Below are 123,458 nucleotides of genomic sequence, written 5' to 3'. Positions count from 1 at the left end.
TGAGTATTGATATTGTTGAGAATGTTATTAATGAATCCATACAATTGCATTTGCATAACACTAATGATTCTCTTGAGTATGAACTTGAAAGCAAAGATAGGTTTTGCAATGAAAACATGGAGATGGAGCCAATTGAGGAGATTCTTGACTCCACCCCCATGGACAAGGAAGAAGCAAACCTAGTAATTGGAAAAGAAGAAGTGAAGAAGCAACTCATGAACGACAATGGTAAGGAATGCCCAAGTGTAGAGCTAAAACCTCTACCATCCAACTTGAGGTATGAGTTTCTTGGTCCATCTTCTACTTTTCCGGTTATTGTTAATGCTTCATTGGATGAGGTTCAAACCTCGAAATTATTGAATGTATTGAGAATGCATCGCAAAGCTTTGGGATATAAAATGGATGATTTGAAAGGTATAAGCCCAACGCTTTGTATGCATCGAATTTCATTGGAGGATGATGCTAAACCATCAATTGAAAGACAAAGAAAGCTTAATCCTCCAATGCTTGAAGTGGTCAAGAAGGAAGTTCTTAAACTACTTGCCGCCGGTATCATCTATCCTATTTCTAATAGTAGATGGGTGGCACCGGTGCAAGTAGTCCCTAAAAAGGGGGGGATGATGGTTATTAAAAATGAAAAAAGTGAACTCATCCCTACTAGAACTATTACCGGTTGGAGGATGTGTATAGACTATCGTAGGCTAAACACATCCACCAAGAAAGACCACTTCCCATTGCCTTTTATTGATCAAATGTTGGAAAGGCTAGCATCTCACAAGTATTTTTGTTATCTTGATGGTTATTCCGGGTTCTTTCAAATCCCAATTCACCCGGATGACCAAGAGAAAACAACATTTACTTGTCCATATGGCACCTATGCTTACCGTAGGATGCCATTTGGCTTATGCAATGCCCCCGCTACCTTCCAAAGATGTATGATGGCAATTTTTGCGGATATGATTGAAAAAGAAATGGAAGTTTTTATGGATGACTTCTCGGTTGGGGGAAGTTCTTTTGATGATTGTTTAATTAATCTCACGCGATGTTTGAAAAAGTGTGAAGAGGTCAACCTTGTCCTTAATTGGGAGAAATGTCATTTTATGGTTCAAGAAGGCATTGTTCTTGGCCATAAGATCTCCCATGAGGGGATTGAGGTTGATAGGGCTAAGGTGGATGTAATAGAGAAGCTCCCACCCCCTACTAATGTGAAAGGGGTGAGATCTTTCTTGGGACATGCCGGTTTCTATCGGCGTTTCATCAAGGACTTCTCTAAAATAGCCAAACCTCTTACTACACTTCTTCAAAAGGAGTGTGATTTTGTATTTGATGGTGCTTGTCTAGATGCGTTTTGTAGGTTGAAGGAAGCATTGATCTCGGCACCAATAGTGCAAGCTCCGGATTGGAGCCTCCCCTTTGAACTAATGTGTGATGCAAGTGACACGGCGGTTGGAGCCGTGTTGGGGCAAAAGAAAGAAAAGAGGGTGCACGTGATCCACTATGCAAGCAAGACACTGAATGATGCACAAAAGAACTACACCACGACCGAGAAGGAGCTTCTTGCGGTAATCTACGCCTTTGACAAGTTCCGTTCTTACCTTTTGGGTTCAAAAACCATTGTCTACACCGACCATTCGGCAATCAAATATCTCATGTCCAAGAAGCATTCAAAGCCTAGGTTGATGAGATGGGTGCTTGCTCTACAAGATTTTGATATAGAGGTTAAAGACAAAAAGGGTACGGAAAATTCGGTAGCGGATCATTTGTCAAGGTTGGAAATCCGAGATGAAGATGTTGATCAACTTCCAATCAATGATGAGCTCAAAGATGATGTTTTGTATGCTATCCAAGCAAAGTCATTGCCTTGGTATGCTGATATAGTGAACTACTTGTCTTGTGAGGCAATTCCACCGGAGTTCACCCCTCAACAAAGAAGAAAATTGAAGCACGAGTCAAAAAGGTACATATGGGATGATCCTATTTTGTACAAGATAGGGGTGGATGATCTTTTGAGAATATGTGTTCCCGACGATGAAATTCAAAGTGTGCTTCATATGTGCCACTCATCACAATGTGGTGGTCATATGGGAGCAAACAAAACGGCGGCAAAAGTGTTGCAATGTTTGTTATTTTGGCCTACTCTCTTCAAGGATGCATGGGTCTTTGTGAAGACTTGTGACAAATGCCAAAGAACCGGGAACATATCAAAAAGAAATGAGATGCCTCAAAATCCGATCTTGGAATTAGAGGTATTTGATGTTTGGGGGATCGACTTCATGGGTCCCTTTCCTTCATCTTACGGTAATCTCTACATTCTAGTAGCGGTGGACTATGTGTCCAAATGGGTGGAAGCTCTTGCATCACCAAAGAACGACTCCAAGGTGGTGATGAAGATGTTTAGAAAGATCATATTCCCAAGATTTGGCGTTCCACGAGCTGTGATAAGTGATGGAGGGTCTCATTTTGCTCATCGAACATTCAAAGCTTTATTGGCTAAGTACGGAGTACACCATAAGGTGGGTTTGTCCTATCATCCTCAGACAAGCGGCCAAACGGAGGTTTCAAATAGAGAAATCAAGCTCATTTTGGAGAAGACCGTGGCTAGAAGTAAGAAGGATTGGGCGGCAAAACTTGATGATGCCTTATGGGCATACCGTACGGCTTTTAAGACACCCATAGGGACCACTCCTTACAAGTTGGTCTATGGGAAGTCTTGCCATTTGCCCGTGGAATTGGAGCACAAGGCTCAATGGGCAATTAAAGCCTTGAATTTTGACCTCAAAAGTGCCGGAGAGAAAAGAATGCTAGACTTGCATGAATTAGAGGAATTAAGAATGAATGCATACGATAATGCAAGCTCTTACAAGGCGAAGTCTAAGGAGTTTCATGACAAGTACATTATCAAGAGGGATTTCAAGGAAGGTGATAAGGTCCTTCTCTACAACTCAAGGTTAAAGCTTTTTCCCGGAAAGCTTAAATCAAGGTGGAGTGGTCCTTTTCAAGTTGTAAAGGTATTTCCCTATGGCTCAGTTGAAGTTTGGAGTGAGAGCACCGGAGCATTCAAAGTGAATGGTCAACGCCTCAAGATTTATTATGAGGGTGACAAGAAAGGTGTGGTTCACTCCATCAAGGTCAAGGAATTCAATGTCTCCAGTTAATGTGAACGGAAGGGCGTCAAGCTAGTGACGTTAAAGAAGCGCTCCCGGGAGGCAACCCGTGTATTTTTGCTTTTACTATAAAAAAAAAAAAAAAAAAAAAAAAAACGAGAGAGAGAGATGAAAGAGCTTAAACTAACACTTAACATTTTGAATGATTTGTTTAGTGTTTTGTTTTGATATAGGTAATTTGCTTGGAGAAAAGAAAAAGAGGCAGATTCGGAAACTCCAGATAGGAGCGGGCGCTCCTACCCGAGTGCACGCCCGCTCCTACTAGCAGCAAACAGGCAGGAACTCCAGCAAATTGAGGAGCGGGCGCTCCTGAAGGAGTGCACGCCCGCTCCTCTATATCAAAAACTGGGCAGAAACTTTAGAAAATGTGGGAGCGGGCGCTCCTAACACCCTGCACGCCCGCTCCTATATTCAGCTCTCGAAAAAAAAAAAAAAAAAAAGAGAAGAAAAAAAAAATTGAGTTTTGAAAAAAAAAAATGGCAGGAACTTCAGAACTTGTAGGAGCGGGCGCTCCTAACACCCTGCACGCCCGCTCCTACTGACGAAAAGCAGGCAGTAAGTTCCTCCAAAGGCAGGAGCGGGCGCTCCACTCTACCGGAGCGGGCGCTCCACCCCTGCCGTGTTAAAAAAAAAAAAAAAAAAAAAAAAAAAGAGAGATTTTTTTTCCTTATCTCTTTTTACTCTATCTCATTCTCCACCTCTCATTTACCCATATTCATCTTCTCTTTCCTCTTTACCCACCTCTTTCTCACTCTAAAAACCCCATCTTCTCTACCTTCTCTCATCAAAATCATCATCAATCCTTCATTTTTTTCACTCAAAATTTACAAATTCTTACTCTCCTTCCAATTCTCTTTCTAAAAATCACAAAAATTCACAAATTTGGTCAAAAATTCGAAAACCCACAAAATCTCCATTGAAGAACAAGAGCAAAAAGGTGAAAGCTTGAAGAAGGAGGAGCAAATTTGGGTAGCCTTGGAGGATTTTAGAGTATTTTCATACTCTATTTGGTATAATCCACTTCTCTACTTAACTTTCTTTTTCAAATTTTCATAATTATTGTTTATTTCATATAAATTGTGTAGTTGATTGCATGATTGGTTGGAATTGAACAATTATTGTTGTTTATGGAGAATTGTTGGAGAAAATTGTGAATGATTTTTAGAATAGTTGAAATTGTGATTGAAAATTGCTTAAACATTGTGATCTTGTGAATGTGATTTGTGTGAAATTAGTGAAGTACATTGTTGTTGGGAATTTGTGTGTTGGAATATATTGTTGGTTGTGTCGTGGAACAGGTACATTTGGATTTTTAAAGGGGGTTTGAAGTTAAGGGTGTGTGTGGAGTTGTTTGTTGTTGAGTGTTATTCCTAATTACCTTTTTCCGAACTAAAAGAAAAAAAAAATGAAGAAATTCATTGGAGGGATTAAGAAAAGAAAAACAAGTGAACCTCAAACATCCTCATCCCCTTCACAACGAGAAAACCCTAACCCACCACCAACTTTAAAAATCGATAAACGATTTAAAAAGCCTTTCGATGACCTTTCCAAACGAAAAATTATTCCAACCCGATTCTATCATCAACATTCAATGCGACTTCTAGGGGTCGATGAGGGAATTAGAAGAGTAGCCGAAAACTTCGGTTGGCTAGACTTCTTGGACCTTGCGGAAGAAACCTTTTCTTCCCTAACTCTTGAATTCCTCTCATCGGTTTCTATGATGCGCATAAACCTTGAGGATGAGCCATTGGAATGCGAAATAAAATTTAGAATGTTCAATGTCGAAAAAACCTTAACTTTGACGAGATTGAACGAAATTTTTGAATGGCCCACCCTCAACCAAGTCTATGACCCCAATGGTACTTACTTCTCAAGTTATGAGGAGCAAGTGTGGTGGAATACCATTGCGGGGTATCCCAATTTCACAACCCGGTCTAGCCATGCTAGCCACATTATCCACCCCGTCCTTCGAATCTTCATGCGAATCATGAGCTATGCTTGTTTTTCTAAACAAGACTTAGGGAAGCTAACTAAAGAGGAGATCAAATGCCTCTTTCTAGCTTCAAGATTCGAAGGAAATGTGGAAGGGAATGTGAACATGGGATACTTGTTCATCAAGAGATGTATTGAAATAAGAGAAAGTGGAGAGATGAGCGGAGAGATTAGATGCGGGGGAATGATTTCAATTATTGCGAGGAAGTTAGGGTTTGGGTCTTTTCTAGACCAAATGACCCCGGTCCAAAGTTCTAACATGCTTGATCTTAAGGCACTTAGTGATATGAAGTTCCTTAGTGAAATTCCGGGCCGAAATCTTCGCTTTAGTTGGAAGGTCAATGGGGTGCATTATTGCACTCTCCCAAATCCGGCGGTTAATAACTCGGTGGGGGACACATGGCAAGTGCCAAGAGATCAACTCCCACGAGGTATGGCCGGTGGTGGCGAGAATGTACCCGTACCCCGTCGTATGAGTACATCCTCCATTCCCCAATCTAGGGTAGATGGTTCCTCTTCCTCCTCTTCTCTCTTTGATGTGGAAATTGCTTTCAACCAATTAAATCTAACCAATCAAAGACTTCTTGAACAAAATGAGTACCAAAGTTTTGTAGCGGAGAGAAGCTACCAACATCAAGTTGAGAGGGGAGACTTTCTCCCTTACCTCAACTATCCCAACCGTCCCGTTCAAGAAGGGCCGGTAGCGGGTTGGAACAATGGCCAACCCACCTACCCCTTTTGGCAAGGCCCGCGTAGTTCAATTGAGGAGCTTCGCTCCTTTCCCCCTTATGACTACACACAACCCGGGGGAAGTGATTATAGGGGCGACCCTAGCTATTACTATGTCCCCGAGGTTAGTGGAGATAGTTCATCTTCGGAGGTGCTCGATCCCCCCCTAAGGGGGCATTACGGGTTTCCACCCGGCTATGATGGTGGTTGGGGTGAGCAAGGTGTGCCGGACTTTGGCCATTACCGCACTTGCCCCAACTATGATCTACCTCCTTATGTAGACGCCCCGGCCACTTCTAGTGATGTAGATATTAACTACAATTATCACTATTCGCCGGGACGCCGACATAATTAGATGGTCTAGGCATTCTAGTCACCGTTTCATTGCCCCTTTTTACTTCTTGGGACACCGAGGACGGTGCCAATCCCAAGCTTGGGGGGAGGTTACTTCATTACCTATTTTGTTTCATTGAAACGGTGACTAAATGTCTAGCTTGGGGGAGTATTTAGGCCTTGCATAGAGTTGGGATTTGATGTTGCTAGTTTTGTGCTTAATTTGATTATGCTCCGTTTGTCTTGATTGGTTAGTTAATGGTTGAATGTTTGCATTTTGATGAGCTTGGTTTGGTTTATGTGCTTCATTTTTTATGATGATATTTGTTGATGAGCCTCCTCTCCTTCCCAAAAAAAATCCAAAACCCAAAAATCCAAAGCCCTTAATCCAAATTCTTTAGTTAGTTTCTCCTTCCTTCCTCTTCTCCTTCCCTCTCCTAATCTTCTTTAGTTAGTTCCTCCTCCCTTAATCCAAATTCTTTAGCTAGTACCTCTTTCCCCTCCTCTAAAAAAAAAAAAAAAAAAAAAAAAAAAAAAAAAAAAAAAAAGAAAAGATTGTGTTTCCTTTTAAACTTTGTATATATTATCTTTGCTTGTAGTCATTTGGCTTGATGATTCGGCTAGTGTCTTTGATGGTAAAATGAATTCAAGTGAGCTTGTGATATAATTGTCCTAGTTTTGCAAATGACGATTTATTTATGAATTGTGGAATGATTGTTTAACTCGTATGTGTATGATCCACTCATAATAGTCCTTGTTTGCTTTGCTACTAATCACTACTCTTTTATCACCTTGTATATAAGAGACACTACTACATCAAGATCAATGGTAACTCCTTCCCTTCTTTTCTTGTTTATATTTTCCTTTTAGTCCCTTTACCCCTTCTAAAAAAAAAAAAAAAAAAAAAAAAAAAAAAAAAATTTGCTTTTAGAATAGTCCTCAATGATGATATTGGATTGCATGTGATGGATATTTGCTTTCTTTTGGTAATAAAATTTCGAGTATGGTTTAGATGCCCTTGGTTGAACATAGAATTGGCTAGTTTAGGCTAGTGTGAGAATAACCTTACCGAATGTACGAAACCAAAAGTCTAGGATTGTGGTAAGAAGGTGTCACCCATATCGAAGGAATTTGAACCCCGAAGGGTAGTAATTGATCCCACATTGTTCCCAAAAGTGAGGTTGTAATATTTTTCAAGCCTACTACATTTTGAATGAGTGGCAAGGATCCTCTTTGATTTAGTACCTAGATCGAGAATTTGAGTCTTAACTCCCAAGATCGCGGCCTAAACTACTCTTAGTGATTATGAAGGTTGTTATGTATTGTTCATTCGCACAAAGTTAAGGCATGTCATTCTTGTTTCATTAGCTCAATCTTTAAGTTGTTGTAAATAATAGTTTGTGATGTAAATGCCAAGTTTGAAAAAAAAAAAAAAAAAAAAAAAAAAAAGAGAAGAAAAAAAAAAAGAAAAAAAAAAGAAAAAAATAGAGAAAGAAAGAAAGAAAGAGAAGTGATGAATAGCCACCACCCTAGCAATTAAACAAGCTTGGGGGTGCATTTTTGTTTCAAGTTTATTCATAGTTTGTAATTTGGGTCAAAGTTAAAAAAACCTCTTTAGGTTTGCTCTTAGTGTTATATATCTTAGCTTGACTTTAATTGCAAAGCACTTCTAGTTTTCTCTATGCCTTAACTTTGTGCCGTAATCCTTGAGTCTTGTAATGTTAGTAGAGTAGTTGAAGCCATAGTCGGTGGAGGGAGTTGGTTCACAAGCATATGGAGAGGGTACTTATCATTGAGATGTCGAGTGTTCTAAACCTTCTTTTGTTTATTTTTCTTCCGACTCCTTCGAGGAGTCATGAGACACTACCATTAGGAGGAATTTGAACTTTGTGTTGGGGACGCGGTAAGATTGGTTGAATGGACCAAAGTTGAGTACATTCGGGAAGGTTAGCTAGGCCTTGGCTAGTCATGACCGTGGTTGATCTTAGGCATATACCTCATACTCGAGTTTTTATTGCTTAAGGATTCTTTTATCTTTACATGTGCTTTTCTTTGAGCGGACTAATCTATTGGTTTCTTTTGCGCCAAGTGAATTGCTTAGGGACAAGAAATTGGCTAGCTTGGGGGAATTTGATAAGTGTTTTATTTGTCCACTTATCATGGCTTTTTAAAACACAATTTTGTACTCTTTCCCCTACTTTAATCCCTTTTTCTAACTCCTCTTGTGCTAATTTGCATCTTTTGGCTTCCCCGTTTCTTTTTATGTGTGTGCTCGTGCTTGTAGGTACGATGAAAAATGGGCTAATAGCATAAGCATGAAGAAATACTCTTTGGAAGCAAAGGAAAGCAGGAGCGGGCGTGCAGCCTTTTAGGAGCGGGCGCTCCTGCCTGAACTGCCACATTCTGCCTCCCTAGCACTTTTAGGAGCGGGCGTGCACCTATTTAGGAGCGGGCGCTCCTCCCTGTTTTCCTACAAACTGCCTCAAACTGGTGCAAGAGGAGAGGGCGTGCAGAGAGCCCAGGAGCGGGCGCTCCACACCCAGGAGCGGGCGCTCCTCCTGTTCTGAAGCCCGATTTTGACGGATTTTACGATGTAATTTCTGGGCATATAAATAGGACGCTTAGCTTCAGTTTTGGGGATCTTCTTCCCCTTTAGTTTTCTTAGGCTCTTAGTTCTTCTCAACCCTCATTAATTAGCTTAGATCTTCTCAAACTCAATCATTGTAGTAGATTAATTGAAGATTGTTCTCTTGAATTCAACAATTTCTCAACTTTGAAGCATTTTAAGTAATCTCTTTCCTCTATCTCTTACTCTTTAATTTCAGTTTTTATTTACTTTTAATTGTTAATTTCTCTCTTGATCTTGCTTAATTGTTGTTGCATGTCCAATCTACCTTATTCCTACTACTCCTCTTAACTTATTAACTTAATGCTTGGATTAGAACTTGTTGTTTTGATGTCCCTCACCATGTTTAGTGAGTAGTTAATTAGCTAGGGGTTGGGTGAAGACCCAACCAAGCCATGGGTTGATTGATGTTTGTGCTTGCATGTTCATTTTGGATTGATGATTGATTGTTAAAGAGATGGTTAATTGCATGTGTAATTGGATGGCCACTTATTGCTCATGTATTCACTTCTATGCTTGCATTGAGAGATGAAGTCTAGTTGTGAGCCTTTTCTTATTATGGTTATGCTAATCTCCTCTTGATTATGGTTCCTTGTTTGAATGATGTAGTAGTCTTAGTTGCAACAATTAGGTGAGAAATCTCAATTGCTTGTGCTTTAATGCTTTCTTGGACCGATCGAAAGACAAACCCGAGTTAGTAGTCTACTTCTCATTGTTAAGACTTGGTTGGCCTATCTTGTTAGTTGAGTTTGGCTTAGGAATGCTTAGTGTTGTGGCTTCGAAAGAAGGTAACATTGAGTGCCCCCTCTATCACCCAATTTGTGTTCGTGCTTGCCTATTGATTTGATCCGTTGGTTTGGTTGGAGTCGATCCCTATTCCCCCCTAGTGTTTGTCTCCATAGTAGTTATCTAATCAAAACCCCCAATTTGTGACCGAACTAGATTGCAACCGTTTCATACTCTCGGTGTACTTACCCATTCCCTGTGGATACGATCCTCTACTTACCCTAGACTTGTCTTAGGTTGGTTTAGGTAGAAATATTGTTTGGTTTTAGGGTGATCGTCCAACGACCGATTATTTCCCTCTACCAAATGGTCATAGGACTACCTTTTTTATCGTAACCTTGTGGGGTTTGTGGATAGCAAGGAATAACAGGGTTTTTAGATCCTCATCTTTGTTTGACCTGTCAATGTCGGCGATAATTTCTGAAGGTTAACGCCAGCAAGGTTTGTTCTCCAAGAAAATTGAAGAAGGTCTGAGATCTTTATGCCCACAAGAAATGGTTGCAGACTACCCGCTAGGATTTATGCGATTTGTCCTTCGTGATAATGGGATGAGTGTGTTGCCTACTGTGATTCTGGTTGATGGTTCTTGCCATAAGCACACTCATAGATCAGGGATGGGCTGGTGCATGGAGAATGGTGTTCAAGGGGATCAAGGCCTACTATTGGGGGGAGCTAGCAACGACTTGGCTCAATCTGCTCAACATGCGGAGATGAACGCTTGTCTACAAGGTCTACAATGGGCTGCGGTAAGGTCCTTGCCGGCAACAACTATATACACGGACTCTACGTCTATGATCCTACTACTGCGGGATACCAGGTGAGTGATATTGGTCTTCGTTGCACAACGGATCGAATTCCATAGTTGAGCACATGTTTTGATTGGTGTTGCGTCCATAAGGTTCAACGAGACATGGTACGAAAAGCTCATGACCTAGCCACTATAGCCAGTAATAGTCTTTCGTCTTTTAATAATTATATGTAATCTGTTTAAGCTTATATAAAAAAAAAAAAAATTGTATTAAAACAATCACAACTAATCAAAGAGAATAGTGCCTAGTGGCAACATTATTATTATTTTTTTTAATAAAGTTTGTGTCTTACCATTTTGTCCAACTAACAAAAAAATCAAAATACTCAGTAAAAAAATTTTCTCTCTCTAGATTTCTAGAGCATCTCTCTCTAACCCCTTTTTCCTATGTCCTTGTCTTCTCCTTTCTTTCTCATCACTCCTCTACTCTCTCTTCCAATCTCTTCCTTTCTTATTCTACTATCTTCTCTTTCCCTTTATGGCTGACCTAGAAGATTTTACCCCACCAAACAGAAACCCGTTTTCGTTCTCTAATATCTGCCAAATAGGGCCTATAATTTGCCCCACAGCAGATGAAAAACTAAAAGCTCATGTAGATGCAAGCAAAATGGTTGTGGGGAAGTTTAAAGACTGGAGAAACAAGGACTTCTTAAGGGAGGAAATCTAGGCATGGGTTTTCTCGAATTGGAGAACTAAAGGCCTAGTCACTGTTGAAAAGGTTAAAGATGTGTTCCTGTTTAAGTTCACTAATTCAGATGATTGCAAAGTGCTGGCGAGAAACGGGGTAACGAACTACAAAGGAGCTCTCCTAGTCCTAAAAATGTGCTTAATAGGACATGCGCTGCGGTCAATGTCTTTTGATTCCACGTACATCTGGGTGAGAATTGAAGGCCTTCCTCTGTATTACAACAACATTAATTAAGATGGCCAGCAGGGCTTTCGCAATGCTAGGGAAGGTACTTTTCTACGATGAGGACTCCTTAAAAAAATCCTGTACGTTGTGACATTCGAGTTAGAGTATGGGTGGACATTAGCAAACCACTCATCCCTGGCTTCTACTTTGAATATGCCATGGGTAATTTCTAATGGGTTATTTTCCGATATGAAGGAGTGTTTGTCTTCTGTAGCATATGTGGCAGGATTGGTCATAAAGGGAACCACTGTAAATCCTCCCCTGCTAACACAAGTAGGGAGATCGAAGCTATGATGATGCGAGTGTGCAATGGGGATGGTTTCCCAAAAGTCAGTCCGTCATACAAGCCTTTGTTTACAAGAAAGCTTATTAGGCTAAAAGGCGTAGAATGGCATAGAACCAGATGGATTGATTTAACAGATGACTATCTAGGAAAATACTGTGATGGGTCAAGCAAATTCGAAAATGGGTGGGATCCTAAATCATCGTCAAGCTCTAACAGTGATAGGGGCGGCGACGGAGATCGTCAGGAAGATGATGATGACGACGAAGATGATTCCATGGAAGATGCAGAGGAATCGAGTGAAGATAGCTCAGATCCTCACAAAGGTAATGCGGGTGCCGCCAGGGAAAATGGAGGTGAAAATGTAGAGGGGGGTGAAAATGCAGACAAATCCAGCCAGAAGGAAAGCTAATCTCAAAAAAGAAGAGAATCGCAAAAGAGCCCGCATACCTCAGCACCATTGCAAGTTAGCCTTAAAGCACAGTGAAATTTCACTATTTCTTCGATGATCTGCCTGGAAAAGCGAAAGTCGAGCCTGGACTTATTATGCTCCGAAGGCGGGAGACAGCTAGGTGGTTGGAAAAGACCAAGATTAAATGCAGCATTTAAGACAGAAAAACGCGAGAGGGAGAAATCTTGCAGAAGATTATGAACCGGGTTCTAGGTCCGGATTGTAGGCGTTTTCCCAAAAATACCCTAACTAATACCCATGAGATCCGAGTTGATAAGGGCTTTTTGGTAATTCAGGACTCTTCTACTCAGTTGCCTTTTCAAATGGTACGACCAAAGAGATCCTCGTCTGACAGGTTTATTTCTGTTTCAAGTAAGAAACAGAAGTTCTTAAGGTATAATGATATACTCTTTAAACTTCCCTTAAATGGAATTAATGCTAGGCCACCCACCCAGGTTGACATTCCCACACCCCATGGCTTTCTTTATTTAAACAAACCAATCTCACTCATCACTCCTACTTACTCAGTTTTTTCCGAAAAAACTCAAAAACTTTTCAACTCCTTTTCAAGACACATGGAGCTTCCCAACTCTCTTACTGAGCTGTTCGATTTTTCTCCCCCAACAAGCGACATTGAGTCGTTGCTTTCAACCCCCTCGGTCCCCTCCAGCCTTGATAAGCCCCTCCTTCCAAAAATAGGTGACGTTGACCTCATGGATAGGTGATGCAGCTTGTGTTATTTGGGATGTTAATGGGCCGGTGGACTCTACCAGTTTTTTCAAGCAAAGTGCTCCACTTTCTGGAGGTAAGCGTTTCTCAGCTCCTGATTTTATTTATTCTGCTGATTCGGACTCCTCTTTTGAGTCATGGGATGAGCCTGGTAGGATGATCGAACCTTTCTTGAGGCCCAAAACTTAACAAGCCCAGAAAGTATCCCACTTTGATGCATTAATTTCAAAACCCCAACAACCACAAAAAACAGTGCTTAAAAACCCAACCAGCTTTCCCAATTCACCAGATTTCTTCTTCTCTGCTGCCTCCTCTTTGGACCACTCTCCAAAAATAGATTTATCCAAACACATGGCTAGAATTAGTGATTTAAAAATCTCCCCCGGATCCTTAGATTCGGAAAGGGAAGGGCTCTTACCAAGGCCCATGGCCAGTTTGGGCTTGAAGGCCAATGGTAAGGTACTGCATGCTCAAGATCAAGTGGGCCTACAAGGCCAGGATGTGAAAAAGGCCTAGTTTTGGTTAGGCCCACAAAAAGCATTTTCAGGAAGCCTAATGGGTTCCTGTTGGAGAACTTCAAGCGCGGCGAAACGAGCGGAATGAAGACAGGCGAGCCTAAGGGTGAGCCTAGTGGAGTCAAACGGGGGTTTAATTCTGTCCTTGGATCTCAAGTTAGATCCAAAGGAACAAGCCCAGGAAGAGCCCAATCTGGACAAGGCTAGGGGAAAAAGTGAAAGAAGACCCAGGTATACAAAGGAGCGCATGCGAAAAAGCTGGGACTTTCAGATAATGACTCTCCGAGACTGGTCATTTCGGGAGCTGGGAAAGGTCCTTTGGTAGTTGACCGTGCTGCGAAGGACGGGATTGAGAAGGAGGTGCCGATCTTTTTCAAGTGCTGTTGTTCATGTTCGAAGGGTTCCGTGGCTACCCCGGGAAAGCCAAGAGAAGCCATGAGAATTTGGTGCTGGAATTGTAGGTAGGGCTGTTCATAATCAAGTACCCGGCTTTTTGGGTACCCGAAGAAGCGGGTACCCGCTTTTGCGGGTAGTCAATTGCTCGGGCCATGACCCGACCCGTGAAATTCGGGTACCCGGTTAACGGGTACTCGAATCTCTCGGGTCGGGTCGGGTCAGAGGGTACCCAATACAAATTTTTGGAAAAAATATGTGAATGGAAAAAATTTAATGCGTGTATTTGAAAGCAAAAAAAACATACTTCCAAAACACAAATCAAAGATAAGTATAATTTAACCAAAGAATTAGAAGAAATTGAGAAAGGAAAGACAATTGCAATTACAATTACACAATACAAAATATCAAAAATAAAAAAGAAAAAGAAAAATTACACACCATGAACAATTACAAAACAATTTAGCTTTAAATAGGAATCTGAAACCGGATTCATCATTATCAAGTTATTTAATTCAAGTATTTATCAATGTTGCATCTTAGCACACGACAATGTGACCTAGTACTCAGAACTCACGCGATTGCAGCTGCGGTGGGAGATCTCTTGCGTTTTTGTGCCGTTGCGTGTGGGAGATCTTTCAAATGGTTGCTTGTGCAGTTGTGCCGTTGCATTGGGACCGATTGTCGGCCGAAGATCTTTTGCTTATGGTTCGATTTAAGTGGTTCGAAAAGTGTGGTTGAATTTGTGCGTATGTCAACTGTGTATATGATGCTAGGAAGTTTGATTGTCGACCGACGGTGTGTGTTTCAACTTTGAAGGAATGAGAGAGAGAGAGAGAAAGAGCTGAGAGATAGGGGAGAAGAGAGAGAGAGTACAACACTACAGCGGCTGCAGCTATTCCTAGTACAACACTACAGCGGCTGCGGCTATTCCTATCAAATGCATAAAGCCCTTATTGCATAACCCTAAAGCAGTAAAGCCCCACTCTTAGAGAGTACCCGATAAACTCACAGGGCGGCCTATTACCCGACCCACAATTCTAGTTTTTAAGCGGGTCGGGTACCCGACTAGTAAAAATGAGAAAATTTCAAAAAATACACACCGAGTTTTTTTTTGGGTCAGCGGGTCAACCGGGTCGGGTTTTTTTTAACACCCCAAATTGTAAGGGCTTAGGGCCTTCAGTTTCCCCTACAATTCCTTTTATTAGTAGTAGTACTAGTTGCATGTTTGCTGATTGTATTTTCGTTTCAGAAACTAAGTGTCCTATGTTTGTAACAATCCCAATTTTTTCTAGAATGGGATTTAGTATTTTCTCCAGAGTTGATGCTCAAGAGTCGGCAGGGGGTCTTTTCGTAGGTTGGTCTAAGCTATTCTCTGTGGAATGGCTAGCTAGTAGTCGTTTTTATATTTCCTGTAAGGTCTTGGACTAGTTGAACTTTGAATCTATTCACACTTTTGTTTACGGATCGCCTTACTTAGAGGACAGAAAATAGGTCTAGGAAACGCTTACTTCCCATATAAATGCATTCCCAAGCAACCATGTTCTCATCGGAGATTTCAACCAAGTTGAATTTCCATCACAAAAATTGGACGGATCAATTTATATTAGAGGGGCACTTTGGTTCAGTCAATGGCGAATAGAATGTGGCCTAATCGACTTACCTTTCAAAGGACCACAATTCACGTGGACAAATAACAGGGAGGGGGAAGAAACAATAATGGAAAGACTAGACCGAGCCTATTGTAATTCGACTTGGGCAAACCAGTGCCCAAATGTGGTAATCATTAATTTACTAGTTTTCTTATCAAACCATAGCCCAATTTGCTAAGACACAAACCCTGATCACAATAAGAAAAGGAAGAGGCCTTATAAACTAAAGGCGTGGGCAGTGTACTTTGAAGAGGCTTTAAACATAATCAAAGAGGTGTGGTCTGAACGACATTCGGGGTCGATGATGTATCAGATATGTAGAAAGCTACAGCATGTTCGAGGGAAGTTGTTGACTTGGTGTTTGTAGACACCCAAATGTGTCTCCCCAAAACCAAACCCAGTGATGAATACCTTTCACGTCATTTGATTATCGAACAAAATGAAGGTGTGGAATGTCTAGTGATGAGGATGTTTTTATTAAAATATTTCTCTTTCTGTTTTCAAAAATATTTCTTTTCTTACTCTATTTATATAAAAATAGCCAGTCCAATTTGGTTTGGTCCATGATAAGGGTCCAATAATAGTGTAGTTGGATTGGGCTTGAAAAGAGCTTTCCAATGATATATTATAAGCCCAATTCCGATGAATTATGAGGAAGTTATGGATTAAATTAAATTAGGCCCAATGATTTTAAATGTGGCCCAATTATCTAGAGGAGGGCCTATTAATTATTATTCCTAAAGTAATTAGGATTGATTTTGATCTTCTAGGAATATTTAGAAGGTTCTTTTTAATTCTAATAAGATTAGGATTGATAATTATATTTTTAAAAAAGATGTTTTATTTTGAATAAAATATGTTAAATCTGATTTTAAATCTGCTTGGACGCAGAATTACCGGTAACCGGTTTAAAAGGTGATTCCGCGTGTAAAAGCGCGTTGTACTTTTAAACCAGCGCGAGACGACAGAGTCGTCGCCTGGCGACGAGCTTGTCGTCTGGTGCTGACTCCTGTCGTTGGTGACAGGAGGTATTTTATTCCGAATATGATTTTCTTTGATCCCGTGCTATTTTTCCTATAAATAGGGGTTGAATTTCTCTGTTTTCAATCATCAACAATTCATCATCTACAATTAACAATCATCAATCATCTCTCTGTTTTCTCTCTCTAAAAGCTAGAAGCTTTCTCTCTCTATTCTTTTTCTAAACCTTCCCTCTTACAAAATTCCTCATACATTAGATCTAGACACACCTAGCCAAGTTCGAGGTTTCCTTCGCCCTAGACGTGAAAGGTTGATAATTTATGAGGGTTTGGTCCCAAACCTTATTACAATTCTTTGATTAGATTTATCGTTTATTATTTTCCTTGAAGTTACTAACGCGTGTATTTTGTTATCAGAAAGAGGTACGAGGCATCAAAGTAAGTAATTTAATTGCTTTATTGCTCTTTTGATATAGAAATCATGCTTAAATTATTTTGTTGATTCCTAGTATCATGTTAGGATGTTATATTGCTTTCTAGTATCATGTTTAGGATTAACTAATATTTCTAATATTATTATGATGCTTCCTATTTCTTTCCTAATATCATGTTAGTGTCATGTTAGGGCTAGTTGATCTTTAATGTTTAGTGACATGCTAGGGTTTGTTATTAATCTTGTTAGTATCATGCCTAGGATCTTGCTAATATTATTATGCTTTGAGATTAAGAATATTATTATTATGATGATGATTGTTATTATGTTGCTTATTATATATATTGTCATTGTTATTGCTTGATCATGCCCTCTCTTGCAGGATTAAAGGGAATTTGTACTTGTAATCATGCTTAATAAGATAATTAATAATCTTGTTTAGGCTATTATGATTATAATTCAAGTGATCACCAATAATAGATTTGTTTGTGTATTATATTCAACCAACATAGATTAAACTGGTTTAGGGTTAATATATTGATTGCATGTTAGTCAGAAAGCGCACATGAATGCGAGAAGAATAAAGTAGAGGCCTATTTAGGGCAGGTTCAATCTCTTTTAGGTTGGATTTGTACCTTCATCCCCGAACTTCCAGTCATGGTTCCATACCTATTGGAGTTAACGATCTCCTGGATCGTTAAGGGGTGTAAAATTCACCCTGTGAACGGTTTACAAGTTCCTAAAACTTGTTGACGACTCTTTTACTCTAGCTTCCTTCCCTTTGGACGCCACCATGCTTAAGTGTATGGTCACAGTGGGGCTCAAGTGTGGGATGCTTGAAATATTCCCTACAGTGTTGTACGTGGAAAAGGTCGAGAGGGATGCAATGGGAAGATTTCCTAAAAGCGATAAAGGAGACCCAACTAGACATCAAGGCTGGGGATGTTCAACAGCAGATGATAGCAAATGAGGGGAAGCTACATTTATCACTACAGGAGGAAGCACAAATATAGTGGTTGTTCTGGAAGCAAAGGGCAAAGTCCAGGTGGAATCAATTGGGAGACGCGGTGACATCCTTCTTCTTTAGAAGTGTGAAAGAAAGGAAGACAAAAAACAGCATCCTGGCCACTCAGCAAGAGGATGAAGAATGGATGGTGGACGAAGAGAAGATCTCGAAGGAATTCTTGAATTAATTTGGCATCATATACAAATGTCATCAGGTGGAGGATGAGGATGTCGAGTCAGCCACTAAAAGAGCTTCACTGACAGAGGAATGGCTACAACACTTACGTTTATTAACACCGTCTCAATTGCAGGTACTCAACGAGAATTTTTCGGAGAAGGAGATCAAAGAAGCAATATTTAGCATGGCCCCGCTAAAAGCTCCAGGCCCGGATGGATGCCCTCCAATCATTATTCAAAGGTGCTGGAACATTATGGGAGAAGATGTGTGTGCAGCTGTTAAGAGTTTCTTTCGAGGAGGGAACCTGCTTAGGGAGCTAAACATGACCCATATATGTCTTCTGCCCAAAGTCAAGAATACGTCAAAGGTTTCTCAGTATCGCCCTATAGGCCTTTGCAACACCTTCTAAAAGATCATCTCCAAGTGTTTGGTCAATAGAATGAAGCGCATTCTTGGGGACCTAGTGAGTGAGTACTAGAACGTTTTCATTCCAGGAAGATTACTAGTGGGCAACTGCTTCATAGCTCATGAAATTCTACATACGATCAAGAGTAAGAGGAAAGGGCCAAATTTTGATGCAACTCTCAAGGTGGACCTAAACAAAGCGTATGTTAGAATCAGCTGGGAGTTCGTGGAGAAAATGCTTCAAAAGCTTAAATTTCCCGAGCGCTGGGTAGGATGGATTATGGAGTGCATATCAACTGTCTCGTATGCCTTCTTAATCAATGGTGAACCATCTAAATGGTTCAATCCGAAGGTTGGCCTGAGACAAGGTGATCCAATGTCCCCTTATATTTTCATCCTATGCATGGAGGTGTTGTCAAGACAGGTTAGCTTCCTATAAAGGGAGGGCACACTAACAGGCATAAAAGTCCATAAAAATGCTCCTCCGATTACCCACCTGTTTTTTGCGGATGATGCTCTGTTCTTCTTCAAGCCCTCCATAAATTCATGTGCTACCATCAACAAGTGCTTGGACGAGTTTTGCGTTATTAGTGGGGAAATGGTGAGCAAGGAAAATTCGTATGTGATCTTCAGTCTGAAAACTCCAAGTAGATTGCGAAGAATCCTGAGGAAACCACTGCAGGTGAAGCAAGAAAAAATATTAGGCACCTACTTAGGCTACCCCATGGATGTCGATGGTAGATCATGTGGAACTATCAGTTTCATAGTGGACCGTATACAATAGAAGATTCTATCGTGGAAATTCCAGAACCTCTCCCAAGCTGGCAAACTTGTTCTCACAAACTCCATCCTAGTTGCCATACTTTCTCACATCCTATCTATCCACATGCTCCCAAAGAAGAATGTGTCCAAACTGACATCGACTTGTCTACATTTCTTTTGGGGACCCTTTATGGAGAAGAGGTAGATCTATTGGAGAAAGAAGGAGGTGCTAAAGCTAAGGAAAGATCAAGGAGGCTTAGCACTGAGAAACATACCCATGTTAAACACAGCCGTGCTCTACAAACAAGCATGGAGAATACATAAAGTGGAAAACTCATTAGTGAGTAAAGTTCTAAGGGGGAAATACCAATGCTCACTAATGGAGTTTGCAAAAATAAACAAAACCCCGAGAAAGGCTTCATGGGCTTTCAGAAGCATGACAAAGGTTGCGTTTCAAATGAAGGGGGGACTGGGGAATTGTATTTCCAATGGAAGGGACACAAGCATTCTAGATGATACCTGGCTGAAAAGAGGTAGGATTACATTCAAGGAGTCTGTGCTAGGCGAAGACTCGCTGAGGTACAAGAAGGTGTGCCACCTAATGAATGAAGCGGGGGAGTGGAACTGTGGTTTGATATGGCGTCTGTTCGACTTTGATACGACGAGGGATATCCTTAGTACCGCAACGGGCTCGAATTAGGGGGAAGATGAAGATGTTTGGAAAGATGACATTGCAGGAAATTACTCTACTAGGTCGGGATATGCCTGGCTAATGACCAATAGCCCAATCCACAAGGGGGAGAGCTACAGTATATGGATGAAGCTGTGGAAACTTGACATCCCGGAGCGATGGAAAATGCTGCTCTGGAAGATTCTTCAAGACTGCACGAGTGCTAAGAGTAATCTACGAAAAAGAGGAATCGAAGTCAGCGAATTGTGTGAGGTGTGTAGTATCTCGTCAGAATCAGTTGAACATCTATTTAGAGACTGTTCAGTCATAAAAAGAGTTTGGGCTTGTGGCCCATTGGGAATCCAAACAAGGGGGTATGACCCACCATTATATGTTTGGACACGAAATATTCTTCAGTACTTGTTCAAGGCAGCAACATCAAAGCAAGCCAAGTACTTTACAGCCATGATATGGGCGATTTGGCTACATAGAAATGAGGTGACTTTTAGAAAGAATACCCGAATTCGAAACGTATCATGGCAATTCTAGAGGAGTCAGTGGCAAGATTGAAAGGTAGTAAGGTTGGGATAGAGAATACGGGAAGGAGTCCATCAATGCAAGATCTTTTCTGGCACATAGGAAGATGTGTAAAGGATTCTCTACTGACTATCTTCACTGATGGTGCGTGGAAGAAGGATAAAAAGGGGCGTGTAGCAATAGGCATAGGCTGGGTAATCAAGAAAGGCCAGGTTGAAATGGCAAGGGGTGGGGAATTCATCATAGCAATATCGCCACTACAGGCTGAGCTCAACGCCATAAAGCAAGGCATCATGAAGGGACGTCAAATAAGTCGGTCAATTGAGATATGCACGGACAACACAGTGGCGGTGAAGATCATCCAGGCTCCTTCAGCTGCGCCATGGGAAGTTCGAAGACTTGCCCAAGGAATCCAGTTTATGAGTAGTATGTTAGATTATTTCTGTTGTAATAAGGTCGCGATGGGGTATAGTGTCCACGGCAGGCAGCAAGGAAGCAACAGTGGGCCTAGACATTACCTCTTATCTTGTTTTCCCATTGTAAAAAAAAAAAAAAATAAAATAATCAAGTTGTTTTTTTTTATACTCCATAGCCCCATGGGAGACTAACAAAAAATAATCAAGTTGATCTTTTATACTCCGTAAAGTGAAATTGGAAAAGTACACTTAGTGGTTTTCATACTATCGTGTATCAGCATTGATAAGTGTATGTTAACGAGTACATCGTGTATTTGTGTGCATATAATAATACAAGTGAATGTATGTAATATGAGTAAGACGGATATAACAAATTTCATATACTCCGTATATACACTAACGTATCAATTAGTACCAAATATAACAAATTTTATTTTCGTGTTTCTTGTTTTTTGTTTTGTAGTTCTAGCTTTCTTATTCGTTTGTGTTTCATAATGGGAGGACCAGTTATTTTCGTTCAAAAAAAGGGGGCAAGACTTGTTATTAGGCAATTGGTCTTACATGCATCCTTATGCATCTAGGATACACGCAACACCAGCCCAATTGCTAAACTCGCCCAAATGCCCCAAAATGAAAACACGACCCAACCCAAACCTTCACTTCTCAAACGCAACCACTCCAATTCCATATTTTAATTTTCAATTTATTTTTTTTAAAAAAAAAACCGTTTTACTTCTTATTAATATTTCAAGAATAAAATTCTGCAATTAATTTCTCTGATTTTCTCTCTCCAAACTCCATTCTCTCTCCTCTACATGATTTTACTTCACTAAAAACTGAAAAACCAACAATGGATATACGAGAAGAGATGCAAAATCATAAGGATTGCCTTAAAAAAGGTAAATTTTCTCTTATTTTTGTCCGAATTTATGTAAATTTTTATGAATATCACTGACTTTCGTCGTTAATTTTTGATACTCTGTTCGATTTTTTTGTTTCATAATCATATTAGGAAACCAATGTTAATGTTCATATTTTTTTATTATGTTCACTTTCTAAAATGCATATGTTCATATTTTTTATGCCTATATTCACTCTCTGAAAAGCTAATGTTCACATTTAATGGAACCTATGAATATGTTCATATTTTGCATGATTATGTTCTTTTTCTGGAATTTATGTATTCACATTTTTTTTTTGAATATGTACATATTTTTAATACTTATAATGCATATGTTTCATAATCATATTATTTTTTATTTCTTTAGTTTTTATGTTCATAATTAAATGCCTTATATTCATAATAATATTTTGTATGTTCATAGATAATTTCAAATATTCATGATGTAAATATGTGTTGTTCATGAAATATTCTCATTAAGTCTGTTTATGCATATGTTCTCTTTCTTAAATGCATATGTTCATATTTTTTACCCATATGTTCACCTTTTAAATGCGTATATTTACTTTAAGGAAACCAATGCTTACGTTCATATGTTGAATTGTTATGTTCACTTTCTGAAATGCATATATTCATATTTTTTTATTCCTATGTTCACTTTTTGTAAAGCTAATGTTCACATGTAAGGGAACCTATGCATATGTTCATATTTTGCATGATTATATTCATTGAAAAAATAAAATGCAGAAAATCTGATGAAATTGATCGAAGCTAACAAAATTCAATTCATATGAATTCAAAACTAGATAAAACATAATCAATTCCAATATTGACGATATCTTCGGGAAGAACAACCAATTTCATATTGCAAGGAACAAATTCAATAGTAAAATTGAAAAAAAGCGAGAAAAATAAAAAAAAATAAAATAAAATAAAAAAAAAAAAAAAAAAAAAGAGGAAAAAGAAATTGAAGAAGGAAGGAGAAAAAACAAAGAAGAAAAATTTTGATGAAAATTTTGATCAAAAAGTTTGATAAGAATTAGGAAAGAAAGGAGAAGAGAGAGAATTGGGAAAAAGAACACCAAAAAATTAAAAAAGAAAACCAAAAATGTAGGCGGGAAGAGACGTTAGAGCAGAAAGTCATGATTTGAGATGGGATGCATTTCAAGAAGAAAGTCATGCGTTTTACCCTTGAGGATATATTTTAGGAAATTATATGATATATTTAATTGCTATATTTTGTGCCTAGAATATTATCTTTTTGGTATCTTTTGATATTTCCTAATTCTATCGTATTAGGGAAACCTTGTATTTTATATTGGCTATAGCCATGATCAATGAAAATCATGCAATTGTGTTTATTCAATTTAGCATGGTATCAAGAGCATGTTGAATTTTTTCCCTTTTTTCACATAAAAAATGGCCGACGGTGATGATGAAACACCACCTCCGCCACCTCCGACTGAAATTAAAACAAATTCCCCGTTCTACCTTTGGTCACAAGATCGACCCAGAGATTTTATTACTCCCTCTCGTTTAAAATCTGACAACTACGATGATTGGGCTGCTGATATGCAAACAGCGTTGGAAGCTAGACGCAAATTCGTGTTCTTAGATGGTACTGTCAATGCTCCTGTTTCGCCATGTACCCAGTCCGATTGGACGGCTCTCAATGCGATGTTGATTTCTTGGATTACCAATACTATTGATCCGGAGGTACGATCTTCTCTTTCTAAATTTTGTGAGGCTAAATTATTGTGGGAGCATCTTAAGAAACGATTTGCTCAAACCAATGGCCCTAGAATTCAACAATTACGTTCCTCGATTGCTAAATGTGAACAATCCCGTAGTATGTCTGTCTCGGTGTATTTTGGCAAATTACATTCTTTATGGCAAGAGTTAGATCATAATGAGCCCTTAATTTCTTGTTCTTGTTGTTCGAAGTGTGTTGCTGGACAATTAGATGAAGCTAGGTGTGAGAAATCGAAATTACATGATTTTTTGATGGGGTTGTATCCTGAATTTTATGCTTCTTTGCGGTCTAATATTTTGTCTCAAGATCCCCTTCCTAGTTTGGATCGTGCATATCACTTAGCAGCAAGAGGAAAGGATAAGAGCAGCAAAGTAAGAGCAAGAACAAACGTCCTTTGAGGCGTTTGGCTTTGATGTTCGTAAAGCAGCAAGTCGAGGCTACGAGCAGCAACATTCTGATCGGGGTACAGCAGTAGCTCGAGAGGGGCAAGGTTTGGGGTGTGATTATAAGTGCAAGAAAGTGGGTCATAAGGCCTCAAATTGTTGGTCGGATAAAACTTGCAACCATTGCAAGAAACGAGGCCATATCGAGGCAAAGTGTTTTGACCTTCACGGATGACATCCCCCAAAAGATGGCAGCCAGGGGGGAAATATGCGAGTGGTCGAGGACAAAGTTCTATGAGGGCCAATGCCGTTTTGGGTTCCAATACATCCTCTCAAGGTCAAGTGTTCTCTAGTGAACAATGGAAGACTATCACGGGTCTATTTAGTAATTCCAATGTTCCTGAAAATCGCTTGAATGGTAATTTTGATGTTTCTTCTTGGATTATAGATACCGGAGCAACTCATCATGTTACTGGACAAAAGTCTTGGTTGATTGATTCTAAAAATTTTGAATGTCCTGTTGGCTTACCTAATGGTGATACTGTCATGGCTTCTTTGATTGGTTCGGTTCGTTTGTCGAACACAATTACTCTTACGGGGGTTCTTTATGTTCCTCATTTAAGTTGTAATCTTATTTGTCTCTCAACTTGCCGATGATCTTAATTGTATTGTCTAATTTAACCCTTTTATGTGTGTTATTCAGGACCAAACGAAGGAGCTAATTGGAACGGGAGCTAAGAGAGACGGATTATATTATTTTAGCAATTCGGATGTGGTGCATCATGTTGGCGTTGGTGAAGCAACCTCAAATTTGGAGTTGTGGCATCGTCGAATGGGTCATCCTTCCGAGAAAGTAGTTAAGTTACTTCCTCATGTTAGTAGTAATAAGATTGTCTAGATAAGGGGTGTGAAGTATGTATGCGTGCTAAACATCCTAGAGACAAATTTCCTCTTAGACATAGTCAAGCTTCTAGAATTTTTGACATTACCCCTACTCGACTCAAAGGCGATAACTACGATGAGTGGGCTGCCGATATTAGAACTGCCCTTGAGGCTCGTCGCAAATTTGAATTTCTTGATGGCACGGTTACAGTGCCCGGATCACCATGTACAAAGTCTGACTGGACTGCTATCAACGCCATGTTGATTTCTTGGCTCACAAATACAATCGATCCCGAGGTTAAATCCTCCCTTTCCAAATTCAGAGAAGTAAAGCCTTTCTGGGATCATCTCCAGAAGTGCTTTGCTCAGACTAATGGCCCCCGAATTCAGCAGCTTCGCTCGTCCATTGCGAAGTGAGAACAGAGCAAGACTATGGCAGTATCAGTATATTACGGCAAATTGCACGCTTTATGGATAGAACTTGATCACCATGAGCCGTTAATCTCCTGCTCGTGCTACTCTTCTTGTACGGCAGGCCGGCTTCATGAGCAACGCCGTGATCAATCCCCATTACATGATTTTTTGATGGGATTATATTCGGATGATTATTTTTCTCCCCGATCAAATATTTTGTCACAAGATCCCTTACCCAGCCTTGACAGAGCGTATCAACTAGTAGTACAAGAAGAACGGGTGCACAATGTTAGAAAAGAGACCGAAGCCACTCCCACCGAGGCTGTTGGGTTTCTCTCTCCAGGCTAATACGGGTGGGGGTGTGGTTCTGTTTTCTCTCACTATAAGAAACAGGGCCATGATCTTGCAAATTGCTGGTTTAAAGCCCCATGTCCTCATTGCTACAAGAAGGGACACGACCCAACTCGATGTTTTGAGGTGGTTGGGTACCCTGTGGGTTGGACATCAGGGCCGAAAGACGGATCGACAGGTCGAGGAAAAGGGGGATGCGTGCTAATGCTAATGTAGCAGCAGCAAGAGAGTCTACGGCACCTCCTTCCTCGAACCAAGCTTTTATTGCTGAACAATGGAAGGCGCTTTCGGGTTTTATGGGTAACGCACATATTCCTGAAAATCGCCTACATGGTATGTTTGATCCGGAGTCATATAGACGCCTTGTTGGTCGTTTAATTTATCTTACTGTCACGCGTCCTGATTTAGCATACTCGGTCCATGTTTTGTCTCAGTTTATGCAACATCCAAGAAGTGAACACTGGGATGCCGCATTAAGGGTGGTCCGATACTTAAAGGGAACTCCGGGACAAGGTATTTTATTGAGGTCTAATTGTGACTTAACTCTGCAGGGTTGGTGTGATTCGGATTGGGCTGCTTATCCCTTCACTCGACGATCTTTATCTGGTTAGCTTGTCTTTCTTGGTAAATCACCTATTTCGTGGAAAACTAAGAAACAATCGACGGTCTCTCTCTCTTCTTCGAAGGCCGAATATAGGTCTATGTCTTTTGTCACTAAGGAGCTAAAATGGGTGAAGGCTTTGTTATTAAGTCTTGGAGTCCAACACCCAAAAGCAATTAAGTTGTTTTGTGATAGTGAATCAGCTTTGCATATTGCAAAGAATCCCATTTTTCATGAACAGACAAAGCACATTGAGATTGATTGTCACTTTGTTCGTGATGCAATTAATGAGGGGTTGGTATCTCCATCTCATGTTTCGACTTCTTCACAGCTTGGTGATATTTTTACGAAGGCACTAGGGAAAGCACAATTTGATTATCTTCTCTCCAAGTTGGGCATTTTCGACTCACATGCTCCAACTTGAGGGGAGTATTGAGATATTATTGTATATTGTTTTGATATGATAAAATATTAGCATATATTATCTTGTGTAATTTAGTTCATTTCCGAAGATCCTAAGATATCTTTTGATACTAGGAATAGGATTTGTAACTTCTATATATTCCCGATTGTGATGAATGAGAAGGCAAGCAATTATCTTTCTAATTCTTCAATAATATTATTGTGAACTATGTCCACACAAAATTTAATTTCCAATAAGAAAGAGAAGTAGTCCTAAAACTCATAGGAAGTTGCATTTAGAGAATAAGGAAAGGGATATGGAATGTACCTTGGTGGTAATGGTGGATTGAGACGAGCACGCGAATCAATCCAAACTGCTAAAGTGGTAAGGTCCTCACCCTTAAGTTCCCATGCCATGGTCACACATCTCCAAACATGAGCAATAATAACTTCAAATCGACTATAAGAACGCCTATTTTCAGTATTCATGGTTTTGTTATTACCATTATTAGCAACCTCTTTGAGCCATTCAATTTTATCCTTGGTTAAAAGTACGAAGGTAGGAGTAACCTTCTTATGACCCTTTTCGATTAGACCAAGCTGACTAAAAAAGCTCAAGTTTTCACCATCAAAAACTTGTGCTTTTGTTGTGGTCTCATCCACGTCCTCAGCTTGTACGACTGGACGATCTAGGAAAGGTGTTACGGCTATTGGCTCGCCTCGAGCAAGCCTAACCCATTCTTGGGTGAAATGGAATGCACTCGTCCCGTCTACAACTACGTGGGACATGCATATTCCTACACTAAGACCGCCACAAGCAAACCTAGTGACTTGTACCGCAAGTAAGGGGAGTTGTTGTATTGGTTTTTCATAGTAATCTAGATAAGGTAGTAGATTATAGAATTTGTGACTAGACTCAACCTCGATGAGCTCCGCGCCCATGCCATTACACTCAAGCTTGAGTCTTCCACCCCCAACCCAACTCAACCGCCCGGCTAAAGGGTAAAATGGGACTAAAACACGGCTTAAGGACTCTTTAAGGGTGTCAAATATTATGTTTGTTGATGAAATCACCAATTTTTCTTGGGTTGGTTTACTAGAGAAATATATTACTGATGAACAAGTAATTTCTGATATTTGATCAAGTATTGATAGGGGTAAAATGCCTTTCCATGTTTCTTCAGCCGGTTTCACTACGTGCCTAGAGATAACTTTCATTTTTTTTTTATGCCTAGAGATTACTTTCACTCTCATCAGGTAAAATATAATAATGGGGATTGAGGGATCAGATCGCGTATTATTATTGGTGTGAAAGCAAGTAATGGGACCAGAATAGAATAGACCATACATAATAACATATTAGGGGAAATTAGACCATACATATCAGGAGGAAAGGAACTAGTAAGATGTCAGAGTGGTCAGTTTCCATTTTTTTCTAAATTATTGATCAAATTCATTTCATGAATCTTGTACTTACTATAATCAGCTAAGAATACATATTATCTTAACGTCAATTATATATTTATGCACCATTCATTTCAATTTACAATGATCGACGTGAAAATATTTATGTTATCTTTTATATTGAAATCGTGTTAAAATTTCCTACTCCGTAGTAATTAATTAAGTGTGTGACCCAAATCATGATTATTGAAATAAGTTTCTACATTGACCGGGCACATAATTTTAAGTAATATAATTGACTAAAATAAAATAAAAAGTATGTGGGGCAATTTGAGTATTATAAAATTGTAAAAGATAGATAATTGATTAATAGTTTATTGAAAAGTAATGAATGTGAGAGGAAAGAAATAATAAAATCCATGTTAATAAAATCCATTAAAAAGTAATAGGGTGGGGACTATGGGAGGAAAGATATACTACCTCCGATTTTTTTTTAGTTGCAACATTGGGGTATTATTTGAGAGATATAAAATATTCCAAAGTTGCAACTAAAAAAATCGGAAATAGTATTATATTTAAATGTAGTATTTTTTTTTTAAAAAAAAAAAAAAAAAGTATAGCGCTTAGGAAAAATTAACAGGAATAATCCCAACTTTGCTTGATTCGCCCAAAATAATTCCAACTTTTGATTATTTTTTAATAATACGAACTTTAATATGAATTTGCTTTCAATGGTCGCGGGTGACTTGTAACCTATTGAATAGGTAACTTTTTTTAAAAAAAAAAGTTTAATGTACACGTGTAATTTCATGATTGGTCAAGAATAAACTTAAACTTAATTTTAATTTTAATTTATATTATTGATTTCATGATTTAATTGTTTAATTAATTAACTTAAATTAAAAAAAATAAAAAATAAAAAACCACCAATGATACAATGGAACAACCGCCGCCCCCAGCCTAGCCTGACCCCCACCTTCGACGGTCGGGGCCTTGCTGACTCCTTGACTTGCCTGTGCCCATTGCGCTGGCTCATTCCCCCCCCCCCCCCCCACCGGCGAAGCTCAACCCACTCCTTTCCCCTTCCTGTTTGGTTTACTGGATTGTTCAAGGTAGGCTTCCCGTTGGGTAATGTGGGTAGTTTTGAGTCTGATTTAAGGTTTTGGGGGCAGGCGAATGCGGGACGAGGGTCGTTCCAGGGAGGGAGGGGGTGTTTATGCGGTGGATTGGGGAGAGGGAATTGGTAGGAGGGCGGCGCATCGGGGTGGTGGAATTTGGGGGTAAGGGTTGTTCGTCGGGGGAAGTGTCGTTTACGCCAACGATTTCCGCCAGCCGAGGAGCGAGCTAGTGCTGACAGCCAAAATGGGGTCAGGCGCGCTGGTGGCAGTGGGTGGCTGGAGGAGGTTTTTTTTTAATTTTTAAACATTCTTAAGGTTTTTAGTTTTTTTTAATTAATTTTTTTTTTACTTTTTAGCTTTTTTTTTAATTATTGATTTTTTTATTTTTATTTTTTGACCAATCACGTCCTGACACGTGTCAGATGACTTATTATAACAAGTTTTATAATCGGTTGGGATCATTAGAAATAAATTCATATTAAACTTCAGATTATTAAAAGATAATGAAAATTGGGATTATTTTGAGCGAACGAGCAAAGTTGAGATTATTCCTGTCAATTTTTCCTAACGCTTATTAAAACACGAAATGAGTATAAATTTCTCAACAATAAATAGGTTATAGATAAATAAAGTAGGATATGCTCTGATAAAAATAAAAAAATAAAAATAAAAAAAAAAGGGGGGGGGGGGGACAAATCAAGTAGGATGAAGGGAGCATATGTAAATTATTGTTAGGTACAATGTGCAAGGATTGAAAGATTGTTAGAGTTTTTAATACAAATTTCAAAGTGTTATATATGTATGCCTCAGCCGCTTGGTATTATGGATGGAGTGGTGTAAACTTATTACAAGATACTCCCTTCGTTTTTCTTTTATTTGTATCACTTGGTTATGCGCGAAATTTTAGGAGAGTAATATAATATTGTGAGTGGGTGAATAATCTATTATACTAGTAAAACATAGATGGGGACCATGAAAGAGAAAGAATGTGAGGGAGAGTAAGGATTTTTATTACATAAGTGGGGACCATGAAAGAGAGAGAAATGATAAAATAATTTAAGTGGGATTTAAAGTAAGAGAGGGAAATGATAAAATATAGTATAAAGTTACCAAATAAGGAAGTGATGTATTTAAAAAAAACACTCATAAAGAGAAAAGTGATGCATTTAAAAAAAACGGAGGGAGTACATAAAATGAGAGAGTCGCGACTAGGTTCACATCACTAAGCACGTCCATGTTGCAAGATGGATTACAAATTTACAATGCAACTTGGGAAACGGAAGATTTAGATAGAGCTAGCAAGCCTGACTCGATTCTAATGACCCGACTCGTGACCCAAAATTGATCCGAAAACGTAAACTCAAAATTAAACCGAATACAAAATTGACCCGACCCAAAGTAGAGTTGACTCGAACTTGACCCGATACCCGAATTGACTAGATTCGAATTAACCCGACACGAAATTGACCAGATACCCGAATTAACCCGACACGAAGTTGACCCGATACTCGAATTAACCCGACCAGAAATTGACCCGACCCGAAGTAACATGACCCAATTTTGGCCCGAACGGACCCGAAACCCGAAGAGACCCGAACCCGAAATGACCCGACCTAAAATTAACAAATACTCAAAATGACCTAAATGATTTAGGGCTTAATTATTTTACTTGAATAAACATTTATCGAAAATTACCTAAATTAAACAGTATATTATTGTGTGTATAATACTGTTGAAATGTGCGTGCAATTTATTACTCGTAATTCATAAAAAGTTTCATTTGATTAGGAACACTAGTTTTTGTTATTGTTATTATTATTACTATTACTCTTAGCTTCTTCTTTTAAGTGTTACATTGAATTTTTTTCCACCATTCACTTTATTTAATTTGAATTTTTGACCAATTAATCAATAATAGTGACCATACATATGAAACAATACATTCTTGTGTATATAGTAGTGTTGGAATTGTCTAATGAATATATTATTAATATTCAACTGTTATGCTTTATACTTATTGATCTTTATAATATATTATTGATCAAATTTCTACATCGACATAGACGAAAATTGACCAGACTCGAATATACCTGACCCGAACTCACCCCCAACCCGAATTTGACCCGACTTGAACTTGACCTGATAATTGGACCCCAAAGACTGACCCAACCCGAATTGAACCGACCCGATCCGAACTCGACCCGAAGCGTTGACCCGATACCTGACCCGAATTGCCATTGATCCGAACCTGACACGAACTGACTTGACCCGTACCCGACCCGAACGACCCGTTTGCCTAATCTAGATTTAGATTGCACACACAATTAATGCCATGTTCGCGCACTAGAAAATTTGGGAGAGCTAAGCTACGCGCCTACACATCTGTTCAAGCCTCCAGGAACATACGTCCAAGGGTGGCCTGAAAGTAAGTTGTGTGCATCCCCGCAAAAGAGGAGTGGGGTGTTCACACCAAACCCGCATAAACCCTTGCATATCTTGTTTACATTCTTAAATTAATTGATTGTTTTCACAAATTATAACATATTGTTTGGCATTACATACAAATCAAATATTACCCCGCTTCATTTTAATTGCAATTAAGGAGTATTATTTAATTTGTGAGATATAAAAAATTCTTTTGTTATGACTAAAAGAAATAGAGTTAGTACAACTACAACACCAATCGGATCAGATGCCTTTTTCAAGTATCGATCAGGGTGTTACCAAATTATCCATCTTGATTTCTTGCATACTGTGGTGCTTCTTTGCACTAGATGATGTCGAAGGTTAAATATGAACTACGTACGGGCCGGGCGACATGTCTTATCCAAATGCATATACCAACGAACTATATTATTTAAAGTAACTGAATTTTCATCACCTAACCATGTTGAGCTAACGCTTAATGGGCTTGGAAGATTAATCAACAAAGGGTTGGACCATGAAAGAGGCCAAGAGAATTCCTTCGTGAAGAGACGAAAGCCCGGCCACCTTGTCTAACATAAATATTCTACAAATGCAGAATAAAAAACAGCAAATGATCATACATCATGATTTTGTGGAATTTGATATTCCTCTTTGTTTTAATAAGTGTTACACTTTGACTTTTTTATTATTTACATAATGGTTTTGACTTGATTAATTTACCAATATATAAAAAAACAAATATTATTGTATAATATATTGTTGGATTCGTTATAATTTATACTTTCATATTATAAAATTTCCTATAATTTCAATAACATATGATTAGATAAATTAATATTCAAAGTAGGGCCTGTTCTGGTTGACTGAAATGAGATGAACTGAACTGAACTGAACTTATTGGAGCTGAACTGAACTAAACTAAATATTTTATGAGAAAAGGAAATTACAAACTGAACTGATTGGAGCTTAACTGAACTGAACTGAACCGAAAATAAGCTGAAGATAACAGACCCGTAGTGTCTCGGCATGCGTATTTGGTCAAACTGTAACACTTATTAAAACACGGAGGGAGTAGGTATTATGAAAAAATAATATTTATCGCACGCGTGACCAGTTGTAACTAACGAGTAACCCTTATAACATTAACCGAATAACCTAGATAATATTATTGATGAAGTAACCCCTTCTCGCTGACCGAGTAACCCCTATACCACTAATGAAATATCCCTCATTATGGTTGGCCACACAGTGTAGCCAGAAACATATTAAAATTTGTGTAGAATTTAACCACTTGTAGTTCCTTCCATTCTCATTTAATTTTGATACCGATAACTCGGGTCTACAAAACTTTTAATTGTAGGCTTAATATTTCATGTTTAAGGGTCTAATTCGATTACAAGTATCAAAAATCTTATGGAATTTTGAAATACCAGGCAAATGATCTACAAAATAGATACACTACTACGAAGAAAGATAAAAGAATTTAATCGTACAAAAATAAAATTGCTAATCTAATACGGAGTACTAGCATTACTACTTAATAGCTAATATCAATCATGTCAAATGAAATATTTACATTATTAGAACTTTATAAGGGAAGAATTTCAAAAAATAATATCCTCGACAATTCAAGATCCCCGAGCCTAAACCAAATTGGACGAATAACCGTACCCAAACATATAGTTACGTGTTGAAACCCGAACTCAACTTGACTTGTTAGTAACTTGACTCGAACTAATGACGTCCTTGTTTACCTATGGCCTGATCTTGCTCTGCAAGTTTCCTATATAACTCTGGAAAATTTGAAGAGAAATAAGATTTCTTTGGCAGAGATCGATCGCGGTATCGTGATCAACCGTAGTAATGTCATGGATGCTAGCCCTCTTAGTGTTTTTTGGATTTTTTTTCCTGACGTTAAACTTTTGGGCGTGGCTAGCTACTTGGGTTGGAGACCTTGTTTTCACAACCATCCTTGCTATACTTCTCCAATCACCTCCTCCATAAATCACCGCACCGATCAAAAATAACCTACAATATATAAAACATAATTGGATTTATATATTTGGGATGTCAATTAATCACGTGTAAATAATATGCAAAATAAAACACAAATTCTTGATTAAGGCGAATTTTCAATAAGTTATTGTAAGACATATAAAAAAAAAACATGTACTAGTATTAAATGATTATATTAGCTTTAATGTCATACCACATATCCATTTGAATTTACACATTTAAAATACAATTAAACTCATTATAAATTACCACCAACTTGCCACACAACAACCACCGCACACCACAACCACCGCACAACGCACCAGGCACCAGGCACTGCCACGGATTCCAACCCCCTCTCACCGGATTTCGACCCCCTTTCTACCAATTTCCGACCTCAAAACCCTAGCCACCGAATTCCAACTACCCATAAAGCCCCATCTGACCAAATTTTGACCACTCCTAAACCCTTGCCGCCACCAAATTTCTCACTCCTAAAACCCTAGCCACCACCTAATTCTGACTCCCTCCTTAACCAATACCAAATTCTGACCCCTCCTTAGCTCCAACCGAAATTCTGACCAACTGAGGTGAGTTGATTTCATTGCCGGCTAGTAACATGGAAGATCGGGGAAGATAAAGAGGAAATTTTGTTGGTGGTAAAATAAAACTTTTTTTTATGTATGTGGTAAAAGCAAATAAGTGGTATTTTGGAGGTAGTAAAAGTCAAAATTTTTACCACCTACGTTAATAAAAAGTTTTATTTCACCACTATACAAAAAAAAAATTAAAAAAAAAATAAATAAAGTTGGCTTTTACCACCAATTATGTATAAAAATTAGTGATGATCAATATTAGCAGGGCCGGCTACTAGGGGGAGCTCATTGAGCGATCACTCAGGGCCCCCCTTTTGTAGGGCCCCCTTTGTTTTTCTTTTTTTATATATATTTTTTTTTAAAAAAAAACTATTCTTTGATTAATTATTGAAATGTAGTACTAATGACAAGTATAACTACTTCTTTTTAATCTAAAAATGAATCAAAAGATTAATTTAGTTAGCTTAAGTGATTTTTTTGGGTTCAAATGGAGGAAATGAAGAAGCACTAAAGCAGGGGTTTAGTTTATTTGCTTTATTTTCTTTTTGTTTTGTATTTTTAGATTTTCATTTTCTCTTTTATATGAGCTTTCATTTTCCTTTTTTCTTTTCTACTTTCTCTTTTAGTTTATTTCTTTGCTTTAATTACCTAAATTCTACTTCGTATTATGTTAGCTTTAATTACTGAACTTCTCTTCTTTATTAATTTTTTTTTATTTATTGGTTTTAAATTCTTGACATTTTGTTAAATAAATAACATGAGGTATTGGAAATATAGCTTGTGAGGGTTTGATTGATGAATTTGCTTTAAATAAAATGCTCAGAGGATCGATTATAATCAATAATTTTGGTGAACTTTATAATATAAAAAATTATGAAATACATTCTCATAATTTAGGGGCCTTTTTTAAGATTTTGCTCCGGGCCCCTAAAATGTCCAAGACGGCACTGAATATTAGTTGTATAAATTGATTGACTTATGCTTCTTTAATTATACATTACGTACCTGTGTTCATCTTTGGACCATTGAGTATATTTAATTTTCTTGCGGATGAAGTTATCGTGACCATTATCGTAGTTGTAGACCTTGTCGTCCTTGTACTTGGGTATGCAAAACCTACCATTTTCAATCTCATTCACATCGTACACAAGCTGATAGTAGTGATTCTTAATCTCTTCCGGTGTTCTTGTGCCTCTGAAACATACGTTAGCGATTTGCGTCCACCAGTCAAACTCGTCCGAACTAACGTAGTCCATTGCTAGACAATTTTCAAACAGCTTGTTTTCCTCAAAACTCCATGCTTTGTATTTACTCAATGATGATGATGGTAATTCCATTGTTTTTCACTAATTATAATTTAGTGGACCAATTAGTCAATTTTGTACAAACAACAAAGTCAAACCTTCAAACCCTAAATACTGTATTAGGGTATAGTACAAAGACTTTATGAAAAATAGAAGAAATTTTGGAGGATATAAAGTTAGTTTAATATGAATAACAGTTTGTGTATATATACAGTTTGAATATAAATAAAAGTTTGATTATGCATAGAGAAACTGTAATTAAAATCTAATGCCACTAGATATTTTTTTGTGGTGCAATGTACAAATAATACAAACTAGGTCTTCTATTGGATTTTTGTATAAGAATTAATAAGATAGATTTTACCAGAATCTTACGAGTATAAAACTAGATATTATCAATTTGATATAATTTTATTAATTTTTTTTAAGAAATTAATTGACTATAATTATTAATTTATCACAGAATTAATTCAAATTTTAATAATTTATCACAAAATTAACAAATTGTTATATGTATCTAGTCAAATAGTAGGGTTACTCTGACATATGTGGGGTTAGTTCAGTGGAAAATGAGGTTATTCTTATATATAAGTGGGGTTGCTAAATACAGGGATTACTTTTTCTTTTTTTTAATTACTTGATATTATTTGCACAATAAATTAAGGTTACTTTTATAGACAAAATAAGGTTACTCTACTCTTATACGTACATATATGCTAATATCATTAATTTAAAAAAATAAAATAAAAATAAAAATAATAAAAATACGAGTATAAAATTGGGGCGATGCTGCAATTTTGGGATGTGGTGTTGTGCTGAGAGTAGACCTGGCAATCCTGACCCGACCCGATTGACCCGACCCGAATAACCCGACCCGTAACCTGAAGTTGACCCGAAATCATTGACCCGAAAATGACCCGAACTCGAACTAACCCGACCCGACCTGAACCCGACCCGAAATGGAGTTGACCCGAACATGACCCGATGACCCGAAGTGACCTGACTCGAATGACCTGACCCGAAATTGACCCGAAACCCGAACTTGACCCGACCCGAAACGACCCGAAACCCGAAGTGGCCCGACCAAATTTTAACCCGAATTGATTGACCCCAATCAACCCGACCCGAATTGACCCGAATAATAAGAGAATAGGATGAAATGGTTAATTACTTGTTTTAAGGCTTCTTTATTTTCTAAGTAATAGGTACTCACGATTTTTTTTTTTTTTTTTTTTTTTAACGATTTTACTTTATTTTCCAACTATTTTTTTTTAAGTGAATTTACATTGGTGACCCAACACAAACTTGACCCGAATAGACCCGACCCGAGTTGACTCGACCGAAATTGACCCGACTCGAAATTGGCCCGAAAATTGATCCTAAATATTGACCCGACCCGAAAAGACTCGACCCGAATTGACCCGACCCGAACTTAACCCGACCCGAACTTGACCTGACCCGAACTTGACCCGAAGTGCTGACCTGAATTTGACCCGAAACCCGAGTCGACCCGACTCGACCCGAACCCGACCCGAACATTTGTTGACCCGAACTTGACCCGACCTGAATTGACCCGACCCGAACCCGACCCGAATGACCTGTTTGCCAGGTCTAGCTGAGAGTGGTACCCAATGACATAAATCCCTAAGCCCAAAATCAAAACATAACTTTCTATTACCTTTGGGCCGTTTGGATAAAGATCATCTCAGTACATACTTTCACTCATATACGGTAGAGCACTCTAAAGGGCGAAGGTGGCTATGGCATGAGTTGCTTGACTTGCTTCATTAACCTCCCTAAAAAAAGATGAGATAAAAGAAATACTTTGTACACGTTTCTAAATACTTGCCAAAAAAAAAAAAAAAAAAACCTTAGAACCCTATTTTTGTTTTCCACGGTACTTATAAAATGCGTGACACACATAATTTAACATACTTAAAATGAGGTTGAGAAATCGTAAGGATTATTGTTGAGCCATGAGCTTTAAATAATGATAATCATAGAACTTTAAAAAAAAAAAAAAAAAAAATTCAATTGCATTGTGTTGTGGTATTGTAACATTTTCATTTTAGAAATTGTTAATTAGGCCATGTTCACTTCACCTTACAAAAATAATATTCAATAAATATAATTTCAGTTCAGTAAAAATAATTTCAATTTTGTAAAAATAATTTCAGTTCAGTAAAAATCAGTAAATGTAAAGAAGAAATATAATAGAGATTCAGTAAAAATAATTTCAATTCAGCAAAATTAATTTCAGTTCAATAAAAATAATTTAAGTTCAACAAAAATAATTTCAATTCAGTAAAAATAATTTAAGTTCAGCAAAAATAATTTCAATTCACTAAAAATAATTTCAGTTCAGCAAAAATAAGGTGAAGTGAACGGAGCATTACAAGTAAGAAAAAAAAAAAAAGAAAAACAGAGGAAGTATATATTAAGCCACAACAATAAATTATTTTGGATGATTTGAAAAGCAACAACAATTTGGATATGTATCAGATATCAATATTATTGTCGTTTGGGTTTATAATTGAATATATTATCACATTTTGAATGAAAACCATGCAAGCTTAACAATGCATATGTTTAAAAAGCAAGTTGTATGATCGTCGTAAGAGATCTTCATTCGCTCTTTCATACTTAGTATATCAATGCATTTCACCTATGAAGTTGAAGTCAATGTGGTTTAGAATATAGCCGAATAACTAATATTTACGAATCTTAAGGTATTAGTACTTTTAAACTAACCTAATAAAAAGCTCAAATCACCTCATCTATGATTATAGCGATTAGGGCATGCGTGGCTTTATAATTTGGCTTAAAAGATAGACTTGAACCGAAATAACCTCTTAAATTGCTAAATTAAAGTCTGGCCCGTCCGATGATCACCTGTCCTTACGCATAGTGATGAAGTAGTTAAACAACATACACTCTACGATTTTGATTTACTAACTAAAGGTTGTACAAGTAGTTTAAGAATTGGTAATGGACAAAGAAGGCCACGGGTGGGCATGTCTCCTTGGGGATACGGGACAGCAGCCGTCAACATCACTTCACATGCTACTCTTTCTTTCTTTATTCAATCGCAACGTGTCCTTCTCTATATTGGACGACATTCGTCGACAGCTCACGTACACCTCCCATTAGGCCACTACATTATTTTCATTCCTACATAAATATTGCACTTACTTATAATTAATTAAATTATACCGTTTCAAAGTAATTGCAACATTTTTACTTTTTATGTAATAACAGATACTTTGATCATTATTACTACTCGTTCATCTAATTAGCTCAATTATTGCCAAGTGTTATGCACATATGTAACGATTAAAATGGGGCAAATGTAATGATCTCATATATAAGTTATATAACTGTTGCAATAAAGGGTCTAAGGCAACAATCTCGTTATAACCATTGCAATGCTAGTTATTGCATTAGGGTTTTTTTTTTCTTTTTTCTTTTTTTTTTTTTTTTTTTGCATTAGGTTTAATGAAACAGTTATAGGCATTATTTCTAGAGAATTAACTGATCTAATGTGCTCTTTAACATAATCTTAAAGGTCTAAAACTCGCTATCATATAAAATCATGCATGGAAGCCGCCATAAATTAAAATATACTGTGCTAAAAAAAAAAGGTTGGATAGCCACTTAATTAGAAGTTAAACAATTTGTTCATTTTTCATTTGTTTTTGTTTACTGTTGATAAGCAACAGCAGCTTATATTATGGGATTATTGAATATAAAATTAAGAATAATGGATGTGTATAATTGTATACGTAGTAGGGTCCAGCCAAGCAATTTAACAAAGATTTAAATTTAAAGAATGTTACTCGTATATTTCATTACATGATGTATTTTAGAATTCTCTTATCTCTAGTAACTACATAAATATATTATATAAGTATGCTTTATAACATATAGTCTAACACTAGTAAAGTAGTATTATCCCAATTTTGAATTGAATCAGATTCGAACAATTGTCATCAATCTCTAGTTGCATGTGTGAATTTAGCTATCTCAAGCGTGTAAGTGTCCGCTAATGAGGAAGCAAGTTGCGCGTGAAAAAAAGAGGAAGGAGGCTAAGATAAATTAGTTTTCACCAATACATTAGGAGCTCTAACTCTTAAGCAAAATTATACGATTAAATTGTGTGGATATGCCCAAAACTATAAGGTGAATTGCATATGAATGTATATGGATCATAGTAACTAGATATCCTGGCATAAGGATTAGCTAGATTAACATCTATTAGGACACAATAAATTTACACATTTATTTATTTTTAACTTTGATAGAATGACAATTTTTTAAAAGGTCTGAATTATTTAATAAAATTAAACTTAGATCGAATATGCACTATTTTTAATTTATAGTACTTGATCATAATTAACATTATTGAAAGTCAAAAATAATGAAATTAAAAAAGAATAAGGGGGAAAGCATGCTAATCACTGGACCAATCATGCAAGTAAAGAGGGTCAGAGGAAAGATGATTTCCTTTTAAACAAAAATTCATTACATTTTATCGGTCCACAAAATCCAAGTCTTCATCTTCATCATTTCTCTCTGCCCTAGCTTTTAGTTTACGCTCAGGAACTTCTGAACCAAAAGAAATAATTTTTAATTTTGACTAATACATTATTTTCTATATTTATATTATTTTTATTACTTCCTCCGTTTTATAATGTTAGTCCCATATATTATTTTGGGCGTTTAAAAAGATCTACCCATATTGAATATATATATATATTTTTTTTTTGAAACAAATCAATTCATAAATAAAAAGCCATCCGGCATCTACAAATGAAATCTACATTAACAAATACATAATATTGAATCAAATTAGGGTTTCCTTCATCAAAGCTACGATCGTTGAAAAAATCTTGCACTGTGGTACATCTCTCGCACACATCGCTAGAATATACAGCCATTTCGGAGAGACGGCCTAACAATTTGTTGTAGCCGTAAGGATGATTTTCATCTGATTCGCTTGAACGCATTTGAAAACTTGACAACCGTTGTGATCCCAAACAAATCTTTACCAAAGAACTGTCAATAGGGAAAAAGATGATTATCTTTTTGATAAACCCTAACACACAAATAAACCATAAACATAAACAAACAACTAAACCAACAAAAACTAACGACTCCGTCATATGGAGACAGACGTATCTACACTTACTCGTGTAGATTTATTGAAACCTAAATTGAAAAACCAAAGAAAATTTAGGGAAAAGGGTTTTAGACTATGTCCGAAGAAATTAGACTATTTCCGGCCTAAACGGCCAAGATTTTGGAGAAACTCTAGTAGAGAGGAGAAGCGAGAGATATGATGGTTTTACCTACGTATTACCCATATTGAATATATTTCATTGATAACTTGATTTTTTTGGAATTAATTGGTTGTGAATTGATGACATGACTCCAAGTAAGGAAATCTTTACCTTTAATTATGCAATTATAACTTGTGCTTTCCTAATAAAAAAATCAAAAAAGTAAAATAAGGTAAACTAATTATGAATTATGTTGTACTTTAATGTTAGATTCCAAATATATTTCTTTTCTTATTTTATGTGATTGATTCTATATAGAACTAACATTATGAAACAGAGGGAGTATTAGATTCATTAAAACGTCTTTTAATTAAAATACGTGTAATTATAGTCCTCGTTTACACATTTTACTTATAAAACTTATCTTAGTTTCATTTGTTGCCTTTTCAATTTCAATTAACTTATCCATTTCATCTAAATTTCAACTATTTAATTTTTACCAATGCTTTAACCCATCAACTATTGCTACGGAGTACAAGTGTTTTAACTGAGCACTACTCGCTCTGCCCTTGTATGTTTGCACTATATGACTCATGAAACTCTCATATAAAGTGAATTCATGATGTAAATAATAGGGGACAGAGAAAGTATCTGTGTTCAATGAATGAGCTGAGTGACACTATAAAAGTCTCACCTATACCTTTATTTTCTCTATGGGATGAGATCCCATAACCTTTTTCCCTTGTATTCATTCACTACCATCCATATTTGTATCTTGGAAGACACTGCCTCAACTTTGATGGCTTGATTTGCAACAACTCAATAGCAGTAGGAATCGGCATTACATTCATTAGAGAGACTACAGCGAAGCCTTCATCAAGGCATATACACATTCGTTCAATATTGGCAAACATAAAGACATTCATAGTAGAAAAAGTTAGCGCTTTATAAGGAAGTCCAACTAGCTTTTCATCATAATAAAGAAATTCATAAAATTCTATATAAAAGACATGTGGACAGTCTGTCGATAGATCGAGCACATCATTAAGCGGGCACATCAACAACATACATTCATAATATGTTAGAAGTATTTCATGGCTTAACGGACTTAAAGAGTTAAAATATTAGTGTTTATTTTGTAACAACACTACTTTGTGTTTCTTTTGACTCTATTGAGTTTCACTAATCTTTTTCTAATCCACATGCTTTACAAACCATCTAAATAAAAGTGTTTGATTTAATGAGTCAATACAAATAGGTGAGGAATGCCATACAAATTTTTGGTTTTTATTTATTCCAATAATTTTAAATTTGTGTCTATTTTCATATATTAAACTAGCTAGCTTTTCACTATTCTATTAAAAATAATATTAGAGGAAGAAGGTTGTGGACATTAATAAAGAGGAGGTGGGGTGGGGGTGGGAGGGGGATTGGAGAAGGTAGTTATCAACCTTTTTTTCTTTTCTTTTTTATTTTTTTCAAATATTGAAAGCAAAATGTCATTAAGTTTTCGCTAATTGGCAATTTTGCTCCGTAGCAATCACCTATTAATTAAGAAGTTATAAAAATTAAAGTCGAAAAATTTATTCAAAAGTTTAGACATAAAATCAAATCTCATCTATTATTTATTTTTAACTCTTTTAAAATATATTCGTACAAAAATAAATAAATAAATAAATCATGCTGTAATATTAGAGGTATGAATTCTTTAATTATTTATTTAAGTTGAAGTTACTATCAAACACTACAAATGTGCTTTTCTATCATTTTAGGGCCATGTGAGCCATTGGTGTGGACTGAGGTTGAAAAAGAAATGAAGTCCGTCTCTCCACCGGTAGGAATGTGTCTCCATACTTTTTAGTTTTTACCAGTCTATATTATTTTTGTTTTTGTCTTAATCTAAATTATTTACTTTAATTTCTTACTCTTTTCGTTTCTAAATTATTATCAAGCTACAACATTAAGTTTTATACTTCGTATATTGAAAGAATGAAAGCTGGTTATACTCCCTATATTTTCTTATTTTGGATACATAGGAAATGACTTTTAAAATTTTTATACTAGAGTGTATTCGTGCTAACTCACGATATATACGTAACATGTATATTTTAAAAAGAAAAACAATAGGAGGTTATAGCGAAAGAAAAACAAAAAAAAAAACAAAAAAATTTGAAAATTGGACTTTTAGAGGGTTATGGTTAAATGACTCTACAATTATATAAAAGATTTGTGTTATGCATGGCTATATTTTTGTATAAATATATTAATAGTAAATTTAAATGAAAATTATGACGGATTAGTTAATATCAAATGAAAATAACTATACTCCGTAATATCTAATTATAATTTTTACTAATATACCAAAGTATTACAAATATTTAATATAATGGTCGAAGTTGATTGATGTTGTTACAGTACAGTAATTAAGAAGCTTTTGAGTTATTTTTGTTAAAACAAAAAACTAATAGTTAAATATTTCACTACGTATACTCACTACTTTGCAACGATATAGAAGTGATAACAACTCAATACATCATGACCACTTTTCACACAAAGATGATGAAGTCACACTGTATGAATTATATGATAATGTCCATGTAATTTTAGCATAGTGCCCTTTTCTGGCATAGTGGTCACAGTAAGTTTTCCATTCCCAATTGTGTACTTATTATTGTACTTATCATCGCATCTCCTAATTAATAAATATACTCCTAACACAAATATAGAGTACACAACTCGACTGATCAATTAATTTATATGACTTAAAAAAATTGAGTGCTTGATGTATCTATATTTTTCACCTTAATAAGGGTCTGTTCTGAATTACTGAATTGAACTGAACTGAACTGTTTATGAGAGAAGGAAATTAAAAACTGAACTAAACTAATTGGAACTGAAGTAAATTGAACTGAAATTAAGTTGAAGAAAACATGCCCTAACTATCTACTTTGAAGATGATTTAACAATATTGTACAGTATATATCAAGAGGTGATTTGTAATACTACAGATATAGATGAATGACACAATAGATTATTAGAATGATCGACTTTTCATATATTAAAGAGTTATCAAATTGATCATTATACACAGTTCAAGGGTAACTTACTACGTATGTAACCTGACCTACTCCATATAAATTAACTGCAATCAATCATACCAAGGAACAACAACACATCCAATCATTGACCCTCATTCAATGCATATACATATAATGGTATGAATGTCTCTAGTTATTTAAATCAATGCTAAGGTACAAGTACAAGGTTATTCAATAGAAGTAGAAAGCAGTAAAATTTAAGAACACACTCACTCACAAAAATGAGACAATTATTATTATTACTATTAACAAGCAAAGACAAATTAACTTGATAGTAGTAATAGTAAGAAAGAAAAGGAACAAAGGATAGGACAGAAAGTGCAACTTCAGAGGAGTGTGACTGTCCCAGTTTTTAGCTTTGGAAGTGTACATTACATAATTAAATTAAATTACTGATTTTATTTTATTTTTTTAAAATTTTTTTAAAATTTTTTTTTTTTTTTGAGTGGTGGACTTTACAAGGGGGGGAATCACCCTTACCTTCTCATCCATATCTCTTTCTCTCTCCTCTCTTCCCTTCTCTCTCTGTCTGTGGTTGCTGTTTTGTCTATCTTTATAAGCATCATCCAAGGTCAGTTTTATTTATTTATTTTTCCCTAATAATAATATCCTCTTTTTGGTTTCTTCTTCTTTGTTTTTAGCATCTTAGCAAGTATCAAAGAATTTTTCTATTTTAATAAACCTCATATCATATAATTTTATTTGATTTCCCACCTCCTTTTAAGATATATTCTTATTCATCAAAATTATTAGTATTATACCTTAATATAAAATCAGATTTTTATTTGATATTTATTATTATTATTAGGGTTTGTTTGTTGTTTTTTTAGATCTCAACTCATCAAATAATTAAACTTCTTGATCAAAATTATTGTTTTCTTACCAAATTTTTTTTATTGTTGTAGATAGAATCACTATGCTTCATTAAGCAAGGTATAGTACAAGTAGAAGTTTATTTATTTATCAAAGAATTTTAAAGATGATGAAAGGGTTGGGTTTAGATGAGAGCATGTCCAATTTGACTTCTACTATATCCGGTGAAACAAGCATTTCCTCAAATGCTAGGAATGATCAATCTTCCTCTACCACCACCACCAACGCCAACAACACCGCCACCAACACCAACACAAACACGAACACGATGCTATACACTCAAGCATCTTCCTCGTCATTCGCCTCGCCTCATCAAGTTCAACCTCCTCCTAAGAAGAAACGAGGCCTCCCCGGTAACCCAGGTTGGTATAGTAATATTCTCGTAACATATCTATATCTGTATCTATATCTACAGTATCGATACTAATAGAGTATATAACCAGTCATGTGACTTTAACCATCAGCTTAAACTTTTGGTTGAGTATGTTTCGCATTATTATGACAACCCAACTTTGATGTCTATTATCAGACCCGGATGCGGAGGTGATAGCACTATCACCAAAGAGTTTACTAGCAACAAACAGGTTTATCTGCGAGATCTGTAACAAAGGATTTCAAAGAGATCAAAATCTTCAACTTCATCGTCGAGGTCATAACCTACCTTGGAAGCTTAAACAAAGGGCTAAAGATCAGGTAATACGGAAAAAAGTGTATGTGTGTCCCGAGCCTAGCTGTGTTCATCACGAGCCGTCGCGAGCACTCGGGGACTTAACCGGAATTAAGAAGCATTTCTGTAGGAAGCATGGTGAGAAGAAGTGGAAATGTGAGAAGTGTTCGAAGAAATACGCAGTTCAATCAGATTGGAAGGCTCATTCCAAGATTTGTGGTACTAGAGAGTATAGATGTGATTGTGGTACCCTTTTCTCTAGGTAAGTTTATTACATATGTAACACATTATATTCATGTTCATATTTTGTTATTAATAGTATGTCGGTATATAGTATGACCTTAATCTAATTTGGGAAATAATCACAAATTCACAATTCAATGATGATAACGTGTTGAAGTTTAATTTTTACTTTTTGTTCTAAGTGTAAGTTTCTAGTTTACATGCATGTATCATCCCTTGACTATATGTATTGATTCAAATGTGTGTAATTATTAAGTTGTAAGTCATCATTAGACGTAATTGCACTTGTTGATCGAAAACTCAATCTAGGATTTATTTTTAGGAGAGGGGGTCAGGCGGGATTTAATAATTAAAAGGAGTTCCAAACGAAATCATCCTTTTTACAGTATCATCGGGGTAATAAATACACTAGTAATAAGCTGGCTTTTGAAGTCATATGCAAATTAGTCACCTTAAATTACTCAATGTAATGCAAGATGACTTGAATGATTGCATGTGAATTTCCCAAAATGGAATTATTATAAGCTAGATTTGTAATATAATCAAACTCTTTTTCTCACATAGACTATCTTTTATACTAAGACTTTTAAACCCAACCATGGGAATCCCACTTTTAATTTTTATAATTATGTCTCACTCATTATTACAATTTGAATAACAAACATATATAAATGATGCATAAAATGTATTGGGATTACCAATTTGTATTCTTTTCTTGTAAAAATAAACAACTTTATTCTTTAAAACCTTGGGATGTCTTTTCATGAGTCAAGCCAATAATAATTATAATGTGCCCGTGAATGTGTGTGTAATGTGTATGTATTCATATGTGTGTGAGAAAGAAAAGAAGGGAAAAGCATACTTGTGGGGTTATGCTATGAAAAAAACTGTTTGAAATTTTTCTAGCTGTTTTTTTCCAACTTACCTCCATCTTAGTTGTACTATTGCCAAACTCATTCACAGTTCATGTGTTTTTTTTTTTTTTTTTTAAACATGAAGATGTTAAGTACTCAGAAAAAAAGGAAAAAAGCCTCACTTTTCGGTTATGTTTTTTAAACGGGGTGTGAGAATTGCGAAATAACCATTAATGAAATGCATCATACTAGTAATGCCATGCTACTACTTTAGCCTGTTGCATTGTGTTGTACTTAATGAACATTTATAATCGTTCTTTTTGTTGGTATGAGTAGTATATTTCGTAATTTTTTATTTATTGTCGATGTTGTTGTGGTGTGTGCAGGAGGGACAGTTTTATAACTCACAGAGCATTTTGTGATGCATTAGCAGAAGAGAGTACAAGAGCCATTAACCCTCTTAGTACACTACCATCATCAGTATCACACCAAAGTGGTGGACTTGCAGGAATTACCACTAACAATTCTTCATCCCACTTTTCTCTTCCACCTCACTTGACTTCTCATCATCAACTCCTTCACTCTCTTCCTCTCAAGAGAGAACAACCTGATCACCACCAACACCAATTCGGCCAACACTCGAATATGATCAATGTTAGGTCGGATATCCCACCGTGGTTAGCTTGTCCTCCTCCTCCGCAACAACAGAATGTTGTTGATGGTGGAGGTGGACAGCTTGATCATCACCCGCATTCGTCTCATTTGTACTCATTCCAACACCACCACCAGCAACAACAACAGCAGCAACAGCAACAGCAACAACAACAGTATGAACAACAAAGTTCAAGTAATAATAATGCAATGGGGTCTACATTGTCGTCTTTTCAAGCCCCGGCCAATCCCCAGATGTCCGCCACCGCCCTCTTACAGAAGGCGGCGGAGATGGGGGTGACCGTAAGTAATCATCAACACCAGCAACAACAACAACAACAGCAACAACAACAACAGCAACAACACGGCGGTCATCAAGTAGTACTAACAAATAGTACTAGTTGTGGACTAACCGTGAACCCAGGGTTCATGGAACAAAATCAAGGCATGCCAACACCCGAGGGGGACGGAGTCGGAGGAGGACAATCCTCCATGCTGCATGATGTAATGATGCTTAGCTCATTTCAATCTTCAGCATCATCAGTAAGTGGCGGTTTTGACTCGTCAAGTTTTGGTGACTTTCATCACCAAGCTATGACCGCGACAAAGTCACAACTTAACAGTGGCGGTGGTGGAGGAGTAGGAGGAGGCAATGGTGGTGGTAATGGGGGCAACGACGGGTTGACAAGAGATTTCCTAGGGTTGAGAACATTTACACATAAAGACTTCCTAAACATGGCAGGGTTAGGACATATGAGCCCAACATCAGCCTCTTTTGAACAACAACATGAGCAACATCAGAATAATCATCAACAAACACCTTGGTAAGGGCATGTTATGGGTAAATGAGTTTAAAAAATTACAATTTCTTTTGTTTTTGTATTTAAAATTTTTGTAATGCATGTTTATAGAAATTAGTGAACAATATTTCTCATCATGTTACAAACTTTGTAATTTGTCACCATGTTTAAGACAAAATAAACTTTTTGAGTAAATTTTTTTCAAATTTTTAATTTTTTATTTCTTGATGGGTATCGGTAGAGTTTATAATGGAATCTTGAACATGAGGGCAACTGATGATAATGCCAATTCATTTCTTCAGTCAGACACCTTTTTTCCCAATCCCGAGAAGTATAGTGTAGCACAGTATGCTTTAGTTTTGATTCCCTTTTTATCAAAATTTTTAACATAAAATAGTTTTTAAAAATAATAAAAAGTCTTAATTTTTAATGGCCTGGAATTCAAAATAATGTTGTTAAACTAGGTCCATTTTAATTGTCATCCATGTTATGATGTTAATATAATGGCATGCACTATATATAGTTAACTAAACAAGTAACAGATGCAAGTCACTTATTGCTTATTAGCTTATTATTGGGATATTGCATTCATCAATCAGTAGTGCATTATCACCATATAATTGGAATATGTAAAAAATACGGTCTATAATACAATTAGTAAGGTTAATTAATAAAATTACAGTGCCCTAAAGTAAATTAAGATCAATAACATATTGTCCTAAAATTTCTATCAAAAATTAATCTGAACAAATGTATGATTAGATTAACTATTCAACCATTGTTCATGGTTAACCGTGTAGTCATATACTACGTATATACAATCTAGTGCAACTCATAGAAATCTCGCTACTATTTTCCATAATACTACTCCCTTCGTCTTTATAAGTTCTTATTATTTTGACTTTTATGTAAGATAATCAATGTTCAAATAAGTGAATGTTTATGAACGAAAGGGGCACTACATATATGTTTTCAATTAATCCGCATGCTATAACAAATTTCGTTGCTTTTGAATATCAATACAATAGTGGGGGTATATATTTGTACTTGTATTTATAATTCCAATGCACATATTAACATATATACATTGTCATTAGTCTCTTCAAATAAAGTACTAAACCCTCTATCTCTATCTATATAAGTACTTTAAGTGGAGTGTTTTGGAGGAAAATTTTCCTCTGAAATCTTTTTAATTAACTTCTTAGTTTATAATGGAAATAATAAATTTATTGTATAATTTTCCAAAAACATGTATGCATTATAGCTCTATATCTTATGAACTAATTAAGGTAGTTATTTTTTTTTTTTCTCTATGAGCAACTCCAATGGTAAGCTAATTGTCAAATATGCTGATCATGCCACATAAGCTTTCAAGCTAATTATGTTTGTAGCTAGTTTGATCCCCAATGGCTAGCTATTAGCTTACTATCTAAATTATCAATTAATTATTTTTATCTTAATTACAAATTGACTTTTAGCATTTTCTTTTTGGCAAGTTTTTTTCAAGCAAATTAGCTTGGCAGACTAAGCTAATTACATATTTTTGCTCCAATGGTCAAGCTAGTAGCTAGGGACTATTTAAAATTGCAAGCAAATCCCTAACTACAACCATTGGAGTTGCTCTAAGCTTTCTAATGATTGAATATGCCAAATTTATTCATATTTATTGTATTGCTCTTCATTATAGACTTTTTGTTAAAAGTACATGCATTTTCTAATTTAAGCTTGATATTTTAAAATAGCAATTGATGATGACTAATTTACACTGACTAAATTGCAATATTTAACTATATGTTTATTTAAAACAGATATAGCTCGGACATTAACCAATACAAAGTATTTATTAATATACTTCATTAACAAAGACCTAAAATATAGTGATATAGCTAGTCTTTTGCCCTAAAATTTTACATATATAGCACGATATGGTGATCATGAAAAGCATAGAGTTGTTTGCCATCTTTTGATCTACTTTGAAGTTTGACCTATATCAAATAGGCAAAAAATATGATTGCCAATTATGTATATTGTTTGTTGGCTAAAAAGTTAGGCATCAAGCCAAAAACAATGCAAAAGTTGGTTAGATTAGTTTTTTAACCTTTGATTGTTGCTTTTGATAAAATATATTTTGATTTATCAATAGAAATAATTTGTATACTAGAGACTATCCGTATATCCAATCAATACTCAATTTATCTCACTAAATATGCATCTTTATAAAATATGTAATGGTAATAGCACTAAAAAGCGTTCATTCTCTTCACTTCAATGAAAAGTTGTAGGTCAAATAAGTTTCAATGTTATACTTTACTCTTGCAAGTTTATTCTCTGACAACAAAGTCTAGCTAAGATGTTTCTAATTAATCTATGCAATGAGTCCTAGTAAGTTCATTCCACACGAGTGAACTTATTAGTATGTAAATAAACCATTTTATTAAAGGGTAATTATATATATAATCATTAGGGATTTAAGGTTGGATATATAAATGATGTTATACATAAGCTAATTTAATAATAATTTAGAAGTGCATAATTAAATCATGTATCAATTGATATGTTTAATTTAACTATCTAATTTACCTTATAAATTCTTGTACATAAAATGTACTCCTAAAATCCTACATACAAAAATCCACCAAAGATTTCATATTTAAAAAAAAAAAAAAAAAAGAAAAGAAAAAGAAAAAAGATTTAGATTTTTTTGAGTAGGTATATGGTAGGACCTCCTACATACTAAAATCCCATTCAAGCTATCTCATAATGTCAGTACAAGTTACATATGTTGGAAGAAGAGGATGGAGAAAGATAATTGAATACTTCCTCCGTTTTTATTTAGTTGTAATACATCCTTTTGACACACATGCTAAGAAAGATATTAGACTAGGTAAACGGATAAATTAATTTACGAAATTTTAACACCTATAAGAAGAAAGGGATAAGTTGCTACGGTTTAAATTTCATACCTTAATTCATTCGTTTACTTAGTTTAATCACCTCATCGATAAGCGTGATAAAAGGTGTATTGCAAGTATAAAAAAACAGAGGAAATATATGTTTTTTTTACACTGTTTAGAGAGCCATAAAGGCGAGGGTGAGAATCAATCTCAATGTCTCATGGAATCGGGAGAAAAGTTCTAACTACTTGAGCTATCTCCCACTCTCAAATAATTGAATATATGTGATTAGTGTAAAAACTAATCAAATATATTATTATACATTTCCTAGAGCTTTAATATATGCATAAAAATCTTGTGTTACTCTTTATTTTACTAACTAATTTTAAAAAATTCATAGAATAGTAGCTAACCAATGTATGTCGATGATGAGCAAGTAGTAGATGTGAAATGATAATTAGTCATTATTGCCAGCAAATGATAGAAAATTAATGTCATCTAGGGATCACCAAAAGAATTAAAATCATAATTACAAAAAGATCGAGTGAACTAAGCTAACAGCCATTACAAGTACTACCACTAGTTGTTTCCTACTATACAAAGGTCAAGTTGTCATTATGCAATTGGCAATTGCAAGCTGTCATCTCACTAGATTGCATTCACTTCAACAAGTAGTAAAGTAGTACTCTAAATAATAATAGTAGTACAAATAATAAACATATTCATCTATTTGAAGTTTGGGGTTATTGTAGATTTGCATTATTTACTTTAACATGGAATAGACTACATAGTCATAGATTTGATCAAGTGTGGATATTGACCTATATGTTGTAGATTCTTTCTTTGGAACCGCCCTTCTATAGTCCTACACTACTATACATTTTCGTCTCTTATTTGTTTGGATGATTGCATTGTGTCGCCTCCGAGATGTTTAGGAGGTGACAAATAGTTCGTTATAATAATCAAGTTCAGATCATATTTAGCAAGTCAATTATTTGTACTTTTCATACGCTTCATTTGTTTAAAAAAAAAAATTGGAAGGCTTTGATTAAAAAAGTGAGAACTTTTTAGTTAAAGTGTTGCAATTGTTATGAAACAGGAAATCTAATTTTTGAAGTAAATACCTTAATATAAAAAGAAGTCAAAATTGTTATCTTCAAACCAGTCCACCAGTCCAAGTTTAGACTAGTTTGATTAGTCTAAGCTGGTTTTGATCCATTTTTGATAGAAATCTGGTCTTGAATTTAAAACTCCAGTGTTTTTTTGGTTTGATCCGATGTGTTCAATCATCCCTATTCGCCTTTTTTAAAAATTGAAAGAGTCATAAGGTCGGATGATGAGAATTGATTCAAATCTCTTGAAATTAAAAGGAAATTTCTAATCATCTAAGCTATCTCTCACTCTAATGAATATTAGATGTAACTAAAGCCGCTTACATGATAAATTAGAATTAAAATGTCACCTAATGCATATTAGATGTAACTACAATATTCTTTTAAATGTAAACTAAAAGTTTTGTTTATAAGCAAGAGACATGTATGATATAAATTAAATGACGACATCTTCAACAGTAAGATTTGGTCGCAAGTTAAGATTTGACGTTGTGGTAAAAGAGATAATTATACTTTGTCTAATCCAAATGGGTCAAGGAGGTCGGACTAATTTTGGGGTTGTAGGATTACATTTATGCTTCTCTTTTTTCTTTCAAAAACAACCTTATCACTATCGGGGACCTCATCTCTATAGTGTACTCCAAATGAATGAAGAATATATATATTATTCAACTAGGAGATGATCGAGGTTACACTTCTACAAGGACTCTCTTATCTTAAAAGTTTTTTTTTTTTTTTTACTCGTATTTCTTTTAATGGAAAAGAAATATCACTAATAATAACCAATACGTCATGATTATCAAAAATTGTAAAATATCCATAACTATTATAAAAATGCAAACTTTCTACTATTCCTTATGAATAGTGTTTTTTGGTGCTATTACATAGGTGCCCCTGAATTCATTGAATTGTCGATTTTGCCCTTGCTTTCTCACCTACTTCCTCACCTTCTTCCCCTCTGTCTTTCCATCTCAGAAGAAAAAAGGTCAGATTTAGGGGAAACAATGAGAGAGAACCTAGAGAGAGAAAACTAAAACTTCAGCAACTCAAGACCACCGATCATCCCTTTCGACGATGGGGCTTCGATTCTTCTCAGAATTTCGATCGTCACATTCATCAGGTCCGATCTCCTTTCTCTTTCTCGATTTTGTTTCAAATTTTTGGGGTTTACTTGTTCGATTGTCGTGGATTTTTGCATATATGTTAATGTTGTTTTCGAATTTTTTGGGTTGAATTTTTGTGGGTGTATTTGTGTGTAGGAAAAAGAAGAATTTCTTGAAAAACCCAGTTCTTTATTTTACAATTTTCGTTGATTCAAGCATGATGATGAACTGGGTATTTCTTTTTTTAGTCAATTTTTTTTTTCTTAACAGAAATTAAAAGTGAATGGAATTGAAATAGAACATAAAAAAAAAAAGAGATTCTTAGTAGTTAGGAAATTGGGGTTTAATTTTAATTTAGTGGTGAATAAGTTAGTAATTTCCCCTAATTTGATTTTAAACAGAAGGAAAGAAAGAGGAATTGACATGGAAGAACAGGGCTTGGAAGGTGGTCAACCTGTAGATCAGTCGAGACATCCATCTGGGATCATCCCTACTCTGCAGTATTCTTGAGGTAAGATCTCTATCCTTTAATTTTTATAATCATCTAATATCAATTTTGACAATCTTTTCACAGTAATCCTTTTTTGTGCTACGTTTCTTCGTTAAGCTTCTTAATTAATTTTCTCAAATTCGATTAATAACTTGAACTATTTTAAAATGAAGGATTGGTGATGAAACCCTCAAGGATTTTCGCCCTTTTGATCTTAAAGGGAAAAAGAGGAAAGAAACTGTGATGAACGGCGCTGGAGGTAATGGTGGTGGGGAAGTCCCTGCCATAAATTTGATGAAACTCAGAAACTTGTAAGGTATTTTCTCTCCTTCAATTTGATGTGGCTGAATAGAAATATGTAAAAATTGCTCATTTCTGGAAGATTAGGCTGTAATTTTTTTCTTGGACTTTTGCTCAACAACTTTAATTTAGATGTTTGTTTTTTAATCATCAAAAATCATTTCTCGATCTAGCATTTCATTGTTAATCGAATTAGAGAAATTGAAGCAGCTCACATGTACTTTTTAAATTGATCAGCTGTATAGATATAAAGTAGGGATATTAGAGGATATGATAAAGCAAATTTCAGTATATTGCTTGATTTTTAGTTTTAAGCTACTAATTACATAACCAAGCTTATTTTTTTACATTTAATTTATTTCATGTGTTTATTGTTTGTATTTCTCATCCATTAGACCAAAATAAATCCTTCTTAAAAAAATATATGGTCAAAGTTAATAAATAAACCATGCAAATGTCAAAATGTTCCCTCCATATATACAAATAATTAAAGAACGGAGGAATTGAAGTATATATATCATTCAGTTAATAATAAAGCATGATACGAGTATTATGATAATTTTTATTTTCATCGCATAAATATGATGTTGATTATGATTCATGATCTTTCAATTTTCTTTTTATTGTGTGGACATAATACAATACCCAAAAAAGACGACTCTACAATTTATTCGTCTGCCACTCTTTTCTAGCTTAGCTTGCATGATGATATAACAATCAGGAGAAAAGAAAAGAGTATAATTAAAAGCACACATCTTATGCATTTTACAGGCAAAAGAGCTACTTTGATTGGAAACTCAAACCAACGACTAGCTAGACACTTATACAAGAAGTTATTGGATGCATGTATAAAAATCTCATACCCTAACGAAATATATCTATGATTTATACGAGAATAAAAGAAACATTCATCTTGTACATATACGTTTATACAATATACATTTGTACGAGATATTATGGGATGAGGAGCTCATAGTGTAAGTAAATATGACTATGATATACAATTATACAGGTAATCCTTAAACCTTATAAAAATGCAAAAAATTTACTGTAGCTTATGAATAGTTCTTGCTGGTGTTATTACAGAGGTGTCCTTGAATTCAAGGAATTGACGGTTTTGCCCCTCTTTGGTCACGTGGCGTTGATTCCAATGCCAGCTGTTGTTGTTGCTTTTCCTTACCAGAGTTGGTTCTGACTTGCTTTTGTGTTGATTTAGCCTTTGCTTTGGTTTGTATCGCTCTTGTTTTGGGAGTTTGCGGTTGGGATGCTCAGGTGTGGGAGTAGGCTGCTTTTGTCCGGCTGCCTGTGCAGGAATGGCTGGTATGTTTTCCTTGTTTAGCTTTTTACCGTTCCTATGATTCGTCGGTTTGGGTTATTGTATTATGTTCTGTTTTAGGTTTGGTTTTTTGTTTCTGAATTAGGAGGTTATAGTCGGTGATGTATGGTTTTTGGTTAGGACTGCCTTACTTGGGCTCTACTCTAGTGTCCTTTTCCTGAAAAATTAAAAAATAATAGTTTTAGGAGACTAAGGGATGACTTCGTTGTGCTTGCATTTGCCGTGGGCTATATATAGCCTGAGGGGTGGGTTTGTTTTTGGATGTGGTGGTTTATTTGTGCTCAATTACAAATTCTCTTTGCCTTTGATCTATCTGAGTTGCCTGTGCATAGGTATTCTTTTGAGAGGTGGTTTCATTACATTTTGGTTTCTTTATGGTCTCGCAGATGTAATTTGGACTACAAATTTTGAATCTCTGACAAATAGGACTTTTAATTTATGAAATTATTATTAATAAATTGAGACAGTTTACCCGTAATTTGATCTAGATTGTTTGTGTGGGTGATAGCTATTTTGCCTCTGCTTTGATTATGGCGTATAGATTCCAAGAGCTTATTGATTATTTGTTCTAGATTGATCTGTTGCATATTAGCTGTATGGTTTGTCGAATTGTATTTTAAGAGAACAGCTTCTATTTCCACTGCTTTTGGAGTTTATTTGTCCCCGGTCTAAATTTGTGCTTTTCCCGGGTTACAGGCTTGCTGATTGCATTGCTTGTGGGTCTGCTATTGCAGAGTTGCTTGTTCTGTTGGGGTTAGGAGATCTGTTAAGGTATCTCTTTTGTTTCTGGCATGTGCTTTTTTTGGTATATATATACTTCTTACCAGGCTTTATGCGTTCATGATGTCGCTTAGCTATCTGGAATTGTGTTCCTATATGTGTTTTTACTATTATTGTTTGGTGCATTTAGCAGCTTGTGCAGTGTAGAGTGATTCTTTATAGCTTAGCTTTTTTAAAGTTGCTAGATTAAATTATTTCTTAAATTTGGTGCATTGTATCATAACTTCCTTTAATATCATAACTTCCTTATCTATCTATATAATTTTTTTTTTCTCCTTCGTATTACAAGTTCAGGTAATGGTAATTTGTGCGTGAAAAATAACTTCCTCAGCTTCAATGGACGGAAAAATAATCAGTTCTGCCCCCATTTACGGCTCCCTTCCCAACAACAAAGGCCTCCTCCGAGCAGGTACTCAAAAACAGTAATTGGTACTATTCACAAGCTATTGGTGCCATTTACATAGATACCCAAAATCAGTAATTGGTACTTGCTTTATCTGTTTATTTGTTTAAAGAATTTTTTGGTTAATTATGGGTTATTGATTAAGGAATTATGGGTTATGTATTAAGGAATTATGGATTAATTGTGCTAAAATTTTGTTAATGGCATTGGCAGAGTTGAATTTAATTTGAGTATGGAAGCAATTGATTAACACTTATCCAGCATAAATTATTTGCTTAGGAATTATTTTGTAAGTATTACATTTTTTTTTTTTTTTGTGTATTTCTCAGTGTTGGTTTCTAGCTATGCTTAGGAATTATTTTTATTTCAAGTATAGTTGTACTGTTCTAATTGCATGCTATTATAATAATTTTAAAAACATATACATGTTTAATTTTTCAAGGCTTATTATATATGATTTCTATTTAGAGTTGATGCAATTGAGTTAGTCTTAGTATTGAACCTTAATTTTATGAGCTTGGAGAATTTCTGCTCTATTTAGCTTCTGTACAAGTATCATGATGATTGTTGTTGTGAGTGACTATAGCGGGTAGCTGTTGTTTAACGTTGTTGCCGCTGTTATTCTGGTGCTGTGCTGTTACTGCTGTTCTGTTCGTCCAAAAATCATCGACCTAAAGTTGTTTTTAGCTCATAGTCCCTTCATCAATGTTTTAGATCTTGAAAATTTATTCAATCTAGGCTCAAGAATTTATCGATTTAGAGTTGTGTGCTAGGAGTTATGCCTTCTGGAATTTACTGTGGTCTGCTACCATGGTTCTATCGCAACGGGCTGTTATTGCTCATTTGATGCCTGTGTGGTGGTGTTGTGTTGAGTTGGTTGGGGTGCTAAAATGAATGCTTGGGCTTCTCCTATTTATTTTGTCTTTCCTTCTTCCATTTATTTACACATTAGTTATAAAGTTAAAATGTGGCCAATTTTGATTAATGACTATTTGTTCAATTGGTTTTCGATTATTTTAGGGTTTATTTGATCGTTTTGTTTCTGGTTTTTGGTTTTCGTATTTTGGGTTGAATTTGAGTGACTTATCGTTCTTTTGGGTTGAATTGTCTGATTCATAGTTGAATTGTTGATCTCTAGGACAATTCTCTCTCTCCTTTCTCTTCTGAGGTTTCTCCAACCCTCCACTGAAGCAACTCCTGGACTTTCCACTCCATTGAAGAAGCTTGAGAGGTTATTTGATGATTCTCTGATCTCCAGGTTTGATTCTCTTTTCTTTCACTCTCGTGTTCTAATTGTTTGAATAAAGCCAAAAAATCAAAACTTTATCATATAGAAAACTTATAATCATTAATAATAATGGAAAAGAAAAGAAGTAAATTTAAAGGGTTGTTTAGTGAACTAAGCTGGTTTTTGCAAAAAACTTTGGTTAAACCATTTCTTCTTTTGATTATGTCTACGTTGATTTCCACGCTCCTTAGTGTGGTCACTGCAAGCGTCTCTCTCCTGAGGTATCCCACTTCATTTTTTGGATTGAATTGAATGATTATAAGTTTTCTATATGATAAAGTTTTGATTTTTGGTTAAATTGAATGATTAAAAGTTTATTAGGTGATAAAGTTTTGATTTTTTTATTATATTATATGCTTTTTGGGTGATAAAGTTTTGAACTTTTGATTTTTATGCTTCTTGGATTATAAACTACTTTTGATCATAATTGTTTTCTTGGATGATAAAGTTTTGATCTTTTTGATTTGGCTTTGCAACTATTCTGGGTTGTCTTTGGTCTTCCCTGTAATGTTGAGCCTTCACTACCAGAAGCGTGTGATAGGTTTGAGCCTTTTTCTCTTATCTGCTTACCTCATTATAAGTTCAGTGTTCTACATTGGTAAGTTTTGAGTTGCTACTTGTTGGTACATAATTGGCATGCTTTGTCACTTTAGAAAGAGTAATTACCAGTGAATGTCAACATGTAAACTGATGATCCTGAAATTTCTTTTGCTAAAGTAAAGGTCTTTATATTGGCTTCTAATCCATGGATGATGATGTTTAGGAATCTAGGGCATCCCTCCCTTTCTACACATACCCCTCCACCACCACCACCAGTCCACCACGGTAAAATAAGTCTTGATAATGTAACCATTTGAAGTGACTTTTCAAATATTGGTACAACTCGATCTATTGGCATACACTAGAAATCAAAGTTTCTCTGATCAAAATGAAAAGTAAGTAATGTCTGATCTTTTTCCATGCTTACTATCTCTTTTTTTGTTTACAACAGGCTTTGTCTTGCTTTCATGGGTAGAACATGGAGGCTGGTTCATTCATTGGGAACTCTTATCTTTAATGTCAGTCTGCATTATTTCATCTCATCAGTCATCATATTGTAGATGCTGATAGTTGGCAAAAAGCTTATGAGTGTATCTCTTGCAGTTATTAAGATACTATATTATGACTGTTGTTATGCTCTTAAACTAAGCTAAAATTTTGTAGAGTTGGTGGATTTGCACTTGCAAGTTAATGCCAAGTACATTAAGATTAAGACTTTGTTGTTGACCTTTGAACTATGCGTCTATATGTTTTCCATTTCTATACAACTATACAAGTATATATGAAATATATATTTGTAATCTTTGACCTGTATTTTTATCCGGGACAAAGGTCCTGACCATGGAACATGAATATGATTTTCAGTACCTGGTGGACTGCTGGTAGATGTATAAACACTATGAAGTGCTAAACTTCTTTATTGTGTACTTTGTCTCTGAAGAGCTTAGTAATTTTTTATTGAACAATCGAGGACAAAATTTATACTTTTTTTGTTGCTGCTGGTTCAGGTTTTGTACTTCATTATCAGTCATTTTTTACTTGATCTCGGGTTTTGCATATTTTATTGTTGTCCTGTTTTAATCATTTCAGGACGAGCTTAGGCAACTATGCTTTTATGCTATTTTGTTTCTTCCATTAAAGAGCATGGTGTACAGAGATAACAAGAAGAAAGTAGCTTTTAGATTTCTGACCCATCCCCCCCCCCCCACCCAAAAAAAGAGAAGTATAAAAACACACACTTTTGCACACCCCAGTCATAGCATCTAATTTTTTATATTTTATGTATTTATATTTATTTATTTACTACCTCTGTTTCTTATTACTCGCAACAAATGAGTATTATTTGTGAGATATAAAATATTCATTTGTTGCAAGTAATAAGAAACGGAGGAGGTCCTAGATTATCCACCAATTGAAAGGTCCTCTGGTACTCAAAGAAAAGCTATACATGAGGGGTATCAAGAACAAGTTTTTTTGCAAGAAACAGAGTTCACTAAACAGCCCTTTAAATGTACTGTATCAGTTACAAACTCTAACAATTATAATTTTCAATAGAAGAACCACTCGAAAATTTTCTACTTTAAATAGTCTAACAAACATGTATACAATTCTTTTATATATTTTACATTTAATCCATTTTACATAACTTTAACCTCTAATATTGCATTTCCTTATTACTAATCCTTATTATCACAATTATTTTAAAATAAAGCTCTTCGATATTATTTAGGTACTCAATAAACCATATTATGTTCTGAAATAATATCTAAAGCAATAGTATACTTTTTTAAAAATCATTAAATTCTAACAAATTCCTTGTTACAACCACGAATATTACAATAACCGAACACAACTACGAATTTTACTTATCTTACAAGCTTTATCACTACCCCTTCTAACAACTTATAAATTAAAACGCCTCTATAATTACTTAACCTAAACAAAATCACGAAGACCTCAAAAAAGGAACAATTTCACGAATCATACTTATCTTGCCGTCGAGGGAGCACGCGCAACGCGCGTGCTCCAACGACTAGTAGGTTTAAAGATTTAATACAACTTTCGTAATTCAAACAATTAATTGTATACATATAGGTTAAAATTTTTACTTCATCTCTCACGACCTTCCCCCCTAAAAAGCTAAATAAAATCTTTAGTCCCCCGAATGATTTCTGGTTTTGTCCTAATTTATACAAGTATGCAATAATAAGCTCATTGTAATTAATGTATACAATTTTATTGTATAATCAGCGAGAACAAGGTCCAATTTTCTATTGTATTATAATAATAGGTAAGAAAAAAGCTGAAGAATCTTCAAAGTAAGAATTAGGGTTAAGAGTTAAGTCCATGACAAATTTACAAAACAATCATGATATTGTCATATGATAAAAATAATTAATAAAGTAAAGAAAATAACATGAGAGTTATGGCCTACATCAAAAAAGACATTCAGAAACACATATCATACTGTTTTTGAAGAATCGTTTTTAGCAATAAATGCAAGAGTAACATGTTGTTGCATGCCCTTTTTTCTCTTCTCATAAGTTAAGAACTTAACTTGCACAATCATACTCACTGGATAACACATTTTCTAAATTTCTCTATAATTATAAAATTTGCAAAATCTTATAAAACCTCCTTTTCTTTAGTTTGTCCTATCATGTGAATAACAGCAATGGTAAGGATGAAAGTTATTCAGATTAAGGGGGTATTCGGTTAGGAACTTTTTGGAGCAAAAAGAGTTGTTTAACTATTTCAAAATTCTCTTTGAAGTGTTTGGTTAGGAGCTATTTGAATTGTAATTTAGGTTGTATTGGGCTCATTATTATTTTTATTTTTTTTTAATATTCAAAATTTTGAATTAAATCGTATCAAGCAAAATTGAACAAATTGAAATTATGTAAATAATTAATTCATTTTTAAGAGTAGGGTGATATATGTTGGAGTTATAATTTTAGACTTAAATTTAATCTCTCACATAAGACGTCTATGCTGTCAAATAAAGTTAAGCGTAGATCCCCTTTCAAAAAAAAAAAAAAAAAAAAAAAAAAAAGAAAGAAAACTGAGCGTAGATTTTCGTAGTTTAGAAAATTTATGAATTAGAACTTAAGTCTATTTAGTAATTAGAATGTACTCATGTTAGGTGTTTGGCTCCTCTTTCAGTTGTTTTCTTAGCAGCACGCACTGCCAAAAGTATTTTGTTAAGTTATAAGTATATTAATTATGTTAGATTATGTTAGATTAGATGTTTAAAATAATTTTATGATTTGAAGTAAAGTTGCTTATTAATATCTTAATAGTGCGCTCAATATTCTATGAGTGGCTTAAAAAAGTCCTTATCCTTAATAGCCATTAGATGATTAGACGAATAGCTAGCAAAATCGGATTATTAGAGATATGTACATTGTTTTGCATCCACACAACCATAGAATTATGATAATTTTATTGATTGTGTTTTGAGGTACCTAACTTCCCTTTTGTAAAGTCAATATGCACTTAGTTCATGTTTTCTTAGCCTTAAAAAATAAAAAATAAAAAATAAAAAATAAAAAAAAATAAAAATCATATTTAAAAAAATTGTCTCATATTTCATATTAACTTTCACGTTTGTCAATTCAAACTTTTAACATCAGTTTACCTAAAAATTAATAAGTATAAATAATTAGAAAATCGATATTTAGAATTTACACATTGGGTCTGTTCTCTTCAACTTATTTTCAGTTCAGTTCAGTTCGGTTCTTATCTTTATTTCCTTCTCTCATAAAATATTCAGTTCAGTTCAGCTCCAATAAGTTCAGTTCAGTTCAGTTCAGCTCCAATAAGTTCAGTTCAACTCAGTCAGTCAATCAGAACAGGCCCTAGGATAAATCAGATTGTAATCTTCAGTTCAGTCAATCAGAACAGACCCTAAGATAAATCAGATAGTAATTTACACGATGAAACTTATTTATATATATTTGTTGAAAATATGACACGTAAATATTGCAAAATTCTATTAAAAAAAATAATAATTTTGAATTACATATATTTTTCCATAAATCATAAACTTTTGTCAAATATCAAGTGATTTTTAATTAATCTATTTTTTAATTAATTAATTTTGACGACAAAAAAGAAAGACAACCCTATTAAATCAAATTTCTCATAGGTCAACTTTGGTCAAGCTTTGGATTGGAGGCCAGGGCAGTAAACGAGAGGGGGTGAATGGATGATCCAACCAAATAGAGTTATTATGGACAAAATTAGAACATGTGACCTTTCACCTTTGTCGACTTATAATGTGGAAGTTCTAAGGGCAAATAGGCAAATAACGATAAAAAGAGATGCAAAATAGGAGCATAGATACCAAGATTTATCAAACTACACTTGTAATTTTCTTAACATTTTACTTTTTATAGTCTAATCAGAAGTTTTCATTGCATGTTCTCACGTTTCTCACTGATATATGAAAATTGTAATACTGGTATTTATTTTCGTTGACTTATAATTTCACCAATTCACTTTTGAAAATTAAACTTTAAAATTTTTAACCTTTCTCATTAATATAAAAGAACAAAAATAATCAAGTATATGACATCTTGTTAGTATTAGGTTAATCTCAATGTATATATTATCAAAATATTAACTATTTATACTTTTTAAAGTTATTCAATTAGAAATAATATCCATGAAAACCGTGATATAAGAAGTGAAGCAATCATTGGTGAACGGAGAAAGTAAAAAAAAAATGGGTAGGAGGAAAATTTTAAAATAGGAGGCCGAGGAGATGAATATTTTGCGTTATTTGTGGCTAGTGAGCAGGCCACACACATAACACATTAGTTGATGTTGTCTAAATTTAGAAGGCAGCCTAAACCCAAAAACCACATAAATGAATGGCCTATACAAACAGGCCGGCCCTATTTACCACACCCAACCCACTTAGAGTTTTGGACCAACCTGTTTGACTAGCTTTGTAGATTAAATATTGTAACAAATCGTTCTTCTGTTTCATTTGATTGGTTGCATAACTTGCATTTCACTTTTTAATCAAAGCCCAATCAAATCATTCATTGAAATGCAAGAATTAGACATGAAAAACGTGGAATGTGTAAAGGGTCTCAATGTTTCAAGAATAAAATTGTATTTGCTCTGTTTTAAATTAGATAACACATTTTTCTTTTTACACTATATATATATAAACTTTGTTTTGACTATGATTTATAATTATAAAAAACATGTGAAATTTTGTTAAATTTGTTTCATTGTGTAAATTTTAATTTTTTTTTTTTAACAATAGTATAATTAGGATATTTTCGTTACATTTTTTGTATTGACAAACATGATAAAAGAAACATGTCATCTAATTTGGAAAGGCGATAGTAGGTATTAAAGACTTTTAAAGAGTTGGATATATGTAAAAATATACAAAGTACGAAATTTGAGTAAAATAATGTGGGTTACAAATGTAATATAAAAATTAAATTAAATCTATATCTATATACTATTTTAAAACAGGAACATTTACAAGAGATTTAGAGTGCCACGTGACTTTTTCCCTATAAATTTTATTTCCTAAAAAAAATTAAAATCTTTTTTTTAAAAAGACATAACTACCTTTTTCAGTTTCTTTTTTTTTTTTTATTTTTTTTTTAGAGAGTTTCTTTTTTATAGTGCATAGTATCGATTTCCAATTTCCATTCTAAACAAAAAACCTCATTTTCCAATTTGGAAATCTCTGTCTTTCCCTCTTGCTTCGTCCCCTCTTCTTTCTCTTTCTCTTCAATAGTTCTATAATTTTGATCAAACCACGTGACACATTTTAAATTATTATTCCATGCAAAGTGGCTAAAACGACTTCTTAGTTTCATAAATCACTTGCGACAAAGTTCCTATTCAACTTATTTGTCAAGATAAAGGTTAATTTCTTTGTTGTCGTTGTTACATGTTTTCTCAAATTGCAATTTAGGTACCAATTATATGGTTGAATCAGACAAATTTGATGGTTTAATTTGGGTCTTTAAAATATATGATTGACAAATGTTATTGTTGCATTGAAGATTTAATTAATGGTCATCACTTAGTATATTCATACTTTTTTAATGGATAATTCTGTATGTAGTATTAATCATACTTTCGGATGGAATTATTTTGTTCAACAAATTATATTTTATGCTAAAATGGATTCTTTCATTCAAGTATTTTACATACCGCTGTTGAAAGTTCCATATTTTTTAAAGTTTTGGTTCACTTATCAATTAATTTATATTGCATTTTGAAATATAATCAATTATCATTGGTTATTTTTATTATTATTATTATTATTATTATTATTATTATTATTAATTTGTTACAATTTATCTACTGTTGGATTTTTTTGAGTTTATATTGCTTTTTTTTTTTTTTTTTTGATGTCAAATACCTTCATTAATCAAGCCAATTTAAAAACTATAGTTAATCAGTAACTTGTAATTTGATGCTTCATATAGGACGTATCAATTTATGGTTATGAGAGTTTTGATTAGTTTTTAATAAGTTTTTGTATGAATTCAGATTACATATCTATAGAAGTGTTTGACATTCTAATGGATTTAAAGTGTATGGATTTAAAGTGTTGCAAGTATCTCTATGAAAATAGATGTTCAATTAAATTCGATAACCATATGAAACAAACATTTTCCATATAAGTATAATCGCATATGGTTTTAATTTGTTTCATTTCGCAGCCAATGGGTGTTTTAGAATTTTGGTTTAGTTTCATTTCGCAGCCAATGAGTGTTTTAGAATTTTGGTTTGGTTTCATTTCGCAACCTAGGGGTTTTTGAATTTAACCCTACTTATTAAAAAACTTCTACTATTCTTATACGAAATTGAAATACAGGCAAAAATACAAATACAAAAACAATTATTACCGTGCATCGCACGGGTTTAAGACTAGTTAAGATTAAAAAGTAGGGGGACATTACAATTCGTTTGGTGCAATAAAAAAAACACGACAAATATTAATTTTTAAAAAAATTAAAAATATATTATAACAAGAATGAAGATGTATTAATTTGTGTGCTTCTTTCAAAAAAAATAAAAAAAATTGTGTGTTAAGAGAGCCATAAGGATGAATAATGAAATTCGATCCCAAGATCACCTGAAACCGGGAGGAGAACTCTAACCACTTGAGTTAACCCTCACTCTCTATATTATTTGTGTGTTTATTTTTGTCCAATCCAAAAAGTGCACTATCGAGAATCTATAATCTATAGTTAATTCAAAAATAAAAACCGCTGACATAATTCTTTTCCCTAAATTGTACACTTGTCAACTTCTCCTTTAATTTTTTCCCACCTAAACTCTTTTTTTTTCCTCTTCCAATTTATATATTTTTCTTATTTTTTTTTGGAAAAGCTTTTTTATTTTTATTTTTTTTTTGTGTTGTTGTTGTTGTTTAGAGAGCTACAAGGACGGAGATGAAAATCGATTCTAGGATCCCCTGGAATCAAGAGGGATGTCTAACCACTTTAGTTATCCCTCATTTCTCTAGAAAAGCTAAATATTGTGCAAAGTAATTTTATACGTACAATATATTATCTTAAGGTACATATAGCTAATCTTAAGGAAAGCAAATGTTAATTCTTTATATATGTGATTACTTCGTTTAATTACAAAGTCCACTAAATTTTATTGGAGAAAATACAAGTTTATAACCTTGATAAACAAGAATTGCTTATCAAGGGGTGTATATGTAAATTATATTTAACTTTGGTTAACTATTGTTTTCTCTCTCCTCTTACAACCTTTTGGTATTTTTTGATTTTCTCTCTCCTCCTTCAACCTTTTTTGTTTTTTCTCTCCTCCTCCAACATTTAATTTTAATGGTGGAAAGTACATCTTTTCACTATATAACGTCGAACAAGTCGAAATTTATGGAGGGAGAAAGCTTATCTACCCTTTAGGATTAACCATGCCTGTTATTCTCACTTAGTTATTTGGGTTTTCGTTTAATTTCAGTGGCGAAGCTGCTATAAATGGTGGTGCGAAGTCGGATTTAATGGAGGAAGGAAAGCTCAACTACCCTTTTGGGGTTAACCATGCATTAATTTCACCTTTTGTTATTAGGATTTTCATTTAATTTCGTCGGCGAAGCCGCATCGTTAGACATGGAGTCGAACGAACTTTAAAGAGAAGGTGAAAGTGGGCAGAGATTGATGGGAGAAGATTAAGGTGGGTGGAAAGAAAAAATATGAACAAGAGGAAGAAAATGAACATGAAAAAGAAGAAGGTGGGAGGAAGAAGATGATGAATAGTAGCAAACGGAGAGTTAACCGTGTTAACTTTAAAAATCTATCCAACTTGTCATAGTGGCCCACAAACAGTAAAAATATATATTTTTAAATCAAAAAACTCAATTTTTAATAATGCAACTTATTTACGAAAATGCCATTTGGTAAATATAATTTGTTTATATAGATTATAAACTTGGGCTTGCTCATTTTATCGTAGGCATGAATTTTCTTTTGTTTATATTATTTTAATATCGAGCCCGCTAACGAACACCCCCAGAGCGCTAGTTAAGATTAATATTTAACATAGATTTCCTATATTAGATATTTAATTTAATTAAATGAAAGGAATCTTTAGAATTTCCAAAATAACAGGGCATTTAATTGGCTTCCTTTTCCATAAATCACCATTCTAGCATTTACCTTTTTTCCACTTTATATTCCAATTGACGTTTCAATTGAATTGCATAATTTCATCTTTACCGAAGTCAATTTTGCTTCTTCCAATATTTATCCAAATTTATCAAAGTCTAAGGAACCAAAAACATACAAAATACTCCTTAAGAAATATGGAGTACTTCATAGCTCTCTTTTACATAGATCAAAATCAAAAATCCACTTAGCATGTGCATAGGATTTATCTAATACTTAACACAAAAAATGGGATTCAAATCTTCATGAATTGCATCAACTTTATTCTTCTTCCTTGGTGCACCATCGGAGCCGATATCATTTTCTTTGTCTGTGTGGCAATTATTTGCATAATGTCCAGGTCTCTTGCACTTTGAACAATGTCTTACTTGCTTTGTCAATTCTTTTCCACCCTTGTCCCTTTTATTACTCTTTGGACGACCTTTGGTTTTTGAAATTGGAGGTAAATGAATGTTACCATTATCTAACACATTATGTTGTACACTTTCCTCCAATAAAATTTCAGTTGGAGTAATAACAAAGACGAGACGCCACCGAGTAGGCAAGTAGGCTAATGGAACTTCATGACGATCAGTTTGAAGGAACACTCGCAATATGTGGCGACAAATTATCCTTGAGAATTCAAATTGTTTGCAAGAGCACATTGCAATTTTTCCATTCCAAAATACTTTACGACTTCAAATATTTTCCCGTTCATAATACCTAACAATGAACTCATGACCATCCACATAAATGATTGAATATTGACTTGCTCTAGAATATTCTTCCCTGAACTTCTCAAAGGCAAATGGAGTAAACACTTGACATACTTGTTTTTCCAGAGGGGACTTCACTTTTAGAGCATCTAACTTAGTGGTTGCTAACATATTGTCATGTGATTGTTTTTGTTTGATCTCTCGGATAGCGACATCAATCAAATCAAATAGTAATATAAGTACCACAAAAACATATAACGAGAGGAGTTCTAATGAAAAAAAATGAATGTATATATACTCTTTCACTAACCTGTTTAGCAAGGTCTTTCAATGTTGAAGTAGATGATACAAATCTCTTTATAAAACCGTTTATATATTCAGATCTTCCCGTGGTCTTCATGCCTCCAAAATAGTAACCTCGAAGGTATGCCGGTGCCCAAAATTCTTTGATTTCATATAAACCCTTAATGCGTTTGTTGTCTTGCAAATCATATTTGCTTATAGTAATTGGCCATTGATTTTGAAACTAAATCCATTGTCTCTGACTTATAAAGCTTGTAGAAATCAACACACCATTCTTGGTATTTTTGGCGGAGAATGGATATGAACCAACCACTAAATTTGGAAGTAATATGCCATATACAAAAGCAATGTTTAGTGTGTGGAAATTCTTCGGCAATTGCTTGTGTCATCCATAGGTCTTGATCAGTTATAGTGGTTTTTGGTGGTTTCTTCATTATGTCTAAAAAAGACTGTTAGAAAAATCAACAATAGTAACATAAGCATGTTTACAAGTAAAATAAAGAGCAATAAAGATAATGCAATTCAAGAAGGGAAAAACTTATGGGATTATGTTATTATACTCATACTATGGGTGAGTTACACAAGTATACATGCATAATTAGAAAAATATTATAAGTGATGCAAAAGAAAGATCAAGGGATTAATAATATACCTTCATTAGCCATTTGAAAGTATTTGTAGTCTCGTTTCGGAGCAATGCACATCCAAATAATACTGTCTTTCCATGATTATTGATTCCGACGAATATCGCACATGACAGTTATATACATTAACCTTATATGTCGTATCAAAGACAATAACATCTCCATATTTATCATACCATTCAACAGACTCTGCCGGACACCAAAGTATGTGTTCCAACTTTCTTTCATGATCAACTTTCAAAACGTAATGGAACTTGGAATTATTTTCTTGGCAAGAATTGAAGTAATCTAATAGATTACTAAAATCATCACCAGAAACTGCTTTTCTCACCTTAGTAAAAAGGTTTCGAATATCTTTTTCAAGAAAAGGAAGCTCCCCATGCTCTTAATTTTTCTCAAGTTCAAGAACACGAATAGTTTGTCTAACTGCTAGACCGGCTTCTTTCAATAAAAGAATCTTTTTTTCGTCTTCTGGACTAGTGATCCGATTAGCGGGAAGGAACCGAGCTTGTTCTTTAGACAACAAAACATGATTATGCTCCGCAATGTAAATAGTTACATGTCACTCTTCGGGAAATATTTCATTGCATCTCCTTAATTTGATAAGCAAATGGGCATTACAATTACATTTATCGGAATTTCTGTATCTTTGCTCTTTGTTAGAATCAATCTCTTTTAGTGGTTGTTTTCGACCACGATGACTAAAGAAATCACGCCTTATAGTTTTACCATCTTTATTTTTGTGTACGATCTTTGCGAATGCTAAAACCACGAAAGCGGGCATAGTTTTGATAGAAAATCCATGCTTCTTCCTCACTTAAGAATGTCTGACCCACAAAAGGCTCAAAGATTGATTTATTTGAGGAAAATCCATCCCCCGTAATTGCATCAAAGCCCTCATTGTTTGGGGAAATATTCAAATCAAACATGATTTCGTTTCCTGACACATACAATTTCATAAAAATTTTCATTATTGTCAAGCACATTATAATAATTAACCAAATTTCATTATTATCCCATTCAAGTCACAATTAAATAGAAAAAGAAAAAAGCTAAGAAAAAGAATTTGGCTTATTACCTCGATCTGCCAAAGGAATGAATTGAATGAACTTAAGCAATATTGTAATCATGTAATGCACTAAGACCTCGTATGTGTAGTTAAATCATGATCATCATCGTATTAGGGGTTTTTTTTTTCTTTTTTTTTTTATTGATTGGACTATATATGTAGTGGAGTGGTGAGTGGAGGATTTGCAAATAAAAAAGATAACTAATTCATTTGGCGGGATACTAACGGCGGGAATGAATATGTTGTAAATAGCAATTGACATTTATTAGGCAGTGAAGAGTATTAATTAATTAATTAATTACAAAGCAAATTACGGAGTACTTGGGGACTAGCAACACTATTTATGTAAAGACATTAAATACTAGAAATATATTCACCTTATCCAGCGTTTCGGAGGCGTTTTTTAGCATTTGCTTTTTAATATTTGTAGTTTGGTTTACTTTAATACTAAGATTTTACATATTTTTTAGCGATAATATAAATTAAAAAGGTACATATTATAAATTAAAAAGGTACATATTATAAATTATTTTTATTATATCCGTGCATCGCACGATAGTTAAAATAATGACAATGTGACATAATGAAAGGAAGGCTTTGAATACGGATATAAAATTCAAAATGAGTTGAGAAGATTATGACTATGTTTAGTTGTTCACTTAATGTAATCCTTTTTTTTTTTTGACGGCTCACTTAAGAGGCGTTTGGTTCGCAAACTGGTATGTGGTTGGAATCAGGAAAGAAACCATAGTGGTATGGGGTTTGAAACTTTATTCTTAATACCATATGTTTGGTATGATTATGAAATGCAATTTTTTTTCTTTTATTTGATACCTAAAAGTATGGGAATGAGCCAAATCCAACCCCCAAGGTTTCTAAACCCTATACCTTGGGGGTTTGAGGTATTGTAGACACCCATTTGTGTCTCCCCAAAACCAAACCCAGTGATGAATACCTTTTGCGTCGAACCATAATCGAATGAGGTGAAAGTGTGGAAAAGTCAAGTGTTGCGGTTAGTTTTTATTAAAATCCTTCTTTCTGTTTTCGAAAACCAATTCTATTTTATGAAAACGTCCAATTCAGTTTATTTTGGTCCATGATAAGGGTCCAATAATGGTGTAGTTGGATGGAGCTTTAAAAGACCTTTCCAACGATATATTATAAGCCCAATTCCGATGAATAATGAGGAAGTTATGGCCAAGATACTAAACTGGGCCTGGTTAATTATTTAAATACGGCCCAATGATCTAGAGGAGGGCCCCATGTTAATTATTATTCCTAAAATTATTAGGATTAATTATAGTTTTCTGGAAGTTTCTAGAAAGTTCTTTTTAATTCTAATATTATTAGATTTAATAATTAATTATTTTAAAATAGACTTTTATTTGGAGTAAAATATCGTTTTATTATCTTAAAAATACATATTTTATCTTCTGTACGGATTCCGTAGATCAAGTTGATTAAAGATCGGATTCCGCGTGAAGAAAACGCGCTAATACAGGTTGTCGCCAAACGACAAGTCTGTCGCCACGCGACAGACCCTGTCGCCTCGCGACAGACATTGTAGCGTCGCGACAGAGTCGACTCCTGGCGACAGCGTGTAGTTTTATTCCTTATCAAATTCTATGATTTTCCGGACTATTTTCCTTATAAATAGGGTCCGAATCCCTGTTTTCAAAATCATTCACAATCATCAACTCTCATCCTCTATTCTCTCTATTCCCTCTCATTAAGAATTACTTAATTCTTATTCTTTCTCTCTCTCTTTCTAAACTAGCTTTTACAAACAATATTCCGCATTCACGAGATCTTGAATCACTTAGCCAAGTTCGAAGTTGCCTTCGCCCTAGACGTGCAAGGTTTAATATTTTCTGAGGGTTTGGTCCAAAACTAGTCAAAACTTTATTTAATTTGATTTCAATTTAATTCTTTAATTATTCTTTATTGATTTTCATTGAAGTTACTAACTTGTGTATTTTGTTATTAGAAAGAGGTACGAGGCTTCAAAGTAAGTAGATTAGCTTACTTCCTATTTCTTTCACAATGTAGATTGCATGCTTATTATTGTTTATGATTCCTAGTATCATGTTAGGATGATTTTTATGATTCCTAGTATCATGTTAGGATGTTATTTTATGCTTTCTAGTATCATGTTTAGGATGCCTTTACTCTTTCTAATATCATGTTAGTACCATGTTAGGTTTAAAGCTTTGATCTTTATTGTTTAGTGACATGCTAGGATTGGTTATTGATCTTGTTAGTATCATGCCTAGGATCTTGTTATTAAGCTTTATTATGCCTTATCATGCTATTATTATCATTATTGTTATTGTTTATTATTATGTTGCTTGTTTTATTTTATTGTTATTGCTTGATCACACCTTTTATGGTTGTTAAAGGGAATTTGTACTTGAAATCACGCTTAATAAGATAATTATTAATTTGATTTAGGCTAATGTGATTTTAAGTCAAGTGATCGCCAATAATAGTTTTATTTGTGCATTAATATTCAACCAACATAGATAAACAGGGTAGGTTTAATATAATGTTTGTATGTTATTCGAAAAGCGCACATGAATACGAGCAGAACAAAGTAGAGGCCTATTTTATAGGGCAAGTCCTTTCTTTTGTAGATTGGATTCGTACCCTCATCCCCGGACCCTGTTTGGTTCAAGACCTTATGGAGTTGATGGTCCTTTTGGATTATCTTTTGGGTTTACAAGTTCCTAAAACTTGTTGGCGACTCTTTTTGCTCTTTGTCTTTCCCTTTGGAACGCCACCGTACTTTAGTGTATGATCACAGTGGGGTTCAAGTTTGGGATCATAATGCTTGAAATATTCCCTACAGGTATGGATTTGAAACTTTTAAAACCATAAAACTAACATAAAGTATGGGTTTAAACTATTCTAAACCCATATCTTATACCTTAATTATGTGAACCAAACACCCCCTTAATGTAATCTGATATGGTCTATATTCAATGAATCCTTAAGATAAAAATAATCGAATAATATGCCATCATATTAACATATTAATTTCCCTTCAAAAAAATAAATAAAAAAATAAAGATAAAAAATTAACATATTAATTTCATAGGTAGTAGGGGGATTTCAAGATTTTCAACTTCACCCTATAAGACCATATATATCTTTTATTTTAATTTTTCTTCTCATTTTTTTTTTCATCCTTGATCTCCACAAAACCATTAATATATTTTTGTATGAAACATATAATAAAATATATATTTCGTTTAATCATTTATTAACTATTACTAAAATAAAACATGCTGACATAATTAGGGGACACATGTCAACTTCTCTTAAAAAAACTTCTCGTCTAAACTATTTTTGACAAACTTCCCTCTATTTATTTAATTTCCTTCTAAGTTTCAAGCTAAGACTAAAAAAAATATAATACTTCTTTCAAAATTAATAAATGAGATTATGACACTTTTTTTTTAATAAAGTATATTGACAACCATTTTAAACAAATAATAGCTATTTAATCCTGCAAGGCACGGGACTAAACTAGTATGAAAAACAAAACAAAACCGTATACTTGTTACCTAATCTCGATTAAATAACAACTTAACATGACTGTGCGTTAAGTCATTTTGACCAAATCACAAAAGCGAATCAAATTACAGGAGCAGTAACAAAGTGACAATGTTACTCACTTGTAACTTGTTAAGTACTCAAACAAATGTACAAATTGGAGATTAGGACAGTTTTAATCACTCTCAAACTACACTTATAGCGTGGGCGAATATGGATCACCGACCCATTTGATTCATACCCGATAGATATTTTACTCTCTTGCTCTGTTCATTCCAAAAAATTAAAAATTCACAAAAATCAAAGTACTTGTCTCACAAATTTCTTCATTTTAACCAAACGTTTACATTTTACATACATCAAGCTCTCTCTCTCTCTCCTCTCTTTCCCCTATTTTTCACGATTACTGGGCACCCAAATTATTAAATTTTTTTTTATTGTAACAGATTCAAGATTCAATTTTAATTGAGGGTTTGCAAAAATTGGGGGAAATTTTTTATTGAAAAAGGGGGAAGATCATTTCTTTTAGCTCTCTTTAGGAGAGAGAGATAAATTAGAAGAGGGAATAAGGGTTTAATGGCTTGGAGGCAACTTCTTAGGCAGGTTTGTGATTGAATCTTTCTATTTTATTGATACCCTTTTATTGATTTTCTTTGAAGTCTGGTAATTTATTGGTTTTGTTGATCTTGGAACCCTAATTTTGCTGTTTTTAGTTGATTTGGGGAATTTTAGGATTTGGGTTTGTTGAATTAATTTGTGGGTATTGATTATTTTGTCCCCTTTTTTTTTGTGGGTTTGATTGAATTATGTTTAATTGGGTGGATAGAGTTGAAAGTTGGGGGTTTTGAGCTTAGGGTTTTTGAAATGATGGATTCTTGCAGATATTTTAGCCGGTTAGTTGGATTTTCAGTGGAGTTAGTTGTTCTTAGTTCGTAGCTTATCCATTTGATGATGGTAATGAAGGTTTGAAGTAGTTGAAATTAGAACTGTCAAATGAAATGGCTACGGAAATGAGTTTGAATCTTTAGATTTTGATGAAGATTGTACCTTTTTTGTGTGTGGGTTGTCTTCCTCTATATGTCGATCACCTTAACTTGGAAGGTATTTGGGAGAATAGTATTGATTGAATCTCTGCTTCTTTTGTTATGCACTTAAAAATTTACGATCTCATTTATTGTTTTTTGGCAGGCGGCAACACGGGAATACGAGCTTGTACGATTGAGGACTGTTTCGACTAGGCTTTATTCAACTTTACGGCAGCTGCACAATGTTGGAGGTGAAACTCTTTTCTTTCTTTTTTTTTTTTTGACATGTTACTGGATTTTGCTTTGATGTGTTAATAAAAGAGTTGTAGGATTTTGACCTAGATGATTGTTGATTTGATGATATCTATGGATTGTTGATAATCAATTATCTTATAATTGTTTGATTGTTAGTTTTTTATGCATGTGTAGTGTCTGCTAACTAAGAATTGGACGCAGTATGACACCATGATTGAAGAAAATTGGTTTTGAATGCAGTTAGTTTGTCAAGGATTGAAATAGGAGTTGATAGTTTTTAGACTTGTATATTCATTGCTCCTATGGCTTCATTTATTGAGACATGAGTGCTGTAAAAACTAAAACAGAAAGAATCGATAATTGGATTTTCCCAATATTACCACTGCTTGACATGTGTTGGTTTTTATAGTGGGGAAAAAGGATATGAACTTCTAGCTATTTTGTAGACCATTTGGCTTGATAGGAATGAAAGGGAGTATTTCATACAAGTCTATTCCTGTGATTTAAATATTAGACTATGTGGTTTATTTTGTGTTGCTTTTTTTCACTTCCAGAGGTATTATGTTTAAACAATCTGAGTGAGATCCAACTTTATTTTCTGGTGATAATAGTTTCTATTATGAGGATGTCTTAAGCTCTAGCATCTAATTTTTTTTTAATAAGAGCTTCTCAGTTAAATTTGCTTTAATCTTTATTCAGGTTTGTGTCCTGCCCAATTACTCTTTATTTGATGAAATTGTTGCTTGGTTTGTTTGTATTTTTGGCTAGATTCAAGATTTCATTTTTAGTTTGGGTGACCAAACATATATTACTAAGTAATACTAACTATATGATTTGTTTTGCAGAAAGTACACTTGCAGGATCTCAGAAGAGATATCAATCGAGCTATGTTGGCAACTTAGGTCGAAGAGGTCGAGATGCTGAGGGAGCAAGTGATTATTTTAGGGATGTTTATCGTCGAGGCGATCCAGAAGCAGTGATAAGAGCCTTTGAAAGTCAACCTGCTTTGCATTCTAGTCCTACAGCTGTGGCCGAGTATGTTAAAGCACTGGTCAAGGTTGATAGATTGAATGAAAGCGAGTTGCTCAGAACATTGCAGAGAGGTTTGTGTTGGAATATGTGTTTTACTTAATAAGTTGAGAACAAGCTATGGTGACTACTTTCTCTTTTGACATCTCATACAACGCGTCTCTTGCCAATGGTGTCTGCTGATGAACTGAAAACTATGACTTCTCTTTGGAAAAAGACTTGCATGTTGTCCCCTGGAATATTCTCTGTTCTTTGGGAAATTAAAATTTTATCTATGCATAATAAGTGGCATTTTGTGGTTAATGTGTGTGCTTACTTTTCTCCTGACAAGTGAATAATTGTAGGGTCTTTTTTAACTTGTTTTTGTGGTCTTTGACTATTTGTATGTGCCACTCTTGGAATCGTTGTTTGTGAGTTTCATGCATTCGTTTGTTTAATTTTCATCTCAATATTTACTTGTTTAAGTATCTATCTAGTTCTTTTATGTGGTGCCATTCTGTCTCTACTCTTTTTTTTTTCTCCTTTTGAAAGGATGTCTCTACTCTGCTTTGATCTCTAATTTCACTAAGCTATTTGTCTAAACTTTGATCTTCAGCTTTTAGTCTTGGAAGATATTTGAAAAACACCTTAAAATTATGTAAATAATGAATTCCTGCATACTAAACTAGACACTATGACAATGGCTCACTTGCTCATTTCATTGACCTCTTAAATTGCCAATAACCTCCACCTAATAGCTGATCCTGCTGCTGGCTTGCAGGTGGAGCATTCCATCTCTGCATTGTCCTTGCTTCTCCTCAAAGTCATCTCTGTACTAATCTCATTTTCTCTATTTGTTGGCTTGATCTCTCTTTGGCGCCCTAGATATTACTCTGTAATATGTACATTTGTTTTGGCCATCTGTTGTCTGCTGTTAGAGAGGCAGGTATTTCATGCCATATTCTATTTCCCTCCCCCCCCCCCCCCCCCCCCCACAAACACACACACACGCACGCACGCACGCACGCACATGGACACCCAAATCTCTAAGCAACGGAGGTTCTTGGTACATGTGTACTGCATGCACTCGCATACACACAAATATTGGTTTTTTCTTGTGCAATCTCACAAGCCATTATTATCTTGTGTCTAATGTAAGTAAGTCCTATATTTTTAAGTCATTTGGTTTTTATCTATCTCAGTTATATGTTCTCTTTCTATTTATTTCATTGCCCTCTCTCTTTCTTAATTGAATTGCTAAAATCATCAGGAATAGCTGCCACGGGCCACAGCTTTTCTGAGGAAGAAAGCATGGGTGGACTTTCTGCGTTCCGCAATGTGGGAAAATCCACAAAAGATGGAGTACTTGGAACTTCTAGTGCTCCAATACATATGGTGTCTTCTGAAGGAGGGCATTTTAAGGAACAGCTGTGGCGTACTTTTCGTACCATTGCTTTAGCATTTCTCTTAATATCAGGAGTTGGGGCACTAATTGAAGACAGAGGAATTAGTAAAGGTACAGAAACTACAAGTGCTCTGAGTACATTGGTTCAGGGGAAAAAGGGCTAGGATCTTTCTTTCTTATAATTTTTACGGAGTAATTTGTCTTAGAGCTAATTCATGAAATCCGTCTTTTTGTATTTCAGGACTTGGTCTGAATGAAGAGGTGCAGCCTAGTATGGAGTCCAGCACTAAATTCAGTGATGTGAAAGGTGTTGATGAAGCAAAAGCTGAGCTAGAAGAAATTGTTCATTATCTTCGAGATCCTAAGGTTAGTGTTAGTGTATGTTAGATCATGTATATAGTTTCCTTTATTTTGTGTCTGCTGTGAAAATCTTTTATGTTCTTTTAATGAAAGTACAATTGGACTTCTATTATATTTCCTTTACCCTTTTATCAGCAAGTGTTTTTTCAGAGAGACCCATTAATGAACTGTGTTTATTTCTTTTAATCTCTCATATCAAGAAGGTAAAGAGTATATACACTTTACAATTAGGACCAGTGTTATAGAGACTCTTCATTTTACCTTATGTAAACTCCATATGGTTTGGACTCTTGACATTATAATTTGTTTAAATAATACTTCGTATAATACAGTTTAGTATAACACGTAACTATCTGGTTCTGTTTGATAGTCTGATACTAGTAGCTAGGTCTAAATGACATTGATTAGTTATCGTGACATCTAAATGTTGTTTCTTGGTTGTTGTTACGACTCCTCTCTCCTGCTAGTATGAAAATGTTTTTATAGGTTTTGACTCCTCTCCCGCTTCTTATCTGTACTGTACTGATAGCAAGCATGCGGCACTTGTATGATGTGCAAATTTATGTTGGTATATATTTATTATGATACTTTCGTGGATAGTTATGTCTTATTGATACATATTTTATATCTACAGCGTTTCACTCGTTTGGGAGGTAAACTCCCTAAGGGTGTTTTGCTTGTTGGCCCTCCTGGTACTGGAAAAACTATGCTAGCCAGAGCTATTGCTGGAGAAGCTGGAGTACCTTTCTTCTCTTGCAGTGGCAGTGAGTTTGAGGAGATGTTTGTTGGTGTTGGAGCCAGGAGGGTTAGAGATCTGTTTGCAGCCGCTAAGAAACGGTCACCTTGTATCATTTTTATTGATGAGATTGATGCTATAGGGGGAAGTCGTAACCCCAAGGATCAGCAATATATGAAAATGACATTAAATCAGTTGCTTGTTGAACTTGATGGCTTCAAACAAAGTGAGGGAATTATTGTGATAGCTGCAACCAACTTTCCTGAATCATTGGACCATGCACTGGTTAGACCTGGGCGATTTGATCGACATGTTACCGTTCCCAATCCAGATGTTGAAGGACGCAGACAGATTTTAGAAACTCATATGACTAAGGTATGAAATAGTGGTGACAAATTTCCTGTTTTCCTGGAATAAATAGTTCATGTCTTTTGCATTGGTGTATTAAATGAAGAGCAATCATTAAATCAGAAATACAGAAGTTCGTAACATCTTGGGAGGGTGAGTGGTTTATATTGTGATGTTGCCCTTAGATGTTACTCCCTCTATCCACAACTATTATTTTGTGGATAGAGGGAGTAACATCTAAGGGCAACATCACAATATAAACTGCCTGTATTTATTATTTGGTTCTTAGAATAGTAGCAATGTAGTTCTTAGGAGACCTGTCAAAACCTGTACATGTTTACCAAACTCAAACCCGGGCTGTACCCAAACTGCATGACCCAATCATGAGCTGAACTGGTTATAGACGTGACCTGAAAATTAATGAACTATATTGCTTGATTTATCATAATAATTTAATTAATAATAGACCGGAATATGACTTGATTCAGACCTAACTACTCGTAACCCATGTATGCCCCAAATTTAACCTGATTCAAGCAATCCTTTTCCTATCTCATGCCTATGTATTCATAGAAGCCAAGAAATTAGGAGTAAGTCAGCTTGTTTTCTGTTGATCAATCACTGAAAAGCAATCACTTCAATTTTATTCTTCCCTATTCTTTGGCTTTAACGTTGGGTTTTTTTAAGGTCTGAGTTAGGAATTCTGATAGACGAAAGCCCTGTGTTGATTGGGTGTAATGATTTCTTCTGCTCTGATTATCTGTTGTCATTGTGATAATAGTAAAAAACTCTTGATTGTTAGATGAGCATACCAAGTATAAGCTGCCTGTATTTATTATTTTGTTCTTAGAATAGTAGCAATGTAGTTCTGAACTTTTGGTTATCTTGTCAGCAGTCACCAAGACACTATAGATTTGAGTGTTGATTGCTGTGTACATGCACTAATGCTATTTCTACCTTTGGGTCGTTCGACATGTCTTACTATATACAGGTGCTGAAGGGAGAAGATGTGGACCTCATGATTATTGCTCGAGGAACGCCAGGCTTCTCTGGTGCTGAGCTTGCTAACCTAGTTAACATAGCTGCTCTGAAGGCTGCAATGGATGGGGCCAAGGCAGTGAGCATGCCTGATCTTGAGTATGCCAAGGACAGAATTTTAATGGGCAGTGAGCGCAAGTCCGCTGTAATCTCCGAGGAAAACCGGAGGATGACAGCGTATCACGAGGGCGGTCATGCCCTCGTTGCTATGCACACTGCTGGTGCCCTTCCGGTTCACAAGGCCACAATCGTCCCTCGAGGTGTCTCCCTTGGAATGGTTACTCAACTTCCTGAGCAGGATCAAACAAGTGTTTCCCGGAAACAAATGCTTGCCCGCCTTGATGTTTGCATGGGAGGTCGAGTTGCTGAGGAGCTCATCTTTGGGGAGAATGAGGTAACATCCGGTGCGTCCTCTGATCTCCAACAAGCAACAAAACTTGCACGGTCAATGGTAACAAAGTATGGGATGAGCAGAGAGGTTGGGCTCGTGACTCATGATTATGATGACAATGGCCGTAGTATGAGCACTGAAACTCGGCTCCTTATTGAGCAAGAAGTTAGGTTTTTACTCGAGCAAGCATACAACAATGCCAAAACCATTCTTACAACTCATAGCAAGGAGCTCCATGCCTTGGCTAATTCATTGCTAAAGAATGAGACACTCACGGGTAATCAAATAAAGGAGTTGATTACAGAAGTCAACTCAGAGCAGAAGCAACAGCAGCAACAGCAGATAGTGGCCACTAAGAACAGTGAGCAGTCTAATCCGTCTCCGCCATCAACCCCAGGTGCCGCCGCATCAGCAGCTGCAGCCGCTGCAGCTGCTGCTGCCGCTGCTGCAACAGCCAAAGCAAAAGGAGTTGCTCCAGTGGGGTCTTAAATGTTGACTCTCTTTATAAAAAAGATTTTTTCTCTTATATAAAATTTTTACTGAATCCATTGTGCATATATTTAGCTGTTAATTTCTATTGGAGGATGATGTTCTATTTCCTGTCATTCGCTACCATTTCTTGCGTGCATTTGCTGCAAGTTATCTGGTGTTTTCCCTGTATCATCAATCTGTGAGTTGGAAAGTGAACTAGAGATGTAGAAAAACTTAGCGGCTGAAGCAGGTCTGACACGTTAAGTTGTGTAGCAATATATAGGTGGTTTGTTCTCTTTGCATAGGTGCAATAACAGGTTCTACATTTCTCAATAACACTCAGTTTAAGTCGGCTCTTTATGCATTTACATTTCTCAATGTTAGTCTTTGGAATTAGACCCTGCTTATGTTCACCTTTAAAGCTTTTTTGCACCAGCTCAGGGTTTGAAGTCCTTGATTATCAAAGGAAAATCACAAAAATTGTCTTTATAATTGATTCACCAATTCAACACATTGACATTTGCGGTTTAAATTTGTCAAGTATTCAAGTAGTTTGATCATAGCAGATTCTTTTTTTTTTTTTTTTTTTTAATTTTTTTTGACGGGGATCATGGCAGATCTTGACATTTGGAACTTTTGCCATGTACGACTTGTTCAAGAGGTTTCTAGTGTTGAGTCTCTTAACCTGTTAAACGGTCTTGCTGGTTCAATGCGCTCAATGACTATGATGACGATGATGGGTTAGTCGTTCATAATCTAGTCCATCTTACATGGATATGTCTATGAATGAAGAGGACTGGGGTGGCAGAGGTCCAATACCTTTGCGTTTGTTAAGTCAGCTTAAGAAGATAAAACTATTGAATGTTAAGGGTAATGCCAATGATGTGATGTTGCTAGAGTACATTATAAGTAAGGCAATTGGTTTGGAGCGGCTTTATGTTTCCTCCCTTTGTGATGGTTTTGATGATGAATTGATGATAGCGAGGTAGATCAGTTATGGAGCCAATATAAGCCGTCTAAAATATTGTTATCGACTTATTGGTTCCAAGGAGTTTCAAAATCGAGTTTGCTGGTGGTTACATCCACTTATCTGATGATACATCCCAAAATGGATGCATTGTAAAAATAACTGATAACTGGCTGTTCTTCAAGTCCTGATAACTGGCTGTTCTTCAAGTCTCTCTCTAATTAGTCTCTTCTGCGTAGCAATTGTTTTATGCTTGCTACGAAGTATATCTTACTGCATGTGAGTATGTTCTTCACTTAACTCCGCAACACTCATGCTTTGTAACTTCCAATATCTCGTACCCTTGTACATTGTACATGTCCATATGATGAATTAATTCATGAAAGTGAGCCTTATTTTTCTAAAGCACAATTTTTGGTGCAATTTCATCTGTATACCTATGATGAAGTGGCTTTTTTACTTGCAAATTATACTATCTCAAATTTAGTAGCAAGATACAATCAAATTAATAGAAATCAGAGATACTGCAATTATGAGTTTATGACAGCAAGTCAGTGGCACAGGAGAGATCAATCAGATTTTTTTAAACACAAGTACACACACCTCAGGATTACACCACAGTACACACACCTCAGGATTACTCATCTAGCAGCATGAAATTCGTATTTCGTGTGACTACCAGCAGTAACATATAAAGTATAAGCTAAGAAAATGTAGTCTGCAGGATCACTAGGACTTTAGGAGTGAACTAATTATAATTTTACATAAAGATCAAATAAAGAATATTCGTCACACTGATATCAATTGTTGTTGAAGAGCCACATATTTAACTGCAACATTACTCGACTCTTTGTAAAGAGATAAAATACATGTGTTACTATTCTTGGAGTAAGCCTATATACGTAGTACTTCAAGATCAATAAGATGAATGTAGGTCGAATGTCCTCCCACAACCTTTTTGCTTGAGGGTCAAGTTGCTGCATAAGTAACTGCATGATAAATTGATAATTTTAATGAAATAGATTTTCTTGCATTCCAAGCTTAATTACTCATATTTTTTTTATTTTTCTTGAACTTTTCTTGTATGCTACTAACCAAGCAAAATAATTTGCAACTGTGATTTTCCTTGAAAATATGATTTCCATAAACACTATTTTTTATTTTTTATTTTATTTATTTTTTTTTTGAAAATGTTTTACATCAAACCAAACGGGGCTTTAATGAATAAGATATTATCCCCAAATATTGTCACCTTAAATCACATAAAATCACCCCTCCACAAAAGTATGCCATAAGTGATTAGTGGATAAGGTGATCAAATGCGTGTTTATTTACAAGTGTTTGGGGACCAAATTGATTTGAGCTAATAAACAAGAGTGTTAAACACAATTTTCATTCTGAAACCTAAAACAACAAGCAAAAGTTATGAAAACACTTAAAGTGATACAGAATATGAAAATTAACTCGAATTTAGAAACGTCAAAAAATGACCCGATCCAACTAAACCTAACCTAATCAGAAGTGACTGTTGAAAAATTCGACATATATTGACACAATGAAATAGCGCGACGAACTAGACCCAACCCGACTATACTTTTGACTCGACCTAATCCACTCACCCGAATTGACACAATGTCCGACCCGAACAAAAATCGACGATGTTAACCCATTGAGGTGTATAGACAAACAGGCACACATCACAAATGAACCAGAGGCAATTGTTCCACACAAAACGATTCAGAAGTGACCTTCCTCATATTCACTTGTCACCATACGCTCAGAACAACGCCGGCAAATTGATTTTCCGGCAATCTCTCTCTTCTCTTCTGACTGACGAAATCCTTCTGGTAATCTATCCCTATCTCTGCCTCCCCCTCATTTTAGTATTGAATCATGTTTTTGTGCTTAATTTTGAATGTAATAGATTAACATTATTGAGAAAATTTGAGCATCAATTAGCATTTTTTTCTTAAATTTCGAAAACATTCTGTATTTGATTGTTATATTGTAGAGCAGCAAAACCCTAAAATAGATGCATATTAGAGATGTCAATGATGCAGTTGAGTTGTTGTAATTGTGAAATATGGAGGTTTGAGAGTGATTCGTGAACAAGTTGTGGATTATAGATCATGAAATTAGTTCAATTTGATTGAATTTGTTTATGAAGGGTAGAAATGTGGATAATTGGGCCTTGTTTATTTGTAAGATTATGTAGTAGACACTAGGAATTAGGAAATGGAAAGTTGAAGAAAATTGCAATCTTGCAAAGTGGAAAGCTGAACAATGAGGTTGGATTCTTGTAACTTTTAGATCAATGTAAAAGAAAGAAATCGATTCACGGTTGTAATATTATCCAGTCCAGCTAGAATGTTGAATACTAATGTATATTTGAATTAGGTTAATGGAATTAGGATAGAGTTGTTTTCTATCTTTAAGGGAATAGATTAATTTCAACAGGATTCATTGCCTCTTACATAAGATTGGCTTCTGATGACATTATAAATGGGGTTTTTTTTAGGTGTGTATAATCTGTTTGATTTTGATTGTTGGTTAAACATAGCTCTTTGAATTCCATAATGTTTGTCCTGATTTTGGCAGATTTTGAATTCCAGAATGAGTATATTTATATGTTGCATAGCTTTCCACCTGAAAATTCCACCTATTTTTTATGTATAGACTATGCCACTAGTTTAGCTGTGAAGATACCGTCTTGTAGCACCTGTCACGCTCATTTGTGGAACACAGTGGAACTTGTTGGGCAAAGACAAGTGCTACAAATTATTTTTCCTTCTGTAACCAGTTTTATGTTGGTCTGTTAAAATGTTCTGTTAGTAGTTTCAGTTCTTGTATATGCTTAAAGTGTCAAATCAAGCATCTATAGAAGAGGAGATTCTCTATTCTGTAATGTGTCAACGTACTACTTGGGAAAAATCTTATGAAGTAATTCATTTACTGGTTAATTCTCATTAATTTTGGAGTGTATAAAGAATTACGCAGAACTACTTGATTGTTTAGAGTTAATGTTTCTTTGCAAGCCATAGATGTACTTTAATATATGGTCAGGTCACATTTTTGATTGCTCATTAATTTCCGAGTGAGAATTGCACATAACAAATACTCCATATAAAAATAATGAGGATATATAAAAATATACGTATAGCTGAACTGAAGCAGCTGGTTTTTCTAGTCTGTCTCAAATCCTGTCCAATGTATTGTTCAGTATGTTCACTACAGACTAATTCTTCATTGTCAGTTTTGGCTATGCTATGTTAGGTGTTAAATCTCTTTCAGACATCAGAATACTTGCAATCCCAACTCCAAGACGATGCATGACACACCGAATCCGGCCATATCGTGTAACCCCTCAAAAGCAATTTCAGAACCTTAGGAAGCTTGTGGTTTGTGCTAAAGAGCAGAAGAATGGAGATGAAAATGAGATAAGCAAAAAGCCAAAACCCAACAATGAAAATGGTACTGAGGCCAGTGACGATCAGCAGACACCATTATTCAAACTGAGATGGACTGATTTGCTGCTTGATCCAGATCCAGACAATGTATTGGCTGTGGGCTTGACAGGTCTGCTTACATGGGCGAGTGTCCAGGTGGTGTGGCAGCTGTTAGCTGTCTCATTGGCTATCGTAATTGCTGCGCTTAAGTACTCTTTTGTAGCTGCTCTTCTTATTTTCATTCTCGTCGCCCTTCTTTAACTGCACCAATTGTCAAGATTCCTTAGCTTGTGAAATGTACATTTGTTTGATGGCTTGTAAACGTTGTTGAATTGTAAATGTGATTCATATTATATGGTAGTATTGGAGGAAATTTTATCAAAAGGTCTTTTTGAGGCACTATAAAGAGGTTGTACAAGGAAACCATACATTGTAGTTTTGATCTCCATTCACATATTAATTAGGGGATTTTTTTTTCCCCTAAAAATCCAGAACATGTACATTCTTGCAGGATTATAAGACTACATTCTGCGCTTTCATTTTTTATTTGAGCTGATCTTATAAAGTGCTCTGTCATGAGCTGATCTTATAAAGTGCTCTGTCATGAGCTGATCTTCTAACTTAGGCAGGGCATTCAAGATTGATATATTTTTCAAGAGCTGAAGGACTCGTTCGAATCAACTCTACATAGAGTAATAATAACACAACTAAAAGGATGTTTGTGTCAAGTCGTGTAGTAAGATTGCGTGACAACTAATTTGAGACAGAAGGTGTGCTTGCCGCATAACTAGAATGCGAGAGCAAAAAATATTGGCCCATGCAGGGGTCGAACCTGCGACCTTGGCGTTATTAGCACCACGCTCTAACCAACTGAGCTAATGGGCCACAATGTTAATGTTATCTATGATAAAAAGATATAAATTTTAATTCATAAAAGTGAAAGTGAATAAGAAAGTGAAAAATATAAATTGGCCCATGCAGGGGTCGAACCTGCGACCTTGGCGTTATTAGCACCACGCTCTAACCAACTGAGCTAATGGGCCTTGGATGTTATCAGTATTTCACTATTTATGATATTTTCAATAATAAATTGTTTATGTTATAAATTATTTCAACTTTTCAAGTGAGGTTGATCTTGAAGAAGAGAGCAGTTGATCGAATTTGAATGCAATCACATATACAATGATAAATTAGAGCCACCAAAAATTAGTTGTGAAAGCACAACAAAGGTAGAAGCAATTGCAGATTCAAATAAATTAGATGATATTAAGTCTTGGAAATCAAATTTCAAAGACAAACTAATGTATTATATGTTGATGGTGATACATCGTTAGCCTTTTTCAAAGAGTTCCTTAACCCGCCTTATATTTAAATGTGTTCTTGATTTCTTGCAACAAGTAACACCAAATCGCACTTGACATTGCCTAGGATCATAAAACATTACCATCCAAACAAGCAAAGTAGAACTCCTAGTTCTCCATATAATGTTTGTAAGTGCAAGTCTTAGAAACACATATTCGAAAACCCGATTTTTTTCCAGAACTTGTGCTCGAGAAGGTCCCCCAGTTCCTCGGAAGCACCTCGATCTTACATGAGACTCGGGCTATTTCCCACTCTTCGCTCATCCATTCTGCCCGCTCGTCCAGACGTGGCGCCCTTTCTCATTATCATCTACCGTCCTTTCTTTTTTCTTTTAGGATATCCGATATCCGATCCGAAATCTTAAAATCGGATTTCGGATCAAATCATCGATTTTTTTTGGATCGGATATATTTTAACACTCCTAATTAGAGAGCTGATGATATAATTAATAATTAATAACAAGCTCAAAAGAACATAATCTTACTGGTTTTTAGGTTTCAATTAGTAAATTTACTCATTTTAACCCCGAAAAATTACAAATTTGCCCTAAGATATTAGAGATTAACTTGTATATTCTCATCTTTTGCTCAACCTCATTTCTTCACCTTTTCTCCTCCAAAAATCTCGCTAGTATGGCTGATCATCAACCCAAAGACTTTAATTCTTCCGTTGGGCAAGATAATGCTGGAATTAATCAGCCTAATCATTCTCAACGTAAGTAACTTCTATTGTTTTAATCACCTTAATTCTTACGTTAATCTTAAAAATTGCAAGCAAATGATGCTCCTGCAAATGGGTTTCGGGTATATATTGAGAAATTTGTGAGCTTTTTGTGTTTTCAAATTTATGGGGTTTGATTTAATAATCATTTGTATAATTTGAATTCAGTTTTAGAAAATTTAGTACTTGTATTAGTTTGGGATCATAAAAACACAAGCAATACTTGCTAATTTGATTGAAGATATGATCATAAATTCAATGCTAATTGAAAATTTTGTGAAATTGACAATAACATTTTCCATTTACCTGGGTTTGGCTATAATTGATGATATGTGATGAATTTGTGACTGATTTAAAATTTCAAATTGTTAGTTTGATTCCTCTTTGTTGGGCTTACATTGTACTACGTTTAAGAGTTTCATTTACTATGTTTAAGGATTAAGGGTATTGTTCTACAAATACCAGATGATATCTGAGACGAACTCGGAACTCGTTGATAGGCGCTAGTCTAATGCCTGAATTTGATGTTGAGTAGTATATGTGTTAGAAACGAGGCATAGAGTTTTCTTGATCATTTTAAGTGAGTGAATAGATAGTGATTTTACTGATCTTAGATTTTATTATAGGTTGGCAAGTGGTGACTGTTAGTAATTTAGCTCTTATATAAATCTAGTGTTACTTTCCATTCTAATATGATCATGGGTGGTCGTATCGTATTACATTGTAAATTGTTGATTCATTAACTTTGAGACAACAAAAAAGTTAGCTGAAAACGAAATTAGTTCTATAGGCGGCTAGGAGTTTCTTGTAAATTGAGGATAATAAGGATGTGGTGTGCGAAAGGCTGGAAGCAACTTGATCATGTTAATCATTTGAAAGTTATGAGTTAGGAAAATGTCCTATGACAGCACTTAGGGCCTGTTTACATTTACTGATTGGAGCTGAACTGAACTGAACTGATTGGAGCTGAGGTGAAATGAATATTTTATGAGAGAGGGAAATTAGGAGTTGAATTGAACTAAACTGAACGGAATTGATTGGAGCTTAACTGAACTGAAATGAATATTTTATGAGAGAGGGAAATTAGGAGTTGAATTGAACTAAACTGAACTGAATTGATTGGAGTTGAACTGAACTGAACTGAAATTAAGTAAATGTGAACAAGCCCTTGGTGATAGTATTGCTTAAGTTTGTTAGTATTGCTTAAGTTTGATAGTATTGCTTAAGTTTATTGTTGCTTAATTTCTATGATTTATAGCTTGTCGTATTGATCATTAGGTTCTTTGTATTTGAACTCGGAGACTGCTAGGCCTTCTTTGTTTTATTGCAACTCAGGGAATATGTGAGAAATCCAGCTTTCGATGATGAAATTCCATGGAGCTTTAGCTTCCTTTGATATTTAATATGGAGCCATACTGGAACAGGAAGTAAATGGTATATGGGGGTAGGGGTTGGTCACCATTATGAGTTCCCGCGGAAGGAAAGACCCAATCCATAATTGAGTTTTTATCTCATCATTCTAGACAAAGTTTGGTTTTATACCAGGTGATGAGAAAATATTTTTGAGTAATAGTAATGGGAAAATGCTGGTTATTGGCTAGATAAATTAAAAGCAATATTAGAAGCTAGACCGTGAAGGAGGTCAATGCTGAAATTTAGTTTCAAAAGAAACAAAGTATTGGAGAAAGAAGGTTGTGAAGGAGTTAAGGAAACATAATGTGGATGTCAAATTCTTGGAGTAGACCTAGTAAGGATTATACATGGAAAAATGACTTTCATTAACAAACAAAGACTAAATCTACTTCATGGTGGTTAGGAATAGATTGCTCTAGTTTCTATAGTGCTCAAATAAGTTTTGGGGCAAGCTTCTAAAATTTGTTCTATTTTTCATTAATATACAGAGCTTTTTTTTTTCTCCTTCTGTTTATTTTATTGTGCTTTGAGTCCTGATCTTTAGTATCAGTCATATGCTCGAATGCTATTGTCTCTTCTTTCTTGCCATTGAAAATTCTCTACTATATTTCTATGCAGGGACTGTACAAACTAAGGTTGTCATACCAAATCATCATGGTGAAAAGCTAGTGGGGATATTACATGATACAGGTTCCAAGGAGCTTGTAATTGTGTGCCATGGAATAAAGTCCATGAAGGTAAGTATTTGCTACCATAAGAAAGTGCCTATATTTCAAGTTGAACACCATTGCTATAGAATGCAGAGCCTATTTCCTAAACATTGCTTTTAAAGCCTTTTGCCATATTGCATTGTATTTTCCCCATCGCTTTAAGTGATTGCCTACTGAATGTTGTACAGTGAGACTTGTTCTTTTGTGGCATGAAGTCAATCATTGATCATAGACAAGAAACATTGTTATACCTTGATGTTACTTACTCAATTTTACATGGTCATTGCATCATTCATGCTTGCGTCTGTATTTTTCCTGCCACAATTGTCATATGTTATGGGTTCAAAAATGCATCCTGGATAGTCTTTATAGAGTATCATGTACAGGCTGTAGATGCAGAAAAGCACAGACTTCATGTCTAAGTTGTGGTAACAGTGTTGTGTTGGGTGGTAGACTGATATGTTCTTGACGGACTAGTAATATTGAATTGCTTTGTTGTTGTGTTTAACTGAAGAAAACCCTAATTTGTTGGATATACAATAAACATTCTTTAAATGATTTCAGGAACGCATTCCCATGATAAGCCTTGCTACTGCTATAGAAAATATTGGAATGAGTGCCTTCCGCTTTGACTTTGCTGGAAATGGGTGAGCCATGTGAACTCATTGTACAATTTGTCTATTCTGACAATAGAAAAAAAGAGAGATGTATCCAAAGAATGAAATACTCCCCCTTCCCTCAACAAAATAAGCAGAAATATATTAGCTATAATTATTACACATGCTTTGGGCCTTTAGCAGTAAGAGTAGAAATTTCATGTATAGCAATTGCAACTAATAGTGATTTATTTTGTCTGGAAATCTTTTGTGAAGATTCATTGATTCCTGTGAATAAGGTTGTTTTATCTCAATTGCTTCACGCAAAGATGATAGAAATCTACTCTTATGTAACATTTGCTTGAAATGGCTAAAAGCTCACTCTGCCTTGCACCCTTCTTAATGCAAAAATTTGTTTATATCCTATGCGCTCTACTCTATCAGTTTCCTCTGGCGTAGAAGTTTTTAGACCCATACAAGCTACATTGTTGAAAGGAAAAATGCTTACAACTGTGGCCTGTATTGTATTTGTATACGGTAATGTGGCTTTCTGAATACTGCATTACTCTCTTTTTTAAGCAGGACTTAGATACACAAATGGGGCCTTGAAATTTAAGTGCAATATGCCAATAGCCCAATATGGCAATAAGTGAATCACTAACTTACTTAGTTGGTACATCTCTAGGTTGAATTTGGCAAAACTTTTATGTAGATGACTCATTGATTACTGTGCTCTCTTTGTAGCGAAAGTGAAGGTTCATTTCGATATGGCAACTATCGCAGAGAAGCTGAAGACTTGCGTGCTGTGGTCCAACATTTCCATGGAACTGGCCATGTTATAACCACGATCATTGGTCATAGTAAAGGTTTATATGCTACATGCCTACATCTAATTTCTAGACTTGAGTGCTAAGAAAAATTGATATTGGGTATGGAAGGATTTTGCTTTATTATCGCTAATTTGACGAAGCATATTTAAAGTCTCCTTTTATTTGAGCTATGGAGTTTTATAGAACACACAATACAGGGTTCGGGAGTACTTTATGGATGTCACATTAATTTAGTATGACTGACTTGCATTGTGTACAGCTCAACAATATGCTTATAGGATTGGAAGTTGCGGATATAGTAAATGTCGATCTCAGCTCTGCTAAATGGTACCTCCTTATCTTCCATGTGTTGGTCGTAAATAGTCAACCTTGCATTTCAGGGCCTGTGTGTTGGGGTGAGGTACTGGGTGGGGGGGGGGGGGGGGGGGGGATCCCTTACGATCCAATGCCTCATCAACCTGTTATTAGAACATGTAATTATATTGAGGGAAGGCTTGGAACATATGAAAAGAGCATTTGTAACTTATGAATATACTGTCATGACTCTTGAGCTTTCTTTGTTTTACTCTTATTTACTGGGGCTAGGTTTGGCTTTTTAATTTCTATTTTTCGCTGCTCTATTTTGCTACTTTCAAACTGTATCATAATTCAACTCGGGATTAAAAAAGGTTCATGCAGGTGGAAATGTGGTGCTGCTGTATGCTGCTAAGTACCATGGTGTTCATAGAGTTGTAAATATCTCTGGCCGCTTTGATCTTGAAAAAGGCATTGAGGGTCGCCTGGGCAAGAATTTTCTGGAAAGGATTGAGAGCACTGGATTTATCGATGTTTATGGTAAAAGTGGTAAGTTAAGGTTAAACAGTGTTCAAAATAAAGCGATTTTTGTTACTAAAATCTCTTCTATTTCTTTGTAATTGTTGTCCTGTAATTGCTCATGAAACATCTTTTTTTTTTGTTTTTGTTTTTTTTTTTACAAAACTTGGTATTAGTGTATTACATGCTTCCCACTCCCTACTATGCAAGTTGGAGCTAGATACCCTATCTTTTAGCTTTTAATACTTGTATGTATCATGTTTTACTTTCTAATCATCGGAAAGTTTAGTGTTTACAAAAACTGAGTGCATACTTCTTGACTTTCCCAACCGTGGGTAACACTGAAGTTCACTGAGTAGTGTTGTCTTGTTGCAGGAAAGTTCCAGTATTGTGTAACTAAGGACAGCTTAATGGATCGTCTATCTACGGATGTTCGAGCAGCTTGCCACTTAATTCCTGAGAACTGCAGGTCAGTTATGGCTCCGTTTATATCAGCAATCAAATCCTAATTTAGATTAAAGGGTCATTAAAGGTTGTCTTTCTTTACATCAGTGTATGCCTTTTGATTTCCTATTGTCTCCTTTACTTTAACGTGAAATGGACTCTAAGATCCTAGACTAGAGGTGGATTTAGTATGCAACTGAGTTCTGAAAGTTTAGTGCAGTTGTCGGTGACAATGGTTTTAAATCGATATATTTAAGCAATTAGCACAAATTATGGAGAGAGCAAGTACTGATTGACTTGCCGGAGCTTAAGCGTTCAGACTTTTCTTTTATTCTTTGATGTTGTACAGATGGTGCATATGTATAATCTGCCTACTTACCATTTACCCAAATATCATCATCTTTAAAACGTCTGAAACTGCTGTCAATTTATAGTGGATCCGTGCAGTTTAATTATCTAAGACAACTTGTTACTCTTGTGTTGTGCAATGATTAAACTGCTTGTTTACATTCCTGGATTTGTTGTCACTGGAATGATGGCTATGGTTATCGCGTTTACTTTTGCTTCAGGTATTAGAATTTAGGTGTCTTGGTCACTGTGGAATTGTGGATACATTCCTGGATTTGCTGTCACTGAAATGATGGCTTTGGTTATCATGTTTACTTTTGCTTCAGGTATTATTAGAATTTAGGTGTCTTGGTCACTGTGGATACTTCAGTCACATGTGGTTTTCATTACTGCTTCGGGTGGTATAAAGTTTAAGGTTCTACTATATCCTCTATCAAAGACTGGTTGGTGTTTGATAGATCTGCTAATGCAATAATAGCTCTTCCTTGCAGGGTTTTGACTGTTCATGGTTCCATGGACCAAATTGTACCTGTTAAAGACGCCTTGAAATTTGATAAAAACATTACCAATCATGAGCTTCGAATTATAGAAGGAGCTGATCATGAGTACACCTTGCATCAAAAAGAATTGGTACAAGTTGTTCTAGATTTTATCAGAGATCAAAACCAATGCAATGACGGGATGAAGCATTCACCATCTCATGTACGAGGTCGGCTATAATGGTTTTTTTACAGCAGAGGATGCCTATTGCAACAAACACCAGGAGGGAAAAGGGGTCGGGACATTGGAGATTCTTTGACCACAATGTTTGTTTAGTACACCAGGATCTAGAATCAGGGAACAATAGTCTATGGACTATGGCTCATGACCTGTATTACTCTGTATGTATTTTTCCTTCAGGATAATTCATTGAAACTTTTGCACATTGTATGACCTTTTTTTTCCAAACTTTTCAGGAATTATTGAATTTATAAAACTAGGAACTCTATTTTTTAGAAACTACTGTTTACAAGAAAGAAGCCTCATTGGAAATCTGGAATTGATTAGAAAAGATCCTTATTGCCCCATTTGAGGTGCTGATTGTTTTACAACTTTTGGCTCAAGAGCTGAATGAATGCCAATTTCAGAACGGGCATTGTTTATCAGACTCAAAATATGGGTATGAGCCGTATGACTGATCAGAAAACAGTGTAACGGACTTGAAACTGCCAGGAGCCTTAAGTCTGCCCACTGCTGCAGAACAGTCAAGCAGCATCTAACATACATCAGGAGAATTGTGCTGTTATGTACACAGCATTATTCCAATTGTGCAGTTGATTTGTTCATGACATCATGGGCGAGAGTACTATGGTGGGGAAATTGATAAAGCTTGTTTTTTACTTAAATTTTTTTTTTGATCAAGCTTGTTCAAGTGTTCCATGAAGTTCATTATTTCATTAATAACCGAACTTTAACAAGCCAGATTTTTAGCTCTGACCAACAATTCCTAGATTTGTTTGTTACATCCATAAAATGCGTAGTAGAATGGAAATATATGTTCAGAATGTTAGAAAGGATAAAATGCAGTACTAGCACATTAAGTATATAGGTTTCGGTCGATCAAACCACATAAAGATAGTATACATCAAAAGATAGTCATTAGTATGAAGTAAATAACATTATTCAGATTGCGTAATTTATTTGTTCACGTACAGAAAAAAAGTGAACACTGCTCAACTCTAAATTGCAGATAATAGAAAATTGGTTCATATTTGTACTTGAATAACTCTTGATTAAGATTGTTCCACAAGTTGTTCATGAAAACATTTTTCTTTTGCAACGCTATTGAGCAACCATTTATTCATACATAAGAGGGAGCAGGGACAGTAATGTCCACAGCAGTGACCAACAGCAAGCAGAAGCACAGTTCTATTAAAGAGATACATTGTAGAACTGCATATAAACCCTGAACTGCTAGCATAAGCTCCACATCTACAGCTTCCTAATTTTCTCTATGTAAGAATAACTTAGTTGACTAAAACAACACCAGAAAAAACTATTGTCACAACAAATTGATCAGCAAACTCTTGAAAGGTACTCTTACGGTCTTACTCTTAAATTAAGCTCGAAGAGTTTGTGGTTTGACCCCGATCTTTTTCCAGGAGACACTTGGCATAATCTGTTTCGTGTCAACACGATCTTTGTATTGAATTGCAAAATTCAGCACAGAGTCTAGGAGTGAGTCTGACAGAAGGTGTGGTTTGAGACCTAATTCAACGAGTTTAGTATGCTTAGCATTGTAGTAATGCTCCTCTGCCTCGACTCTTGGGTTAGGCACTGAGGTGGTTTCAACACTAAGCCCAAGTTTTTCTCCTGCTTTTGTTACGAGTGCAGCAAGTTCTCTTACTGAAAACTGCTCGGTGAATTGATTGAAGACTCTAAATTCACCAAGTTTTGCAGGGTTTGCAATGGCCAACTCTACACATTGCACGGTATCTCTTATATCAAGATATCCCCTGGTCTGAAACATTTAAATGAAAAGAACGTTAGAATGACATCTATGCTAGAATTTCAAAAAGGCTACAAAAAGGAACATGTACAGGTATCATTCTCCTGCTTAAACAATCATCTCCAATATTCCATAAACTTTGCTTTAATGATGGGGGAAGTCAATTCATACTCCGTAAATTCTAGTGTCAAACTTAAAATACTTGATGCCTGAAAATTTTCTGTTTGGCAAGTTATATACTAAGAAAAAAGACAGTAATACATCGTTTAGCACCTATGGACTTCGCTAACAAGACACATTGATTGCTTCCTTAATCAACGAAAGCAAACACAGGAAAAATCCGTATTTATGCAATTTACAGATGACAGAAAGAAGCTTATAACCAACCAAGATCAATCTTTTGGATCTGTTCAAGGTTTTGGCCACTCATCAAGACCGAGAAAGTGCCAGTCAGGGACTCAAAACCTCTATATATGGAATCCACCAAATGTGAAATCAAAGATATCTTTCAAGTATCCAACAGGCTGCATAGTGGTTTAGATATTGGCAATTAGAACCTAAATGCTAATATGGACTACAGTACCATTATTTCAATATTTAAGGGGCTGTGAGCTTAATTTTTATCCTTACATAACCAATTACCTAACGAGATAATGTTTTCAGATAAGTTAGTCAATTCAAATTTAAAAGCTGTTTCATACAGTAGCCTAGAAAAAGGTAAACACTTATTAGAGAGCAGTTCACAGAATATTACCTGACCCCCTTTGCCATAAACTGTAAGAGGATGACCGACAGCAGCCTGAACACAAAATCGATTTAATGCAGTCCCGAAAACAGCATCATAGTCAAATCTGTTACATAATTCTTCATGCATTGCAGTTTCATCTGTCATCAAACCATACACCACACCTTGATTCAAATCAGTTGCTCGAATACCCCAAGCCTTGCATGTAAAAGCTATATTATGTGAATCATGGACCTTGCTCAAATGATAGAAGGAGCTAGCCTGCTTGGGGTAAGGTAAAGTATCTGTTCTACCGTTGTGAGTGATTGTTATAAAACCTTCTTCAATATCAATATTTGGAGTTCCATATTCACCCATAGTTCCCAGCTTTACCAGATGACATTCTTCCCTGAACTCCTTTATGGCAAACAGAACATTAAGAGTCCCAATAACATTGTTATGCTGAGTGTATACAGCTCTTGAACGGTCAATCATAGAATATGGGGCAGATCGTTGCTCTCCAAAGTGGACAACAGCATCAGGCTCAAATGACTTAAAGGTTTCTGCTAAGAACTCAAAGTCACAGATATCACCAACATGAAGTTCAATTGTTTTACCAGTTAAGGACTGCCAGCGGCGTATGCGGTCTTGAATGGAGGCGATAGGGGTCAAGGAATCAAGACCAAGTTGGTGGTCAAATAGCCGACGAACAAGGTTGTCAACAATGGCAACCTCATAGTTTTTATTGGATAGGTGAAGGGCTGTTGCCCAACCACAATATCCATCTCCACCAATAACCATAACTCGCTTGCGACCAGATGAATTTCCGTTGTTCTCGAAGGAGCTCGTGCCAGATTGAGCTTTAGTTTCCTGGTTTAAAGGTACAGTGGTAGCACGAACAACATATAGTTTTTGTGTTTTATCTCCTTGATGAACAAGCCTTTTAAATGCTGACTTTGAAGTTTGTGGAGTAAATGACATGGGAGAATTTGTCAACCCTATGTTCCAACATCTGGAGGAAAGTTTCTCACTTGGAGATACTTTCATGGAGCAAGAAGTTGAAAGTAGATGAGCCATGCTGACAAATGGATCTCCACCAATCTGCAAAAAACATACAATCAAAGGGGGGAAAATTACACGGAGTACTTCATAAGCTAAAAATACATTTCATATTTCGAACAAAATTTCAAAACCAGGAACACTTGTCTAAGTACATAAATGTAAATTTTGTATAAATTAAGACTTAAGAGATTTATAAAGGATAACATGAAAAATAAATTCCTTCCGGAATTAATAACATGAATTTCAACAATAGTCAAAACTCAGCAATAACATAAGGCAAATTACATTTTGGGGCATCCAAAAATTAATACACAGTTATGAATGAAATAATTACAGAGTACAAACTAATGCAATACTCTAACATTATGTTTGGATAAAAATAGTGAAGGAGAGGAAGGGGAAGGAAAAAGAGGGAAGGGAAAGGGAGGTGAGGGGAGGGAGATGGTGACCTTCCATTTTCCTTCCAAATCTCTCCAACAGCGGAGGGATTTGGTTTATTAAAAGGGGAAGGAAAATGGATCCTTCCAATTCCGTTTCCTTCCTTCCTTCCTTGCATTTAATATCCAAACAAAGAATGATGCATCTCCCCTTTTCTCTTCTCTTCCTTTCCCTCCATTTCTCTCCATCCAAACATAGTGTAACACTAGCAAGTCATCTAGCATGCAGTCATGCACCCTTTAACTCTGTTTATACAGAAACTACTATGGCTCAATTCTCTTTTATTTGGGAGTAATGAATAACAAAATACACCCATAACTCATAGCTTCATGGCTCAATCCTACTACGTCTACCAATAGTCATCTACTACAAGGACCCATATAACCCTATTCAAAATCACAATTCAAGCAGCAAAAATGGAGATTTTGCAAAATTTGAGCAAACTACTAACAAAATAACAAATTTGATCACTGAAAGTTTCCTAACTTGTTCATGCATACATATTTCGAAGCGAAAAAAAGGCAATTTACCCTCCAATTTATCGAAACCCCAACTGACAATCTGCAATTCAGATGATCACAAAAAGAACCCCTTGCAATTCAAAGGACATCCATTATAACCCATAATAGACAAACTGCGATTCAATCAATGAAAAAGAACCCTTTTTGCAATTCAAACCAGGAATTCCACAGTTTCAACCACAAATTTCAACCATTCAGCAGCACAAACTGCAGGAAAAAACGAGCATTTGGAACCTTTTTCACACAGACAAATTCGCAAACACATAGCAGGCATAAACAAATGACAACAAACAACTCATGAGACACAGATCTTTCAACAACCCATTACATTTTTAACTATTCTGAATTCAAGTAACAACATATTATAGCTTAGAATTGTCAAATCAATTGGATTAAAAAGCTTCAATTATGGTATAATTAACAAGGTTAGAGAAAGAAATAATACCTGGTATAGAATTAGAAATCAGAGCAAAATTTCTGAAGTTGAGTGAGAGAGTAAGGGGACTTTGGTTGGAGTCTGGGTAATTGAGTAGGAAAATCACATGAATTTCGTAGCTTTTGAGCTTAATTATCTGAAAAAATCGAGTATCTAAGAATATTGCAGGATATTCCTCATATCTTATTTCTTTTCTGATAAATACAGTAATTCCTACGGAGTACATCATCCATTTCTGTAAACTCGTAGGTAGTACTCTTTCTGTCCCACAATACATATGACGTTGGACGATTTATGAAATTAGTGCTAAAAAATAAATAAATTACTAAAATAGTGTTCATTTGAAAATAATTCTCAAAGTAGTATCCATATAGGTTTGGAAATTACAAAACTAGGAGTTAAAATATACGGAATTTTTATCATATACCACTTAGTTTTAACTTAATTCACCATATACCACCAAAAACTTTCTAATTTACCATGTGCCACTAAGTTCCTGTGCAATACCACAAAATACATTTTTTGATAAATGTCGTTAGTCTTCCGTTCGGGGTATTTTACTAATTCACCATATATATTATGTTTATAAAGTTATTTCACCAGATACCATTAAATTAAAAGATATTTCACCATATACCTAGAATTTGCATCTACTATTTTTTGCTGCTTCATTACTCTTCTCTTGAGCTCCTTCAACATGCTCTCATCTCCATGACATTGTGTGTCTATGCTTCCCCTACTTTGAAATTCATAACTTGAAAGGACATTTTGCTCGGCATTACCTTTGCACCATCGAAACTTCTCTCATATATCACACTTATAGTACAACTTTTATGGATATATTGCCGAATCAGAGCTCCTTATTGCAAATTTCTTCCCACATATACTAGTTTTGTTTGGCATTCTTATGTATGCATATTCGTAAGATGATGATGATGATGATGATTTCGAGTGTGTTGACGTCTTTGCAAATGCTTTTATAAGGGTGAAGTGCTGCTTCAATCCCTCAAGTATTTTGTTTATATATATAAACTATCCGTTATAATAGTCAAAGACTAATTTTTTTTTTTTAAAAAAATAATCGTTGTAATTTCTGGGTATATAGTGAAATATCTGTTAATTTAATGGTATATGGCGAAATAACTTTATAAACATAGGTATATGGTGAATTAGTAAAATACCCCAAACAGCAAGCTAACGGTAGTTACCAAAAAAGGTATTTTGTGGTATTGCACAGGAACTCCATGGTATATGGTGAATTAGAAAGTTTTTGGTGGTATATGGTGAATTAAGTTAAAACTCAGTGGTATATCGTGAAAAAAACCGTAAAATATAATGGCTAAAAACATCATTGAAGAGATAATTTTTTTTCTAATAAATATGTATACAATATCTTGATCTTTGTAGCCTTAAGCCTCAATCATTGAAGCTTAAGGCTACAAAGATCAAGATATTGTATGCGTTAAAGATTAAGAATTTGATAGTATACATATTTATTAGAAAAAAAATTATCTCTTCAATGATGTTTTTAACCATTATATTTTAACTTCTAGCTTTGTAATTTCCAAACCTATATGAATACTACTTTGAAAATTATTTTCAAATGACAACAAGATGAGTGGAATTTGGTTAATAATGTATCAAAACCACTTTAAATCTCTCCCCATCCTCAAAACCACTCCCCTCCTTTTTCCAACCCCTGAAACCAACTTGAAATCTCCATAAATATATCCGTATGATTAATTTTGTAGATGAGAAAAGGAAATTTGGGGTGGTTTTAGGGGTGGGAAAAAGGATTATGGGTGGTTTCGAAGGTAGGAGAATGTCTTTAGGGTGATGTCGGATCATAATTAACTCTAATGACTAACGAAGTTAAAAATCATTAGTCATCAAGGGTATATGGTATATTTTTGTGCACACTCGGGGGTGTATGATGACTTTAAAAAAGTTGAGGGGTATTTAGTGAATAAACAAAAAACTTAGGGGTATATGGTGAAAAATTCGTAATAAAAATATATTTTATTTATCACAAAATACTCCCTCCGTTTCACTTTGTTAGTCTCATATACTATTTTGGGTGTTTCAAAATGATATATCCATATAGAATATTTCCTAATATTATTATAGGGTGAATAATTTTCATAATCCGTGAATAGTTAATCTAATTGGGTGTTTAGGAGTCATATGATTCCAATTGGTTAATATATGTGCTAGTGGATTGCTGACATAGCAAATCTTCCAATCAATATTTATTATAAGCGATTTAATTTTGCTAATTCCCATAAATAAAACAAATAAAACAAGAAAAGACAAAATTTAAAATTAATTACAAAGTTACAATCAAATTCCAAATTATTAGGATTCCTCCTTTTCTTATTTTGAGTGATTGATTCCAAAGGGGACTAACAAAGTGAAACGGAGGGTATTGTTAGATAGGTTTAATACTCCCTCCATGTTTTAATAAATGTTACATTTTGACTGGCACATATTTTTAGGCAATTTAATTGACTTAAATAAAATAGGAGGTAAATGGGATAGTTGGAGTATTAAAAAATTGTAAAAGAAAAATAGTGGGGTTAATAATTTATTGAAAAGTAATGAATGTGTGAGGAGAGAAAAAAAAAATTAGTAGTGGATTTGAATGGGGAATATGAGAGAAGAGAGATATAATATTAAAATGTAGCTTTTTGCCAAAAAAAAAAAGTGTGACACTTATTAAAACACGATTGCATTTGGTAAGTGTAACACTTATTAAAACACAGAGGGGGTATAAAGTTTCATAATATAATTTAAAAAATAATTTTTATTAATATTTAATTATATAAAAATAAAGTCAAACTCGTGCAATAATATGTGTGCAATGTTTGACTGTGTCATGTATTATGGGACAGAGGAAGGTTTTTTTTTTTTTTCTTTTTTTTTAGGAACTGTAAATTTCTAATTTGTAATACTAGTAGTCTTGTACCAATAAAGTGTTGGCTCACTAGTTCTTACCTTAGATCCTAGAGGTTTAGGGTTCGAATCTTACCAAGTGATGGTACTTGGAGAGTTGGAGGTAGGGATTCCCTTACCCTCCCCTCTACGGCTTTACTCTCAATTCTCAAGTGTCTGCCCAGCAAATATTGGACCAAAAAATTCATGAGGCCGGGTTAAGAGTCTGATCAGGGTCTTTCTTACCAATTTTTTTATTTTTTATTTTTTTATTTTATTTTTGTTTTTTTTAAAAAAAGTTTAAAATTAGACCTGGCCACACCCAATCCGATCCGGTCACTCAAATTGACATCTCTAATTGGAATTAGTAATTGGTTTGTTTAAAGTTAGGGACCTTATTGCTTACATTTCCCAAACTTTGAACTCCAACTTTAGAAACATCTTCCTCCTCTCTATATATCTCTTGTTAAACTTACGATTTTATATTTTTTGTGAATGTTAATTCGCTCTTAATCCTTGTTAATTGTTCTTGCATGCATGTTTAATCTATCTCTATTTTACTACTTCACTCAACTTTTAAATTTCATGATAACTTGAGATTTTGTTGTTAAGATGTGCTACACCATGTTGTTTGAGTAGTCTTTTAGCTAGGGCTTGGGTGAAAACATAACCAAGTGGTTGATCAATTCGGATATTTCTATCATTCCATGTTCGATCTACATAGGTTGTTGTTGTTTACTCTTGAGTAGATTGATTGCAGTGCATTTTGGTGACCAACTTTATGCTCATGTACTCTCGTCATTCCAATAATTTTGCATCGAAAGGTGGGGTTTGGTAGTGAGTATATATTCTCTATGTGCAATTCGAATATATTCGCTTCATGATTGTGGTTGACTTGTTTCAATGAATAGGATGCTTTATTTAGTATGATAATTAGGTGAGAAATACAATTATTTGTACTTCATGTTATATTGGATAGAAAGATAAATTTCAGCTAGAAATCCACTTCTTTTTGTTGAGGCTTTGTTTCCAATCGTGTTAGTTTTTTGGTTTGAGAAATGCTTAGTGTTGTGGCTTTGAAAGAAGGCGACATGCATTGAGTTCCCATTTTATTGCCCAAGTGTACGTGCTCATGTTCTTTTCAATTTGTTGATTCGAATTCATTGGTTTGGTTCGTTGTTATTGAGTCTCGTTTCTCCCCTACAATCTCATCTCCCTTAGTTTAATTTAATCACAAAATACTTCACTAATAAAAAAAAAGGTAAAAAATCAATTTTGTGACTGAGTTAGCTTATAGTCGTTTGGCATGTTTGGTGTTCATCCTTTTCAATTAGTCATTCTTGGTGGATACAATCTTCTACTTTCCCTAAACTTGTTTTACGTTAGTTTAAGTTATAAATACTATTTGGTTTAGGTGTTTCAAAAAAATACTGTGTTGGTTTAGGTGTTTCATTTGATGACCTGAAGTATCCCTTTGTCACTTACCCTTTAATCATTAGAAATGTCTCAGTTTGTGTGCCAAAAAATACTAAATAATAGCGCACGTTGCAACCTAATAATAGTTGGTGGTGTTCTAGTGACTAGTTAAAGTTTGGGGGTGTTGGCTTGGGTGCACCCAACCTATATAGTTTAGGATGTTGAAACCAATTTGCCAAAATTAAATAGTGAAATCTCAATTCCATCTCTACTAATGATATCAATTAAATAACAATTACCTTTTTCCAATGCCACTTCAATTTCATTTCAGGACATGGTAACATTTAGACTATGAGATCATCTGATTTGATTTGAAATTTTTTTGATCTGATTTGATCTAGTATGATTTTCAAAGTTGACTAAATGTTAGCCTTAGTTATAAACTAATATTAATTAAAATTTCATAGATGAACAAATCAAATTATGAAACATGGCATAATTAACCCAAACAATCGGTTAACCCCAAAAGGAATAGGTCATAACTCATTTTTTGGAATATCCTCTATAAAGTCTACTTATTTTTAGTTTATCAAAAGATTGTTTATTTTAAGCTAATCGTGCAATTAATGATTTGCTTATTCTTGATAATTTTTTCAATTTTACTATTTTAATACAATATCTATATTGATTTATGACAAAATTCTTAGGATATCTTACATAGAAGGCAAGAAATAACCAATTTCTAATGTCTTTAAGTGCATGATGATTTATGTCCTAAAAAGTTTGATACGAATCTACAATAACCAAAAAGAATTTGTGTATATTATTTTATGATCATGATGATTTATATCCTAAAGTGTTTGATACGAATCATCAAAGAGATTCGTATGATTTATTAGACAATAATGTATCAATAATTAAATAATTAAAACTTAATTATAATTGTTGGAGGGCCGGGTCAATATTAGTTTTACATTCAAAATATTCACTATAAAAATAAAAGAGAGGTGGATGAAATTGGAACCGTGATTTTTTATCACATTAATTCTTGATGACGTTGATGTCATGTTAAAGGATTAATCCTTGATTGCGTTATCACATACATTATATTATAAATACTACATCGAAATGACAAATTTATATATGTGTCACTCGGTCACTCTAGCAAAATCACTAACAATTTCCCCTTCTTTATTCCAATACTAAAATCTCTTTTGATCATTCTCCAATATCATTCTTGATAGATCATATTCTTTATTGAAAATGGGATCCCATGTATTCTTGTTCTTTGCCGTTTTCAATTTACAAAATTCATTATTTTCACTTGTGAGTACACCGATTCATAAAGGCCATTTTCGAAAGAAAACAAAGTTTAAGGCTTATTCTATTAAGCCTTACAACATCAAATCAGTGAATTACCTGAATGTAAGTATAATTTTTATATTTTCTTTGAAAGTAAACTTGGATGATCCAAACTTATATTAAACTAACCATTTAGAATTTACTTTGAAAAAACAATAATACTACGTTTATTGATCAAATATTCAAATTCTCTTAAGAATCTTAACTGCTTTTTCTGAAATATTTATTTTAGCCCCACAATTTATTTACATTGGTTTATTCTGATTTATTTGAAAAGTTAAATTTATGCAAGAAGATGGTTAATTTTTGGCATAATTTTGTTTAAATAATCTTTATTTTTTAATTTAGACTTTTTTAGAATAAAGTTTTCTATTGTTTGATTTTAACAATACTAATGATTTCTTATTAATTCATTTAAATAAACAGGTAAATCAAAATGTCTTCATCTCTGGACTATACGCGATCGAGGTTGGCTTACAGAAGCCGCCGCCACCAGTGGCGGAGCCATTAAAGAAAAAGAGGCGATCTTGAGGTTAAAGGGTTTACCTTTGATCTTTAAGATTAGGGGTTCAATTCCTTTAACTTGGCAAGAATGTTAGGAGATTTTGATAAAATATATTGTGATAATTGTTTAGTAAACATAGAATTATGAGTTTATGACTTATGGTAGTATGTATTTGATCCTAGCTAGGTTGTCTTGATTCATTGTAAACATACTACATCCGCTTCTCATTATGTGCAACAAATGAATATTTTCTATGTCACAAATAATATTATTTTATTGCACATAATAAGAGGCACAAGTAATATATATTTTGGGCTTCTGTCACTACATTAATTAGTCAGCTCAGTAACTAGTATTTGTATTTGTATTCAATTTTTTATTTATTTTTAAACAAAGCAAGAAGAGCCTTATGTTGATAATTTATCCATCAATACATATGGAGAGACCTCACAAGGACTATGGTGATCCCAAAATTGTTCAACACCAAAAGGCACAATACGAGCTAAATTATGAGCCACCGAATTACCATCTCGCTTAACATGACACCAAGAAACCGAATTTAAGTAAAGTGCTAGAGTACAAAATATCATGAAATTTTTAACTTTTAAATTTCATGATAACTTGAAATTTTGTTGTTAAGATGTGCTACACCATGTTGTTTGAGTAGTCTTTTAGCTAGGGATTAGGTGAAATCATAACCAAGTGGTTGATCATTTTGGATATTTCTATCATTCCACGTTTGATCTATATGGGTTGATGTTGTTTACTCTTGAGTAGATTGATTGCAGTGCATTGTGGTGACCAACTTTATGCTCATGTGTCAGTCATTCCAATAATCTTGCATCGAAAGGTGGGGTTTGGGAGTGAGTATGTATTCTCTATGTGCAATTTGACTATATTCACTTCATGATTGTGGTTGACTTGTTTCAATGAATAGGATGCTTTATTTAGTATGATAATTAGGTGAGAAATACAATTATTTGTACTTCATGTTAATTCTATATATTGGATCGAAAGATAAATTTCAGCTAAAAATCCACTTCTTTTCGTTGAGGCTTTGTTTCCTATCGTGTTAGTTGTTTGGTTTAAGAAATGCTTAGTGTTGTGGCTTTGAAAGCAGACGACATGCATTGAGTTCCCATTTTATTGCCCAAGTGTACGTGCTCATGTTCTTTCCAATTTGTTGATTCGAATTCATTGGTTTGGTTGTTATTGAATCCTGTCTTTCCCCTACAATATCATCTCCCTTAGTTTAATTTAATTGTAAAGTATTTCATTAATAAAAAAACCAATCTTGTGACCGACTTATCTTATAGTCGTTCGGCATGGTCGGTATTCATATTATTAAATTAGTCATTCTTGGTGGATATATATGATCCTCTACTTGCACTAGATTTGTTTTACGTTAGTTTAGGTTATAAATATTATTTGGTTTAGGTGTTTCATTTGATGACCTAAAGTATCCCTTTGTCAATTACTCTTTAATCACTAGAAATGTTTCAGTTTGAGTGCCAAAAAATACTTATTAATAGCACACGTTGCAACCTAATTAATAGTTGATCGTGTTCTAGTGACTAGTTAAAGTTTAAGGGTGGTGTTGGCCTGGGTGAACCCAACCTATATAGTTTAGGATGTTGAGACCAATTTACCAAAATTAAATAGTGAAATCTCAATTCCATCTCTACTAATGATATCAATTAAATAACTAATTACCTTTTTCCAATGCCACTTCAATTTCATTTCATGACATGGTAACATTTAGACTATTAGATCATCTGATTTGATTTGAATTTTTCTGATCTTATTTGATCTAGTCTGATTTTCAAAGTTGACTAAATGTTAGCCTTAGTTATAAACTAATATGTAAGTTACAAATAACATTATCAAATGAAATTACATTAAATTCATATTAAAATCCAATTTTCAAATATATATGAAGTTCTTATAACATTTTTTTACTTATATGAAATTAAATTATTTAATGTAATAAAAGTTAAACACAAATAAAAGAGACTCACTTGATTAATAATGTATTATTCTATTCACTTGATTTTTCATTTACATAAACTTATCAGACCTAAATTAAGGGTCTGTTTTGTTTATCTTATTTTCATTTATTACAAGTTTAATAAGTTCAGAAGATAAGTTCAATTTACAAGAAAATAAGGTTCATTTAAGTTCAAATTACAACTAAAATAAGTTTTAATAAGATTAAGTTTAGATAGGTTCATGCCATGTTTCGTTTACCTTATTTTCACTTATCTCAAGTTTAACAAGTTCAGTTAAGGGTGCGTTCTATTCACCTTATTTTCACTTATCTGAACTTAACTTGAATTTATCTGAACTTAATTATCTAAACTTATTAAAATTTATTTTAGTTGTAATTTGAACTTGGATAACCCTTATCATAACTTATCTTTCTTGAATCGAACTTATCTGAACTTATTTTGCTGATCTGAACTTATCTTAACTTAACTGAACTTCTCTGAACTTATTAGACCTGAAATAAGTGAAAATAAGATGAACAAAATAAACCCTAAGTTAAGATAAGTTCAATTTAGAAAAAATAAGTTTAGTCTAGGAAAAAAAGTTCTGATAGGGGTCATCAAGTTCAAATCAAACAAAATAAACTTGAATAAGTTTAGTACAGTTAAGTTCAGATAAGTGAAAATCGGGTAAATAGAACATACCCATTCTCAGATGATATTAGATAAGTTCAAAAAGTAAAAATCAATGAATTGAACACATCTTAAGGCTATTTTCTACTAGTACCAAATTTCAATAAATATTTAAATTTTATTTATTATTTTTGTAAGACTAAATATTAATTTTAATAATTCTATACTCTATATATTCAAGTTACCTTTGCTGGATTTAGTACAAGTTTAATTTGATGCAAATTGAAATGATTGTAGCTTTGCTTCCTATGACTTTTTAAACCTCTAATTATGTTTCACTCTTTTCCTCAAAAAAAGAAATTTCATTGTTTCTAGATTAATTTTTTATTCAAATCTATTTTTTTTAAATATAATAATAATAATTTTCAAAATTCTCCCTTTAATTAAAAAATCAAACTCCTGCCACTCTGCCACCACTACCATAATTAGTTACTCCGAATCAAAAACATATCCTTTCATTTTTATTTTTTTTGAAAGAAAACATATCCTTTCATTTTCCTTTTTTGATTAAAAGATAATTATATTACATCCACTCTTTCCCTTTCCCCAATCCAATTACCTACCCTTCCTTTAAAACCGCCGCAATAATCTCCTTCATTCCCTTCAATTACCGAAACATTCTCCCTCATTCTTCTCTATTAATTAAAATCATGACCCCAAAATCAATCCAATCTACTACTCCCTCCCCTCCTACTCTCACTTCCGAAGTTACTGTCGCTTTCCAAAACCCCTCTAAATCAAGCGTCGAAAACAGCCCTAACCCTATTCCCCTACCTTCCAACGCTTGCGCCGCGTGCAGATTCCAACGCCGAAAATGCGCCGAAGACTGCCCTTTAGCGCAATACTTTCCTGCTCACAAACACCAACAATTTATCAAAGCTTATAAGCTTTTCGGCGTAAATAATATCGTCAAAACTCTGAATTCCGTCGCTCCTTGGTTACGTGACGACGCTATGACCGCCCTTAAGTATACTGCTGATGCTCGTGCTAAAGACCCTGTTGGTGGTTGCGCTCGTATTGTCATGTCTTTGTACGAACGTATCGCCTTTTACAATGAACAACTTGAGGAGGTTCTTGCTCAGATTGCTGCTGTTAGAGCAATCAATGATGATTTAAATTTGAAGCCTTTCATTGATGATCAAGTTCAAGTTCGTGAGGAGTTACCACTTCAAATTAGGTTTGTTTTATTTATAGCATTGTGCAAATGAGAAAAGTGTTAAAAATGAGTATATTTTTATGTACATAATTTTCTAATTGAATCTACATAATGTTTAAATTAAGTCTGCAATTTTTTTTGATCTTAAATTATTTACATGATTGGATTGAAATATGCATAATTTTTATTTGAAGGTGGTACTTCAATTAAACTAATTCCTGATTGTTTAGCAAGGTGTTTAGATGTATTGGCAAATAAATTATAATTTGTTCATGTTAAAATTAAATTATAAAAGACTAAAAGAGTCTTAATTTTGAAATTAAAACTACGGAGTACAAAAAATAAAAACCATAATCACAAAATAACCTGAATCAAATGAATTCAACCTAAAGAGTTTTTATGGTAGTTACTCCGATCCGTATTGGCTTAGTAAAGTAATTTAACTAAATTTAAAGTCTCTTATCTTTAATAAAGTTTCATAGTTTTAAGGATTAGTTTTCATATTTAGGGTGTATTCTATTCAAGTTGATTTTTATTTATTTGAACTAATGTGAACTTATAAAAAATTATTTTGGTTGTAATTTGAAATCGGTAACCCTTATCGGTTTTATTTTTTTTTTTGAATTTATCTAAACTTAATTAAATTTGAAAATAAGTTAAACAGAACAGACTCATATTAGCTGTTAATTTAACTAGTATTCATTATTAATCCTTATCAAATTTATCCATTTTATTTGAACTTATTAACTGTTTTTGAACTTATCAATTTCTATTTTATTATATTTTTTTTTTAAAAAAAAAACTCGACAATCTTGAAATGTGTATTGTGTATACAATACTTATACCCAAATTTGAGCAATTGCATTGAAATTAGTCGACCAATGCTTACAATTTTATTTTATTTTATATTATTTATTTATTTTTATATAAAACACTCAGAGTTAAAAGAAAAGAGGATTGGTGTTAGAGAGTTGCATTTCGTGAATTTTGTCTAATGTCTGATATGTTCAATTCAATTTCTCCAATAGAATTTTGAAGGGTTTTGGGGGGTAAACCTTTCTTCTTTTGCTTAGTTTTAAATGTTTACTTTTGGTGGGGAAGGACCTTACCTTATCACTTAGATTTTAAACATTTAAGGGCTGCGTTATATATTCCTTTCTAATTAAAAATATTTTAGGTGTAAATTGAATTTGGCTAGCCCTTTTTTAACCCTTGTTTGGACTTACTAATGTTATAGCTTGAAAATCTCTAGCTTGTTACATTAGGAGATGCCTTAATTATATATGTGTGTTTCATATAATAGGTTTTGAATTGATAGAGTCTATGTGAATTTTTCCTAATTAAATACTTTATATGTAATAATTGGATTTGCTTGATGATTATTCACATTATTTATTCTCATTTTATTTGTATATATTTGTTAATAATTCATTTTCTTCTTAGAATAGTAAGCTAATAATATGATTCACATCATATCATATATTGCAGTGATCAAGTATCTTCTTATGAAGACATCAAACCAGATCTAAAGGGTCTAAAGAGAAAACGAATAACCTGAAGATTCTAGGGGGCGAGGTGGAGAAGAAAGCAATTTTCTCGATCTCAAATCTTTTTACTATTTCTGTCAATTTTTAGTCGCAATAAAAGAATTTTTTATATCTCACATAATACCTCTTTGTTGCAACTAAAAATTAATAGAGGTAGTAATACAATTTTGGTTTTGATTTATATATTAAGGAGTAGAATAGAAGGCAAAATAATACCTTCAAATCACTTCCCTGGCCATTTTATATGCGCAATTTTAATTTTGTTCCTTTCCTTTTATTACAAATTCCTCTATCTACAAAACCCCTGTAAAATTACACATATATTTGAGATAAACACCTTGTAATTTGATAGTGTTTTTACTGTATTTGCATTTTTGATGATGATGAAATCTCATTTATATGGATTCTTATATGAGTACATACTACATAGTATATTGTAATATATTCAATTTTTTTTTTTTTTTTTTTTTTTTTTTTTTTTTTTTTGGAGGAGGAGATAGAGTGACAATACTCAAGACTCATGATTAAACCACATTTGCATCAATGTCGTTTTGGTTCCCATATTGCTATAGAAAAATATTGCAGATACCATTACAAAAACTAAGACATATTATCTAATTTACGTTAGATGTGAAGATTAATAATGACTGTATTATTCCAAGTGTTTTGAGTAGAAACCTTTAATTTGGAATGTATAGTTTCAAAAATTAATTGAGACACTCATCTAATTTGGGTGACATACTGACAAGATTTACAAGAATATACGAATATTAACATATGATGGATGTGCAGCATATCAAATTATCAAGTGGTAATAGCTTATGTCGCAATTCCGAGAGATTTTGAGATCGATTTCTCATCCCACCGGCTCTCTAAACACCAAAATTTATCAAGTATCAACCAATCCCTCTATAAAATTGGTAAGGATTATACATCGAAAATGAAGTCTGATTGTGTAAGGATTAACATGCATGCCAAAACTCTATGGGCATGCATGGTAATCTTTTCCAGCAGGTCACCGGTCATTGGGACCATTGGAGGCAACTAACCCCATAGTTGGGATTATTAGATAATAAACCTTAGTTGAGATAATTCAAAGTAAATCGCCTATAGTTGAGATTATTAAAGTGTATTTTTCCTTTTAAATAAGGATAATAGTACAATTTTTAATCACAAAAAACTTTTCAATTATAGTGTGTTGTAGATATTATGACAATTTTATTTTGGAGAAGTAATGCAAGTATTAAAAAAAAAAAAAAACAACAAAAAAAAAGGGAGAAAATATTTCTAAGTTGAATAGTATGTTAAAAAAATTATTTTTAGGCTATCAAGTCTAGAAGTTACAACTGAGGCTTTAGTGAACCGTGCATTATATTCAACCTTAATCATGTTGATCGTTGGCAATGCAGGCAAGCAACATGCTACTTTGGAATTAAATTCTCCTTTCTCGGGCCTTTTGCCTTAATAGTTTTGGGTGGGTAATTACTAATTAGTTTACTTGGTAGTCCACAGTTACTACAATTAGTATTATGTGCACCACGTTTATACTTTTGACATTTAGTAAATAAAATTGAACATTTTACAAAAAAATGAACATTTAGTAAAAAATATAAACACGTTACAAAAACTGAATATAAACAAGTAATTTTTATATTCATTATAAAATGTTCATTTTGTATACTGTAAATGTTCAGTTTATATTACGAGTCAGACAAACTTCTTTCAAAATTTGTCTAACTCATAATAATTCAAAATTTGCGATTGTTCAGATTTTTTTACTAAATGTTCAAAATTTGTTATTGTTCATATACTTTTACTAAATAGTCAAAAGTGTAAGTGTGGTACATTGCGATTATTCAGATTTTTTTTTACTAAATGGTCAAAATTTGCAATATTCAGATTTTTCAAAATTCGCGATTGTTCAGATTTTTTTTACTAAATATTCAAAAGTATAGGTGTGATACATTGCGATTGTTCAGATTTTTTAACTAAATGTTCAAAATTTTCGATGTTCATATGTTTTTACTACATGTTCAAAATTTGCAATTGTTCAGATTTTTTTACTAAATGTTCAAAAGTATAGGCGTGGTGCACCGATTTCTAGGTGCACCATGGTGCATCTTAAAATTTGCGCAATTGCTATTAGCTGGACCCGCGTTCAACCAGAGCTGGCTAGTCCTGCTATTAGAAATGAACATTTACTATAATAAAATATGAACATTTTCTAACTGAACATATTTTACAATTTTATTTAGGACTTTTTGTCAAAAACTACTTAATAAAGCCTAGATTTTGTGAGAAACTACCTAATAAAAAAATGTTGTAAAAAACTACCTAATAAAAGGTAAAATGTTGTAAGAAACTATCTAACAAAATGTTAATTGTTGTAAAATACTACCTCCGCCGGAAATCCACCATTGACCCACCTCAAAACACCCCTAAAACCACTGCTTTCACCCTAAAACCAACACAACCTACTAGAAATTGCCTTCACCAAGCCGAAACCACCCTCCAATCCCAAAACCATCACCTCTAACCCGAAAAATCAACATCCCGAGTCACGAAATTAAACTATCCTCACCAACTCGGAATATCTTCTAACCGCCCCAAAAAATAATCTTACCACCTTTGTGGTGGTTTCGGGGGTGTTTTGAGGTAGGTTAACACCTTAAAATTAGATTCACGGTGAAAATTCGGCCAAAGGTAGTACCTTACAACATTTTACCTTTTATAAGGTAGTTTCTTACAACATTTTTTTATTACTCCGTAGGTAGTTTCTCACAAATTTTAGGTCGTATTAGGTAGTTTCTGATAAAAAAACCCTTTTGTTTATTATAAAAACAATTTATGTTCATTCTCATATGTTTTATGTTCACTTGTGAATAATTTACTATTGAAAAGTATATTAATAATGTTCAGGTTAATATTAGCAAAATGTTCATAATCATAAAACTGTATGTTTATTTGTATATCGCGTTAATAAAAAAAATTGTTTATTTATTAATTTTTTTCAATTTTCAAAAATATGAAATAAGATGTTTACTTGTATTACAAATGTTTTGTATCTCTCAATAATTAATTGTTCATTTTCATACAATATGATGTTCATTCTTATAAATTAAATATTCATTATTTTTCATATAGTATGATTTCACTCGAATCTTAAAAAAATGTTGATGAATAAGCAACAACATTATATGTTCATTTTTATTTACAACTGAAATGTTCATTTATATAAGATTAGATGTACAATATTTTTATTTTAATTTTATTTTATTTTATTTTATTTTATTTATTTATTTATTTTTGCAGTTTCATAGTCTGTTTATTTTACTTTATATTATAAATGTTCATTTTTATATATTGCAATGTTAATTTCAAGTTTTAAATATTTCTTTCTTTTGATTTTGAATTCATTGCATTTTTTTTTTATAAAAATGAGTTCATTGTTATTTAACAAAATATTCATCTCAAGTTTCTGATATACATTTGCAGTTTCAATGTTACTTTTCAAATAAGTTCAATTCTAAATGTTCAAAAAAAAAAAAAAAAAAAATTCTAGTATATGTTTATTTTTTTTGGGGGAGGACCAGCCACTTTTTTTTTAAAAAAATATGTTCAATTACTAAATGTTCATTTTTGTTATAATAAATTTTCATTTCTGGTGGTGGAACAGTCAGCTCTGGCTGGACGCAGGTCTAGCTTAAAATTTGCTGGTAGTCCATGCGTCTTAGGCTGAGTAGGTCTTAAACGCCCAAGTTTGTAGATAAATTAATGATTTTGCAAAAAAAAAGATTTTAGGAGGGAAAATTACATCAAAAAACGATTTTACTTTAGTATAGGATATAGAATAGAATTGTCAAGAATAAGAAAACCTTTGTATGATTGGCTCAAAATAAGCAATTATTTTGATAAATTAAAATAAGTTGACCTTTAAAGGATATTTTTTTTATATAGGTCAAATAAACTACAACCTACCAAACATGTTACTTTTTCTTATTTAATTAAACACCACCTGACCATCACTTGACTTTTAAGGGGGGTGGATTTATATTTGGCTGTTTTCAGGGTGGGCCGAAGGGGGTAGGTAAGTTAATTTGTTGACCGGCCTTTAAGGTAGGGAGGGGGTTTATTTTAAGTTGTGTTAGGCAGGGAGAAGAGGGGAAAGTTGTCTAGGAAGTGGGTTGGTCTACAAGTTAAGGTGAGGGATTGTCTGCGAGAGAAGGGGGGGGGGGGGTCGAGTGAGAAGTTGGTCTGCAAGAGAAAGGGTCAAGCTGGGTTCAATCTGAAGGAGTTATGTCTTCGATAAGTGCAATTACTAGATATATCAAGGATCACTATTATGGAGATAATAAGTTCATTCTATTGGGGCGTCATCCTCTGTTGCTAGACTATGAGAGATGATCTTTGGGCTAGTCAAATGGTCCAAAGCCCTTTAGAATGGATCCTATATTGGTCACACACAAGGGTATTGGGTTAAGCAAGTAAGAGGCCCATTAATGGGCCTCATGAGCAATTAACTAATCATGAATTGGATTGGGCTAGCATAGTTGGATTGGAATTAGGTTTTGGGCTTTTGACATGAGCTCTTATTTAGAGATGAGATCTATAAATAAGATCCATGCCTAGGGTTTGTTAGAAGTAGTCATTATTCACACACTGTGAATTTTGACATCAATGCAACCAATCCCAAAACCCTAATCCTCTCTCCAACTCACGGCCCTCATCCTCCCCTCACGTCCGTACGGCCGGCCACCCCTTGGTGGCGCGTGTGGTGGTTATCGTGGTGGTTCTTGGTTAGTATGTCTCTCCTCTCCGTTGAAGGTTGATTGAAGCGTTCAGTCACGACTAACTAGCATTAGTGGAGGTCTTAATCTGTGCCCGTGGACCAAGTAGAGGAATCACGCTTGGGGTTCTTTATCTCCCTTTGTTCTTGCTCGATCGCACGTGGAATCACGCTTCAAAGGTACAATTATTTGTGCTTTATGTGTTATGCATTAGATCCTTGGATTAGGTACTGTATGAATATGATTCATGTTTATTTCCGCTGCGTAGTACCTATAAACTCCTACACAATCGACGTTTAAGAAAAGGGTATTGTGTTCGACGATGAAAGAAAGAGGGGGAGGCGGGGATTTGGGAAGAAATGGGGAGATGGTAGGTAGTCGAAGAAGAAGAGAAAAAGGGGGAAGGAAGCTAGAGAAATAGGTGGTAGTTAAAAGGTGTCTCCAGTGGGGAGTTGTTGGCAAGCTAGTGTGTAGTGGTGTGGCGGGTGCTAGGCTGGCAGGGGACGGGGTTTTATTTTTATTTTTTTAAAATTAATTAAAATAATTCATATTAATTTCAAGAACCAATAAAATTATGACACTTGACATAATTAACCCAAACAATCGGTTAACCCCAAAATGAACAGGACATTACTCATTTTAGGAAGCTCCTTTATAAAATTCTACTTATTTGTAGTTTACCAAAAGATTGCTTATTAATTTAAGCTAGTCATGCAAAGGTTTGCTTATTCTTGACAATTATTTTCAATTTTACTATTTTAATACTATATCTATATTGATTTCTGACAAAATTCTTAGGATATCTTACATAGAAGGCAAGAAATAACCAATTTCTAATCTCCTTAAGTGCATGATGATTTTATGTCCTAAAGTGTTTGAACGAATCTACAAAAAAAAAAAAAAAAAAAAAAAAAAAAAATTGTGTATATTTTATTATACAAATTGTATGATTTATTACCCAACAATAATAATGTAATTAATTAATAATTAAATAATTAAAACATAGTTATAACAGTTAGAGGGCCGGGTCAATACTAGTTTTACATTCAAAATATTCATCACTAAGAAAATAAAAGAGAGGTTGATGAAATTGAAACCGTGATTTTTGTCACATTTATTCTTAATGTCGTGTCAAAGGACCAATCCTCGATTGTGTCATCACATACATTATAAATACTACATTGAAATGACAAATATATATATGTCTCGATCACTCTAGCGAAATCACTAACATTTTCCCCTTCTTTATTTCAATAATACTAAAATCTCTTTTGATCATTCTCCTATATCATTCTTGATAAATCATATTCTTTATTGAAAATATGTATCCCGTATATTCTTATTCTCCGTTGTTTTCAATTTACAAAATTTCATTATTTTCACTTGTTTTTACCGATTCACAAAGGCCATTTTCGATGGAATACAAAATTTAAGGCTTAATCTATAAAGTCTTACAACATCAAATCAATGAATTACCTGAATGTAAGTATAATTTCTATATTTTCTATGAAAGTAAACTTGGATGATCCAAAATTATATTATTACTTTGAAAAACCAATAATACTACATTTATTGGTCATATTCTCGTAATAATTTCAATTGCTTTTTCATAAATATTTATTTTAGCCCAAAAATTTACTTGCATTATTAGAATTGGTTTATTCTGATTTATTTGAAAAGTTAAATTTATGCAAGAAGATGGTCAATTTTGGCATAATTTTGTTAAAAAAATTCTTTTTTTTTTATTTTTATTTTTTTTTTGACTTTTTTAGAATAAGGTTTTCTATTATTTGATTTTAACAATACTAATGATTTCTTATTAATTCATTTAAATAAACAGATAAACCAAAAGGTCTTCATCTCTGGACTACGGGTGGACAAGTACATGGACGAGGAGGAGAATGACTTACAACAAATCAAGATAAATAAGGGGGACAACTGACCTCCCCCCCCCCCCCCCCCCACACACACACACACTTTTTAAGAAAATAGCAATTTGTATGCAATTTAAAAAAGGAAAAGAGGTGGTCTTGCCTTAAAAAAAAAAAAAAAGAAAAGAAAAGAAATAGGTGGCAGTTGAAAGAAGAGAAATAGGTGGCAGTTGAAAGGTGTCGCCAGTGGGGAGTTATCGACGAGCTAGTGTGTAGTGGTGTGGCGGGTGCTTGGCTGGTAGGGGCATCGGAGGGGCAAGGGATTTGTTTTTATTTTTTAAAAATTAATTAAAATTTCATAGATGAACTAATCAAAATTATGAAACACTAGTATGTGTCCTGGGCGTTGCCTCGGATACCCATTTTAGATAGTGTACTTATTCGTGGCATGTTTGATGATGATGATAATAATAATAATAATAATAATAATAATAATAATAATAATAATAATAATAATCATCGTAGCATTAAATGTAGTAGTACCAGTTAAAAAAATATTATTGAAACGTTTTTTTAGTGAAAAAAATATTAAAACCGCATATGAAGAAAAAAATGATTCAAAAGCTGATGGTAAATTGAAGGTAGACTAAAACACTAATGATAAATGATCATATTATAATCATAATTACATGGTTATTCGTATATGAGTAAAATCCTATTGTTAATTGGATATTAATATTAATTGTAATATCAACAGCTAATATGTGGTGTTTTGTTATAAGTAAAATTCTTTTATCAAAAAAAGATAATTTTTTTAAAAAGAATTATAAATTAATTTATGCATACGTTTTTTTATCCTAAATAAATCTATTCAATCTAATCTAACGTGAGATCTAATCTAATCACAATAAGTCAATACACTATATATATATATATATATATATATATATATATATATATATATATATATATATATATATATATATATATATATATATATATATATATATATATATATATATATATATATATATATATATATATATATATATAATATCTATTTTTCATGCTCAACACTTGGCAAAAAACTGAAATGTCAAATGTCGTTGTCTCGTGGCCTGGCTGCGAAACCGACTTTACATGTTAATGATGAAATGATAATCATGTTAGAGAGTGTACTTATTTGGGGCATGTTTAATAATAATAATAATAATAATAATAATAATTGTAGCATTAAATTTAATAGTACCTGTTAATATATATATATATATATATATATTGAAACGCTTTTTAAGTGAAAAAAAAATATTACAACCGCATATGAAGAAAAAAATGATTCAAAAGCTTTGATGGTAAATCGAAGGTAAACTAAAAAACACTAATGATAAATGATCATATTTATACCTATAATTACGTGGTTATTCGTATATGAGTAAAATCCTAATGTTCATTGGATATTTATATTAATTGGAATATCACTAATATGTGGTGTTTTGTTATAAGTAAAATTCTTTTATAAAAAAAAAAAAAAAAAGATTTTTTTTTTCAAAAGAATTATAAATTGATTTATGTATACTTTTTTAATCCTAAATTAATCTATCCAATCTAATCTAATGAGAAATCTAATTTAATCACAATAAGTCAATAATATCTATTTTTTGCACTCGACACTTGGCGAAAAGCTGAAAAGCCAAGTGTCCTTATCTCGTGGCTTGGCTGCGAGACCGATTTTATATATTAGTGATATGATGGCATAATTATCCCAAACAATCGGTTAACCCTAAAACGAACAGGTCATTACTCATTTTTGGAAGAACCTTTATAAAAGTCTACTTATTTTTAGTTTATCAAAAGATTGCTTATAAATTTTAAGCAAGTCGTGCAAAGGTTTGCTTATTCTTGACAAATTTTTTCAATTTTACTATTTTAGTACAATATCTATATTGATTTATGACAAAATTCTTAGGATATCTTACATAGAAGGCAAGAAATAACCAATTTCTAATGTCCTTAATTGCATGATGATTTATGTCCTATAGTGTTTGATACGAATCTACAATAACCAAAAAAAAAAAAAGGGTGTATGATACAAATCAAAGAGATTTGTATGATTTATTAGACAATAATGTAATTAATTAATAATTAAATAATTAAAACTTACTATAACGGTTAGAGGGCTGGGTCAATACTAGTTTTACATTCAAAATATTCATCACTATGAAAATATAAGAGAGGTGGATGAAATTGAAACCGTAATTTTTTGTCACGTTAATTCTTGATGTCGTGTCAAAGGACCAATCCTTGATTGCGTGATCACATACATTATAAATACTACATCGAAATGACAATTTATATATGTCTCGGTCACTCTACTGAAATCACTAACATTTTCCCTTCTTTATTCCAATGCTAAAATCTCTTTTGATCATTCTCCAATATCATTCTTGATAGATCATATTCTTTATTGAATATGTGTATCCCATACATTCTTATTCTCCGCCATTTTCAATTTACAAACTTTCATAATTTTCACTTATCAGTTTACCGATTCACAAAGGCCACTTTCGAAAGAAAACAAAATTTAAGGCTTAATCTATTAAGCCTTACAACATCGATCAAATCAGTGAATTACCTGAATGTAAGTATAATTTCTATATTAACTATGAAAGTAAACTTGGATGATCCAAAATTATATTAAATTAACCATTTAGAATTTACTTTGAAAAATCAATAATACTATGTTTATTGGTCATATTCTCATAATCATTTCTATTGATATTTACATTAGCCCTAAAATTTTCTTGCATTGGTTTGTTAGGATTTATTTTAAAATTTAAATTTATGCAAGAAGATGTCAATTTTTGGCATAATTTTGTTTAAGATTTTTTTTTCCTTTAATAATTTAGATTTTTTTAGAATCAAGTTTTCTATTGTTTGATTTCAACAATACTAATGATTTCTTATTAATTCATTTAAATAAACAGATAAACCAAAATGTCTTCATCTTTGGACGAGCCCGAACAAGAGGAGGAAGATAAGGATAAGAACAAGAACAAGAACAAGGATTACAACAAATCAAGATAAATGACCCCCACCCCACCCACACTTTTTTGAGAGAATAGCAATTTGTGTGCAATATAATTAATAATAAAGAAAAAGTGTTGTTTAGTGGTTAAAGTGTTTACACTTGTTGTTTAAGATCGTGGGTTCAATTCCATTTACTTGGCGATAAAATATATTGTGATAATTGTTTGGTAAACATAAAATTATGAGTTTATGACTTATGGTAGTATGTATTTGATTCTAGCTAGGTTGTCTTGATTCATTGTACACATACTACATCCGCTTCTTATTATGTGTTACAAATGAATATTTTATATGTCACTGTAGGCGTTGTTTAAAGTGCGCCTACGTTAAGCATGTGTGAATATGCTTGGCACTCATAGGAAGTGGGATTTGAAATAATACGATTAGGGACAAGGAAAGTAGAGAGTCGCCAACAAGTTTTTAAGGAACTTGCAAACCGTTCACGGATAATTTAAGGCAACCACGAATAAGGGACAACGATAGGCAACAATGATTGATCTGTGAAGGTTACACCCTATTCATAATCCATGAGATTACTAACTCCATATGGTTCGGAACCACGAAAGGAGGATCGGGGATTATGGTACAAAGTGAGTCATGGAGTCACATTTGTTCGTATTGGCCTTTACTCGATTCTTTTTGTGAAAAGTGATTCCTGCAATCTTAAAGGCATACAAACAATATTGTATTTGCTCCAAACTAACATTATGCTAAATTGGTTGAATATTAATGCAACATATAATTCCAAAATATTGTGATCACTTCAATTAACAACAAGATTAAAAAGGAACCTAAACCGATGGTCCAAATTATCTTATTAGTCGTGATTTCCAATTACATATTCCCTTTCACATGCAATATGATGATCATAAAAATATAATAGAATAAACATTAATATTGGAAGCAATTTAACAATAAATCGTGAGTCAAATAAAATAATAATAAACCTAATCATGATACCGACAATATTAAAATAAAATAAGTAATTAAATTAATTAATTACTCACATTTCGCGCGCTCCTTTAAATTGCTACATCATGATAAATTGTTAGTAACTTCAATAAAAATATACCTTTCTCGCCTTCTTTTAAGGACGGAACTTTGGGTTAAGTATGGACTCCTTGGAGTGCTTAGGAGAAGTATTATGGAAAAATAGAGAGGCTAGTGTTTAGGCTAAAGAGGGAGAAGAGAATGATTTTTAGTGTAAGGAGAGAGAGAATGATTTTTTGGTGCCTCGAACTCCAGAAATGAGGGGTGTATTTAGAGAGGAAATGAACAGGGGATTCCACAAAACCCTAGAAGAGATAAGGACCGCGGAAAAACCCTAATTGGGCACCATGACACGGTGTGTGTACCGTGACACGATACTGAGCACCGTGACACGGTACTATCCACCGTGGCACAGTAAAGCACACCGTGTCGCGATGTACAATTTGTCTAAAAACGCGTCCAGGTTCATAAGCGCGTAAGAGAAAACACGGAGAAGACACGTGAAAGCACCGTGGCACGGTATGTGTACCGCGACACGGTGCAGAATATCGTGTCACGGTACAAGGCACCGTGACACGTCAGCTTATGCCGCGAAGCGTCGTTTTAGCTGTTACGCGGTAATTCCAGTTTTTTACGCGTTTTTAAAACTATGATAACATTTGATCTGTAACTTGGAATAAGGCATATAATATATTGTTGGAAATCTTATCAAATCTAATTTCCAACACAATTATAATTAGGTCAAAATCATTTGTAGATTTTAAGATATGACCGTTTTAGTGAAATGGTGTCGGTTTTGGACCGAGTTTAGTATTTTGCTCATATCTTCTTCATTTTAAATCGAAATTGGGCTTATGATATACGGTTGGAAAGCTTCTTATTCAAAGGCCTATCCAACCAAATAATAATTGGATCAAAATTATAGGGCCACGAAATCAGTACAGCTCGGTTTTGTGATGTGGATACGAAAAGAGGAAAATAAGTAATTGTTTGGGGAAATGGGCTAAGAATTGAGTTGGTTTATAAGATGTATTGAATGGAAATATGGATTAAGGTACCCCAAAGATTAAATGTTCAACCCGACCAATAATGGCGGTAAAAGGTTGTTCATCATCGGGTTTGGTTTGGGAATTTTAGGTGTCTACAGCCACAAATAAATTTTTTTTATTGCACATAATAAAAGACATAAGTAATATATATTTTGGGCCTTCGGTACTACATTAATTAGCCGACTCAGTAACTAGTTTTGTATTCAATTATTGATAATGAATTTTGAGTGTGTAATCCCCTGATATTTAAGAAATTTATAATTAAAATATAACAAGAATTATTTTCATGTTTTTATGAGAATTTATTATAAATTAGCTAATTATTTGAATTTTGAAAGTCAAAGTGTTATTGAACAAACTTGTATTCAATTATTTGTAAAACCATTGAGCCTACGCAATTAAGAGCAAGATTAGCACAGTCTTGTCTTAAGACTATAATCCATTGTCACATCAGTTATTAGGTTATTTTTTTTTAATTTATAATTATGTTAAGACTCCTTAACACTCGATTAAATTCACTCAAGACTTCTCATACCATATATATATATATATATATATATATATATATATATATATATATATATATATATATATATATATATATATATATATATATATATATATATATATATATATATATATATATATATTACTCTTAGTAATAATAAAAAAAATAAATAGGGCCCACACTCAAGTCTTAAGTTAAGTCTTGAATTTTCAAGACTCAACTTGAGACTTAGTTAAGATTTCTCGAGAAAAATGGGTTCAAACAGAGAGTCTTGTCTTAAGACTTAAGATGATGATGTCACGTAGAGTCTTAAGACTCAGGGCTAATCTTGCTCTAATAGCCCAAATTGTATTCATTAAATCATTGAATTAATACTACTTGAGAGTACTAAAGTTTGCAAAAAGTTTCACTGAGAGTACTGAAGTTACAAAAGTTTCAAATAGAGTACTCAACCATAAGTAACCTACTACAACATGGAAACATTTGCTAAAAAAAGGGGGAAAATAAAAAAGCTGAGATAAATTAATGATTTTGCAAAAAAAAAAAAAGATTTTAGGAGGGAAAATTACATCAAAAATTCACTTTAGTATAGGATATAGAATAGAATTGTCAAGAATAAGAAAACCTTTGCATGGTTGGCTTAAAATAAGCAATTATTTTGATAAACTAAAATAAGTTGACCTTTAAAGGAATTTTTTTTTTTATATAGGTCAAATAAACTACAACCTACCAAACATGTTACTTTTTCTTATTCAAACACCACCTGACCATTAGTTGACTTTTAAGGGGGTGGATTTAGATTTGGTTGTATTCAGGGAGGGTCGAAGGGGATGAGTAAGTTAATTTGTTGGCTGGCCATAGGGAAGGGGTTTATTTTCGGTTGTGTTCAAGTAGGGAGGGGAAGGAAAAGTTGTCTAGGCAGTGGGTTTGGTCTACAAGTTGAGGTGAGGGATTGTCTGCGACAGAAAGGGGTGGTCGAGTGAGAAGTTGGTCTGCAAGAGAAAGGGTCGGGCTCGGTTTAACCGACGTTTAAGAAAAGGGTATTGTGTTCGACGAAGAAAGAAAGAGGGGGGGATGCGGTGATTTGGGAAGAAATGGGGAGATGGTAGGTAGTCGAAAAAGAAAAGAAAAAGGAGGAAGGAAGCTAGAGAAATAGGTGGCAGTTGAAAGGTGTCTCCGGTAGGGAGTTGTCGGCAAGCTAGTGTGTAGTGGTGTGGCGGGTGCTAGGCTGGCAGGGGCAGGGGTTTTATTTTTATTTTTTTAAAATTAATTAAAATAATATTAAATTCATGAACCAATCAATTTATGACACATGACATAATTAACTCAAACAATCGGTTAACCCCAAAACGAACAGGACATTACTCATTTTTGGAAGATCCTTTATAAAAGTCTACTTATTTTTAGTTTATCAAAAGATTGCTTATTAATTTTAAGCTAATCGTGCAAAGATTTGCTTATACTTGACAAGTTTTTCAATTTTACTATATTAATACAATATCTATATTGATTTATGACAAAATTCTTAGGATATCTTACATAGAAGGCAAGAAATAACCAATATCTAATGTCCTTAAGTGCATTATGATTTATGTCCTAAAGTGTTTGATACGAATCTACAAAGATGTATATTTTATGATACAAATCAAAGAGATTTGTATGATTTATTAGACAATAATGTAATTAATTAATAATTAAATAATTAAAACCTAGTTATAACGATTAGAGGGCTGGGTCAATACTAGTTTTACATTCAAAATATTCATCACTATGAAAATAAAAGAGAGGTGGATGAAATTAGAACCATGATTTTTTGTCACGTTAATTCTTGATGACGTGTCAAAGGACCAATCCTTGATTGCGTCATCACATAGATTATAAATACTGTATCGAAAAGACAAATTTATATATGTCTCGGTCACTCTAGCGAAATCACTAACATTTTCCCCTTCTTTATTCCAATAACAAAATCTCTTTTGATAATTCTCTAATATCATTCTTGATGGATCATATTCTTTATTGAATATGTGTATCCCATATATTCTTATTCTCTGCCGTTTTCAATTTACAAACTTTCATAATTTTCACTTATCAGTTTACCGATTCACAAAGGCCACTTTCAAAAGAAAACAAAATTTAAGGCTTAATTTATCAAGCTTTACAACATCAAATCAGTGAATTACCTGAATGTAAGTTTAATTTCTATATTTTCTATGAAAGTAAACTTGGATGATCCAAAATTATATTAAATTAACCATTTAGAA

At 34.1% G+C, this 123,458-nt stretch overlaps 7 protein-coding genes, 2 long non-coding RNA genes, 2 other non-coding genes and 2 pseudogenes across 12 annotated transcripts; 7 read left to right on the top strand and 6 right to left on the bottom strand.

Annotated features, from left to right (window-relative positions):
* Positions 1–23,080: 23,080 nt before the first annotated feature.
* Positions 23,081–23,812, top strand: LOC145591786 (uncharacterized). The gene has a single exon (XM_081648283.1). It carries the CDS (start codon positions 23,081–23,083, stop codon positions 23,810–23,812), a length of 732 nt encoding a protein of 243 aa, XP_081504409.1.
* A 903-nt stretch (positions 23,813–24,715) lies between these two features.
* On the top strand, positions 24,716–25,096 carry LOC145591784 (uncharacterized). The gene has a single exon (XM_081648282.1). The coding sequence runs from the start codon at positions 24,716–24,718 to the stop codon at positions 25,094–25,096; it is 381 nt and encodes a 126-aa protein (XP_081504408.1).
* A 1,624-nt stretch (positions 25,097–26,720) lies between these two features.
* LOC145591783 (spermidine hydroxycinnamoyl transferase pseudogene) lies at positions 26,721–27,665 on the bottom strand (annotated as a pseudogene).
* A 5,485-nt stretch (positions 27,666–33,150) lies between these two features.
* On the bottom strand, positions 33,151–35,324 carry LOC145591782 (transcription factor SRM1-like). Its single transcript, XM_081648281.1, has 2 exons — positions 34,993–35,324; positions 33,151–33,424 (listed from the first exon to the last, which is right to left on the bottom strand). The coding sequence occupies exons 1-2, from the start codon at positions 35,322–35,324 to the stop codon at positions 33,151–33,153; spliced, it is 606 nt and encodes a 201-aa protein (XP_081504407.1).
* An 8,824-nt stretch (positions 35,325–44,148) lies between these two features.
* On the top strand, positions 44,149–47,976 carry LOC145591454 (uncharacterized). The gene is made up of 4 exons (XM_081647911.1): positions 44,149–44,239; positions 44,574–44,903; positions 45,071–45,470; positions 46,692–47,976. The coding sequence occupies exons 2-4, from the start codon at positions 44,648–44,650 to the stop codon at positions 47,782–47,784; spliced, it is 1,749 nt and encodes a 582-aa protein (XP_081504037.1). The 5' UTR covers positions 44,149–44,239; positions 44,574–44,647; the 3' UTR covers positions 47,785–47,976.
* A 5,645-nt stretch (positions 47,977–53,621) lies between these two features.
* LOC145593052 (uncharacterized) lies at positions 53,622–58,802 on the top strand. The gene is made up of 6 exons (XR_014102533.1): positions 53,622–53,671; positions 54,872–54,975; positions 55,688–55,762; positions 56,066–56,180; positions 57,313–57,432; positions 58,454–58,802. It is a non-coding gene; the product is annotated as an uncharacterized LOC145593052 (long non-coding RNA).
* An 8,093-nt stretch (positions 58,803–66,895) lies between these two features.
* On the bottom strand, positions 66,896–69,257 carry LOC145591781 (protein FAR1-RELATED SEQUENCE 11-like; annotated as a pseudogene).
* A 3,940-nt stretch (positions 69,258–73,197) lies between these two features.
* LOC145591453 (ATP-dependent zinc metalloprotease FTSH 4, mitochondrial-like) lies at positions 73,198–80,289 on the top strand. 2 transcript variants are annotated; one of them, XM_081647908.1, is made up of 7 exons: positions 73,198–73,555; positions 74,141–74,228; positions 75,078–75,335; positions 76,511–76,756; positions 76,887–77,011; positions 77,640–78,116; positions 79,081–80,289. In XM_081647908.1, the coding sequence occupies exons 1-7, from the start codon at positions 73,529–73,531 to the stop codon at positions 80,005–80,007; spliced, it is 2,148 nt and encodes a 715-aa protein (XP_081504034.1). In that variant the 5' UTR covers positions 73,198–73,528; the 3' UTR covers positions 80,008–80,289. The 2 variants fall into 2 exon arrangements, with proteins under 2 accessions (XP_081504034.1, XP_081504035.1); XM_081647909.1 differs by lacking the exon at positions 73,198–73,555 and adding an exon at positions 73,668–74,053.
* A 2,214-nt stretch (positions 80,290–82,503) lies between these two features.
* LOC145593051 (uncharacterized) lies at positions 82,504–84,762 on the top strand. The gene is made up of 2 exons (XR_014102532.1): positions 82,504–82,803; positions 84,210–84,762. It is a non-coding gene; the product is annotated as an uncharacterized LOC145593051 (long non-coding RNA).
* A 451-nt stretch (positions 84,763–85,213) lies between these two features.
* Positions 85,214–85,287, bottom strand: TRNAI-AAU (transfer RNA isoleucine (anticodon AAU)). Its single transcript has one exon. It is a non-coding gene; the product is annotated as a tRNA-Ile (tRNA).
* Positions 85,288–85,371: 84 nt separating this feature from the next.
* Positions 85,372–85,445, bottom strand: TRNAI-AAU (transfer RNA isoleucine (anticodon AAU)). Its single transcript has one exon. It is a non-coding gene; the product is annotated as a tRNA-Ile (tRNA).
* A 917-nt stretch (positions 85,446–86,362) lies between these two features.
* Positions 86,363–92,563, top strand: LOC145593050 (putative uncharacterized protein YDL057W). Its single transcript, XM_081649558.1, has 7 exons — positions 86,363–86,478; positions 88,516–88,634; positions 89,172–89,254; positions 89,948–90,069; positions 90,712–90,876; positions 91,222–91,315; positions 92,130–92,563. The coding sequence occupies exons 1-7, from the start codon at positions 86,397–86,399 to the stop codon at positions 92,356–92,358; spliced, it is 894 nt and encodes a 297-aa protein (XP_081505684.1). The 5' UTR covers positions 86,363–86,396; the 3' UTR covers positions 92,359–92,563.
* Positions 92,564–93,361: 798 nt separating this feature from the next.
* LOC145591452 (UDP-sulfoquinovose synthase, chloroplastic) lies at positions 93,362–97,499 on the bottom strand. The gene is made up of 3 exons (XM_081647907.1): positions 97,317–97,499; positions 94,881–95,951; positions 93,362–94,138 (listed from the first exon to the last, which is right to left on the bottom strand). Exons 2-3 carry the CDS (start codon positions 95,925–95,927, stop codon positions 93,737–93,739), a joined length of 1,449 nt encoding a protein of 482 aa, XP_081504033.1. The 5' UTR covers positions 95,928–95,951; positions 97,317–97,499; the 3' UTR covers positions 93,362–93,736.
* Positions 97,500–123,458: the final 25,959 nt, after the last annotated feature.

This window comes from Chenopodium album, chromosome 18 (genome assembly GCF_948465745.1).
Source record: "Chenopodium album chromosome 18, dcCheAlbu1.1, whole genome shotgun sequence".
NCBI classification, from domain to species: Eukaryota; Viridiplantae; Streptophyta; class Magnoliopsida; order Caryophyllales; family Amaranthaceae; genus Chenopodium; species Chenopodium album.
Note: the sequence above shows the minus strand (reverse complement) of the source record. Positions and strands in the feature narration are given on the sequence as shown.

What these genes read in the sequence shown, in the direction of transcription:
- LOC145591786 (XM_081648283.1), top strand. Translation starts at nt 23,081, where the DNA reads ATGGCCGACGGTGATGATGAAACACCACCTCCGCCACCTCCGACTGAA.
- LOC145591784 (XM_081648282.1), top strand. Translation starts at nt 24,716, where the DNA reads ATGCGTGCTAAACATCCTAGAGACAAATTTCCTCTTAGACATAGTCAA.
- LOC145591782 (XM_081648281.1), bottom strand. Translation starts at nt 35,324, where the DNA reads ATGGAATTACCATCATCATCATTGAGTAAATACAAAGCATGGAGTTTT. An exon ending in TGGTCCAAAGATGAACACAG is followed by an intron (nt 33,425 to 34,992) that starts GTACGTAATGTA and finishes TATATATTGTAG; the next exon opens with GTTATTTTTGATCGGTGCGG.
- LOC145591454 (XM_081647911.1), top strand. Translation starts at nt 44,648, where the DNA reads ATGATGAAAGGGTTGGGTTTAGATGAGAGCATGTCCAATTTGACTTCT. An exon ending in AGGCCTCCCCGGTAACCCAG is followed by an intron (nt 44,904 to 45,070) that starts GTTGGTATAGTA and finishes GTCTATTATCAG; the next exon opens with ACCCGGATGCGGAGGTGATA. An exon ending in TGTGGTACCCTTTTCTCTAG is followed by an intron (nt 45,471 to 46,691) that starts GTAAGTTTATTA and finishes TGGTGTGTGCAG; the next exon opens with GAGGGACAGTTTTATAACTC.
- LOC145591453 (XM_081647908.1), top strand. Translation starts at nt 73,529, where the DNA reads ATGGCTTGGAGGCAACTTCTTAGGCAG. An exon ending in GCTCAGAACATTGCAGAGAG is followed by an intron (nt 75,336 to 76,510) that starts GTTTGTGTTGGA and finishes TAAAATCATCAG; the next exon opens with GAATAGCTGCCACGGGCCAC. An exon ending in AGACAGAGGAATTAGTAAAG is followed by an intron (nt 76,757 to 76,886) that starts GTACAGAAACTA and finishes TTTGTATTTCAG; the next exon opens with GACTTGGTCTGAATGAAGAG.
- LOC145593050 (XM_081649558.1), top strand. Translation starts at nt 86,397, where the DNA reads ATGGCTGATCATCAACCCAAAGACTTTAATTCTTCCGTTGGGCAAGAT. An exon ending in TCAGCCTAATCATTCTCAAC is followed by an intron (nt 86,479 to 88,515) that starts GTAAGTAACTTC and finishes ATTTCTATGCAG; the next exon opens with GGACTGTACAAACTAAGGTT. An exon ending in CGATGTTTATGGTAAAAGTG is followed by an intron (nt 90,877 to 91,221) that starts GTAAGTTAAGGT and finishes GTCTTGTTGCAG; the next exon opens with GAAAGTTCCAGTATTGTGTA.
- LOC145591452 (XM_081647907.1), bottom strand. Translation starts at nt 95,927, where the DNA reads ATGGCTCATCTACTTTCAACTTCTTGCTCCATGAAAGTATCTCCAAGT. An exon ending in TTTATGGCAAAGGGGGTCAG is followed by an intron (nt 94,139 to 94,880) that starts GTAATATTCTGT and finishes TAAATGTTTCAG; the next exon opens with ACCAGGGGATATCTTGATAT.